This window comes from Atractosteus spatula, chromosome 7, assembly GCF_055471065.1.
Source record: "Atractosteus spatula isolate fAtrSpa1 chromosome 7, fAtrSpa1.hap1, whole genome shotgun sequence".
Lineage (NCBI taxonomy): Eukaryota > Metazoa > Chordata > Actinopteri > Semionotiformes > Lepisosteidae > Atractosteus > Atractosteus spatula.
In genome coordinates, this window is record NC_142712.1 from 59,566,627 (window position 1) to 59,696,060 (window position 129,434).

Consider the following 129,434-nt stretch of genomic DNA (forward strand, 5'->3'; position numbering starts at 1 on the left):
GTGTAAAAAAATCAGTCTTTTAAAAATAACTTCAAAACCTCGTAATTAACCAGACTCCAGGTACAAAGTAACAGCAAAAAATAAGATCTGTGCTTCTAAATAACAACCTGTTCCTGCTGGAATTAGTTTAATTTGCACTGGCAGGGGTTCCAGAACATGGGAACACGCAATGGTGGGGTATTCTAAAGCACTGTTTTCATCTTCAGGTAATTGTACATGAGATTTATGAAACCAACAAGCAGAAATTTGCCCCGAACACTGATGTCGGTTTTGCTTTCTAGTGTTTATCGGTATTCGGGCTTGTAAACAAGGCCGCAATTTCATCATGGAGAAATTAAGCCATTACATCTGACAGCACAGACGCTTCATCTCAGGGAAATGGTCACACTGGGAACACTTAAGCCTCCTGAAGTGAGCTTTTTTCTGAAATGCATTACTGTAACGTCGGTGATGCTGGTTTTCGCAAGGCAATTTGCGACAAGTGATATTTTTTGTCTTCTGCACTGGGTTTCGTTCTATTGCAGGCCCTTAAAGATCATGACAAAAATCACCCACCTGTCAGAAGCCTGTGTAACAAGGTCTTAGATTACAGAAATTGATAGCGGCACAAAACTTTTACGACTGACTGGTTATTTCTTATCCAAGGCCCTTAGAAGTGGCTTATTCACCAGGGTCTGCGTCACCCTCCCCCGGTGAGGTTGCAGTCACAAATGAGCTTTTATTGCGGTTATTCAGATGTGTGTACAGGTATTTTGTTTGCTTTTCACAACTCAATGTCTTGGTTTTTACTGCAGAATGGAAGATATCCAAGTCAACATGACCTGTTTATTATAAGCATCATGTATCTATCTTTAAACGTAAATCCTACAGTGGTCTAATTTCCTACACTCAAAGCATTGTGAGTTTCTGCTGGCAATTCTAGAACAAACTGAACAAAAGCACACCATATCAGTGTCTGATTCATTGAACACCAGACATCCTCTAGGTGAACCATCAGTTTTCCATTTCTTCTTTTTTTCATTGCCCTGTCCCATTCTCAGTTTAACAAGTTTGCTCCCTCTTTGGTCCAGTTGCTAAGGGGCTGCCTCTCCCTGTTCACTGGCCAGTTTACAGTTGGCCAGACAATGTATCATTCACTTCACAAGAAGACAAGGATCCCTAAGCCTCCTGTACTGTGTCTGTGTGATCCTGGCGTGCTCAGCTATCTCTGCAAGCCACCACATGCCCCTGAGGAAAAGAAAAACTCCTGAGCTGAACCGCAGGAAGGGAAACATTGCAAACCACATCAAACCAGGAAGCATCCAGTGCAGACCTGACAAACAAGGACGGTGTGGAGAAAGTCCAGCCACTTGACTTGCAAGCGTGGATGTAGCATGCTATTTTAAATCAAAACTACATGAGGATGAGTGTCCAGATGAGTTTTGAGCACCAGTCATGCTTGGAGGACTAAGGAGAATCCCTTAAAGATTTTCTTTAATCCTGGTTCGTGCCTTCTGCTCATACGTCTGCTCACAGAGGAAGACCAGCAAATGAAAGTGAATGCCTTTGGGATGCCACAGGCTGTCTCCAGCTGTCCACACAGGTGTCGAAATGAGCAGAGGTGGAGTAATGGAAAACGAACTTGGCTAGCGTCTGACGCACAGGGTCAGCTGGGGCCTGGGGTTCCTCAGACAACACTAACAAATTAAACAGCCTCCTGTGATGTTACACAACTCTTCCTCCACCTCCCACCAGTTCAGAGAGCTGGGGACCTACACCGCATTGCATGCAGAGCAGTGCTGAATCCCGGGCAGGATGCGATCGCCAAGCTCAGAAACCAGAATACCGTACAACATCAGACAACAGAACACGTCTTGATAAGATCAGATCACTTTATTGCCCATAGACAATTTTGTGTATTTGGAATGTGTCTTTTCACATACCCCAGCTTGCTCACCATGAGACACACAGACAGGGAGAGAAGCTTGGGGTCAGATCGCAGGGTCAGCCATTGTACAGCGCCCCTGAAGCAGCTGGGGTGAAGGGCCTTGCTCAGGGGCCCAAGGGAGTAGGATTCCTCTGCCGGCCGTGGGATACGAACCGGTAAACTTCCGGCCACAGGCGCAGACCACAGTGCCACCGCTCCGCCCTGCGCATCAGCACTGCGCTTGCTCTAATTTCACAGACTCGTCCTAAAGCTTGCATCTTAGAGGACAGCAAAGAGGCCTTGCAGCTGTGAAAGAGTCAAGCAGTTAGAGGGGCTGGCAGGACCTATGGTGAAAGAAGCCATGTTGCCTTGGAGACAATAAGGTACCACACTACCAGCGAACCCAAGGGCCAGAGAAAGCCATTGTCAGTGGCTAGCACTCCACAGGATACTCCGCATCAAAGCCACTAGCAATTCACCCCCAACGCCAGCACCAAGGCGTTCTGCATCAGGATTTTCCTACTCCCTTCCATATCACTGCAATGCCTGTATTTCTATTTGTTCTCCTCTTCTGTCTCATGATCTTGGTTTTACTGTACTTGTCTGACTTCCCAATACCAAAAAATATTAGATTAAGCAATACAGTATATTGTTACAGCTATAAGTGACTAGGAAGTATCTCTAAGAGCTTAGATGAGGTGTGTGACACCTGGCGGTGTAAACACTTCTAGCTTCAACGCAGAGGGGATGTTTGCTGAGATGTGGGGCATCCCCTGAGCATAAACAATTGTAAAGTTTGTTTAAATTTGTTTAACCAAATGTGCCTGGATTATTACTCTTTTCACCAAAGATGTGCCAGAGAATCTAGAATTCACATGCTTCTAATTATACCAACCGCTCGGGTATGTTCTGTAGAAATCACTTACAAGTTGGGGGTTATGAATAATTATTTTTCTTATCGACTAAACCACTTAGTTAATTCCTGAAATCAACCATTTTCGTAACCCCCCCATTTGTAACAATATTCAGTAACATACAGCATATTTTCTACAGCATACACAAAGTCTCAACTACAGCTCCAAAAACAACAATAATATTCACATGTCTATTCCAAACAGTTTACAATTTGTACCGCAATAAATGGTCATAAACATCCCTGCATGGTTCAGAGACAATTTCCCCAAGTTACAGGTATAATATACTGCACACACGACTCCTTATTGTGTTTCTTTTGATAATGTATGTCTGCCTTGAAGTGTAATTTCATATCGCTGGCAAATCCATCACAGTAAACATCAAAACGTCTCGTGAGAAAGCACAAGTCTCACAAAGAGTTATGAGCTCCTTACTTTCAATGTGACCCCGATTCTGATGAAGAAGGCGCTGGATCTAAGAGACGCAACAGGGTATTTGAGTTCTATGAAATGTGAGCGTTAAACAAAACTGTCCCCATGACTGTGTACGCTGCTCCGACCCTAGCACTGCAGCGACAGTAAGGTTTGTTGTAAATGGGGAAAAAGCGACCTCTCTTCGTCATATTACAACTGTTAACATCATAGGGAAAACCAAAAAGACAAAAACAAACCAAGCAGCTAACAATGTCTGAAAGGCAGGTGTCAATGCTGTAGTTTGCCGTTCTGTACCTGAAAACTGCTGTTTCATTTCTGTGTTAAAAGTTGGCTGGAAGGAAAGAGATGCAGAGCTGGAATTCCAGATGTGACCCATGTGGGACCCTCCTTCAACACACTCCACCCTTCCCTGGGTGACACCCATACAGAAGATACACAGAAAACAAGATGCCGATTCCTCAGTCGTGAGCTGCCAGTCCTGAGCTGCACCACACTATTATAGAGTTTTCCCTTTCAGCATCCGAACGGCCGACTGAGCTCCAGCCGTGCGGGAAGAGCTGCTCCTCTGCTTTAGCGTCATGTTTCTCAAAAGAGACGTGACGTGTAACAATGTACCGTATTAGCGCCCCTCAGGGGAGCTTTATGATTTGGATACAGACAAATGCTTGCTTCTTCTCGTCGGAGTGAGCAAACCGATTTTTTAAAGTGTTTTTGCAAAGTGGTTCAATCTGGCAATCAGACAATTGGTACCTTTGGGACTAAAACACTTTGGACTGAGCAGATGTACATTAACAATGAAGGTTTTTACTGTTTCTGGAAGGTGAACAATGCTTAATGTAAGGCGTTTTTTTTGTGTTGAGAAGATGCTTCAAGATGATAAATAGTTGTTTATTTAATTGTTTAATTATTGTTTCTCTGCTCCTTGTGCCCTGTTGACCACAAACAGTACACCTGCTGGCTGGACAGTGTGCATGCTCAGAGCTGCCACATGCTTTCAGGAGATGGCTTTGGTAATGTGTAACCACAGCACATTCCAGCATGGAAGGAAGTACTAGTCCCCCTCTTTCTCTAGCTGTGCACTACAGGACTGCTGGAGTACAGGTCTGACAGTATCCTTCTGCTGGAGTCAATAAAATATTTCTCTCTGATCCTGGAGAGATGACAACTTGTGTAGGTGTAGCTAGCAGATAACTTGCTTTTGAAGGACGCACAATCGGGCTTTTAAACATTCTTCTGTGCTGCTCATCTTAGCCTGACTGCTCCGTGACTTACTCCTCTCGAATCAAAGTACAGTACCTCCACAATCAACTGTAATTTAAGCGTCCCTGAGCCAGCAACAGTGGTGCAGCAAATCTCTACAATCCCTGCCCTAAATCCTGACAGCCAACAAGAACTAATGTTGCAACTGAATTGTTACTTTAACTCAAAGCACCAAGCTGAGAAAATCTATTATCTGAGAGTGCGTTTCAGATTCATCATTAAAAGCAACATGGGGACTTTTCAATGGAGCGGTTTCAGGATAAAGTGTAAACTGAGGCAGAGGAAAGGAAATGAGCTCCCCGCACACCGATACAGAAGACACACAGAAAACAAGATGCCAAGAAGTATTGAAATGCATTGCTCTGGGGAGTACTGGCCAATTTTCTTAAATTGAGAACAGAAAAAATACACATGAGAAAATGTGTAGCCATATATTTCAAAATCAGGGTAGAGGAACAACAGTCAGTTTAAAAAATGCAGATGATTAGGTGTACATATCTACCAGATAGTATTGAAAGGGAAAATAACGCAGGACAGCTGTTTGGCCAAATGCAAATCTGAATAAAGCTTCTCTATTTTGAAAGCTGCTATAAGTCTCTATATTTTCGGTTGTAAAAAAAGTGTTAACCTTGAGGTAACCAACCACAGATTCAGTACTGCTTGAGAATTCCAGTCTTGTGGGAATTTACTGAGGTAACGTTGCAGGTATACAAGCAGAATTTCACCATATGTTTAAACAGTCATCAGTATTCATAACTCTACCGCTGCAATCTAAAGTCTGGCATGATTGACAGGTATAATTAAAGTGGGTTACTAGCAGGGTACAGCTGTATTCTGAAGTGAGGGCTTTCTTCTCTTAATGGGGAGAAAAGATTTTCTGGGAAGCTTGCTCACACTGCCTGACTCACAGGTGTCTAAAGACATCAGGGACATCTGCGCAAGGATGTGAAAAAAAGTGGCTTGAGATGTAATCTTCTTGGAAGTCTTGAATGCTTACCCCCTCGATTAGCACTGACAGCAAACCCCATTTCTTCCCATTTACAAAAGGATATGCGTGCCTGGCCTTGATCCCATCCCCAATACTCTCAGAAAGCAAATACACCGAAAGATATAAAAATTCTAGAAAGGCAGCCAGCCTGCAGTAGAGACAAAAACAACATGTCATTCCTCTTGATACACAGAGACAGGTCAAAGAGAGAATTCAGCAGAATCCATTAATAAAATAGGACATTCACAAGAGATTTCACATCATTCATTCTAACTTCCACTGAATAAAGGTTAAGTACACAGCTCTAATCACTATCAGTGTTGTTACAACATTTTAGAAATATTATTTGAAATGCGTATTCAGTTTTTACCACAGTCAGTTTCAGAGAGCTTGAACTCTAGTAGACTAATGTTTTAACTACAGTGTAATTAAAGAATACACACTTATCTGCACTTAAGTATTCCCAGGAGTCTGACAGCAATAATACCCAATTTTGGATAAAACATAAATCATTATAAATTGAGAGAACCAGCTTCATTGGAATCTATACAAGGATGAGTCACGTATTAAGATGAAATAGTTGCTTTTTATACTTGGTTCCTGGATCAGTCCTGTCTTGTGACAGTTTGTCAAAGGCATTATCTTTTGTCTTTGAAAGCACATTTGTCTCATCCTCCTCACCCCAAATGTTGAATCTTTGGATGAAGCGTAAACCAAACTCTGATCAGCGGAAAAGTCACAATGATCTTGGAAAACAATATGGTATAAAAAAGAATCTCAAAGCTTCATCTACAATTCGTGAGCATGGGGCTCCCCCAAGACAATTTAGAAATTAAATCACTAACACTGTCATATATGTAACTACCAACGCCATAAATAAACTCCACTGATCCCTGGAGATTCCTTCCTCCTTACCCACATTATCTTGTGCTAGAGCAGCAGCATGAAGTTGGGGTTTTTGTTCAGAAATGCAGGAGACATGTTTGCACTGAAGCATGGACAGGGGCTTCAGCAATCACCCTGCTAGCGTCCAGCTCCAAGTCAGCTCCAAGGCACAGTGCTGTGCTCAGGCTGCTTCGTTCTAAAGAGAGGAGCCCCCCAGCACAGTTCTTGGCAGTGCGTTGACTGCACTACCCCTGATCCTGCCGAGGAGGAAATCAGTCAGATGTTGACAGAAGCTCCTGGCGGCTTCATTCCGGCTAGTTTTTGCAGCCCCCACCCTCTCATTAGTAATCTCCACTGCAGCTTGGCCTCCTCCTCCTCTGGACGTGCAGCACACTGGCTCCACACATCCCATCCTCTCTTCACCCGGCTCCCACGCTCACTGCCATAATTAGGCAATTACTATCTAATTATCCTTTACTCATTAATTGCCTTAAATTGCTGTTGCCGCTGTGGTTGGAGTGTGGTTTGTGATATTTACAAAACCTTTATTTTCCTTAAGAAGAGGGGAAACGGTAAATGCCTGTTCCCAGGATAACACACATCCCTCATTTTTAAGGAAGAGCAGCTGTGTATAAATAAACACACAGAACGTATTCACTGATGCATGAGTCACCACCTCATCTACTCTATGAATTTGTTTTGTTTTTTTACTTTTAGACCTATCATTCATACTGTGGCAGCTGAAGCCTCAACAATTCACTGGAAAACCTGGTTTGGTAGCTGAGGTACTGTTGGCACCAAGGCTTGTCTCAAAAGACAGAAAAACAGTAAAATGGTAGAAAATTTCAATAAAGACTAACAACCATGACAGTCTCCTAGGAATGTGTCAGTCTCTCATATAACACTTCAGGTTGTAGCCTTTTTACACAGAGGGATCAAGTCTTCAGCCACTACAGGCAAGGGGTTTTTGTCTGGTGCTTCTTTCATACAGCTGGAAAAATAGTGGGTGGTTAGGTATGTGCCCAAGCAAAATTCCTCACATTTCGTCAATTTGAGAAAGCAAGAAGGGAGACTCTTATTCCTGGTACTATATGTCTTGACGTAGCAAGTGTAATTTCGGTTCAGGAGCAACTGTGGAAAAGGCGGCAGCCCTGCTGAAGGACTTCTGGCATGAAAGCAATGTGATTCAATATCTGTGGCGTTGCAGTTTTTAAAATTCTCATTAAGTTTCCCAAACTTGCCTGCGACTTCTGAGGCTGAGGCTCAAATTGGATGCTTTTATTAAAACTCAAATGTTTATTTCATAAAGGAGAAATGGTTAGAAGCATACTGCTTTTTCTTCCAAATTAAAGAACGTTTCTGTAGCTTTGCCCTTACTGCTGCATGAGAAAAACTATGGCTAATGTTAACTCACATTCACTTATTAATTAAGGAAATGAGTTTCCTTTTCCAAGCAAAAACACAATGTTATAATCGGTGCTGAACATTGTCAGTACAGATGTGTTTCATCTGTGCCTGGTTTATACTCTAAAGGGTTTTTAATAACATACAGATTGGTGATGCCTTTGTTTTCTTTTAATGGTTAAATATGCCCTTTGGGCCCAATTTTTATCCTCCAGATCTCACCTTTATCATATTTACCAGGCATTCACGACTTAACCCTTTTGAATACATACAGTAACTGGAGACGATCTGAACCTCCAAAATGCATGCTAATTCAGATTAAAATATTTCTACGACCTCACCCTTTGATCTCTCAAGTGGATTATTTCAGATGCGTTCTTAATCTGGATTTAGGAATCCAGAATTTCTGTTTTGCATCAACTGAAAACTGTGGACTTCTAAACAAATCTAGAAAAAAAGAAAGGTGACAAAAACAAGGTAGGAATGGAGATGCCCTGAGGGTGTGTCTGGCAATTATATAGTTTAAGCCATTCATCACACTATCCTGCTTTTTCTAGACTTTCACACAATCCACATGGTCCTGTAAATTACTCATAGTTTGACACAACTTTTTGTGATGGCACCACAAAAAAATTAAGCAAAACCGCATCTGAGATTTAAAATAGTGTAGTAGCTGCAGTAAGTGCGTGGTCAAGTGTGTTGTCTTTGAGCAGAAAATAAGATAAGCATACAGTAAAAGGCACGCGCCACAGGAAAAAGTGGAGGAGGATGACTTAATGTCAATGACTGGAGGACAGCTAAAGGGATGTGTTCAATAACATCCTGACAACAGTCCTTAGGGCTTGCAATAATCAGTCCACCGACTCCCCAGCACTGCTCAGTAATTTATAATAGATCGCTGTTAACGCCTGGGGTGAGGTAGCTCTCTCAGAGGAGCTCCTGTGAGGCAGCAGAGAAAGCAAAGGTCAAGGGGACTGGTTCAATGCCACTGCAGAAGAAGCTCTGCTTGCTATTTCAGTCCTCCTTTTCAAAATGCTTGCGCTGCACCACATAGACCCAGAGCTGTGCCTCTCATTTACCTGAACTTTCCGACTGATTCAGCTGCAATCCCAGAACCCTTCATTTAAAGACAAAAGAAAGACTGCAATCGAAAGGCAGCTCATCAGCTCATCTAACTTTCTGGCTGCTACTACCTAATAACAACTCACCTGGCTGTTTCTTGAAATCAATAGTTGTATCGGCTTTGACACCCCAGTAGGTTGGCTTATTCCACACTCTCACAACCCTTTGTGTGAAGAGCTGGCTCCTGTTTTAGCTTTAAAAGACTTTCCCTTTAGTTTCCATTTGAATTCCCTGGTTTGTGTTTTACAGTTGATTTGAAGCTTTGGGCTGACTTGTCATTTTTTGGGTTGACTTTTTCACTGTGTCTGGGGATTGTGAACCCTCGAATCAGGTGTCATCTCAGTCTCCTAGCCCTCTTCATGCACCAAGGCTTGTGTTTTAATTTTCTGTTTAAGGTACAATAGAGCTGGATAAACACAAGGAAACAGGTAGCCAGGTGCTGGAGGGGGTATAAAGCCTTTTAAGCCTACTGACATTTTTTGTCATATTGGTTGAATTTCATTTGGTCTTACAAATATTGTTTTTTTTTCCATTATTGAAGTTGAAATTAAATACTTTCCTTGCTCCCGAACAGGATTCTAGACAGCCGTTTTCTAGCCAAAACCTTCCCCAGAGGAATCAACTAAGAAGTCTTTCTGAAATTAAAATCTTTAATATGCAAATATTTAGCTACGCATTTTCCTTAATAACCTGCAGCTAAACAGCAATGTATTTTGTTAAAAGCCAGCGTAAGCCAAACTGAAAAAGAAATCTCTTGATGTTTCTCAGCCTTTCTGCTTCTGACCTTACATTTCAGACTGAAGTGAGGGCCTGTGAATGGGAACATGAAAACTTTGGCCTTTTCTTTTGTGTCGGCTCTTCTGCCCTACTGGGCATGACGGAGACAACAGAGAAATTTTGTTTGGGTAAACTAGTTCACAGAGATGTCTCGGTCAAACTTCCACGCACAAGAAAAAAAAAGAAATGCTGACTGGCTCCGGACCTTCTCCTTCAACCAGTGAGATAAGTAAAAGACAGATGAGGAACTAAGAAAAAGAGAGACGGTGTGATCTTGTCATGTAACAGTGTAACAGATCTCAAAACACACAACTGTGAACATGAAGGGAGAAAAAAAAAGACAAGCACCAGAGACGAGGCAGCATGCTCAATTCCTATGCTCTACCACAGAAATTGCACAAAATAACTCTTCACTTTGCCCACTCGTTCAATCTCCACACCTGCACAGATGGAAAGAATTGAAGGATGGTAAAAATAGAACACTGCATGCTGGACTCAGCAATTCCAAATAACTCCGGTTCTCTTCAGGAACAGAGCCTCATACACAGAGCTAGAGAGGGCCAGAAAAGCAAGGAACTGAACTGAGAGCAGAAGAGCCCAATGAAAACAATCGACTGCTTGCAGAGACACTGTCAAGGCTTGTCCGCACTTGACAACAAAGAAACGCTGTTTATTGTTTTCAGCCTTCCACTACCAATTTTCTTTATATTCATTGCTCATTCCAAAGTGAAGAAGAGACGATTGCTCAAGATTTATTCCAATAGAAAACAAAATGAGCTTCACGCTTTTACAACATGCAAAGGTTTCATCAGAATCTGAGGTTACATTTTTACAGTTGAGAGGGTTAACCATTTACAGCATTCTGTCCTGGTCTTTTGTATAACCAGAAGACACAACAAGAAAGTTAATAGTGGGAGGTCATTTTTCTAGGAATGGCAAAGAACAAATTCAGTTACTTCTCTGAACAGAATTTTCCCTCCCACCCCTAAACCAAGAAGGGAAGATACTTAAGCCTAAAACCTCTCAAACCAAGTGCAGAGTCTGGGCAAATGAGCACTGCTTTTAATTTAAACAAAATTTGCAAGCATTTGCATATGATAAAGGAAACATTTTCAGGCGTACTATATCTGGAGGGCAGTCTGCATGGGTTTTAATCATGTTCTCCAGTTTCTTTCCACAGTGCACAAATAAATACTTTCCAAACACCAGTGTGTATGTGTGTAAGTGAATATTTGTGCCCTGAAATACTGTTGACCTGTCCCAGCTGGAATAGGCTCCAGATGGGTGTGTTTGTTTGGAGCCTCCAAGATTCACATTTGAAGAGCATTGCCCAGGGCATTCAGTATTGTATTGTATTTGCAGTACAATTGCGCACAGACTCTGCTCTTCAGCCTTACAGTATGTCACACCTCTATTTGACTCTTACAGGGCTACAGGAAAGGCACAGCAGCTCCCAGACTGGTATAGCTGAACAAACCACAGTGAGAGTAAAACAGTCAGGGCCTGTTGTGAGTACAGAAAAACACGGCTAAGACGAGGAACTCTACCCTGATACGTCATTCTTGTTTGTGTTCTGAGACAACACCGTCCTTTTACTTCACGGAAAGAGAAAGAAGTTAACCCATGTGATGAAATAAGCCCTTTCAAATGTGTTCATGTTGATGTACTTATTCTTACACATCAATGGAACTCCGGCAGCGTGACTTTCAGAATGATGTTTTGGAATCTCCAGCTTGCTCTGGCCAGCGCTAATTAATCATGCTTCTGGGAAATAAGGTGTTAAGGAAGCCAGTACATCGTCCCGGTCTTAGCGTTGGCACATTCACTGAAGGAGGTAGTGTCAGCAGGAGCTGTGTGACAAAACTGTTTTCTCTGGAGGTGAATTCTGAGATAGCGGTTAATTACTGGAGTTTAAGCTTTTCATTTACTGCACATTAGGCTCAGCTCAGTACTCATCTGCGCTGTGTAGCTGAGCTAAAGCCTGTGGCTGAAATGTCCATTTTTGTGACGGCTGTTCACAGCGTTTATCTCTTCAGGTCTCTTCATTCTTTGGGTAGACTGAACATTCCTCCTTCAAGGTAAATTAAAAGATCTCTAAGATTTGAGAATTTGTATCAGAGTAGGTGGAGGATAAATATTTGGTGGCCATTGAAAATGATGGAAAAAATACAGAAATCTAAAAGGACTGGAGTTTGCTACAGTTCTAAACTCATCATAATATTAAAATCATACAAAAATCATAACATGAATAAAAAAGTTGTAAACCATTGACATATTTCACAAAACTACCTATGAACATAAACAAAAGCCACAGCAATTTGAACAGATGAAAGGAATAACTTAGTCTTTTAAGTCATTTATGAATTTATGATACTGTATATTCATTCATGCTTCAATAACATCTTTATTGCAATATCTTGTCTTTAAGACTTTCTTTACCAGCAAAGTACATCACATGGGTACTAAGGGCGGAATAACCTGAAGGCAAGAGGAATGGATGTTTTTTTTGCACACACACCTACAGTGGGTATAGAAAGTCACCACTCTATTTCAAAATGTGTACCTTTTGTTGTATGACACACTGAAAATAAAAACAAATTCAATTGGGCTTGTTCCATTTTTATTTACACACAGTTACCCACATTAGCCAAGTGAAAATAAAATTCTAAAGCATTCTGAAAATTAATTAATATTACAACAGTAATAACACCTTATTTGGATAAGTGAACACCCCCCCTTAAAATTGCATTTGTAAACCTGCTCAGGTATAACCAATCACCTTACAGTTCACACAACAAACTAATTGGCAACAAACTAATCCCACCTGTGATCAACTGTGGAGATTTTGATTGTTTCAGATTAAAAGCAGCTGTTTCTAGAGGACTCCACTGCTTGAAAGTGCATTTCAAAGCAAAGAATCCACTATGGGTGGAAAGGTGCTTTCAAAAGAACATTGAGATAAAGTTGTGGAAAGGCACAAGTCAGGAGATGGGTATAAAAAGATTTCAAAGGCTTTAGGTATCCCATGGAGCACAGTCAAGACCATCATGAAGAAGTGGAAGGCGTGTAGCACCGCCCAGACCTTGCCTAGATCAGGCCATCCCTCCAAACTGGATGACCGAGCAAGAAGGAGACTGATCAGAGAGGCTACCAAGAGGCCGATGGCAACTTTGAACGAGCTACAGGCCTTTAAGGCAAAGACTGGTCATTGTGTGCATGTGACAACAAAATCACAAGCGCTCCGCAAATTTGGCCTGTATGGGAGGGTGGCAAGAAAAAAGCCACTCCTTAAAAACAAAAAAAAGCTACATCAAGTCTTGTTTGTGTTTTGCTAAAAAGCACCTTAAAGATGCTGTGGTCAGATGAGACCAAAATCGAACTTTTTGGCTAGAATGCAACATGGTACGTCTGGTGAAAACTCAGTACATCTTGCCATCCAAAGAACACAAGTCCTACAGTGAAGCAAGGTGGTGGCAGCGTCCTGTTGTGGGGGTGTGTCTCTTCAGCTGGGACTGGGGCGCTTGTCAGGATAGAAGGGAAGATAGATGGTGCAGAATACAGGCAAATAGTTGAAGAAAACCTGCAGCCCTCAGCCAGGAAGTTGAAGATGGGAAGATGGTTCGCCTTTCAACATGACAATGACCCAAAGCACACCGCCAAAGCAACCGTACAGTGGCTGAAGGACAGGAAGGTGAATGTCCTGGAGTGGCCTAGTCAGAGCCCCGACCTCAATCCCATCGAAAATCGTTGGCATGACTTGAAGAGGGCAGTGCATCAAGGGTCACCACGCAGTTTGATTGAGCTTCCATAAGGAGGAACGGGCAAATATTCCTCCCTCTAGGTGTGCAGAGTTGGTAGAGATGTATCCAAACAGACTCAAGGCTATAATTCAAGCAAAAGCTGCTTCCATCAAGTCTTAACTCAGGGGGGGGTGTTCTCTTATCCAACCCAGTTATTCTACTTTTTTATTTTTATTATTTTTTCAGACAGTTTGCTTTCTAGTTTCACTTGGATGTTGCAAGGTACAACTTGTAAATAAAACTGGAAAAAGTCTGATTTTATTTGTCATCTTTTTGGGCTTTAGGGCAACAAAAGGTGAACATTTTGAAAGGGGGTGGTGACTTTCTATACCCACTGTAACTGTTGTGTGCACTGATCTTACCTCAGACTACATGGTCCTCACCTAGTGCCTCCCATGGAGGAGGGCTGAAATAAAGTTTGATTTTCTCAGCAGAAGTACCTACGGTCAGAAATAAACACGAGCGTGGAGCAGCTCAACTTCCTTCCTGCTTTAGGATCACGCAGCTCGTGATCCACAGCTGAACATGTCTAGTCAGAGGATCAAGTATTACAGACAGATATTCCACTGGAAAAAGCAACAAGGCTCTAAGTTATGCAATTGGAGTTGTCTGCTGCCATATACAAGAGTTGACAGGCAGGTATAAGATTAGGACTTTTTTCTGACGGACTTATTTCAATACTTCAGGGGAAGACAGTATATTTCATACATAGTTATCGGCTTCTGTTGGGAAGTACTGTTTATTACTTTTGCTATCCTGCAAGGGGCTTGGTACACTGCAATAGACCACCTCCTGCTTCAGGGACATCAGTCAAGTAATCATCATTTATATCTGCGTGGCCTTCATTTCCAGTAATCAAAGACATTTCAGTTTAATGTGACATTCCAGGGAGCGTGCTGGCATGTAATAATATTCTTGCAGGAAAGAAAAGGCATCAAAGTTTCAGCATCAGGGTTTGAAGGAAAAGTCTACATACACTACAGAGTGAAAACAAAGCTGGGAAGACTGGTTCCTTAAGGTTAACATGTGGTTTTCTGGCTCTACCTAGGCTGCAACAGGAACGATTCCTGGACCCGAATCTGTCCTATACCCCTCCAGAACCTCCATTCTGGGCTTGAAAAGGATGCTTTCATTCACATTAATGGAAGCCTTCGAAGCCTTTACAGAGAGTTCGAACAACACTTACTGCACCAAACATTCAACACGGGTTTCACACTAGTTTCACACAGGTGCTGTCTGCTGTACTGTGTATGTCCCGAGAGATCAGCACGAATAAGAATTCCAGGGTACGTGTACATATGGAAATAAACTCCCCTACTCTACTCTTTACTCTGAAAGCACTGGCTTGATTACCTGATGCAAATTCATTCGTTTGTTACCTTTGACAATGACAGAAAGATTTTATTTCTGTGGGGATGTCCAAATAATTGCAAGTGTAAGGCATCATTTGGCCAGTTAGCTTACCCATTTTCCCCCGATCTGCATTACTAGTTCTTGTGTACGCTTATGAAGTGTGACTAGAGGCAGATGAGGGCTCTCTGGACAATGGCACTCCACTACATCTACAGGCCGCCTAGTGACAAGACCACAGAGCAATGCACTGTAACCTAGTCAGCCTGGCAAAAAAAAACAACAACAGCAGCAAACAAACAAAGATGACGATTAAACCGAATTAAATATACGACTTGATATCATATATAGAGAGCAAAAACAACTTAATTGTTTTATAAAAAAGCTGAGCAGCTTGTTGTTTTTTTTATTTTGGCACAACTTTAAGAAAGGGTGCAGCTGCTCATTTTCAGAGCCTCTGATGCTCCCAACCTCCAGAGACTGAGAGAGAGTCAGCCAGACAGCGAGCAGGCATGCTGCATTTAACCTCCCCTGCACACATCTGCTTGCAGCTATGGCAGGCAAGAGAAATACAGATATAGTCACATACCAAAATACATATTTCAGAATACATCTATATATATAGACGTTCAGAAAAAAATGTACAGATACATAGATGCACATACATACATTACTGATAATGGTATAGTGATAGATACAGTCTTATAATTTTGTTAACAACAGAATATCAAATTTATATCATAATTTAATTTATCTTCCTCTCCACACTCATGTTTATGCATAAAGTCAGTGCAATACTAGTATGCATACATCTACTTTTTAATATTTAAAATGGTAACATGTTTGTTTTAACTGGAAGATGCACTGTCACATACCAGCACTTTCATTCCACCCTCTGTCAATATGTTAACCTCTGACTGATGGTTTTACACACAAAGCTCAAAAACACTGAGACGGGAAAGATTTTTCTCCCCAGCCTCTCCAGGTCCAGTGGATCTCGGTGAATAAATTCAATCTTAAGACTGCAGTCTTTCCTCACACCCAGGCTGCTAATTTTCTTCTCTTTCAAATGGTATTGATCTGCTTACAGAAAATATGACTAGTCCATTATGAATGGGAGCCAGCCTGGGCTTTTGTAACTGTGCATTGAAACCGCTGCTGAGGACGCCATTTAATCTATAAATGTCAGAACTGGGCCTGTGTCTTCATTCAGCCCGAGCATCAATCAAGTGGCAGCATAAAAGTTTTTTAAATGCAAACACTAGCAGCAGTCCTCATTTAGACAGTGCTGAAATACTTTTACACCCAGAAAAACCCTCGCTTACAGTAGTACTTGGGCTTCTACAACCACAATGAAGTGACATTATCTATCCATTGTTTGTTTTAACTCCTCGGGTTGAACAGATGGCAGAGACAGGGTAGGGAAATAGGAACTACAGAAGAGTGGAGCCAGGAGGCACCATTTATCCTTCGCTTCAGTCCTTATCAGCCAGTGCAGGCCCACAAAACCCAATCTCCTACCTTTCAGAGTGAAAGTGTTGTGTCAGCGACACAAAGGAAAAGCAATAAATTATCTGGGGATGGTGCAACTGTAGCTAGTGTCACACAAGGGTGGGGTATCTGAGCAGTGACTCATGCACTTAGCATTAATAAATTTACCCCACTGGACAGGAGCTTCAATTGCTTACTGCATACTTAGGGGCAATCTGTTAATACACTACATCAGGGGTCTCCACCCCTTGGGCTAGACTGGGCCACTCCAGTAAGGTTTATTTTATAGATCACCCTAAGGCACCTGTTTTAAAAGACCAGAAACACCTGAAAGGTATCGATGAATTAAATGTGCTCAAATAAGGGATCTCTGGTCCTTGAAGATGATGTTTTAAATACTTTCTATATGTGTTAATTTAGTAAATGATCCTTTCATGGACTGTGACTCTAGTTTGTCTATTGCACCAGAGATCATGCAAACTTCAAAAAGCTCCAAGAGGGCTATCCAAGCAGTGAACAGTGACAGTGCCTTTAATGAGCTACCTACCTGTAGGGTTGTACTCACTATTCCTAATTATGTTGCAATAGAAACATTTCTGAATTTTAAAACATTTATATGTTTGAAACAGACAGACAGCTACATAAATCCAGGCTTCTAGAAGAAGAATCAAGACACTGAATTAGACCAGCACAGCCAGAATAGCTCCTTGCACTCCCACAGCTTCCTGAAATAAAACAAGCCAATGCCTCACTGAATTTGGGAAAAACACAAAAAATAAAAAAAACAGGAATGTGCTGTCATGTTGAACCTAATACAATACCCCAGACACCTCCGATTCAAATTAATGAGTCATTAAACAAATACATCTCCATTCGGTAATAAAAGGAATTTCCATGGCAGAAGTAGAGATAATTTAATAAGCTTCTAAAGACTTCAGTTTTGCATGCAAATCACAAACATATAACTGGCATAGGCACTTGTTTATATTAAAGACAACACTGCACGAATTATTTAACTCTATTGAGGTTCGTTGACATCTTCTTTAAAAGAGATAATGATGCAGTGAAAATGTTCTTGGAAACTATTTTCAACGTGATCTCCTCTTCTTTCGCCAAGCTACAATGCCCAAGACGCCATCCATCACCATTCTGCCCATTGCTCGCAGATAGCTGTGCTGACATGGAACTGCTGCTTAATGTGCAAACTCTGGCTGCAGCCCTGTGGATACAGACGTGTGCGCTGCAACCATGAGCTCAGTCCAGATCTCCTGCGTCTGTCCTTCATCATGCTTCAGAGGCAGACACCCCTTGGTCTCACACGGGACTCAGCGTGGCAGTGATTGGTTGGTAATACCAGAATATTATAATACCCCAGGGGGACTTTTCACCACGACTGTTATCAAATGTTCTGTTTAAATTACAAAGCCTCACACCAGGCTCATTTACATTTCATGGCTTCTCTACACCACATATGTTTCTATTGCATTTATAGTTTTTGAAAACCCTGAGCAGTGATTTTTTCCTCTTCTTCAAAAAAATGCAAGATAAGATGTACGCGATCCCCAGCTGTTTGGGATTCGGAGAAGGGACAGGCGGTAAATCTTGGGAACTCAAAGACAAAGACCACCAATTTTACATCATATCTTATGTTGCATTTAGTTTCGGAAATGATTAAGCCTCGTTTCCGTAACAATTTCTCTGAATACGATGATCGCGCCACTGGGTCTAGATCTATAAATAAAATATAGGAAATATGAAATAATATGTTGTTCTACAAGCCTAATATAAGACAAATGTAGGGTTGAAGCAAATATTGTTGTGTTATTTGAATTTAAATAAATAGTTATGTGATATGGAACAATAAGTGTTCTTACTGCATTGCAAACTAAATAAAAGAAGATTACAAGTGAATCCTACTTTCCAGTAATCTTGTTTTTTGTACATTCTTTTTGGGCATGCCCAGGTTTAACGCTTAGCACACATTTTTTGCTCATGAGACACCCCAGTTTGCTCACTCTTTAAAACAATCAGAGGGAACATTCGCTGTAAAGAAAGTGCAGCACTGGTTTACACTTGCCAAAACAGGTATCGGATGGGTTCACACAAAACACCGGTCATGAAGCGTTTTTCAGGACCCTATGCAGACGATAAAATTCTGAAGGGAGTGCAACAAACACGGGGAAAAAGACTAGGATCGGGGCTGGAAGAAGAACAGGGGGGGGTGTCAACGATGCGCTGGTGCTCGGGAGGGGCGTGGCCAAGGCAAACAAGTCCAAAGGGAGACCGTAAGAAAATCCAGGGAATGCAAATGTCCAGAGCCGGGTGGTCCTTCCATAACAGAGACATGACAAAGTTAAAAGCTGGAGCAGGATCCCGCGAGGGGTCGGGGAATAAAAGGGGGATACGGGGCCAGGCGTTCGGACAGCCGGACCCAGATGGTCAGGATGCCGTTGCGAAGCCTATGCTGTCGAGCCTCTCCTGGACTCGCTGGTAGGCGGGCTTCCGGGCGTCCATCTTCCAAAGCTGAGCCTGGAATGGTGGGAGCCTCTGGCTCTTGTAGGGAAAGGGCTGAGACAGGAGGCAGGCGCAAAAAATCAGGACAAACAAGGAAGAGCAAGAGAGTCCTTAAGAGGAGGGGCTTACGATCGTGACAACACCTTCAAGAGCCCCTATGGCTGTGATTCTGGAAGAATCCCAGAAGCAACACGACAACAGTGAGAACTGCCACAACTTTCCCCAGAAAAAACAAATGCACTGGAAATGGATCTCTAATAAGGAGAGAGAAACTTCCAAATCCCAGAGTCATGAAGATATACAGTGGCAAGAGGCACTACAAGGACACACCAACAGTGATGAACTAAGATGGTCCCAGGTTGTGAAAAGATTTGAAATCCAGCAATCTAATCCTGACAACACCACTTACCGTCACAGCAAACAAAATCTGCTCCACTCCAGGATCCTGGATCTTGACAGCCCAGGCTGAGAACTCTGTTCCCAGAAATACTGCAAATGAGATATCCAATCCTGAGTCTGCATCCAGAGATGGTGGATTTCAGGTGAGAGCAAAGGCAGGTGAAGAGCCAACTGTCTTTCACATTGAGGCAAAACACACTGAAATAAACACCACACCTTCTGAACAGAGGTGGAGGATTAAATCACCCTGGAATCCTGTCCACATGCAGGGGTGAACAACATGAAATGTTTATTTCCTAAACCCTTTACAGATTTTATGTTATATCCATAAATAATGGTGTGCTGAAGAGGGCTTCAGGGAAACCTTTGAATGGCAAAGGCCATCTATACAGATGCAAAGAGACAGTCACCAGTTGGTTTGGGACGAGGATCTACCGAGAAAGTCAAATATATTTCTATTTGAATGGAAGGAGGGAGAGGGCGGCCCAGTGGCGCAGTGGCTAGCATTGCTTCCTTGCAGTACTGGGGCCCTGGGCTCAGTTCTGTGCTGGGGTGTTAGCCGGGTGAAGTTTCTCCACGTGTTTGCTTGGGTTTCCTCCAGGTGGAAAGAAATAGAGCCAAAAAGAGAACCCAAGACAGAAAATATTGCAAGACCTGCAGCTGAGTCACCAGCAAGTAATTATGAAATTAGAATCTCTGAAACGCTGCGCTCAAACAACAATGGTGACTAGATGGTGTAAATAACAGTAGCAGATATACAGTACTTTGAGGAGACAAGAAAGGGGTGGCAAAAAAGATCATTCAGGAACTGAAAGTTACCCCAGATGAACCAAGGATCTTGGATTTTATATGGGTCAGACTTTAAAAAAAAACATTCAAAAGGTATAGTGTTAGAAGTATGCTCCAGCAAATTCGGGTAGAATACAGTTCTACCACATTTATGTGGGTAAAGATGTCATCATGGGAGACTTTAATTTTTGTCACATACAGTAGATTGGGAAGACCCACCATGATTGTCATCAGTTAAAACTGGAATGGTAAAGATGGCTACTAGCCGCTATAGACATGGTAATCACGAGGCAATAACCATATCGCAGTAAGATTCTAGGGGATAGTCAAAGTGGATTCAGAGTTGATAGGTCTTGCTTAAGGAACTTGTACATGTAAGTTCTTTGAAGAAGCAACAGCAATAACGGATTCATACAGTACTCGTGGTGTGGTATTATTAGGTTTTCTGAGGATATTTGATAAAATCTCTCACGAAATAATAATCTTAAAGTTTACTCAATAGGCATTCAATGAAATGTATGCAATAGGATTAAGACATGGTTGTTGGGAAGAAAATGAAAGGAAGAGGTAAAGGTTTGTACCATGCTGAAAGGTAAAGAAAAGAAACACTACGTTTTGGCTGTGGAGCCTTCTTCAGGGGTGAGCTGTGAGGTATCCAAAGCCAAAACCTGTCTCTTTTCTTTTCCTTTCAGCATGGAATAAACCTTTACCTGTTCCTCTGCAGCCTACACATGCTGATGCAGCTCCCTACACAAACTTAGAAAATAAAAGTACAGATAAGGAGTGGATTCTAAAATTGGGATGAAGCCATTAGCAGAGTACCATAGGGATCTGTATTCATACTCCATGCCAAAGATCTACATTCTGGTACAGCTAATACACAATGTATTAAATCAATTAATGCAAAAAAAGAAGCTACAAAAATAAGAGGTTTAGCCTACTGTAGAAGCTCCAAAAGAAATTCAGAACAATTCAGAAATTTTAGACAAACTATAAATATTAGATGGAGAGATAGGACCTTCAAAAGGCTATTGTATGTGCGAAAAAAATGGTGTTGATGCTTATGCACTGACCCATCATTAAATGTTCTAATCTAGACAGTGTGGAGAAGCAATAAAAACGTTAAACTGCATTTTAGAATGTGGAAATGTAAATACAAAATTTAAATCAAGCGGTGGTATTTAAAAATATATATAATGCACTCCTGAATAAGACTTCACAGCCGAAACACATCTTTGTTTCTTTCTAATGTTCAGCATTTAACCTCTAAGCTTATTCTGTTACAATAACAGTTACAGCACCAACAGCTGGGGTCACTACAGAACATTATGACTTACAGTACTGTATGTTGAGTACATTTTACTTTGTAGGTATCACAAGTCTAAAAACATTTCAATTAGCCACATCTGGCCTAACTGTTGATTGATGTGCTCATATTGGAGTGTTTTATGAAATGCTAATGTTTGCTTTATTATCTGTTTCTGTCACAGATGTTCTAGTCTTTTACAAGTCATCCCAATGGCTGTTACAGGTCTTTCCAGCATAGTGATGTTTAGTTGCAATATACATTACATGGAAATAAGAGGTCTTTTATCTGCCTAATATTTTTAATTAGGTCCTGTTCAATAATTTGTTTGAGTATCTATTGTTATAATAAGGCAATAACTAAAGACCTTGAAACTTTGAATAACACTAGATGGATGAAAGAAAGCACTGAAAATGTATTAAAATTACACAATCCTTCAGATATGATACTATGCTGGCAAGGATGAAATTTAAAAAATATATATTTTAGCTGCTGTGCTCTGTTCTTATAAATAGAGTGATTTTGAAAGGAATCATATGTTTTATGCGAGTCTTAGACTAATTAATCAGACTTGAATAATCAAGGAACTGGTTGTTAATTAAAGTTTTTTGTGGATAATAAATGCCTTCTTCCAAATCTAAAGAGAGAACCCTCAGATGCATTATGGTCATGACCTGCTATACAGCCTTTTTTCCTCTCAGTTTAATGTGATTTAAATAATGCTGTTAAGTTTAAATGTTCACGAATACCCAGTATATAATTAATAGTTTAGATGTGATGGGATTATAATAAAACTGTGCAACTATCAATGTGTCTCATTGAGCTCTGTAATTAAACCCATTGTTGCATAGTTGAGAAACAGTGCCAGAGGGGAAAATGTAGTTAGACAAAGTCTCACCAGAGTGTAAAGCAAAGACTCTCAGGTATACTGGTTTGACTCCTAATGGATTTTGGGCATTGTGGTCTGCAACAATTCTACATGAAGAGATAAAAAACACTTGGCAGAAGGATTATGCTCCAAATAAATAAATTAGCTTTTAGTTAAAAATAAAACATTATGTGCGATTTTCATTTTGTTATTTGAAATGTTTCTCCGTCTGGGATCAGATGAGGACCTTGATACCCTCAGCTGTGCAGAGCCAAGCCTGCGTGTCAGTCTCCAGCACAGAAGCACAGCATGTCTTCCTAGCTGGAGAGGACAGAGAGCTTTAGCGTCGGTGCACAGAGGTCCAATGAACCCCTTGATGTGAACTTAATGGAGCATTAACACTGTATTAACTGCAATCTGCGAGCGTCCTGGGACCTTCCCATTGTACGTGTCCCAACTGGAGAGATCGGAGAATCCCAGGAGCAATCAGAGTCAGGCATCAGCGCTGCAGCAGAAGCTCTGCTCCGATCGGCTGCCCACAGCAGAGCAGATTGCACGAGAGAGCCACCGAGAGAGAAACAAGACAGCAAAAAAAAAGGGAGCACAACATCCTTCATGAGAAAGAAAAAAGATATGGGAAGGAGTAGGACAAGGAAGGTGAGAAAGAAAACTCAAATAAGATGGAGGAGAGTTCCTTTCCTGTTATGCTGAAATACTACCAAATCCAGTCTTACTGCAGGATTCTCAGAATGACAAATCTTAAAAAAAGAAAGTCCGATCGGGGTTTTTTTTCTGAAGCTCTAATCCACCATCATCTTGACGTTTAATCATCCTCACTGTACAATCTGTAGCATGAGGCTGGTTCCAAGTGAAGGCCCCAGGAAAACATGCCCTGGAGGTTCTGGAGGGGCAGATCATGGCCAAATGCCCCTGAGTCTGTGGGACGCAGGCTGACCGACAGGACAGAAAGACGCCGAAGCCAATATTTCAGCAGTAGCTCAGAATCACAGGGTTAAGCTCTTTAATCCATATGACGTCACTGCTGCCTTTCAGTGTATGATTTAATGCAAATCGTGTACAGATGTTCCTCATATGAAGCTATAATCCTCTGCTATCCTTTAGATTTTGCAACGCATAATTTGTGCAGAAATTGCAAGGAACTGACAAAGTCCCACAGCTTAGGACAGAATGCAGTTCTAAGGAAGATATTACACAATAATCAGCTTTAAATAGTGCTTTCTCCAGTGAAACCAAGAACTACAGCATTGATCCACACTTGGTGATTTATGTTTCTTCAAAAATGCAATATACTGTACCTGTACACTTCTGCTTCAGAGCTTTTTTTCCTTGAACTAAGTTTCAAGTTATATATGAGCTTTGTGCATTGCTAAATACCACCTCATTAGCTATTTATAAGGAATACTGTGGCTAACCATAGCTGATAGCAGTATTACCACCTTATAGCCTGATCTCATCAGATCTCAGATGCTATAACGTTGGATCTAGTCAACACCGGCATGGGTGAACTCTAAAGAATGCCTGGTTCCTGCTGAAAGTGTTGTTGCTAGACCAGTAGGTGGGACATTTCCCTAGGGATCACAATTTCCAAACAAGTGTTCCGGTGTGCGGTGGCATGGTGGCGCAGTGGTTAGCACTGCTGCCTCTCAGCACAATAATGGTCCTCAGTTCAATAATAGGGTGCTGTCTGCTTAGAGATTGTATGTTCTCCCCGTGTTCGTGTGCGTTTCCTGCGGTTGCTCTGGTTTCCACCCACTGTCCAGAAACATACTGGTAGGTTAACTGGGTTCTGGGAAAAATGACCCTGCTGTGAGTGCATGTGTGTCAGTGTTTGTCCTGAGATGGACTGGCGTCCTGTCCAGGGAGCACCTTGCCGTGTGCCTATTTCTCGCTGGGATAGGCCCAGGCTCCCTGCCACTCCGTCACCAGTAAGAGTAGTAAGGCTGTTTATCCGCGGTCCTAACTACACTGCACTCCTGGATTGCGCAATCTGTTCTGCCTAAAGTTCCATCTGAATGGGTGAAGTAAGTTGCTACTTCTCTTCTACTGTGCAGTGTTGCTGTTGGTGCAGCATGGCAGCTGTGCATCACCCAGGTGATGAAGTGGGTTTCCTCCTATGTGTAAAGTGCTTCTAGATCCTTTCAGATGAAAAACACCAAAACACAGGCATGGTTAACTCATCCCCTTTATCGGAGCAGGTCATGTCTTAAGACCTCAAGGAAAACATGTACTAATTCAAGAGTTGTATTAAACTCCATGCCATCTGCTTGCACATAGTGAGGACTGTGCTCCAGCTCTTCTGGGTCTCAGCGAAGACTACTCCACTAAAAGACGCCCTCCATTGCAAAAACGCACAGGTCCAACAACACATCTCATAAGAATTGGAGTACATCAAAGCCTCAAAATGGTAAGAGCAAAGAGTTATAGACCTTAGTTCTTCATTTAATTTGAGTTCATAGGGAGCTGGTAGAGGGAGCAGAGTAACAGACTGGCATGAAGCAAGGAAGAGAAAAGACAAGACAAGGGCTTCAGATTTCGGGGAGAGTCAAAGCTACTCCAAGTCAACAGAAATGAGAAAATTCCAGCTGTATTCAGACTTCAGTGTCTGAGATATATTTTTCTATTTCTGTTTTTATTGAGAGGCCTTCACTACGGCATGTGCCACGTTCGCATACGCAAAAGCGCAGCCTTGTTTATGCACAATCAGTGCTGAGCAATTTCCCCCCTAAAGGACCTCAAGACGTTGTTAGTTGTGCTCCCTCTTTCTCTGCTCCTCCAAGGCTTGCTGGCTCTTTGCGCACCTAGTTAAACGCTTTGCGCTGCCACTCGAGCACATAATAAAGATCACAAACCATCTGTGCAATCTGTAGAAATTGCAATCGCGCTCTGGCCCGGGGCACTCATTTCTTTTGATCGCACCTAAACGCGCCGTCTGCCGGAGCTGAGTGCAGCACTGGGCAGAAGACTCGCCAGGCTACCCCTTCCTCTCTCTCTCTCTCTCATGGGGTTTTTTTGGTTTTGTGCTTCCTCTTTGTCTTCACAGCTCAGAAATGATTTCTATTCAAGAGCTTGCCTGACTGAAAACTTTACCTCAGGGCTCTGCTTGCGTTTCACACCCAATACAAGGCAAAAACAATAAAAGATGTGACAAACTGCCATCGATACGGCAGCAGAATGCAATCTTTTTTTCCCTTTCCTTTCTTTCCTGCGAACAGATCAGGAGGCGCTTTAGTGCAACACAGTGTGAGCCAGTGTGAAGCTTCCTGGTTATTTGTTATTTACAGACGTGCTCTAGTATCCAATGGTCTTCCAAGTTCTATCTGCCAGCAGGCTGCTTCTTGATTTTATTGAAATTGTATTTTTTTCTACCAGGTATGATTTTATGCAGCTTTTACAATTGTTTCAGATGTGCTGAAACAATTGTAAATTGGTTATGAATCTCAATGCAATGCAGCACAATAACGTAGGAAACCAGTGTCAGGACCATGAAACCAAGAAGGCACAGTACTGCAATGTCTTGAGCAGATTCAATTACTGTACTTGTATACCAATACATGTTAAAATTCTTGAATGTATGTATTTTTTTTAAAAAGTGCTCCTTTTTTTTGCTACTCCCCTGCCAGCTACATGGAAACGCACATACTGTACAATATCTAGCTGGGTGCTGAGATTTCTAAGCTCCAAAGTTCTGATTTTCTTAAAACTGCCTGGTCCAGGACAATCGCCTTCCCTACCCTGACTAAAATCCGAGACGCTTAGAGTCAATTAAACCACATTTTAATGTGTCACACAAGACCAGGTGAAATCAAGAAGGGCAGGCAAAACGGTCTGCTAATGGCTGTGGTCTACAGGGAGAGGCAGAAGGCGACGACGGCGCTGAAACATGTATTTGCTCCAGCGCTCACGCCTCTCTGCCCTGCTGTAGCACGGCGCCCGTGATGTCACGGTGAGGGGCAGCAGCCTCACGCCGCAGGCAGCCTGTGACAGCCCTGCTCCCACACAACGCATGTAAACCAACTGAGCCGCTCGTAGTATTGTAGTGCACTGAAGTAACTCTTCATGAAATATTAAGGCCTGGCACACATTTTAATCTTTAATATCTGGCATAGCAACAGTTGCGGCTGTTTGATCTCTAAAAACACACACTGTCAGAGGCAGCCCCTTCATCATGGCTGACGAACTGTTTCCTTCACTAGAACCCGACACAGCTCCCCTCTCGCCCCGTGGACAAGCAGGAACTGCTTGCTCAGCCAGGAGAGTCCATCCGTCTGCAAGATCAACAGGTGTGCATGCTCTTCAGACCCCAGCACCGTCGGGACTCCAGCTCAGGCAGACTAATCGATGGAACACCAAAATAGGCCTAGGCTGCAGGTGTTGTGCTGCTCTCACCTCATCATCAGGTTTTTGCCTGGCAATTCCAATGACAGACCAAACAGAAGGCAGCGCTTTGCTTTTTACGAATGCAAACTCTTAACGGTCAGAAGCAGACAGCCCTGAGGTTCATGGATAGAAGCCTATCACAGCCGGGAGTAGCTCAACACCTATTCTCAATTCTATCTTCTTGTTTTAACACACTCCGTGAGTACTTGACATAAGACGTACCCATGATTCTAAAAGTGGTTTTGTGCGTCTGCTGTAAGCACATTATCAAGCCAGGGTGAGATAACTGCCTCTTTTTTCTCACGTTTCTGGTTTGGAACTCAAGGCTCTCGTCCTGTCCGCAGCGAAGCGGACGGCCAAGATGGAGACTTGGATGAAACACAGAAGGGCCTTTTGACACAGAGCCACGCGAAACATAAGCGCTGTCAGAACACCCCACATTCAGCTTGGACAATAAAGCATTCAGAACACAATCGCCCATGGATGACAACCAGCAGATTCCGAGCCTCGGCTCCACTTGCCTTAATGAGAGACAGAACACCAGCAGAAGGGTTTTTGCAATGGGTGTGAAAATGTGTTTATAACTGTGTGTACAGTATGTATCACAGGAGTTTTGCCCTTTCCATTGAGATGCTCTGGGCTTTCCCATAGTTTCACTCTGCTTTACTAGATCACAGTAAAACCATAACAGAAACGCTGCAACCCTGTGGTAAATTGACCTTGAAAACTGTCATAAGGGATGAAACAGCAGACAGAGGAACATGAGAAAGATCCGAAAGTACAGTGTCTTTATTCCCCTTGAGCAATTCCATTGCTTTTCCAGAGCTGTGCTGCCATTCAGCAAAACAAACAAGAGCTGTTACAATCTGTTGTGTCCCTCACGCTTCACAGTCGACAGGTTTTATTAGAGTTTGGGACTAGCAAAGATGGCCGTCACTGGCAGGTCTCCCAGCTTTGTTTAGCGCTACTACTGCAGGAAAAAAAAAAACACATCAATCCACCAAAACCTGCTGATGAAAACTCAAAAAACAGTGACTAAAATGATCGAGACAATTTATACAACCCTTGTGGCCAGAGCATTAAAACTATAGAAGGCACTATTGTTTGTCCAGAAAAAAATACAGTATTTTGTCAACACCAACCTTTGTGCTGTAATTTTATACCATAAACACAGGGAGCTTTACTGCCTCTGTCTGATGCTCTGCCTGTGGCCTCCTGGACCTCACCTCGTTATGAATAATTTTCGGTCATGACTGTCTTTAGGCCTGGATACAGAGAATACAGACAGGTGATTTTTAATGACGGATGAGCTCATTCTAAATCTGAACCCTTGGGGGGGAGAACCACTGGACAGATGCACCAATCAGAAGCATGAAAGTAAACCTGAACGGGATTGGTCATCAGACCAACCAATCAAAACACTGAAGTAGCTGTTGGTTCCCAGCAAGGACAGACTCCAGAAGCCAGCAGGAGAGAGGCTCTTTCAGAGTTAAGTCTGTATGGACCACATTTGCAGGTTTCAAAATGAAGCCCAGAGAGTAAAGAACAAAGCAGAAGGAGGGGGAAAAAACAGATATGTCCTTTTACACTTTTAGTCAAACAAAACGTGGAAGAAGGAACAGTGTCACAGCAGGGGGGTTATGCATGACTCTTGCTGGCGGAAGGCATGTCATTTATCAAAAGGTGTCAGATGGAAACAAGAGACATAAGAGCTACTTAACGTGGGAATGAGACCCAGGAAACAGAACTCCTGTTCAGAACAGGAGAGAACCCAGGGCACTACAAGGGCAGAGCACACGATGACACTGCTGACCCACAGGGTCAAACAAATTCAGAAAGGAGTTAGGATTCATCCTATAGGCTCACATTAAGGGACCCATCCTATAAAGTAGAGTCTGTGCTTCTCCAATAATTATTTCTATCCTCACTCTTATTCCTTCGCTCCATGTGCGGTTGTCTGACCATTGTTCTTTTTTATGCTCTGGGATGTAGGAATCAAAGGGCTCTAGAGTGTTGAGAAGGTTGCCTGGGAGTCACCGTGGCAACAGCAGAAGACCTGGCACGGTGTTCAGATGCACGCCCCGGTCACCTTGGCGATGACCTCTGGAGTGGCTGTAGGGCAGCCTGCTTCCTGGGACATTGTGGTAAACTTTAGAACCTCCGTATTTTCCTACAGGAAAACAGAGCGCACACCATTCCCAGCTCCAGGTTCTCACAATAAACATTACCACCAACAGAGCAACTGTGAGAAAAAATGTCATCTAACCATTTATTAAGGCTACATTTAATTTTCTGTAGAAAGGATTTGAAGCCACATCATGTGATGCATAGAAACTAGTAGTTAGTCATGCAGAAGGCACTAATCATAAAGAAAAAAACTGGTTTATATAAAAAAGGTTTACCTTGAGACATTTCTTATATATTCATGTATGAAAAGCAGTATTTAAGCACAAAGAAAATAATCCAGGTTCAGGTATCAAAGATATCGAAGGACTGTTTAAAAATGAGAAAAATCTAATTTTGATGCTTGAGTACTGATAATTGGGCATTAACAACTATACAAAGTGGCGGTAGGTTTGAAGGTGACTAGTATCAATTAAAACTGTATGGAACCTGTAAAACATGTGAAATGCTAATCAGGGAAGGTAATTCAATTCATTTTAAATATTACATTGTATATTGTTTTTCTTTTTTTGCGAGAAACCACATGTAACACACAGTGATTCTGATACGGCTGTGTATTTAACGTCTCCAGAATCCCAAATGGCTTCAGACTCCTCATGGCCCGGCCTCATGTCTGTCCATCTGGCTTTACTGCGCAGTCAGTCCAGGTCAGCGTCTCTATGACAATCACACTGACAAGGCATTGCTGCCTTTTCGAAGCTTAGCAGCGCCACGGATTAGCAGAATGAGCAAACGTGAAGACAATTTCCAATCTGGGAAAAGACGGGGTCTCTTTATTGTGCCAGCCACCTGCCCTCTTTCCAAAACTGAATGACAAAGCTGAACAACGTGACTTCAGAGCCATGAACATGGCAAAGGCATCAATAGTCGTTGTCATTATTATTATTATTATTATTATTATTATTATTATTATTATTACCATACGGAAAATATCAATCTCACGGAACAGAGAAATCTGCTGAGGGTTTAGCATAACAATTATTCACTTTATGGATTAAGAGACCTGAAGGTTTTTTTCAGGGTCTCTAATAATCAGAAAGACAGGTCTTTCAGAAATTCAGCTCTGGCGTATTATTACTGCTAAAGCTGATAAGCAAGTAGGCCCAGCGAAGATACATCCTACTTGCATTCTAAATTAAGCCTGAGCCATTAGGCATAAATCTACTTAAAGGGGCTGCAGACCCTTTCTGGGGCTAAAAAATGGGAGAGGCTTTGCTCAACTCCCCCCCCGAGAAAAAATCTGACAGGAAGTTCAGATTTTCTATTTTTATAGCTTTTTATATTACTTCAGCGACTACAGCAGTAATTACAGTATATCACATGCCTTCCAATTTCCTCCAATAGAAAGGGGGGTGGTTTCATAACTGTTACAATAATTAATTAACTACAACATAACTACTTCAGTTGAAGTCAATAATTAGCATGCATACTGTTTTCTGTCTCATAGGCAAACTCTGCTTCAACTGCTTGTAAATATAAGTTTTTTATATTATAAAAGCACGATATATTAACCTATAACCAGATGGTGCGCAGAGATGGGGTTAGTACATATACTTGAATGTAATGATGTAAATGCCCAACAGATGACAACAGTGTACATACCATAACATGGAATCTTAACATTCAAAGACGATATGAAAAAGAAAAAACAATTTACGTATGCCCAGACAAAGAATGCTGTTAAAAGGGTTTAGTGTATATTTTTAAATATAAATTATACATTTACAGGACTGCACAAGTGTAAAAGTGATGCTTTGCCTTTTATCTATTTTACAGAAACTGCCTCAATTGCATCATAACATAGAAAAATGTGATGTAGTTGAGCAATAATGATGTTGGTGTGCATCATCAAGGCAGCTGAAGGCTGATCAATAGGTCTGCTGACCTGTGCACAGATCCTCTCCTGCTGCTGAGCTGCAGACACTCATGGCAATAAACCGAACAGCTGCCAACAGCCAAGCACTGCCCACTGCAGATCACAGGGCAGGCGACAAGACCAACGAATCCAGAAACACACTTCCAATCTGTTCCTGTCCAGGTTTCTGTTCCAACCACCACCACCATTAGCTATATTAATAACAACACAAGCGGCCTTGTTTTGAAGAAATGTTCCTACAGTTATATTAAAGCATTTTTATGAAAAACAATATACTGTATCCTCTTTGGTGCAAAATCCACAGAAGTGCAGTGATTAGGTTAATAGATCTTTACTTTTCCCATGTCCTGTTGCAAACAAATTTCACCATATGTGGAAAACCACGTACAATGAACACCTACAAATGGTGCAACACAGTTAAAGTATTACTGATACTAGACAACTGCAGTTGATTTAAATCCCAAAATTGAACCTTAATCCTGGCACTGAGAAACACTCCTGTATTTCACAAGGACTTCCTAGTTTGTCTTTTGTATTAATCACCACCTGCCACAGATCTTCCCATATATCCCACAAGCTTTTATCACAGAGCACACACTGAAATGCCAGCTGGGACCTAGGCCATGATGTCACGATGAGTCAGATGAACTCCTATAGTATAGATAGTCCTACAGGGCTATAGCATATAGTAACAAGTAATAGGTTTATTCCATGCTGAAAAAAAAACGAAAAAAAAAAAACACAACGTTTCGGCCGTGGGGCCTTCTTCAGGTGTGTCCTGAAGCATACCTGAAGAAGGCTCCACGGCCGAAACTTTGTGTTTTCTTTTTTCTTTTTTTTCAGCATGGAATAAACCTATTACTTGTTCCTTTGCAGACTACGCATGCTGACGCAGCTCCCCACCTGAACTACTATAGCCTATAGTGTCTACACAAGTTACCAAATAAGGGCTTGTTCTTTCCTGTTTAACACTGAATCAGGATTCAGGCAGCATAGAAAGAACTGGACTGTTACAGGAGGGAGTAAAGAGAGCTGCAGCAGAATATTGCCAAGACAAAGGACGAGGAGAGACACAGCCCCGGGACCCGGAGGGAGACAAACTCCTTTGTAGCACGCACCAGTATTTCAATCACGTCGCGGGGCCCACAAGCACAAGCCAGCATTTCAAAGGGTCCAACGCCACATGCCAGCGCGGTTCTCCTGGGGCCCCGCGCTCTGCTGCAGACCCATGTGCTACAGAAGCCAATGGGTTTCACCGAAACGGAATAGCAGCAGCTGCTCGTTTTTGGAGTTCCGGGGCTTTTCTATGAACAGAGGAGCTGTACGCTGCATCCATTACCAATCTAACCTGAAGATCATAAAATATAGATATCTCAGTTGTTCCCAAGTGGACACTTTACTGGATATCCCCTGGAACTAGAGTCTGCTATGGGTTTCTACTCCAGTGACCCTCCCAAACGCACAAACCCCAGATCTTTAGAGTTCAAAAGTGAAATTGCACCTTTTTGAATACCTTTTTCCATAACTGGCGTCATTGGAGTCACAACTATAATTTCTACAACACCATCCTGAATTTCAATCAGAAAAGGCAACCTTAGAGTCTTGGGCACTAGGCAGCTGTCCAGATAGAAATGTGTGCTGCAGTTCAGTAATTTGCCATGTTTGTAAAGAAGGGTGTGTTGCCCGGTACTGTCACAATCATCATCCCTCCTCTAGAGGGCGCTCCAACCTTTAATTTCATTACCACATTCACCAGTCCCTTGTTCCCCAGGTTATTTAAACCCAGTGCCTCTGAAGCTCAGGGCTGTGCACTGGGAGACGGACGCCTGGAGGCCCACCTAGCATCAAGCCGCCACACGTCCGCGGCTTGAGGGCACAGGCCTCCTGACCCAGCTGAGTCCGGGGCTCGGAGCGCCTGGCCTCGTTACCTTGTTTATAACTTCCTTCTTCCTGTTCCTGCCCCTGATCCTGTTCCTGGTTGTAATCGTTTGTCTTGGATGGATCTCCCGGCACCTGGGCCCTAGACTGCGCCCTAGTTTCCCATGTTGACTTCCCTCGTTTGGACTCGTTCACCGCCGCTACCCCCATACACCTGGATCACCGTCGGCACTGCCCCCTGTTCGTCATCCCGTCCATTCCTCAGCGTGTTTTCCCTATTCTCCTTCTCCTGTCTCCTCCGGATTATACCGTCTGCATAGGGTCCTAAACTACGCACTTCTCGGGAGTCAGGACCAGTTCCCATTACAGGTACGCCAAGTGAGCCAGTGACACACTGAGGGCCCAGCTGCAGACTGCGGTCAGTCGCTGAACTCCTGCCCAGTGCAGTAGAGGCGGGAGGATGGAGTGGGGGCTGCGAAGGGACTCTTCTGCTTGTGCAATTACTGCAGGCAGGCTACGCTGGCCAGCTATTTATTTAAATGTGACCTAGAGATGTGAGGAGCCTCTAAATATCAATCCATGATATAAGATATTGTAGCAGAGAATGGGAAACCAAGGGAAGTTGGGAGGAGGGTTTGGACAGCAGAGTTCTCTGTGATTAATTGAGCTGGCTCCCCAGGGACAAATAATGAGAATCACTCCCGATGCATTCCACAAATACAGTGAAAGGACTTCAAGCCAGCCAATCCATAAATACAAGATTGGCAGTGTGCATTAAATAACCACAGAATATGATCTACCAGCAGTCAGTCTAGAACTATATGCATAATCACCGCCCCTCTGCAGCAGCTTTGGACACAGGGAGCTCACTAACTCCTTGCAAGCTTGCTTGTTCACTTTTTCCCCTTGCTTGACCGAAATGACACGCAGTTTAATTATGACACTAACTAATGATTTTGCACAGTCTGCACACAGATGTTTTCCTGTGAAATTAAAGAAATCACAAAACAGCCATGCGGTTTAACATGATGCATAGTGTAAAATGAGCATTTAGCAAGCGGAATACAGGCTTTTTGTGTGAGAGAGAAAGAAGACACTCAACGTTTTTACCCATATTATGTTACTTACACCAATACAACGTAATTCAGAGAGACAGGGATTTGTGAAAGTTAGATATGTAAGAATTAGAATTTGGAACAACTGTTAAAGTTTAGAAAACAGATACCGATCATAATGAAAACAGATCCAGGGGGGATTGACTCTCTGAGCTGATAGTAGGAATAAAATATCTTGGAGAGAAAGGGTGACCTAGTTCTGATTATATACAGTCCCCAGCTGGGCGGGCCTAAATCCTGGGCATTTCTGGCACACTTATTGCCTGGCATGGGATAGGCTACATAAAAAAGATATAAAGGCCTCCGCCAGAGCCAGAAAGCCAGCTTACACACAGGCAAACTCTCTGAGGTGGATGGGGGAGAAACCAGCCACATGTCCACACTGCCAGAGTATACAAGTAGCACGTTGTGCTCTGTAGCTCACAGTCACCATTACATCATCACTACTATGGAACCATACAGGAAGCATACAGGAACAGCAGCAGGTACAGGAGCTCATCTTTGCCATTCCTGCAGCAACGCCCTTTGTTGTAAAGCTCAACCAAAATTTTAAAAGCTTTTATTCATTCATTTATGCATGCATGTATAGAATTTTTGCAGGAGATGGGGAAATTTACTAAACGCTTCCTGCTCAACCTGATAAGAGTTCTTTGGATTCTGCTGTTTGAAGCCCTCAAAGGGGAGCCTGCGATTCACACCGGTATTTATGCGAAAACACTAAAGAGTGATCCAAAACCAGAAAGCAGGCAACTGTGGTTTCAAAAGTTCTTGGTGAAAACTTCATTTTTCCTTCTTGCCGAAAAAGCTAACTGATTTTTCAGCAGATTGCTCCCGAAAAGGGAGCTCAACACATTGACAGCTGTTCTGTCGAATGCATGCAGTATCCGGAGAGGGTAAAAGCTGTGAGTGGAGATACGGCACAGTAACTGTGTGAACAGTGAGGAGAAGAACCCCCCCCCCCCACGAGATTCAGCAAACCAAGGACCGTTCTAACACAACTGAATTTAATTGGTTCTGATTACCACTGTACCCCTCCGCGTCTTTCAAATTGAACTTGAAACAAAGCAATTCCCACAGCCTCCCTAGAAGCAACAGAACAAGAAATAAAGAAAGCCCATCAGTACCCTTAAGCTAAGTGTGTAGCCCTGTAGCTGCTGAAAGGAAAACCAGCATGTTCAACGCTTGTCTAAACAAAACATTCAAAATCACAGCTTTGTTCGTATTGTCACTGCCTCTTCATATCTCACAGTAAACGAGTTCATTCTGAAACCTATAGGAGGAGGAAGCTCTTGCTTAAGAAGTTTCAACAGATCTGCTGAGGGATAATCTTCATCATGCAGATACAACACTTGCCTTGAACAGCACTGTTTCTACTTTTGTACAAAAATACTCATTTTTTAAAGGGAAACTGCAGTCCTAATTTCTCAGACCACTTATTAAATCACGGTAACAAAATAAATTCATTGACATTATAGACAATTATTACAAATTTTCAAATTAAGCACAAAATCGCAAACTTGTGAAAGTACTGTAAGTTGCCATGCTGTCACAAACCACTGGTCTTGCTACAGGTGAGAGTGAGAGTTCCCACAAACTGCGATGGCCCTTCCTGATCACTAGTCACTGTAACGACTGGTATAATGTAATGTATGAGCAAATAAGTACAGGTTGTGCAGCAAACATTTCACCACAGAGATGTTCCAACATGATCTGCATGCAGAGTTAACAAATAAGTTGTATTTGTAAATATACAAAGAGCGTTGCAGTTCCCCTTTAACCATCAAAGCTTAAACCCATTTTAATTACAAGGACCTAAGACACTGAGTTCACCCTTTCACCCACCTGTGTGTGAAAAACACCAATGGAAGATTTTACATTAAAAGTCACTCCTCCCCCATTCTGTCTCATTACAAGCCTTTGCACCACATGCACCCACTATAGCCAGCGGGTAATGGGTTAAGAGCTGATGGGCGCTCGCAGCAGCAATCAAACAGATTCTTGATCCCTGCCTTATTCAGCTTCCCTGGGCATTAATCTGAAGACCAGGGACCGAGACTTCGCCATGCTCCAGGAAATGCGTCTCAATAGCACATGGAGCAGACTACAGGGCAAACAATTAATATTTCTAATAGAAATGCCACTCTGCCTCAGGGCTGAGACACACTGAATTAAGTTTTATTGATGTACATAACTGCAGACTCTTTCTTAGCCCTTATTACTATTTAATTACATTATTACCATTACTGTTGCAATTATTATGTGCCTACAGTTCCAGACTTTTCAGATTTAGTTACTGTTATGCATAGGCACTAACAAACCGCTTATTCGCTGAGATGTTCCTGTTCCAGGTTAGACTGAACACAGAAGCCAGGGTTATGATGATTGAAAAAATGAAGATGATTTTTTTTTTTAAATCAAGAGAATACATTTCTATGGCTTGATGGACAAATTAACTACATCTGTGCATAATACTACTGTCTGACATCCTAAACATCCTCTTCATAGTTCTAACATCGCTCTCTTACTGATCCATATTCATAGCCAGCCCTGTTCTTACAAGACCTTGACCCATCCCATTAACAAAACAAGGCACAAAACAGAAAAAGGTCTGTGTTTTTATGTGCAGTTCTGTGCTACTGTGCATTTTCATTTCTCCTAATCATGTAGTCATTTGGGGATTATTTAAATCCACACAGATTAGCAGAAATGTCATTTTAAACCACAGGCACCCTCACAGACAGACCCTTTTAAAGCCACACAAATACTGGAGGCACAGGTAATTTAGGAGCTTCTTCCAATACAGAATTCTACAAGAATAGCTTACTCTGTAATTCAGTTTTCCTATTTTGACATCATAAAGCACATTTAGGCACAAAAACTAAAGCAGAAATCAGTTGTTAATTTGGAAAAATGCTGTATAATGAAATAAAGATCTGACATGTACAGTATTTGCAAGGAGGAAGGTCAATACAGTACCTTTCCACAGGTATTTTGAGTGCCTTTCCTATTCTACAGCAAATCCTTTTAACAGACACGTCTATACTGTATCACTGCATGTTACCTGGTCCTGCATGTTGTGTTGTTCAGTGTGCACAGACCATCTGATTTTCCGTACAAACTTCAGAATGAAAATAATAATTCTCATTACAGGAGCCCGCCTGAATGCCTGTTGAACAGCAAACGGGCCTGCGTTACAATTCCATCCCTGTATAACACCGCTGGGGCGTCTGCCTATTAACCGCCTGTGATAATGAAGCGGTCTGGGAGATCAAATCCTAAGCAAACACAACAGAAAGTCATCAGAGGTTTCCAGGTTGAGCGATTCACTGTATTTACAGCACTGCCATGCTGGATGACGAAGCCTCATTTTCCACTATCAGTTTACACTTTTGCAAAACCCGTGTTGACGAGGCTTCTAATCAAGTGCACCATTGCACAGCGCGGCGCACGGGTCCCTGGCTATCATTTAAAGGGCTTTAGATGTTCAAAGATTGATTGCATTGTTATAAGCATGCCGTCTAACACATGGTCGTAGTAGCAGCCTGCAGAAAGCATTGCTTTATCCCCAGACAGAAGCGCTCGCGGGTGCTCTGTGACAGTTCTCAACACCGAAATTAACACACCACATCTGCAACCTCTAAATCAACACAGGTATCAGGTTTGTCACGGGCTTGTTTAGAAAAAAAAACCCTCAAATCCCATATCTTTCCAAAACGACCTTCTTATAATTAATTCACATTCACCCCTGTTAAATAAAGGAGACGTTATCAGCTATCAGGTCACACATGTCAGAGCGCCGTCTTGGCTTAGCTGGACAGCCGTTTAAATGTACTTATAAACATGGCACCGTGTCACTGGGGCGCCCTCGGTATTGTCTGGAACTATTGTGCCCAGCTATCAGAAAGGACACCCGTTGTAACCAATCAGTTGTATCTATGGCCGTACGCTCGGGCATTTTGAAGTGACAAAACGTTGACAGCTGTAGGTCATCACGCCATCCAGCCAAAGTTGCGCTGAATACTGTACTTCACCGATTACTTGTTACCGATCTGGATGTGAAGAATGAACGATGCTCTTGCGCTGTCCAGTGAGGAAGGCAGTATGCCTTGTCTGTCACACAAAAAAACGCATCACTCTCCTACGGAATACTCTCATTTCGCCCAAACCCCCACGCAGGAGTTACCCTACTTTGCGTATCCGCTGATGATGCTGCGGTAGACACCTAATAATGAATGACCGCGTTAAGGTTTATCAATGATTCCGTGGTATCAGACCCGCGAGGTGCAGGGTACCTCCTGTGATAATAATACCATCACATCAGCACGTTTTCCATCTGTGTTGAACAAAGGTAACAAAAACCAATTCTGTTGCAGCGCTAGCTGGAGGAGATGTCGTACTGTAGGTGCTACAGCACAGCCAGGTAGCGGGCAGGAGAATGTTTCAAACTGACCTGAATCGTGCAGGTGTATTCCGTGTCATCCAGGAGCCTCACGGTGCAATTGTATTCTCTTTCCAGATTCCTGATGCTGCCGCTCATCAGTCGGCTCAACATCTTCTCGCACAATTGCTCGGGCTGCGTCTGGGACCAGAACAATAACGGACTGAGCACAACATAGAAACACTGTCACATCAGCCACCTCCTGCGCTCCCCCAGCTGAACGGCGGCAGAAGCGTTTGCAGCCCCGACACACGGGGTGAGCATCGTTCCCCTTCAGGATGCGAACGCACTGCGCGGCGCCTGTGCGCAACCGTGAAATAAACTCGGGACCCCGGTCGGAGCGCGGCTCGGCGCTGTAGTACAGTGTATCGGGCTGCTGTGAGACCTTCACCATTCACCGCCCGCTACTTGACGAGCGGGGCGGGCCACGGCGCCCGGAGTGACGTGCCGGCCGGCCAATGAGAAGCGGTCTTCGCTCGGCGGCACCTCCGCGGCCCAATCAGGTATCAGGAAAGCGCTCACACTCGGGGCCCAATTACCTGCAAGGGTAGGTGGGCGCTATGCGAGAGTCTGTAGGCTCCCCTTCTCCTTCGAAAACCTTCAGAGGCAACGGGCGCTGAAATGCGGCATTCGTCCGTGCTCTTGCCACGCTGGGGATTTGAAACGTGTCGGGTTAAAGGCATCGTTTATTATTACACACACGGCTTCGTCCGTCCAGCGCCTTCCCAGTTTCCGAGTGTTTTTTTTTTTTCCTCTGCTCCCTTAGCATCCCGGATTGTACAGTACCTCGTGTCCTCACGCGTTCGAGTCAATTTGGGTTTCCGTGTGCCAGGGCGCAAATTTAAGATACAACGTTACGGCACCTCCTGTCCCTGCGGGTAGTCATACTCACAGAGGCGCTTGTTGTGCACAAAGATCGTCCCAGAGCGCCAAAGCCATTAACGCCGCGGTGAATAAAAGGTCTTTGTCCTCCCGGGTCTTTGTTCGCAGATGTTCAGTGTCAAGGCACGGTTTGGGCTTTTCTGCTATGGAGCTGCGTGTTTCTGTTCGTTTATATGGCATGTTTATGTCGACCGCACCATCTTAATGAAACATGTATCATCCAGTTAAAGTTTAACCGGTTTGAGGTTAAAAGACAATGAACTGCGCAGTCTTTATATGCCCTGGTCTTGCATAACCTGTTGTGTGTTCTGTGCTATGAAAGATTTAAGACGAGGCTCGGGCTGGGAGCGCTGAACAGCGCTACCGTAACGTTATTTGGCATCACTGCAGGGGAAGGAAAAAAAAACCCCTTGTTATCTTTTTTTTTTGTAAAAGCACATATCATATAAAAAGGTACTTTAATTTCAGTTGTTACATATCAGAGCAGGCACCAGCGTCTTTCATCCTGACAGGCATTTAACATTGAACAGTCTGTGAGCGCTGATTAAAAAAAAAGATTCCAGCATTATAGTCGCAGCCGCTATAGCTGTAGTTTATGAAGAGAACCGACAGAAGGAGCACAAAACACACTGCAGGCAACAGCGAGCTCAGTACTCTTCGGGTCTTTCCAGATCTTGTCTTATTCGATCTCATCTGTTGATTTGGTTTCGTTCTCCGCATAAATAAAAAAAAAAACAGCCTTAGAGTTTGTGCTCTAAAATACATGCATACATCGTCCTGCGTACTCCCATAGACATAAGAAAACACTACAGCAGGTATCTAAGCACTGTCGCTGGCGGAGACGTGTGCTGTGAAATTCGACTGAAATCAGAGGTTCGGTAGTTTTCTTTAAAAATTAAAACTCGACTGTGATAAATGAAACAGTGGCGACACAAATCGCTGCGGATTCAATGCTGCCTGATTTAAAAAAAACAGCTGGGTAAGTCGATGGAATGTTATATAATAACGTGTCCAAGTGCTGTCAGGGGTTAATATTTTAAGTACAGCGAAATGAAACTCCCTGAGGGAAAGATCTATGGAGAGGATGTAAAAAGGAACATACAAATAACAAATACATGAAAATGAAGCAGAGCTCAAGCCTATGGTATAAACACATCTGAGCAAGGCCGATCCAAGAGCAGCTCAAGAAAGTGAGACTTGTAAGGACTTGAAAGACGTCCTCAGGGATCTTTCTTCTTTATTCTGACAGAGATGATCTCTAACACGAAGCCCTCAAAGTTGAGCTATGCCAACAGAAAAAAATAAAGGGGGAATCCATGACGGTTTAGCTGTTATCAGAGCCGTCGCCCAGCACTCCCTCAGTCTGTCCTTGGCTCTGGAGGTGAATTCGGAGGAATTGCATGTTCTTCCATTTCTCAAGGGAACCAGAACCGGACCCGGGTCCCGGAGTCTGTGACATCAGTGTGGGACTCTTGTGAACATCTCCAGTACTTCAAGAGCTGGCCTGCCTTTGCACAGATCACCCAGCTCGTATACAAGGGATAAGGGAAAGAAACTTTTCCGGCGCTTTTCTGTATATTTTTCTTAAATGTCTTCTTGTTGAAAAACCTTTTTTGTTTTTTGTTTTTTCTTTTTCTTTAAAAGTAAATGTTGTCTATCTCCGTGATAGCAGCAGGAGAGGAAAAAAGCAAGCAAACACATGTCAGCCAAGGAGAACCATTAAACATGAAGAGAGATTCATCTTTTATTTATAAGCCTTCCATGCATAATGCATTAATTACAGCATTATTGGATACATTTACTAGGAACAGGGAACCTGTTTGGAAGGAAAATTATAAGGATGTGCATATATATTATTAATATTGTTTGAGTTTATATACTTAATATTCTGAATTGTCAGTGCATGGAATTCTTTTTTAGGTGAAAATGATCATAACTTGGATTAAAATGTGTTGTTTTTTTTTTGCCTAAGATAAAATGACATGATTTTGCCCACAAATTATTACATGCATCTGAAGTTCATTTTTACCCTGTCTGAATCCACTGTAAGTAGTTGTATAGCTGAACCTAGAGGGATATCTTTTTTTGATCAGTTTGTGATTATAACAAGGCTAGCTCTAGCCTCCTTAATAAGTAAACATAAAAACTGACTCATCTGATAATTCAATGTGCCAAGCAAATGGAAATGGAAAATACCTACTTTGTGTAATGCCATCTCTGCAACAGTAGAGTGTTGCTCTTCAGCACTGTTAACCTCAATGGAAAATAGCTGGTAAATCCACTGGAGTACTCAGCAGTGTAAAGTTAATTAAACTGGACTGATGTGTTATCCCTGATATTGCGCTTAGTCGAGGACATAGCTTTTCAGACGAATTATCTCACGCTCCTGTTGCATTTCCGCCCCCTGGTGGTGTCTCTGGGACATAGCAACTTAAAACACAAATGCTTATGAAACGCAAAGGCTGGGTTTCCTAATACAGTCTTGTGAGGGGCCACTGTATCTACAGGTGTAACTACAGTGTCTACAGTTTAAACTGTTTTAACCCTCCTGTGTCAGTTGACCCTTCATAGGTAAAATAATAGTTCCATCCTTCTGGTGGATGGGCAGCTTTTGACCTCGGTGCTATACAAGGTGTAAGGATGCAAAGTGCAGCCAAAGACATTAGGCTGTGGTTCTATCAGACTGACGTGAAGCACATAACGCCTGCTTGTGTGAAAGAGAATCAGCTTCACGGACTGCTGGGGAAAAAAATGGCTTTTTTAAGGACGGAAAATGACCTCCTGCTCTGTCTTTCTCTCATCAAGCTCATGTCTCACTGTAGCGCACATAACACAGCTTCTTCATAATGTAACACCAGGGCGGAGGAGTTGCTATAATATTCCCGTGTTGTCATCGCTGGGCTCTCCGTGGTTGTACCAGTCGCTCTTCCACTTCACTTCTGCTAGAAACCGAGTCGAGTTCAGATGACCCCGCTGACGTGGTCGGTGGCTGTTACGGCACACGGAGAGACTGGGAACCCCGGCTTTCAGAGGCAGGGTGGATGGGTGTGTCAGCTGTGAGCTATAAAACGAGCACGTTCATTCCGTTATGAAAAGAAGCAGAGAGGGAGAAGCGAGATTCTGGCTGTAGCGCTGCCACCACACGCAGAGAAGGCTCCTCGAGTTAAAGGTTCATTTTCCGAAATCAAGCAGGGACTTCAAAGTCAGTCCAAATCTGCAGCCTGTGACACCTTCGCTTTCTTTAGCTGATTCTAAGGTAGGAGGAGAATGTTGTTTTTTTTTGCAACTGACCTGTTTCATAGAAACTCACTGCAAATGATTGCTCCCTCAGTGTCCTACAGCAACACAGCCTGGTGACTGAACAGATCAGTGTCAAATCAGTGCGCTAAACTAACTGGAAGAATAATGTGCGAACATGTAAGCAGCGCGATTCTGTTCACGGCCTGCGCACAGGATCTGCTCAATGGTCGGATACAGAGGCGAGACACATCCAGACGGCTGTTTCTGTGTACGACTATGGGAAAACGAACACACATGCACTAATTTCAGTGATCACAAAATAACAAAAGAGTTTAGTGTCAGGCAATAAAAAGATACAGAATTGATTTATATCACCAGATTCTCCAAAAACTCCATTTTAAAAGTTGACCGAAATAATTCACTTGTACGTGGCTGCATCCGATCTTTCAAGTTAAATTGCTCCAACAACCCTGAGGCAAAAAGCTTAAGAAAAAAAGTAGTCCTACCTCCTGAGAAACATCTTTCCCAGTACAACTCTACGGAGACTCACGGATTATCAGAGGGGATTATACTGTTCTTATTTATGGTTGCTTTGCCCAAGCGTGGGGCTGACTGCACTCTTCCCAGGACTATAGTTATCCGCCCAGCTGCTAAGTTCCGTTCGTCACATTACCCTGCTTGAGCAGTTCACCGACGTGCGCAGGAGCGACTCGGCAGGAAGCGAATTCTCTGCTCTTTTTCTCTGTCACTCAATTCCCAGAAAACAGAAAGCTCTCAGTTTCTTACCGCAGAGGCAGAGCGGTGCTCTGAGCAACCGCTCGTAACACGCGGTGTTAACGACCTGGTGAACGACCAGGAAGGGTCTGTATGGCCATTTCTCAATGTTACATTGCAGCAAGCCCCTAGAGGCCAAAGAAGGAACCGATGTTCAGACTAGATAGAATACTACAATATTATCTGTAAACAAAAACAGTTTTAAAAGATTATCGTATTAAAACCTCACACGGACATTTTGCGAATACAGTACTTATCAACAACAACAAAAACAAAAGTTATCAATTCAATTCAATTCAAGGTGCTTTATTAGCATGACCGATGGGTACAATCAGTGTTGCCAAAGCAAATGAAAGTAATGATATTTACATGAAACAATATCTTTCACTAAATTCAAACAACTTATTACACCCGTAGTAACCTGATAAACAACAAGTGTCTTAATAAGGTACTTTTAAAGACCTTTTACAGCATAAGAGCACACTTTTTCTATCATTTCAACCAGTAAGAAGAGCCAACCACTCAGAATGTGTCCTCTTCCTCCAGTCCCCACAAGGGGGAGAGGAACGGTCATCAATGACCGGGAGCAGCTACCGTGAAGCAGCACTCCCGGTCCGCTTCGCGCTCAGAAGAGGACACTCTCACTCCTCATTGTGGTTGGCGAGACCAAACACTTTAGAAACGCATTTCTCAAGTCACAAACTATAGAAATGATCCCTGAAAGTATAGTCTTAATCTCTCAGCTCGCAGAACAGGAGTCCCCACTTCACAACATAGGCGTCCGGTTTGTGGTATGTAAGTGTAAGTCTTTTAACCGAGGACACTAAATGATAATAAATTGCCTGTAATGTACAATACTTCAAACATTACAGGAATAGAGCTTTAAGACGAGCAAAACCTTGGACATTACACGTTAGGTTTAATTTACCCAGAAAGCCAAGCGATGAGCTATTTACATAATATATGCAAAGGGGAGGGGAAACAACCTACGCAGACTCAGAATGGAAGAACTACCGCCGAACAACACTAAAATATTTAAAAATCTTAAGGATACCGATTGCAAAACAATTGAACGACGGCGTTCAAGTGTTTTTTTTTGCATTTTGTTGTTTGTTTGTTTGTTTTTTGCCTTCACCAACCGTAACAAACTGGAAAGAGCTAAGCATCAGCGCTTGCATGCACGGCATCTGCAAAAATGGTAGTCCAAACGAATCACACCACACCCGCTCACAAAGTATCAGTGAAAACACTGACTCGCGTCGTCAGAAAATGCGATAAATGCTTTTTTTAAAAAAAAAAAACATAGGAAAAGATCAGGCCCAATGCCGTGACATTGTTTTTCCACAATGCCGTGACTCGGATTCGAACCGAGGTTGCTGCGGCCACAACGCAGAGTACTAACCACTATACGATCACGGCGAGCTACTTGGGCTCGAGGAGAGCGGCGCGCGGGGCGCCCCTTCCCAAGCGCGCCGCGCGGGCAGAGGCAGAGCGCAGACCCCGCCGGAGGGGCGAGAGGGTTCAAAGGGAATTGTTTCTGTTAGTCCTTTAAAAGGACACAAGGCTGTGAAGAGACAACAGCAGAACTGTTCAAACGCCGTCTACAATCGAAAGTGAGGACGGTCACCGCCGCCTAGGGCTCGCAGGGAGCCGTATACCCCATACAGGGCATTCCCCGACACCCCAAGAAGGCTGCGCAGCCGAAACGTCGTGTTTCCTTTCTTCTCTTTTCAGCAGGGAATAAACCTGTACTTGGTCCTTCGCAGCCTACGCGTGCTGACGCAGCTCCCTTCTCCCTAAGTGCACTTCATTTCTAAATCCACTAGAATGCGGCAGAAGCCCACGACAGCGGGTAGCTTACACCGACACAAATGCGTTTCACAGTGCTAACGCTATCCACCTCCCACAGGAGCACAAATCTAGATGAGCGAGCAACAGGTAGTGTGTGTTACGCAACCCTGCAATAAAAGTTTTAGTATTCCGTTCATGAAAAGGGGAAAGACATTTTTTTTTTAATTTATTGGGCACCTGTTTAAAAACAATCCACCACCTTCAGTCGCAGCCTCGTTCTGCGATTTTCAACGGGAATTCTGCATGCTTTGTTAAAGACTTCACACGTTTTTAACCATCAGTCACAAGTCTTCAACAGTCTGTGGGCAGAATGCACAGTCCCGCGCTGTTTCGAGTATTATACTGGTTTTAAAGAACAGAAACATTAAAATAGCGTCCTACCTTCTCGTCTTAGTCGTTGCGCGTAAGAAGAAAAGTCATTTTCCTAAGTGTCTCTGCTGACGAGGCAGCGTCGACACAGGTTGGAGATAGTACCACCTCACAAAGGGGTTGACGAATATGCGGGGTCTTCAATCCTGATCTTTTCCGCAAAAGCGTCTGAAGTCCCCCGTGACTGTAAGACATACAATCTGCTGTATGGTGGTAATTGGCTGCAACTAAATATTAATGTTGTGATCAAAATAAAATCAATGCCCTGAGTCTGGTTCAATGGGAAACTCTTAACCATTCTGTCGTTATGCTGAGTCGGATTTGACCGTTGTCACCGGGAAATGTTTAAAGGCCTAATTCATATAGATTTTCCATCCTCAAATTGACAACAGTGATCCACACTCCAGGGGAAGTCGTGCTGTGGGTTGTAGGTGAAGGCTTTGCTTTTTAGTCGGAATGCATATGGTAAGATCTGCAAAAATACGTCACAGTACAGTGACACTTAAAAACAAGAATCACTCCTGCTTTCTGCCCGACTACACCACCTAACAATTTTAAAGGGTGCTGGGACCCTTCTTGTTTCATATTCCACAGATTCACAGAATCACCAGTGCATCCACAGACCAGACCAGACCGTTACCGTGTGTAAAATCATTCCGCCCATCTTACAAAAGGACCCCCAAAACACAACGATGTCCAAAACTGCCTACCCAACACACAAAAAAAACTCTTCTCACACCTGAAGAAGGCTCCACAGCCGAAATGTTGTGTTTCTTTTCTTCTCTTTTCAGCAGGGAATAAACCTCTACTTGTTCCTTTGCAGCCTACACATGCTCCCTACTTGAACTAATATATAACACTGATCTTTCTGGCACAAGAGTTCAAAGAAACCCACATGGACCCACCCCAGTTACCAGAAATAATGCCCGGAAGGAAAAGTCCACCAGCATTATACTCCAGAAACAGCTCTGGTCAGTGGCCAGGTGTGCCTCCTTTCCCCTCAGTAGAGACAGTGAAATTCCAGACCTCCTCCTCACTCCCAGCATGTTGCCCTCCCCCTCCCCCTGTTCGTCTCCAAGTCCAGCTTTGGGAAGTTTAAGCAGCTATATCACTCACAACTCACAACTGGCAGTCCATTGAAGCTCAGCAGGTGTGAGCCTGGACAATACCTGGGTGGGAGACTCCTGGGAAAAACTAAGACTGCTGCTGCAAGAGGTGTTAGTTGGTCCAGTAGGAGGCGCTCACCCTGCGGTCTGTGTGGGTCCTAATGCCCCAGTATAGTGACGGGGACACTGTACTGTAAAATGGCATCGTCCTTCAGATGAGACATAAAACTGAGGTCCTGACTCTCTGTGGTCATTAAAAATCACAGGGTGTTTCTTGAAAAGAGTAGGGGTGTTGCTCTAATGTCCATTGGCCCTTACCAATCATGGCCTCCTATTAATCCCCATCTCTGAACTGTTCTCCTCCCCACTGAGAGCTGGTGTGTGGTGAGAGTACTGGCGCACTATGGCTGCTGTCACATTATCCAGGTGGATGCTGCACACTGGTGGTGCTGGAGGGGCATACCTATTACCTGTAATGCTCTTTGAGTGAAGTGTCCAGAAAGGCGCTATATAAGTGTAAGGAATGATTATTATTTGGGTAAGGGATGGGGGGGGACAATGCTGGGCCTTTCCTGCACAGCTTCCAGGCCTTAGTTCCCAAACGGAGTCCTCTCCTGGCTCCACCTGCTGCAATTCCTTCTCCGAAGAGCTGCCGTCTTGCTCTGCTGGGGCCTTCATCAAGCTCTCGACTGCTCCGCCGGGTGCAGGTGTCCCTGTGCTGTCTCTGGGTGTGGGGCGGGCTAACTGCCCCCGGCTCGTTCAGGAAATGTCTGTGCAGAGATGACAGGTCTACCTGCATTGTGCACCTGCCCCCTGTCCTTAATTAGGGCCCCCTCTCTCGACCACAGGGCCAGTCAAGCCTGTTTGCAGCCCCACAGGACCCCTAAAGGGGGTGGTAACCGCCCAGCATCTGTGTTAACAGCAGGAGGATGGGGCGTGAAACTGCAGGAATGCTAGGGTGTCACTGTCCTGTTCGTGCAATCAACGTCCACACCTGGCGCCTCCCACACCCGCCCTTTTCACTCTGCGACAATACCATCCCCAAAAACACACGGGCGACGACAGGCAGGTGAAAGACGAGCATTAATCAGCTTTATTCTTGCTCAGAAACAATCACAAAAGTCAACCTGATTTGAATGCAGGCCAGAATCAGTACGAAGATATTTTATCAATTTGGGTTCTATATAAAAACTGGGAATATTTACATACAACTATTTAAAAAAGAAACATGATAAACATTAAAACGTCACCCCAAAACAGTTTAAATACTGAGGACCCAATGCAAGAGGTACCTGTTACCACTTCTGACACCCGGTTCTAACCTCTCCTGCGAAGACCACCATTCAACAGAGGTCTTGAGAGCACAGTGGTATCCAGCTCTTCAGTAACATTTGGGGGAAAAGTGGACAAGGAAACCATGGGATCATTAAATATGAAATACAGCGAACAAAAGTTAGTTCTGAACATTGGCCCCCCAAAAACGAGGACATGCACAGCTCAACTGAAATAGATATCGTTGTATAATGAAATCCATTCAATTCTAACGTTTTGAAAACATAATAAACAAGGTTTAAATATTAAACTTTGGCTACTAGTCTATAATAAATATATACTCCATGAAGCACAAATGCTTTTCAATGCATCACACACACCGGATAATGCTGTAAGGCTCCATGCTAGTCTATGAGACCTCTATACAGCCTATGAAGTTTACAGAGGCTCTGCGCCAATGTGTAATATAGTACTTCACAGCGCCACCCTTATCATTTGTATGCATCGGTAATAGTGTCTATTTCGCTGGCTTTATTTACTACCTTTCCATAAACCGTTTCGATGCGTATAGCAAGCGTGTAGATGGGTCTAATATAAAACAACTTGGCCATAACGTGAAGTTGTAACCGTACTGTTGTGGAAGGAAATTTCATTAGAAAACACCTGGATTTTGAAGCAGGTTCTACCTGCAACAACAGGTAATTCTTGACTGCGGGTTCAAGCACAAGCCCGGGTGTCTTTCTCACAGAGGCAGCTATAAAAATTGCACCGCGTGAGATATAGACCGTCACCGGCTGCTCTGTGCCGCCTTCTGCAGTCGCGCGCGAAAGGGAACAGCCCGCGACCCCCAGCAGCGCCAGCCGCCGGCGCCTGGCGAGCTCCGGCCTCACGCGGCGCAGTCCAGCGGCTCGTTCTCGTCGTTCTCCTCTGGCTCGTTGCCCTGCGCGGTGTGGCGCTTCGAGACCGGGTCCCGCGCGTTCTCGGCCTTGCGCGTGGACGGCCAGCCGGGGCGGCGCAGAGGCTGGCGGGGCGCCTGCGCGTGCTCCGCGCTCGGGAAGGAGGCGCCCGCCGCCCTGCACTCCCGCGCCGCTGGGCGCCCCCCCTGCCCGCGCCTGGGCAGCTCGCTCCTGGCCACCAGGGGCTTGCCGATGTCCTCCTCTCTGGTTTCCACGCGCCGGAGCTTGCTGTCATTGTCCGTATAGTGCAAATCCAACTTGATTACTAAAGATTTCTGCAAAACAGGAAGGGCCATTTTAAAAAAAACAACAAATTATCGCACATGTATAAGCTGAACAATAGCAAAAAAAAATGCCCTGCACATTCCCTTCATAATGACATTCTTTATCTAAATGCCTCTAGGCATACAAAAGAACTGTGAAATACTATTATTAGCCTGTCCAATAACAGCAGTAATATACCTGAGGGAAAGAGCAGAATATCTTCTCCATTTTTTACTGTTAACGCTTTCATATGAGGCAGCCAAAAACCTAGGAGCAACCCCTTACAAATACCACTTGTGGGTGACCCATATAATCATAAATAGTCAGCCATGTTTACACATTCTCACATGTTTTACTCAAGGCACCATCATTTACCACAATAGTCAAAGTTAGAAAAAACTCTCAACGGGTGCAATCAGTTCATCTTGCACTGCAGTTAAAACTCAGGTGCACCACACGGGACAAAACGACCGTGCTGAAACTTTCCGGCGCACTCCGCCCCAGCCTGTACAGTTGCTGTATGTGCACGTGTCTACCTGGAGTTTCTGCAGGCCACACAGTCTGAGACTGCTGTCTGGGTTATCAGCACCACTCAGCAGCAAAGAATCCATCCCACCCGACCTGTCCTCCACATTCGAGAACACATCCTCCATCGCCTGCGCAGAGAGAAGTGAAAGTGTTATGGATTTACGTTATAGAAATATTAATCCCCATGTAAGAGCACAACCCAAAGGAAATGAATGGCATATACTTGACTTTGTCTAGAAAAATGTTTAATAAACATTCACACTAGGGTTGATTAGCTCTTTAAATTATTTTGGAGCACAGAAAGAAATGGAAAATGGAAAAGTTAAGTATTTTTTTTAATTAAGAATAACACCCCAATATAAAGTAGTAAAATAATTTCCCCGGCTCTTCCTTTCCCTAACTGATTGCAACTTCATTCTCTTCCTCTAGGGGTCGCCATGCTATAATGAAACGAGCCTTAAGGCCTCTACCCCTGACGCTAGGGTTCACAGAGTTGGGAGTTTTTATCACCGGGTGTTCAATTCGCACGCAGCTCTTCTGTGCCTGAGGAAGCACTTGCCTTACTACAGTTTCGTAACGTCTTGGCTTAGTGCCATGGTCTTGTCATTTCACAACCTTAATGGAAATCGACGACTTAAGAACGAGAAACAAATGAGCTCTTTCATCATGGTGCAGGTAACTTGAATAAAAAAAAACAGAACACTGAAATCTGCGAGCGCCCACTGAGGGGAGGTTACAGACAGGATCCTCCTGAAGGAATCCATAAAGGGGATCACAGTTAGAAAGTAAAATCTTATTCCTGAGCCTGTGGAAAATGACCTTTCCTCCAGGGACAGAACTGGACATGCCTAACACCATCGTTGTCTAATTTGAAATTGTAGAAAAATTGGGATTTTTTCCCATGAAAACATTTTCATTCAATGTATTCCCTTTGCATTATGAACAGAATTTAATTTACTCCCCCCCCAAAAAAAATGTTTTAAATGTTCTGTATATTCCTGGATGCAAACTGCAGAATCGTTTTTGTGTATTTAAAAGAAAGCGTGATGCAGCGGCCGCCGCTGTAGGGATGTCACTTGGATCAAGCTTGGTTCCGTACTCCAGCTGTGTGAAGTGAGAAAGCAGCTGGGACCTGTTCCACATGCCTGCGCGGCCGGGTCCGAGCACGCGGCTGCTTGCGGAGTGACCGCGCAGGCCGGAGGTGCTGTCGCGCGCAGAGCTGCGGGGGCCGAGCGGGGAGCCCCTGCGCGCGGGGGAGGAGGGGAATCCAGCAATTTGCGTTTTCCCCCGTTCCGCAACCTCCACTGAAAAACACGTCCGACTGCTGCTAAAAGCCCGGACTGTAGTCAACTACGAAAACATATACGGCTTTGTCAGCAGCACACTGAAGGGATTAACGACGAGCTGAACAGGAAGCCAGGCAAGGAGCTGTAGCCGCCTGTGGCTCTATTTATATATTTTTTTGCCTTTTCCTTTCAGAAGGACTTCATAAAAAGCAGCGTCGACAGCGATGTCTCGAAAGTATCACATCTTTGGTCAGTCTGAACGTGCACGAATGATCCACACTGTTTTTCACGGCCATAGCAAAAAGGAGTTTGTAAAACAGCCCGATCATGCAAATACTGAATGTTTTTTTCTCTTGGTGATGCTGGAGGGGTAAAATCCATGAGCTTTCCACCGTGAGCTTCATAACCTTTCCTTCCCTGTCTTTTCAGCACAAACACCTATCTCTAGACAGGGTGTCCCGTTTATATTGCGCACATTTATACTGCACATACAAGTTCAGAAGAAAATGCAGATTTTGAATGTCGTTTCATTCTTGGCAGCTTCGCTGTTGGTCTGCTGAGGTCAGATTGTAATCACAACAGCAGTTGGAACGGACATCATTAAAAATGTAATTACAGGAAGCAGAGCGGTAGTGAAGTGTTTATAGAGTGTCGTGAAATGAAAACTCCCACGTCTGCACTTCAATGCAAGCGAATAGATTTGTGGTTTTCTTCAGTTACACCGACAAACGTGCCAGGTGCCGGTGTGTGCACACGCGGTACGCCGCCCTGCAGGCCAGAGCGCGGGCTGACGGCGCGCACTCACGGGCTCGCTGCGCAGGCTCAGGCTGCAGTCCGCGGCGCCGCGCCCCGCGCGCTTCAGGCTGGCGAACGCGATCATCACGTTGGAGAACAGGGCCGAGAAGCTGAGCTCCACCTCTGCGCCACAGGGGAACACCAGCACCCGCCTCTCCGGCAGCTCTGGAAAAGCAACCACACATTCCGCAGAAACCGGTCAATGCCACACAGAACTGGAATTCTTCCGGACTGCAAAACAGAGTCTGTTTAGTGTTGCTATTATTATTAGGAATACACTTTGTTGAGGAGCTGAAAGACGAATTGCTTAATTGAAGATCCGCGACTTGAGGTCAAGCAAGGACAAGTGAGATATTGCAGCATCATCCAAAAATGTAACGCAGATTAGATATTATGGATAATCATGTTTTTGCCGTTGGTGACTTGCATGCATTTGCTAGTTGATAATAATAAGCCACATCTATTATTATTTACACTGAATCGTTTTGAGAGACAAAACAGTTGCAACAATTCCCGTTGTTTCCTTGATAAAAATCAGGTCTTATTCTGTTTGTTCTAATTTAATCAATATGAAATCCTTCCTCATATTTCAGGCAACACCTCAGTTCTATTTCTAACAATGGAAACCAAATAAAAGAGGAAGTTTGCACCGAGGCAAGTAAATTGAAAGTGAAGCTAATTCTTGTGTGCTTGCATGAGCGACTTAGCATATAAATAAAATAAAAAATTTCCAATAACACATTTTAGTAACTCTAGAGCAACTGCAGGACACAACCTTCATTTCACCTAAATTAAAGAAAGCACCTCTGCTGTTTAATGTCCGAGAGATATAAAGGAAAGAGGGCCATTAGTGAGAACCTCAATTAGGCAGAGAAAGATCAACAGTATCCCACTGAAAGTCTGAAATAAATTGCATTTATACAGACAGCATTAGTAGAGATCTTTCCATCACATGAAAACTGAAAAAAGCAAACTTTTCAGTTTGGATAAACCTACACTCCCCCATTCCCTTCCCAGATAATTTCATTAGTCCAATTTTCCTAAGCAAACTGGAAGAAAAAAATAATGATTTGAGCTATTTTTAGACTAATAAAATGAAGGTTTACAACAGAGGTTGTACTGTTGCAACATCATTGTGGATACGTGTGTTTAGGTCTTTGTCTGTATACTGTACCTGCAATCCACACACAGACAAAAGAGTCTCCAAAGGGATCTTAAAATGCCTCAAAGACAAAATCCCGTCTTGGCAGTACTACAGCAGTGACAGCCCTCACCATTCGCGTGTTTCCAGTACAGGTTTCTCAGCTGCAGCTCCATGGTATGTCCAGTAGTGCAGATTCGGTCAGTTAGTGCTCGGGGGTCCTTTAGTGTGTGTTTAATCTCCATCACCTGCTTTCCAGTAATGAGGGGGTCTCTCCCAAGATCTGGAAACAGGACAGAATTTCAAACATGGGGACTGTGACACAGAACAGATAAAATACTTGGCTACACTATAAAAGAATCGATGCAGATTCATTTCAAGTTAATTACTTCTGCACCTTCCCACACTCAGAAAGACTGTCAAAGATTATAAACATACACCATCATTTTGAAACAAATGGAAAAAGCAGGTGAATTTTTACTATGCATTATTACTATGCAAATTAATTGTTCATACACATAATGACTTACTGTGCAATTTCACTTTTAATACAGATATCAGCTGTAACACTATGTACTCACAGATGTTTCAGCCTGCTTGACCTTTAGAGTTACAGTACCAAGATTGGTGTCATGAGACGAGTCATGAACAACACATCCCTTCAGTTAGTGAATGTTTTTCCATACTGCTGAACCGTGGTTTAGTCAACCCAATTATATAATCAAGTAAATATTAATACCTTAGTATACTTCAATTACATATTAAATATACTTATGTTGGCATTTGATTATGACCAGCACATGTAAGCTGAAGAATTATTTCCTGGTACAGGTTTACTGATAATGTTTTTAAATTATTTATTTCCACTGGTACAATGTTTTCCTGCTGTTTTTCAGTTAAAGGTTCTAAATAACCCTGATAAGCTAGCTAAAATAGAAATCATATAAACTGTATCTTTATTTCTCCACAATTCTAAATATTATGTATGACTCATCTTTCTTACACTCAGATTCTGAGGTTTTATACAAAAGCAAGCTGTTGTTAAGGATTTCATTAACAACAGTATACAAGAAATGTTTCTGGACATTACTGGGTTAAACTGTTGCAAAATCAAAAGGCTGACACACTGAGGACTACTACAGGAAATTAGATACTGGCTTTAAAATGTAAACACACATTTCTCAGTAACATCACAAGCTTTAGTAATATTTTAAGCAAGCTGTCTTCACTCTCTAACCCATCAGACATCAGTGAGAATTACAGTTCAACAGCTTTTTTCCATTTCTAAATCAGTCAAACCTAACCACACAGCAGTGTTTCAGTACCAGCGTCACGTCTGGTTTAAGACCATTAAAGGATTCTGTGAGAGGACAGTGCTTAAATGTGAGCTGGTTGAAACTCGGCTCAAATACAGCACACTGCAACGAAAGATAGCCATGTTTCGCTACTGATAAGAAAACAAGGGAGTTTCACATTAAACTGCTCTATTTCCATTACTATATGACAATCAGAAATCAAATATTTCACAGGTCATTAAAGATGCAAAAACTCATATTTCTCTGATGTCACATCATCTATTACCAAACAAAATTAATAAGGCAGGACAGCTAACTAATATGTCTCCAGAGATGTAGCAAAAACACAACATAACAATACTGCAGTTGAAGGAGAAGAACATGAATCTGCTCTGGGTTTTTTTAAAGAACCCTTAGGATGACAATTCTCCCATAAAAAAGTCTGGAACATTTCCCTGCTTCTTCTTTAAATAAATCTTTTTAAAAAGACCAATAAATACACAGCGTCTTTTATAGCGGCCCCATGACAAGAACGAGTGCAAAGGATCATCAGAAGAACCTGGTGCTGCATTTCAAATAACTGTGGGGTGATTTGCCTCACTTGGAGGCATCCTCCATTGCACTGGCACAAACATCTCAAACATCACCACCGCATTCCAGTGCAGTGTGTCACCCTCTGTTTTTACTCTTCTCCCATCTACACAGTCCATGTTACACCGCGTCTGAAGTACTGTACTTTGGTAAAGAGCAGATTCACCTATCAACAGGGCCCCCGAGCCTGGTGCTTCAGTGAAGTGCCGGGCCTGTGGCCTGCACCCGACAGGTGCAGCCGAGCTGTTTGAGAGTGCAGGCCGGAGCTACATCCCGAGGTCTGGAGCTCTCACATTTCCGCAGTTTGGAAGCCAGCGCCGGTATGAATTTCTAGAGAATGAGGTCACCCCTTACACAGCCCGGTCACACAAAGCCCAGTCATGTTACCACAGAGACCCAGCAAACAACAAACAACTGCTGCACCGAAGCCATCCAGGGTGTCAGTCAGCCCCCTTCCCTTTCAAGCTGATAAACAGGACCGCAGTCCTGCATGTCAGCAAATTTCTCCCCTAGGCAGCTTGGATTAACATGTTGAATAATGACTGGCTAAAAAGAGTTTTCTGGAGCATGCAGCCTCATAAACACAGAAAATCTTAAACTCACTTTCTCTGATCAAATAAAAGCATAATTAATGTAATCAATGTAATCACGCCTAGGGGTAGATAGGAAGGGGCGTTTCAATGGTGTTGTTTCCCTGTCCTCACACTGGAAGCACCGCTAGCCAAGTTCCCATAGTTCCCCATACACTCTGACCACTAGAGGGGACGAGGGAACTGACTCCCACAAACCGCCTGCCAGCTGTTTGTTGACCTCTGCTGAAATGCAAGGGAATTCACAGTTTGCTTTCCTCTGTTCAACACGGTATCTTCTTAACGTCTTAACACTACAGAGAGTTTGTCTTAGCACAAATTGTCATAGGGTGACGAGTAAAATCCAGAACCTTACCCTCCAGCACCTGTTCCAGGACGCGAGTAACTTTCTCCGGCGACAATATGTGCTTGTTGAGGTACTTGGTGAAGATGCCCGAGCTCCGCTCCCCGTCCTGCACTTCGTAGGCCTCCGCGTCCTCGCACCTGGAATGGCAAACGACACAACTCTGAGCCCGGGCTGCCGCACCCCGGCAGGGGGTCCCACTTCCACGCCACAAATCCCCTTCATCACCTTTCTAGATACGTCTATAAAACAAAAAAGTGAAGATCTCGCTACTGGGGCAAAGTTCTTGACCTGTACGAGTGCACAAAACCTGCGCCTGCACGAGGCAGGATGTCGAGGCAGATGCACAGAAGTGGACCTGTTCTCTGAAGTCAGGCTCTGAAGTCAGAGGGAATTCAGGTTTTTCTCACCGCAAGACGCATTAGATCACTGGTCATTTTGGTGTTACGGTACTGGAGTTCCTGCCTCAAGAATGATACCTGTTTTATTTTCACCCATGTAGAAAAACCCTTTATTTTGCTTTTGGGTTTGTTTTCCTTTAATTTTGATAACAATGTCCCTCTGCATTTTATTTGGAGCTTGCACACAGAAATGTAGAAGTGGGCAGTCTATATTTTGTTAAGTGCCTAATAAACTACACCATTACAGAAACCCAGCATGGTCATGGTCAGTCCTTATCAGAGCAGCTGAGCAGAACTGTGCTGTAAACCGTACCAACAATCTCATAACATTAGTTACGAAAAAAAGGAAAATCGTAAGTTCCTCTAAATAACACACCTTCCTAAATGCAGACTAAATATTTTTACCGAACAGTTTAGGCAGAACAATGTTTATATTAAGAGCCAGTTTCAAGAGTGAATACATAATTGAAACAATAAAAAGTGGAAATACTGAGCTCTGCAGCACAGCACTTACGTGGCATATCCATATACAGTGTTGCCTAGAGGTGCCAAAGACCTGATCTCCGATGGAACACACCCCTGGTTATACCTAGAAAAGAATGCACGTAAAAACAGAGTTGATACACAAATCAGGAACTGATTTACAGGAACTGAATCATTTTTAGGGAAAATTGCAAAGATGTTAAAAAAAAAGAGCAAAAGATCTGCAGGTGGATTTTTTTTCAATCCTTAAATCACTACTTATGTTCAGGCTGAGCCCTGCCTGTTGTAAAGTGGTTCACAGCAAGTTTTAATCAAGTGCAGATTTAGGGTCTGTGTCAGTTATCCACTCTACATCAGGGGTGCTCAGTCCCGGTCTTGGAGAGTCAAAACACAGCAGGTTTAATTCATTATCCATTAAATCAACAATGTGATCACAATGTGTGATCAATAAAACAGGTGAATTGTTAACTTAGGTAACTGGGAAATCATTAAGAAACAAAGTCTTAATGCCACCCTTAAGAACCACAGTTCTTCTAATGAATTCATGACTTGCTTAATTCATCAATAATGTACAGGTGTGCCCTATCTTTAGCGTCCGGTGTCTTATAACACTAATTGGAACGAGACCCCCCCAGGACCAGGGGCAGACACCCCAGCTCTGCACAGTGACTCCCCAGAGTCTTGGGACTCACCATTTTCTGCAGGTATCCAGCAGGACCACATTCAGCGCAGTGCGCTTCTCCTGCATGCTCCGCATGATCCTCTGCACGCTGATGCAGTTCTCTCGGTGGTAGGGCTGGGGGGCGTCTATAGGAACCAGGTAGTTTCTGCCCGGACATTCATAACCATGGCCAGCATAGTAAAACAAGGCTGCGCAGGGGGAGAGAAAGTGAAGAACAAGAGTGAGAGGGAGAGAGAGAGAACCCTGCGCTTGCATGAGACTCAACACTGTTTTGAACCCTCTTTCTTTCTTTTTCCTTTCACCCTCAGAACCTCTTGATCCTCGGAGAGTGGCAGTGGGGGGGCAGCCCGGCAGACACAGGGCGCAAGTCCAAACTGCTTCAGGTTCTGCTTATTTCTATCAATGCTTCCAAGGCCGTTTTTGCCAATAGAAAATTCAAGTGCAGGGCTGAAAAAAGACACATCTCCCCTATAGTTACATACGATACACTCAACTAGCAAGCCCAGAGTATTCTCATACCAAAGGTCAATTTTGGTCTATCCAATAAAGTACTATGAACTTGTAGAAATTTAAGAACTATTTTTTATAATAATAAGCAAAAGGTAATACAAATATTGCATGTACCTGTATAACATATATAGCATACTATATATTTAATATATAAAGGACCTTGTATTACATTTTAATGTAATAGGAATTAAATAGGATTAAATTAGGATTAAATAGTAATAGGATGAAATTTTAATGTAAAATTTAATTGTTTTAGAATTTAAATTACAATGTGTGTATGGATGTAACTATTTATAGTCATAATACTTGTTATGGGGATCTGGGATGAGAGATGTTTGTATGATCTGTTTTTGTTATCATCAGTGAATTTAATATTAATTAGTTAGTTGATTTAAAAACTAACAATTAGAAATTAATTGGTGACTAAAACTTATTTGTATTGATATTAAATTTAAATGCTAATTACATTAATTGTATTTGATTACATGACAACTGAAAATGTTAATAGGTATTTAAATAGGCTTTAAGTGATAACTGTTTGAATTTAAAAGCCACAGGAAATACAAAACATTTGCATTACATGGTTGAAATGTGTCAATTGTTTTTGTCATTGAAACTCAATGGAAAGATTAAAACAAATATCAAGAGAACTGCAGTTTTATTTTCACTCATGAGTGTCAACTACTCATTTACTGATAGTTTGTTCATGTATTGAAGCATAGTGCAAAGGGAATACATAAATCTAGGGTAGCACTAACCTTTTAAATCTTATTGTGTACGAACATACTAATTATGTAATCTATAATTGCTCTATAGAAAGTCATTACAGATGCCTGATAAAAAAACAAGAGTTTTGTGGTAGACTGACAAATGAGTAATAGTGCCACCTACTATGACATGACAGGAGCTGCTATTAAATGCGAATTTGACAGATAAAAATAGCCAAACAGAAAAGCTCTTTACTTCTTTAACAAAAGGGGAAGCGGTACAGGGAAATGGAATTTAAGCTGTTATGGAGACACACAGACGAAACAGCCTTTCCTTTAACTCTGCTATCTGTATGAGTAAGAGTGACGGAGAGCATCAGTCTTCTTGTTTTGTGATGCTGACCAGCTCAGACCCAAGTCAAACTTTAACTTTAACTTTCCAGTATCTACGCTCTAGGGGATCTCCCCATATCTCCTCCAATGTACTACAGTATATACAGTGGTGTGAAAAAGTGTTTGCCCCCTTCCTGATTTCTTATTTTTTTGCATGTTTGTCACACTGAAATGTTTCAGATCATCAAACAAATTGAAATATTAGACAAAGATAACACAAGTAAACACAAAATGCAGTTTTTAAATGAAGGTTTTTATTATTAAGGGAAAAAAAAAAACCACACCTACATGGCCCTGTGTGAAAAAGTGATTGCCCCCTAAACCTAATAACTGGTTGGGCCACCCTTAGCAGCAACAACTGCAATCAAGCGTTTGCGATAACTGGCAATGAGTCTTTTACAGCGCTGTGGAGGAATTTTGGCCCACTCATCTGTGCAGAATTGTTGTAATTCAGCCACATTGGAGGGTTTTTGAGCCTTAACCGCTTTTTTAAGGTCATGCCACAACATCTCAATCGGATTCAGGTCAGGACTTTGATTAGGCCACTCCAAAGTCTTCATTTTGTTTTTCTTAAGCCATTCAGAGGTGGACTTGCTGGTGTGTTTTGGATCATTGTCCTGCTGCAGAACCCAAGTGCGCTTCAGCTTGAGGTCACGAACAGATGTCCAGATATTCTCCTTCAGGATTTTTTGGTAGACAGCAGAATTCATGGTTCCATTTACCACAGCAAGTCTTCCAGGTCCTGAAGCAGCAAAACAGCCCCAGATCATCACACTACCACCATCATATTTTACTGTTGGTATGATGTTCCTTTTCTGAAATGCTGTGTTACTTTTACGCCAGATGTAATGGGACACACACCTTCCAAAAAATTCAACTTTTGTCTCGTCAGTCCACAGAGTATTTTCCCAAAAGTCTTGGGGATCATCAAGATGTTTTCTGGCAAAACTGAGACGAGCCTTTATGTTCTTTTTGCTCAGCAGTTGGTTTTCGTCTTGGAACTCTGCCATGCAGGCCATTTTTGCCCAGTCTCTTTCTTATGGTGGAGTCATGAACACTGACCTTAACTGAGGCAAGTGAAGCCTGCAGTTCTTTGGATGTTGTTGTGGGGTTTTTTCTGACCTCTTGGATGAGTCGTCGCTGCGCTCTTGGGGTCATTTTGGTCGGCCGGCCACTCCTGGGAAGGTTCACCACTGTTCCATGTTTTCGCCATTTGTGGATAATGGCTCTCACTGTGGTTCGCTGGAGTCCCAAAGCTTTAGAAATGGCTTTATAACCTTTTCCAGACTGATAAATCTCAATTACTCTGTTTCTCATTTGTTCCTGAATTTCTTTGGATCGCAGCATGATGTCTAGCTTTTGAGGATCTTTTGGTCTACTTCACTTTGTCAGGCAGGTCCTATTTAAGTGATTTCTTGATTGAGAACAGGTGTGGCAGTAATCAGGCCTGGGTGTGGCTAGAGAAATTGAACTTGGCTTTCCAAAGATGTGATAAACCACAGTTGATTTATGTTTTAACGGGGGGGGCAATCACTTTTTCACACAGGGCCATGTAGGTTTGGATTTTTTTCTCCCTTAATAATAAAAACCTTCATATAAAAACTGCATTTTGTGTTTACTTGTGTTATCTTTGTCTAATATTTCAATTTGTTTGATGATCTGAAACATTTCAGTGTGACAAACATGCAAAAAAATAAGAAATCAGGAAGGGGGCAAACACTTTTTCACACCACTGTATATATAAAAAAAAAACAACTGCTGCCTTTCCTTGCTCTCTGTACACAAAGGTGTTCCCTGGAACATATTATACTACCACCAGGGGCAGATTAAGACTTTTTACGGCCCTAGGCACAAAGTAGGTTTGCTCCCCCTTCCTCATCCTTTGAAAACATCATTAAACAAAATCACCACAGACGTCATTCATTGTTAACCCGTGGCTAACCTATTGCAGCAACAACTGTAAGACCGTAGTTTTACCACACAAACACAAGTCAGCTTTTGAAAACAGCTTACTGGATCACAGCAAATGTACAAAATGCAAAACAGATGTTAAAATGTAATAGATGCAGAGCAGAAGGCTCATGAGAGTTAATGATTTTCCTTGGATATGTTCCAGTGAAAACTACCAGCGCTGCACCAAGATAAAGAGGCCCTATAGTCCAGTGCAGTATGCAACCTTCATTTGCCAAGGGTAGATGTTGCTTAATACTATGAAAGAGACCACCTGCGCTCCTTTCAAAGAAAATAGGTTTAGCTTGTTTTTTAATGAGTTTTCAAACTTTTAAAATGTATGCGGTCTTTCTTTTGTTACGATGCTGTAGACTGTCCTATGCAATGGCATGTAAGTGTTAACAGGATTGTAAAAATATGCACTGCTTACAGAAAGTCCCAGTATTTGGTTTGGCTGTATGCAGTACGTGTTACAGTGCCAGAAACCAGCTCTGACCTGGTAGCAGAAAAAACAGCAAATCCCCATTCTGACAAGCACACGGCAAAATTTCACAAAACGCTGTGACAAACGCAGCTGTAAACCCTGGCGTAAGACCCTATGTATTTATCAGGGCTTGATGTATTGCTTACTTCCTAAAAAATAAAGTGTCACAAAAGAAATCATCTGAATCATAGTCCTAGAGACGTAAAAGGCACATTCCAGTAGTTCCCTATGGAAGTGCTAGAGTACATGACTAATGCTGTGCTAAACATGGCTGCCTCCCACTTTAAAGAGCTGCGCTTCTTATTTCTGTCACCCGAACCAAGCACTGTGAAGGCCAGCACAAAGTAAGACAATCAGTTCTTTTGCAGATATCCAGAGTTCTAAATTAATCGGCAACATTGTCAGAATGTCTCTAGATTGGTTCAGTTTTATGGGGCTTTCTATATATTTTTCCTTTGTATATTCAACTCAAAATGTAAAGACAATCAAAGAGCAAACAACTATTTTTTTCACATGTTTTCAAGTAATCATTTTAAAGCATGCAGAAAATACCTCCATCAAACATTAGACTGTTCTGCTTTAAAACTGTTCATCAACAGGATCACAAATGCTACATTTCTACTGCAGTTGTACTAACATTCTGGTACATTTTGTTCTGAAACAATTTTTAAATACGTATTAATTTGCAGGGGAAATTTCTCAAAGGCGAGGGAAGTGAGCATCCCTACTCTGTCATCTAAAATCAAAGCAACATGAAAAAAAGTTGTCTAAAAATAAAAAGTACTTCAGGTAGGTAGCTGCGTCAGCATGGGTAAGCTGCAAAGGAACAAGTAATAGGTTAAGATTTAAGATAAGATCACTTTATTGGCCATATACAATTTCTTGTAATAGGAATTTGTCTTTTTTTTGCATACCCCAGCTTGCTCTCCATGAGACACACAGACAGGGAGAGAAGCTGGGGGTCAGAGCGTAGGGTCAGCCATTTATACGGCACCCCTTTTCATTTTTCAGCATGGAATAAACCTATTACATTTTCCTAAAAATTATTCCAACAGTACAACACGAAAGACCATAGTGACTGAGGACATTTTGGCCTCAGCCTAACAACTCCCCCGCCACAGCATTCTGAAAGTAGAGATGATTCAAAACTGCCCTGGCAGACAATAAATACAACAGCAGAATGTAATTAGAACCACTGTAATCAATTCAAGATTCCACTTCTTTATGAAGTACACAGCGTGTTGGCACTTAAAAATTTAGCTCCAGTCACAGAAGTTTTGAAAGACAGGAGAACCCCAGCATTCATGGTCTTTTTTTTTCCCAGGATGTGTGTGACTGTAACACAAGAAAACAGTCTGACTGGATTAAAATGGACAGAAAGACTATATAGAAGGCACGGAATTTAAAGTGCACTGCCAGCAGTGCTGTAGCCCTGGTTCTTCATGTCAAACTTATGACATAATAGTTTACAGCAGTTATGAACTGTGCCTTGGTCTTCGGAAAAACAGAAAACGGTAACGCTCAAATTGGCGACATCACTCGACACTGATTCACGGCTCACGTGCTGAAATAATAGCTGCGGAGGAGACAGCAACATACAGTACGTCACAGGCCTAAATATTAGGAACCCACGCCATATAAGGTCGGGTCTCTGCAAGCCGTAGGAACAGGCACATACGCCGTGCTGCTCCAAAGTATCTTTCAGTTCTCAAATACGCTTTCCCATTCCTCCAGAAGGATCGTCTTCAGCTGAGGCTGTGGTGAAGGTAACAGTGTGCAAGACTGGAGTGCACATTCCAGGACTGAGATCTGAGGATGGCTATGGCCAGCTGACAACCCCGCGTTGATATAGTTAATGCAGTTTGCTGGGTTCATGGTAGTTTCTATGCAGTCAGTGTACACACACATGTTGACAAGCACACACACTTGGAAATGATGTTATTCTCTTAAAAGTACGTTTGCGCAGTGAAATGAAATCATTCGTTTCTGTTTTCCCCACCATGGATCCCTTTGAAGCAAAGCCAAAGGGAAGTAATTAAAGGGAAATATCCAGTCATGAGGCCACATCAGGATAAGTCCTTTCCATTCTCTCAAAATGTCAAAATCTTCAACCCACTTGGGACCTCAGCAGGTGTGACAGACATACTGTTAATTTGTACTCATTAAAATGTTAAGACCCCCTTTTGAGGACAGGAAAATAAAAAAAGACTAAAGGTTTGAGATGGAATAAGAAGTGAACAAGATAAAATCTGGCACTTTCGTTTATGCACGTTTGGAATGAACTAACCATTTTTCCAGATCTTGCTGGATGGAACAAACCTGAGAAACAAAAAAAAACAATTCTGGCCTAACCAGTTCTAGCTGCTGGCCCTGCTGTTGCCGTTTGCTCCTTCACAGTTTTCACGCTGTACTCTTTCATTTTTGTTCTGAGCTCACCGTAGACGCCCCTGTCCAGAAGCTGCAGGAACTCATCGATCACGGCACACATCTCCTGCTTGGTGAGGTCCAGCAGGGACACCACGCGGAAGCCCAGCTGCTGCAGGAGGTTGGCCAGCTCATGGACGTCAATCATGGGTGCGATCAGATTGGGATGGTTGGAGTAATTCAGATTGCCAATCAGGAGAGCCACTTTGTCAGTTGCTAAACAGAAAAAAAAATCACAGGAGTGAAACAAACTAAATAAGACCACCTCACTCCAGTTGCTTAGTAGATTGATCCTTTTCAAGTTACCTACACTCCAGCAGTGCGGAGCAGCTGTTATGGTTCTAGATTTGTCACTGGAAAGTTGAGGGATCAAATCCCAATGGTGTTGTACCCTTGAGCAAGCACTTTCCTGTAAATTGCTCCAGTGAAATACCAAACTGTGCAAATGTAAGTGGCTTTCAATAAAAGTGATCCCGCAAGAAAAACATCACACTTTCTATTAAGTCCATAAGTGTGTTTATGTAAACATATTCCACAATATAACAGTCACAAAATACACAACAAATGGCATTGCTTTCTTTAAAAGCCTTTAGCTCTTCATGTCCCAATTAATTACTCTCTATAACCTACGCAATCTAAATACGTATAATAAAACGGCACTAAACATTTACCATTGCTTAAAAAATAAAAACAGGCACTTGCTATTTAAGAAGAGCAACTGAAAAAGAAAAGTCTGTAACATTTACTTCTGTGTTGTAAATATCCTGATTAATCAGGGGCAACACAATTTATTAATTTCAGGACATCATAACAACCAAAAACAAGTAGGGAAAAACAACTACCAGCTAAGAATGCACAATTGAAAGGATAGCAAAAGAAAAAAAATATATCTAGAGATTAAAGGACACAGAGTTCATTCTGTTCTTCTTAAACTGTTTAGACTTACCATAAAATTTCTTTGCTGTGGGCTTATCAGGAAGCACTGTGAGGCAGGAAAAAAATGAGAGAAGGCCAAAGACATTATGTAGGTCAAAAAACATAAAACTAACTAACTTTGAAAAAACAAACATTATACAGTGAGTCCATAAATTAAGGGTTGATACTTTATCCACGTCCAACAGTAACACAGAAATATGGCAGTTTAATGTCAGTCTTTTTTTGTGTCATATTATGAATTGTAAACCACCAAAAAAGAAGAAGTATATATTGTAAGGTGCTGGTTTCAGTTTTAATCATTCGCCCAGGCAGATTAAGTAGATGTCTCCAACTTCCTAAAAAAGCATTTTAACCAGGGAAAGTACCATTGAACCTCTGAACAAATGGAAATACCCTTTAAAAGGAACTATACAAAAAGGGGCTATCACACAAGGCATGCTCCACCTTTTTGTGTTTGCCATAAAAAAATTAAAAAGAGGAAAAAGTACAACTTTTCCAAGTATATACAGTACACTACCTGCCACATTTAAAAGGGCACAGTTTGTAAATTCTACAAAAAGACAAAATGTCTTTATTTTATAAAACACAGCAAGTATATCCTCCTAATCCAAATGAAGAGATTGGACACAAATAAGAATGATGTAGCCAAGAAAACAACTGGATTTCTCTCATCACTATATGTTTTTACAGTTTAAATAAGAGGCAGACATTGTTCAACAAGTCTGATTATGGCTTTCAAGGCAGGGAGTGATGAACTCCAACTCCAAACACTATTTCAATTTAACGAAGCAATAAAATTAACAAATTGAGATTACCACCAATTTTTAGATCTTCATAAATAACATGTATAATAGCATTTATGTTTCTTAACAAGCACAAATAAACAGGTTTTAAGCATATATACTGTAGCACTAATGATTCAGCTTTCAAGTAAGTCAACAACGATGATGGGCTCTGTTCTTGGGACCCTCACTAGCTCTGATGACTGTAGCTCTTACATAGCGTTTTGAGGACATGTCAGTTTACAATACAGCGTGTCACAAAATTATTTAAAAATACACTTTTGTCTGGTGGCAGTGTTTCTGACTGAATAATAATATGGTTACTTCATACACTGGTTAAGACAAAAAAAAAGTTTTTTTTCCTGTGGCACTGCAGAAAAGTGGAATATTAAATTTATATTCCAATGTCTTCAAAATGAAGCTTTTCAAGTAAAGGACATTTCCTGGCAGCAAAAAAAGGACAAAAAGGGAAGCAATACAAGCTACACAATATTTTCCTGGCACACTGTAAAAGATTTATTAACTGAATGTCGACTTAGTTTTTATAGCCGAGAGGTATTTGAAGGGTGGAGCTCATGTACAGTGACACTAACACACACCAGGATGTAGAAAACTATGTAAAAGACGTTTTGGGAGTTGAAGCACCAGGCCAGGGAAGCCCAAAGTTATATTTTCTCAAACTAGGACTTTTCCCCTCCCTCTGATCTGTGCCCACATGGCCAACTGCTGTTGTATTGTCAAAAGCTAAAACAAAACTGTAGCAAAACGATCAAAATCCATTTATTACCTAAATTTACATCGGCTGGCTCCGTCCATTTTTCTTCATGCACATTTGAGACAGAGCACAGATATGTTCCTTCCTGGTTCTTATTTGCATTCCTGATCTGAAAAATGAGGAGAAATAGTAATCATGCACTGAATTTTAAGCAAATAACAGATTTTGTCTTCCCAGCAACAAATTCATGTACAGTAACATGTAGTATTGGATTAATCCGTGAATAATCAAAGGTCCAAATTGTAGTTTTCAAATTTCCATAGAATTATGGAAGAATACAGAATGGGCAATAAGCCCACAATTTCTAAGATATAAAAACAATATGATCTAATTTTTGTTTATTTCAAAAGAGGAGAGCTAGCATAACTTTCTCAGCATGTTATCATATAGGGAGGACAAGCTCTGTGAACTGACAGCTTTGGCAATAATGCAGCTTGTCCAGGCCCTGCAAAAAGTGGAATTCAGATAGGAAAGAGGCCTTAGCTGGTGTCACAGCTGACACCTGAGTGGTCCAACGTGTAACTGGACCCATCGGGGCTTTTTTATTTACAAAAATACTGAAAATATCCAGGTACAAAACAAGGAGTTGACAACAACTCAGGATCAACAAATATAACTGCAAAAACACATGCGGAAATCGCAGCCTCGACCCCAAAACTGGACCGAAACAAGGCCGCCACCCGAGAAGCCAGCCAATAAGAACAAGGCTTGGCATTCACATGACAGTGACTCAGTCAAAACAGGCCCCCAAGACAGGCAGCGCCCCAGGTCCATTACACAGACAGACAGACATGGCCATCCTGCTCTGCTGAATCCAGTTGTCCACTTTCAGATTCGAGGAGCTCACTTAAAACCAAGGTCCATATACCCTAGAGCAGGTAGTCCCTAATGAATGCACCACATTTTATCAGTGAATTTCCAGCAGACTTACTAGTAAGGTTTCTCCTGTCTCCCCTTGCATCAGGTTACCATTCTTGTACCACTGATAGTGTGGAGCAGGGATGCCGAAAGCAGTGCACTGCAGTGCTGCTGTCTCCCCGGGTCTGACAGACAGCGACGTGGGGTGGGCTACAATATGTGGTTCTCCAAGCCATGGAGCAGGAATCCCTGTGAGCCACACAGAGGGAGAATGCATTACATGCTCACAGCACTCTGGACAGGAAGAATAAAAGTATGCAGGCAGTGCATGTATCCCATAGGATATATTTCAAAAAGAATTTTGAAATATGCATAAATGTGGACGTTTCTAAACATTCCAGCTCCTCACACTTGTCTTCACCTTGTGAGATCAAAGCAGAAATTTTCCCTACCTGGCCTCAGGATGTCCCGGACTTTCACTTTCACCCAGTCACTGAACACACAGTTACTGTGCTGGTCGTTCACCCTGCAGATGTACACTTGGGTTTTTTTTGCAGTCATGACCAGGTCGGGATGAGTTGCGCCTGGGACCTTGAAAAACAACAAAAAGTGTTGATGTGTTATTGTCATCTTTAATAACGGAGTTTATGAACATTCATCAGAATCCAGAAAGGGGGTGCTACTCGTGGAACTGCTCCAGCAGACCTGCTACTGTACATTAAACCTCATAAAGGATGATGTCAGATGACTATGACGCAAAGGATGTTATCTTCACTTTGTAGAAAACAAGATTGCGATTGCACTGGAAGAATGATTGGGTGGCTGAAGAGGAAGAGGGGAAAAGACATTTTTAGGACAAAACTATCAGATTAGCAACTTTGAGAAAGTTGACTTTCAAAGAAGATTTTTTTTAATGTACAAGAAGACAGGAAGCTGGCTAAAGTTACTCACACTCTGAAAGAAAGGGCTAGTTTCTTCTCACACTGCTCAATCACATGATAAGCGGCAGATCATTTCCCAGGGGCAATATGTACAATACACACCATTTCGGTTTTCTGTGGGCACCACGACACAAAATACCTGTATAATCTGCTTCATGCATCAAAGTACCCTTATTGTTCTCAGTGCAAATTGATAACTGACTTGTTGCTCAACCTTGAAAACTGGCAATAACCAAGAATTTTCAACACTGCTTTCCCAGAACCAGACCAGCTTTTCAACTGTTCTTCGTAAATCTCCTCCAACCAAGTTATTATTAAAAATATTAACTCTGCTGACATTGGGAAACTGCTTGTACAGCTTTATTTGTTACATAACGTAAATTAATATTTATCTATTCTCATAGCCAGCTACCAGTAAACCAAATTTGTCAAGTATTGCTCAATAAATCAACTTACAAGACAAACAAGATTTCTAAGCAGTGGTTCACCACAATCAGAACAGTGTTACTGAACACCATTAACAACTTGTTTATTTAAAGAAATTAAAAAAGAAGACAGGACATATATATATATATGTGCGTGTTTTACATACTTAAAGTTTCTTCTGACGATCCTCTCAGAAATATAATTTCTCCATTAAGAAACATACCAGAACAAAACAAATAATTTTATTTCTTCATAGTTGTAAGCATTTCTCACATAAACATTACAGTATATACTAAAAGAGCACATAACGCTATCTGTTTCCACTTGTAAATAATTACTCAGATGCACATGTTTGTAAGTCAATTTTAGAGTAAATCTATTTTTATTTAAAAAGATGTTATGCCATAGTAAACCTAGTTATCAGCAGAAAATCACTCCTATCACATAAAACCCACACAGACATTAAAAATTCCTCCTTTCTTGCTCACCTCTTCATTTTCCGCCTGGAACCACTGGTACTGCAGGGTACCTGTCCCTATTGCCCGACAGCTCAGGGTTACAGGGTAGTTCTGTGGGACACACACAGACACTGGATGCTCTGTTATCACAATGTCTGAAAAGGAAATTGCAATGAACCCATCAATTATTACAAAGCTGAAAGCAAGATCTAAGTTAATGTTTTGCAGTCGTAGTTCTTGAGTACCCCTGTGGTTTCTAAATTTTTTATCCATCCGAGCTCTTAACTGAATTGAATAATGAACCTTGAACACAATTTCTTAACTTCTCTTACCACTGAAAGAATAAAAATATATATTTTTAAATAAATAGTTTAACTAAAGATTTGATTAACTTAATGAATAAAGAACTCAACTGGAATTTAAACCAAGAGAGTGGGGAACTCCAGGATTAGTCCTGGGAAAGCTTCTACTTGCTACTCTTAAAAGCATCACTGCTGTTCAGAAAATCATTTACTTGTAAAATAACACAGAGAAAAACAAACAAATACATACCTTTTATCATGATTTGCATTGCTTTTCCTGGCAACCAGAGCAGTTCAATCACACACACTCTGGCACGTAAAACAACTTTCACTGCATTGTACTTTAGAAAAAGCCAAAGCCAATCATTGCTGTGTTATACTGTACTACCTGTTGAAAAATTGAAAACAATTCAGTACCTTATATACATAAAACAAACTACAGCAGTCGAACCCCAGACATTTCTGAGACCATAAAACAGGTTTCAGTGTATTGATTTATCCATCCATCCATTTTCTAACCACTTTTTCCAATTTAGGGTTATGGGGGAGTGGGAGCCTATCCCAGCATGCAAAGAGCACAAGGCAGGGCATGCCCTGGCCAGGACAGGGTACACACGGACGTACATACTCCCAACAGGGCTAATTAACCTGCCAGTATGCCTTTGGACTGTGGAGCACCCAGAGGAAACCCACATGAACAAAAGGAGAACATACAAACTCCACACAGACAGCACCCCAGGTCTGGAACTGAACCCAGGGCCCCAGACCTGCAAGGCAGCAATGCTAACCACTGCGCCACCATGACGCCCTTGCATTCATTTGAAATAAAAAAAACACATAAAAACAGTTCTGTGACAGGAAATTATCACCACTAATTACTACCATCCGTGTGAAGCTGCATGAAAATGTCAATTTATTCGCATGATGGTTTTCACTATTACATGCTGACGTTGGAGACGCGGCTTTTTCCCAAACACTCTGGAGTCCAGCACACAGTACTTTCCAAAAACTCTTCGGTATGAATTTCTCTATAGCTCTTTGTAAAATAAACTGCTATTGCAACACACTGGTGATGAAAAATGGCATGTCTGAACTTGTGCTTTTCATTAACTTCTCCTTCTCTCACCTAATAGTACTCCTGCTGTTAATTACTTCAACACAGAAGCACTGGTCTGCCAGATTTACAGCTTGCTGTAATTCTAAGAACTAGAACAAATCATGCCTTTCAGAATAGTCTTCTTTGAAAAAAGCAACAACTCCTAACAAATTGTTTTTCTTCTCCTTAGATTGTTGTTTTAGTCTTAGTCTCCTTCCCGCACAAAAACCCTTTGTCATACAAAACAGGAGTCTGCTGACTCTGAATCAAATGCCGAGTAAAACAAACAACTGGAGTTAATGTAGGTTTCAAAATGCTTTTTGTTTTTGCTGCATGTGTCATGCTTCTCCGAGTATTACATGTACAGTGCCTTCAGTAAGTATTTACACCCTTGAATTGTTTTTGCATTTTGTGCTTGTTACACCTCCAAATTTTAACACATTGAAATATTTTTCTCCTTTCAATAACACAATAAATTCAATCTATTTACATTTATGAATTAAAAAAAAAATTATTCAAGAACATTCGTTTCTCCAGAATGAAATGACTGACATTTTTCAATTACAAATGTATTAACCCCCCCGAGTCAATACTTTGTACATAGTCCTTTAGCGGCAATTACAGCCATGAGTCTTCGTGGGTATGTCTGTATGAGCTTGGCACATTTAGATTGTGGAATTTCTGCCCATTCTTCAATTCAAATTTGCTCCAACTCTGCCAAATTAGATGGAGAACGTCAGTGGCCAGCAATTGTCAGGTCATACCACAGATTTTAAATTGGATTCAAGTCTGGGCTCTGGCTGGGCCATTCCAGAATAACAAACCTTCTTTTTTTCAAGCCATTCCTTGATAGTTTTTGCTGTGTGCTTTTTCCTGCTGAAAAATGAATCTTCGCCCTAAACGCAGATCTCTGGCTGACTGAAACAGGTTCTCCTCAAGGATTTGCCTGTATTTGGCTCCATCCATGTTGCCCTTGATGTCAACAAGCTTTCCAGTTCCTTCTGCTGAAAAGCAGCCCCAGAGCATGATGCTGCCACCACCATGCTTGACGGTAGGGATGGTGTTACCCGGGTGTTGGGCTGTATTTGGTTTGCACCAAACATAGTGCTTGGCTTTCAGGCCAAAGAGCTCAACTTTAGTCTCATCAGACCACAACATTTTCTTCCAAAAGGTTTCCGGTTTTGTCACAAGGCTTCTAGCAAACTCCAGGCATGACTTAATGTTGGCCATTCTCAGAAGTGGCTTCCTTCTAGGCACTCTCCCAAAGAGGCCGAATCTGTGAACTGCTGAAGAGACTGTTGATGTCTGGACACTTTCTCCCATTTCAGCCAAAGAGCTCTGCAGCTCTGTCAGTGTTGCAGCTGGCCTCTTGGTCACTTCTCTGACAATCACCCTTCTTGTCCAGTTGCTCAATTTGGTAGGACGGCCTGATCTTAGTAGTGTCTAGGTTGTGCCATGTTTTTTCCATTTTGTTACAATGGACTTCATGGTGCTCCTAGGAAGGTTTAAAGTTTTGCCAATCTCTTTATCACCTTCTCCAGCTTTTATCCCTCCTAACAACGTCATCTCGAAGTTCCACGGGCAGCTTCGTGACCGCAGGACTGATCTGATCTGCTGTTTCAGTTGTGAGACCTCACAGTCAGTGATATTTATTGTGCAACCAAGCAATTGAGCACATGTGGATTCGAGATTCACACATGTAATTGAACACCTCACCCAATTTAGGTTGTTAAAACAAAGGGGGTGAATGCTTATCAATTAAGTAATTTTCAGAGTTGTATTTGTAATATTTCTCAAGACATCCAAATATTTTTTTTTTAATTTTAACATTGTAGAGAATTACTTCTACAGAAGTGGAAAAAAAACAATTTAAATATGCTTTAATTTGCCTTTGCAACACAGCAGCACGAGAAATAATCAATTGGAGGGGAATACTTTCTGAAGGCACTGTATATATGGAGCCTCTACATAACACCATTAGGGAATATACATGAAATGTCCATCTAAATATTACGTTAATAATACTACTGGGTTACGTAGCAGTACCACCAGATTCTCTGTGGTCTGGATTTGTTGAAAACAAAGCAAAACTAACCAAAACCACCATGATTTATGACTCAATTAAAATTTTTAAAAATGTACATCTTGCTTGAAATGCTGTATTTGCAGCAAAAACCTCTGCCCTTTTTATGAAATAAAGATATTGGTCAGATGGCAGAGATACAAATTATAACTTCAAAACAATCAAAAAGTTAAAAAAAATCACAATTCAACAATACTTCTACACGGTCAGGACAAATCTTTCACACTCACTGCTGTGTTATTAATATTTAAGTGGTTAAACAAACTGTTAACTAGTCTCAGGCAGACAATATATCACCTGCTCTGCTCTCACCCTTTCTTAAAGTCAAAACTTACTGCAGACTCCACTCCAGAGGCTAAGGGCTTACTCAGTCCCTATGACAAAGTGTGAGTACATGCTTTTATTTGTTTATGTTTTGGTGTCATTTTTAGCCATCTGATTCCTACAGTAACTTATAAATCGAGCAAAAAAAAAGATGTATACTTGTTTGAATCAAATCTCACAAGACATACCAGGTTCTCTTCTGCAGAGCCTGCTATATTTAAAAATCCTCCCCTATTCCTTGTAGGTTAATTAACAAGCCCTGTGTCATGATCGTTTCTCACCTGAATGGAGAGCTTCTAAGCACTGTGTATGATCTTCCTCTGTCATTCTCAGAAGCGGGCTGTGTGGTTAAGGTCCATGAGACTGCATATTTCCTCAAGCTACTGAAATGAAGATAGTCACAGTTAGACTTTTCCGAAAAGCATCTTGCTGTCTGTTAAAAAAAAAAATAACGCTTTATATCAAGATTTTGGAAGAGGCCAAACACATCCTGAAATGTGTTTTTTTTAAACCGTGTGTACAACACAGGAGCTTTCCTCTTCTTTCTGTACACATGCATCCAGTTCTCCTGCAATGATTTCCAGGATGTTCGTAATATTCAAACTGACTTTAAAGCCCTTTCATTGCGGATTGTACAAAGGATTCGCAAGGTATTTCTACAAAACAGGAAAGGAACAAAATACCTGTTTATGAAAGGATTGAGGACTGTTACGCGGGGGCGCTAGGTCAGATCACCTCCTTGGCTCTGGCCAGCCCTGCAAACTGAGCTCGCAGGTGTTAACCCTGGGCCAGTCCCAGCTGTACTGTACATGTAACCATTTCACTTCAAGGGTTACATTGCAGAGGGAACTCCACACAAACTGCACACGTGAGGCAGCTCTGGACTCTTGAAAGTAACCATTAAACGAAAAAAGGCTAATTGATATAGGCTTTCCATTTTAATCTGAAATTGAAGTTTGTATTAAATACAGTATCATCGCACACACATATATATATATGTGTGTCTTTTTTCTTCAAACTAAGGTTAAGATGCAATATTCAGAAACCCAGAAAAAACGGTTCCCAGATGAAGAAGAAATTAAAATAGAGTGACTAAGACGGTTATGTTCGTTTTCATTTAATGTTGTGTTTATTTAGATATCTTTCCACGTGTATCATTATGTTTGTAAACAAAATTATCAAAAGTCTTGGAGCTGGTGTCTTTGGTCTGTGTAACGAGATAAACTCTCTATTTGTTGTTACAACTGCTCAAGATATCGGCTTGTGTTTGTAAACACGAACAACAGTTATCGTCGCATAGGTTGTGCCAAGAGCCACAGTATTCATAAACATTCATAAAGCGTAAACAAGACACATGTTTTGTGGCACATTTCATTCACTGGCGCTTTAACCATTGTCGGGTTACCAAGGTTTGACGTTTTATAACACTGTAACATATACATCATAACATTGGTTATCAAAACAGTTTCAATATTCCCTCAATGGTACACCAAATTTACCAAGCAAATTATAAGCAGAATAAAAGTAACATGAATAAACTACATTTGCGTTCTAAACCAACTTGTACTTCACCAAAATCTGCCACCGAAAGCGATAAGGAGCTTTAAAGAATTCACGTTTTTAAATCGTTTCAATCCAGGTACCCCTCACAAGGAACAGATTTACCTGTCACACGAAAGACGACCTTTTTCTTTAATTCCGCGATTTCAAACAGCAGCGACCCAAAAAGTACTCCCGTCGCGTTTAACCTCCGGAGTCAGTTGTAAAGTATCGCCCAGAAGGCAGAAGCTGTATCGCAAAACCATTTCGCCTCATAATTTGAGTTCAGGAAAATTCTACTTTCAGGAAGTCACTTGTCTAGCACTGTCCCGTATAATCTGGAGTGCAAGTGCCTTTGAAATGCTTGTCTCGATTTCTTTATTTTGGGGTTTCGGAGGCTGTCTGGAGGGATCCCCAGAATCATGTCATCTAATATCTAGGGAAGTATGATATCAGTGGTGGACATTGCTTGCGACAGATTCACTGACCTACCGCATAAGATGCTTGATGATAATTATTCTTAATAATAAATTAACTATCATTACCTTCGTAAAAAAAAAATCCCTATATAGAGAGGGGTTTGTTAAAACAGGGAAAGAAAAAAAACTGAAAACGTCTGTGACAGCTAACACTGTAATCACCTGTTAACGCGTCGCAAAACAATGAATAACACTGAAAAATATTGGAGCGGCTTTTGGCAAATTTAAAATTGGCGTGCCGTCCAAATAATACTAATATGTTTTCCAAAGTAACCTGGGAGTATTGCGGTTGTCGTGGAACAACAAGTCACCTTTAAGTTTTTAATTCATAAGGACTACAAAATGGACATCTTCAGCGTACACGTATCGCAATACAAGAAGCACGTGGAGGAGACGGAGGGGTCAAGAAACAGAGTGCGGTTCTCTGCAGTGATATACGGTTCGGAAATAATGACACCCTTCGGTTCAGTTCTAGATTGATTCCTGTTCACTGGTTGGCACCGCGGGGGAGGTGAATGGGTACTACTTGCATCGCTATCGCAGTTTTGTGTAAGCTTACGGCTGAATCGGGTGGTATTTCCTTGATAAGCAAACTCTGATACATGAATTCCCAAAAAATATATATAGCTACAGCGTGTCATGGTGTGGGATGTTTGTACAGTATTCATTTAAATTGACAAGTGTCGTTTGTCATTTGTAAGAAGGTTGGGCTTACAACCTTCCCTAATACTGAACCTCCCAGTCATCCCTCGCTGATTCTCAGGCATAAGGCTGGTAAAAATACCCTGAATCACATTCGCCCCCCTAGAATATCTGATGGATGTTATATCTCATACAGGTCAGATGTAAAGTTCTAGACATGATTGATTCCACTGCTGTCTAATATATAGAGAAAAAAAGCATCATTACACCTACAGTATAGTTTTACATGCATTGAGAATCCACAGTCTTTTAAATGCTCTCATGTCTAGGCCAGCTTTTTGCAAGGCCATTGGTAAAATAATTTCCCCTTCCTGCCCCTGACCTGCTGTGCTGGGGGCAGCTGTGTGTTAGCTCGGTGGGGTTGCAGCAGGTCCCTCTTGTAAGCTTCAGATCCCTCTGGATGAAAATCCCTCGACCACATGCAATTCATGAATTACACCTCATTAAGCCTGTATTCTGGAGCCTCTGCATGACACAGTTTCGCACAGCCCTCCTGGTCCCCATACAGAGCACACGGGCATGTTCTACACTCGTGAAGCACATTCCAAGGTTTATCAGCTCCGGAATTCCTTACTGATCACAGTGTACAAGTGTGCACAGTGTCCCCTGTGCGACAGGTCAACACAAACAAGAACATTCGTGTTTTGGAAAATGAATCCGCAGTGACCAGACGCCAGAATCTACAGCCCATGTTAAAGGGCCTTCCGAGGGCGGTGCGCTAGCAGTGATTGACGGGGTCATATGAAAGGTCTGCCTTCATTCAGTGCCCCAGAAGAGCCGTCTCAACAGAGCTGGAATAGGCCACATTGCAAAGGAACAACCCTCCCTGTGCTTTAAAACACGCGTAAACGATTTGCGACAGACCAGTCTCAAGAAAGTGTCCTGGGCCGCTGTGAATTAGTTTCAGGCTATCAAACGTTTGAAAGAGTGCCAGCTGTTGTTGGGGTTTTTCTCTCCCGGTGTGAACCTGCCTCTGTTGTGAAGCCCTTTGTGTGTCTGATCTAATAGGTTTTCAACAGCCTGTCCCAGAGCATTGGAGCTTTCTTGCCCTTCAGATTTCCTGGGTCTCCCTGTTGCAGACAGGGGTCTGAGGGCAGGTTTTGGAAAATGTGATGTGCACTTGTGTCTATTTGTGGGCCCTGCTATAAATAGCGCGCCCCAGGCAGCGCGTGCTCGTGTGTGATTGACAAATGCAGAGCTTTGCGCCGGAGCTGCGGGCTGTCTCCGAAGGGCTTTGAGAAATAAAGGGTGAGTTAATAAGCATGGTTTGAGTGAAAATCTCATGTGGACGGCCCATTCGACACTAAGCTGAACTCGGCAGTAGCCGCTGCCGGTTCCAAAAGTTTCTGGGCAGGGTGTTTGGATTTTGTTTTCAGACTAACTCTATTGTTTCGTCGAGACGCCTATTTTTAGCTTGAAAAGCAGGGCAAGTTCGAGGAAAGCCGGGGGGTATCTTGGCTGGGTTGTTTGCTTTAAAATCCAAACGTTGGGAAGGTGTTAAGGTGTGTTTTGCTATTGCTTTCTCTTCCCGGGGACAAAAAATACTTGAACCCGCTTTGAAAACACCGACAGCCCCGGGTAACTCGTTTTGTAACGTTTTTTTTTTCCCCCCCACTTTTACTTCTTCCAGCTGATGTCCGTCTAACAGGTGACACTTGTCGGACTGACCTGGAATTAACTGGATTAAAGAGAACTCGACCCCCTGTTCTGCTGCGCGTCAAGACCTCCAAGCCTCGGTTTTTGAGGGAGTCCCTGGGTGTTCCAGCGAACAGCCTGCGCCAGTGTGGAAGATGGGTTCCAGGAGGCCGATGTCCCGCTCCTTCTCGGGAAACGGGAGGTTATCCTTCAGCAGCTCGGCCAGCCAGGATGGGGAGGAGGCCCCCGCGCCGAGTGCGCGCGCCGACAGCCGCAACTACCTGCTGAGCGTCAGACCCGAGAACAGGTAGAGAGAGAGGGAGAGGGAGAGGGAGAGGGGGGGACAGTGCCCTTTCGACATCACTCCCGCTCGGCGAACCGTGTTCTCGCTCTTTCAGTCGGCTAAGCCACTTGAAATGACACATTTGAGAGAGTTTACCCGTCAGAATTCATTTTCTTAACACTTTTTATCTAAAAGTGCGATTTGTAAAGGTGTGAATGTCGTAAGCCGTCAAAGGAGCCACCTGCAGCTCCGGTTTGGCTATGAATACCGTGTTTGCGTTGTAGCAAATACTCGATGAAAGAAAAAAATAATTAACTCCCCCCCCCCCCAGTCATTCATTAAACCGCGCATGCCAAATTCATTCTGTTTCCTGTGGTTTCGGTTTTCAGTAGGTGCGACAGAATCCCACTCCTTTGCAAAAAAAACCCACAATTGTTAATCAGCAGTTGTCAATAGGAGACTGTGTGGCTGAAAGATAATGTACCTCACAAACATGGCCAGGGAGTAGAGAAATACACCAAACTTGGCTGCGTACAGCCCTTGTCCGTGTCTGTGCTGGATGAACGCTGTGATTGTGTTTGCGTGTGGTGTCCGAATCCAAACCGCGTTAAATCGACATTTATTGTTAGAGACATTCTGGCTTCTTCAACCGCTCGATCTTTTTCTTTTCGCGATTGCGGATTTGTTTTATTAAGAAGCAAAACTGTTCCGCGTTTCAGACTACAGCAAGGCCGGGGCATGTAAGAATCCACGCTTACGGCCTACAGGGGCATGTTCTCTCCAGAGAAGACCAGTAAAAGTGAGGTTGTGCCTCCCATGATCGGTCCTAATAAGATGTCCTTTCATAGCATTCATAGCATCTTAAGGAGAAATAACTGTTATCCGGGTCCAATGTGAAGTTCTGAAGTTCTAACAACATGCAATGCCTTCTGTCTTCTCTTTTAATCACAATATTAATAGCTCTGTATCTTCCTCCTCATTGGCAGCGCAAATGAATGTAAAGATAATAAAAATAACAATAATTCTTAAGAATGCCAAATATGAGGTATGACTTTGTGGCGCTTCAGAGTGTAAATTATATAGAAAGCTAAGAACAGCATGTTATTAAATGTATTTTACACCACAGATTTTGGATAAGATGTATTGCAGTGAATATCTAGTGTATGAAGAATACTATTTGTAAATGAATCATATGGTGTTTGTGAACCTCTTTAAATCTTACTTTTGATAAATGGTAGAATTCTTTTAAAAATGCAACAAGGATCCAGTGTATTGTTACCTATAATACCAGCGCTTATTTTTTTTATAGGTGTCTCAAACAGAAGAATACATATTTTAAAATTCACAGCGGTATTTTAAAATGGCACAGAAAGGAATACATACATTAATTTTCATCTCCTTGTAAGTGTATCTAATTGGTACTCAACAGTTTTCAAAACCATAGATTCTCCATGTCTTGGTGTCTGTTGCCATCTGTTTGCACTATGTCCATCTCCAAAACAGACTGCTGTCTGAAGCATTTTCACTGGAGGTACACCTACATGAAATGTAGCAGAAATGTATTTATGTGCTTCTTTGTAACTGTTTTAACTGTGCTGGCTGAGAGTATTAGTTCATGTGGCTCAGGGCAAATCAACACAGAATTGCAACCAGCTGTAATTAAAAAGCTTGACAACTGATGCTTTATTGCGCAAGTAAGAAAAATGTTTTGGTACTGAGCAGTTAATTGAAATAGAATATGTTTTAAATACAATGATGCATCATATTGCTAATTTGAGAATTAAAGGAAATGGGTAATCTAGTGCTCTAAATAACCCCTAACAACGCATTAAAATACAGCTGTTGGAGTTCAACTTTAGACCGAAGTTTCAGCAAAATGCCGGTCAGCCCAGATGATGGAATTTCATCGATATGAAAGCAGCTCAGTGTCTGTGCCTGTTGGATATGGCTGTGAGGCTTATTGCATCTGTCTGCTCTCTTCCTGCTTAGCTACTCAAGCCACAAGTATTCTTGCTACAAGCCATTGAGGTAATCCATACTTTTTACAAAATTGATTTGAAACTAACGTTTTACTAAAGTGTGAATACACTGCACAGCTCCTGGTAAATTAAATCATTTAGTTGAGTTGCCCTGGTTACAGTGGTACAAGGCAGGAGTTTGATATATTTCATAGTCACAGTGAGACCTTTGGTGTCCATGTTCTATGTTGTGCTAGGTTGAGAAAAAAACATCACAATATTTTAACATCAGAATAAAACTCATACTGTGTGGAGAAAATTAACCATGTTTTAAAACTAGATATTCAATCATTTTTACAGTTGTTCTGAATTTAGCCTCTTCCTTAACACTTAGTATTGACCCTCACCATTCTACAGCTGTGACTCAATGGAAACACTTCTAACCTAAAGAGAAGAAAAAATAACATAATGTTTTGTTTGTGTGTTTGTTTAGTGAAGGCTTCACATACCTTTAGTTTCCCTACACAAAATGTGCATGGGAGTTTTCCTTATGTGCCTAGCTTGAAAGAAAAATAAACAAAGATATTTTAATTTCAAAATATGTTGTGAGAAGCTTTGAAAAAACTGAGTTAAATTTAAATGAAAAATTCAAATAAAGAAGAATGAAAAGGAATATTTTTTGCATTAAATGATAGAATTACTGGTTGCCGAGATACACTCTGGTTCCACCCGACCCTGTGACCCTGATAAAGCAGTTAGAAAGTGTCAGGATGGACAGAAATACCATTACCATAATGATGGATTTCTACTCTGATTCTACAAAATTTATCATTGAACTTTCATTCTTGTGTTTTTCTTTTCTTGATATTTATCAAATATATATATTTTACCGAGAGCATGCAAACAAAGTAAAATTTCCAGAATTATATGTTGCCTTTATAATTCAAGGTGAAGAGAAAAATCTGAGGGGAGGAAGGAAGCCCTTTCTTGCATTTATTAATTTTCTCTGTTTATAAAGATCCAAAATAGCCAGATCCCTAGCCTCTTGTTAAACCGACTATCGTAACTGCTAGATCACAATGTTGGGTCCTCATGTTGCCTTGCAATTTAAAGAATCCTGAAGAATAAAACAGTCAGGTTTGTGTGTGTTCCAGCTAATGCCTACCTGAAATAGCTAATGCCTATCTTTTGAAAGATAATATCAAACAAATCTGTGTCACAACTGCAACAGAGAAGACAAGAAGTAACTGTAGTTTAGAGGCTCACACAATTTCTGCTTAGATTTGTGTAACAAAGAACAGGCCGGCCTTTCATGGAGGTACTGTACCATCTACCTAACTTGACATTTTTGTTCAATTGTAAATTACAGTATGCTTTCTAAACAATCCTGTTTCTGTTATAACCCTTATTCTGATTGGTGTGTGCAAGGTCTATGTAACAACAAACAAACAACCAAAACAATGAGATCATATGTTATCATTTTATCACTACAGAAAAGTAGTGATTAAGGCCTGAAAGGTCTGTAAATTTACAAGCAGTTATACTCTTGAATACCAAACCTACTAGAGTTGTGGAGTTGTGCATTCTTCCAGCAGCATGTCTGCTATTAACCTTCCACACAAGTCTCTGCAGCAGACACAGCATGATGCACAAGATCCAGACCCCAGACACCGCTGTTTGTGTCTGCCACACTGTGTACCTGCTGCTGTGTCACAAACAGTACAGCACAGCTCTTCTAAAAGACAAGGATCTGTCATTCTCTCTCTGAGCTGGTGAAGTGTCAGGAAACGGGGGAAGCCATCGTCTTCCCTTTGAGATCACAGCCTTTCAGATGACTAGGGCTATTTTGTCTTTTGCAGGAGCACCTTCTGCAGCATAATGGCTCAGCTAACGGAGGAAACGCAGCCCACATTTGAGACCACCTTGAAATCCAAGGCAGTGTCGGAGGACTGTAACGTCAAGTTCTCTTGCACTGTCTCAGGTACCGTATCTGGGCTCATCGGAGGGGAAAGCCTCTGTCTTTGGAAAAAACACTCTTCTCTTTGTACTGCTTCTAGCATTTGCTGCTGGAATTTCCTCCCCTGTGACTCAAACAACAGTTCGCTTTGTGGTGAGAACTGATGAAGACAGCTATTCAGAAAGTGAGGTTAGAATGAAACAATAACTTGAGAACTGTATTCTCAATTTTAATATCGTCCAGCTATAGAACTTTAATGAGAAAAGTTTACATCTGATTAATAAAAAAAGCACTGTGCAAGGACAAATATTATATGTCTGGGGCCATGTTTTAGATTTAAATAAGCAAGTGAAGTTTTATTATTTTTCCCCAAAAGATATTAAATTCATGACATTAAATTATTTAGTTTATGCAGGCTTTAGAGATACTGTATATTACCAGGTCTTTGTCAGAATTCATTATTGTTGTAGCACCACAATACTGAGATGTTGCCACATATTGAGGTCTTTAGGCAGTTTGTACCCTGATGGGTAAAAGATTAAATTTTTTAACACTTCACAAACCTTTGGCTGCTCTAGTCTGTTACAGAAACTTTACCTCTTAGCCCCCAGACAAGCGGGTGTTTTATTGTCCCTACTAAAAGAAAAAAAAAGGTTTGACAGTGAACATATTTTTGTATTAAATCAATGACTGAGTTCCCTCTCTGCTGCCTTGTTAAGCGTCTTTACATTATTTAGTGAGATTAGCTGCATTGCAGACAATATCTTCTGTTCACCATGGGACTGACCAATCACGGTTCTACAGTACTGTTTGTGTTGATTCAGAAGGAGGTTACACAGGCACTTTCATTCTGGTACAGGAGAAATTGGATTCTTTCATTGAGCCTGCTGCAGAAGAAGGCTAAACTAATTATGGAATTAATGGAAGAAGCACTTGGTATAATAGTGGGATAGAAGTGCCCGGGTTGGTTGTGCCTGGTTTGTTTAGCCACTGTACTGTATGTGCTTGGTAATTTCACCGTCATTTAGATGAATTCACTGCCCTGGCACCAGTGACACCAGAACTATGGCAGATTATTATAATTGGTGTTTTTGTTGGTGTTGTTTTATTTTCTAAAATGTATATATGTTTCGTGAAATACACAATGGATGGAAGACAGCTCTTATTATTTGGTATTCCATGCTTTTATTGTTAAAGCAGTATCTCCAAGACAGTTGTGTGCACTCCAAAGTTTCCTATTGAATATATTATATCCAATTGGTTGGGTCACGTACTGTAGGTTTTGTATTATAAGGTATAAATATATGTTTGTCAATTACTTACCCAGACGTTTGACCTGCTATTGTGGTTAATGAGGTTATTAATGAGTTAATATGTGGTTATTACATTCACTGGATGAGACTGGTGTGTCAGGTTGACTGAAACAAAACTTTACAAGACAATTTGGGGTGCTATCAAGTATTAAGTTAATGGGAAACTGAAGAAAATTTACAAACACATGAAAGGGTTTTGCTGTTGTCAAGAATTAACCACAGCACCATGTTTCATTTTGGAGTTTTTTACTCTGTTATCGCCATCCATTATGCAAGTTGACTGTAACACACTGTGTGGCCCATGATTAAAAGTGGATGTTTGTTCAGTTCAGGAAGCAGGTATGAATTGTATTGATTTAAAATATTTAGACAGTAATCTAGGGCTTGACAATTACGTCTTAAAACATCCAGACGTCCGTAAACTGTCAATTATATTTTGTTTTAATTTAAAAAATCAGATAATATGTCGTTACCATCTGGTCATTGGTTGTAAAAAATTTGTAAACACTATATTACAGGATATTAATGAAACAGTGATTTATTTAATATTCAACGTAAGTTTATATCTGACCTAAACTGCTGCATTAATAAAGAATTGTCTTGATCTTTCTAATTGCTAGCATTCCTTGGAGCTTGAATCTGGTTTATATACTTGTCTGGAATTGTGTATTAATATTTTATGTCTGTGTTTAAAAGCCATATCCATTTGAGCACAGTTAAGAGTAGGTTTAGATCATAAGAAATTTGCCAAAGAAAAAAATACTTGAATGTATGAAATGTTCTTTTGATTTTTGTGTCCTGCCGTATCATTTTGATAATATTCTGCTCATGCTGTCAGCATTGAAAGTAATGTGTGTTAATTCATATTAGAAATAAGTACGAACTATTATTTGCTAAGAAACATAAATAACCCAAAAATCATGTTTAATTTTATTAGCGCCTTTCAATGAAACGTAAGAGCCATTCGTGTGATAAAAGGCATTTAGCCTTAATCCCTTTGAAACAGCTGAGGTTTTAAAGGGAAGAGTAGGGCAGTTGAATAACAGAATGAATTCATAAACTATGATTTCATCTGGCAGTTAAGTTGAAATTTTCTGAAATGAGACCCACATACGGAATACTGTGATGACTGGGTGACAGTGAGATTAATCATCAAGTTGGCTATTTTTCCAAATGGAAAACTTTGCGTTTACATCTATCATTTCAGTTATGGTTAGCCTTGCAAGTAAAAACTGAGCAATTATTAGATTATTTGAGGCTTATAAGCAACTGCTGTTATCGTATATCCAGGGGATAAGAATTGTTCAGTGGCTCATGGCTCAAAACCTTAAATTTGACAACTTTGAAGATTTGAAATAATTTAATTTTTGCTTCCATTTTCCATTTTCTTAAAAAGGAAGAAATAGGATACAATTCAATACAATAAATTCTCTTCCAAAACGTAAGCTTGACTTTTATTCTATACCATGTTTTTTTTCCAGGCTATCCAGAGCCTCAGCTGACCTGGTATAAAGATGACGCGGAGATGGACCGATACTGTGGCCTGCCCAAATATGAAATTTTCCACAATGGGAAAGTTCACACTCTCCACATTTACAAGTACATACTCAGCATACAGGCTCAAAATGCATCCACGCTCTGCTTTTATTCAAAAACTGCACTTGTGTATTGAAGCGTGTTGTCTTTCTCGTTGTTTCTTTAAAATGGGAAATCTTAATGTTACAAATTTGGCTTGAAAAGCTGTTGAGCACGGGGGTGTTTGAGAATTCAGTTTATCCTTGCTTCAGAATGGGAGTCGAATGCCCACACCTAAGCTTTCACCAAAGCATCAGGAAAGTTTTCCAAGGGAAGTTTCCAGATCATAATGTGCTTTTATTCACCTTGGATAAAGGCAACTGATGAAGAAGTTAGTGTGGTTCCTATAAATAATAACCACGGTTAACTCTTCCCATTCACAGCTGCACCGAAGATGATGCTGCCATCTATCAGGCCTCGGCAAGGAACAGCAAGGGCATCGTGTCCTGTTCTGGGGTCCTGGAGGTCGGCACCATGAACGAATACAAAATCCACCAGAGGTGGTTTCAGAAACTCAAGCAGAAGGCTGCGGTCAAAAAGAAAGAGCTGGAGGAGAGCCGCAAGAAGGGCAAGGGCCAGGAGGCCTTCCAGGAGCGTGCGGACCAGCTGCGAACAGCGAGTCCTGACAGGGCGCAGAGGAAACGCCGGCTGCCTGGCGAAGCCAGGAACAGATCACCGTCCTCCCTGCAGGAAAGAGAGGACGAGGTGAAAGGGCCCGCTCAGGAGGCGGCAGAGTTCAGGCTACAAGACGGCACTCTGGGCGGGAAGGATCAGGCGGCCGCCGCGCAGGAGCTGCCCAACGGTTTCTTGGCGGGTTCCAAAGGGACTGACTCACCCAAGGAAGGGGCAGAAGAGAATGGCAACGAGTTCCTTGCCTACATCTATGAGACGGTGGAGATAATTACCACCAGGCCGCCCGATAAAGAATTCCTCGCCAAAAAGAAGAAAAAGATCTCTAATGGAGTGGATGTGGGGGAACGTCGTGATGAGGCAGCGTGGGGGGCCCGTGGCGAACACGAGGCAAGCGAAGGAGGAATTAGTTTGGCGCAATACTTATCGGAATCTTTGCGGTCGCAGGCGTTGGAGGAGAACATGAAGTCTTTGCCACCAGAAGATTTCATGGAGATGGATGCAGACAACGGTTGGGCAAGCCCAGAATCGGAAAGGGCAAAAGAGACTGTGGAGAGTAGCGACACTTCAAAAGTGAAAGAACATGCAGGAACAGGTGCATACAAGGAGCCAGAGCCCCCTAACACCCAGCCCCCAGTCAGTCCGGTATATTTCTCTCTGAAAGACATTTTTTTTGGCAGCAAGAACGAGAACAGCGACGAAGCAGGAGGCGGCCCAGAGATGCTGCAGTCCAGCAGTCTGACATCTGTGGATGAGAAACCTGATGAGTTTGGTTTAGCCACACCTAGCATTCCGTCTGAAATTAATCTTCTAGTGCTAGAGGAATACAAACCCCCCACTGTGTGTGCAGTATTGTCGGAATCTGGTGATAAGCCACTTGCTGAGACCTTACACATGGACATCAAATTACCAGCTCAAGAAGAACCTGAGCCTCAAGGAAATCCTCCTGCAGAAGAATCCATGAAGACAGATGCATTAGTTACTGCTACAAATAACGTGAATCGTACAGATCAGGAAATGGAGACGTCGTGGGAGGAGGAGACCGTTTTGAATCACCATTTGAATGGGCAAATCGATGTTCAAGTGTCAACATCCCTGCTTTGTGAGGTAAGAGCCTGGTATCAGTGCTGAGACTTGGTGTGTGGTGGGTTCTGTCACAGTGTCAGCTCATGGGGTAATGCAACGGGCACTTGAGTGCTGTTTATGGATAGTATCAGTATGCATTTGTGTGGTAGGTCTTGAGCATAAGGACAGCCTGCTCTGGCAGTTCCAGCACCTACTTCCTCTTTGTTGAAAGGCTTCCATTTTCTGAGAGGAAATAAAAGCAATGCCATCACCCACTAGCGGAAGTTCAAGGTACGAGCTGTTGGAATAGGATTCAGAGGTTTTCCAAGCTCTTTCAGGTAGTGCTCTTAATCGACTGAGGATCATTCAGGAAACTCAAAAACCTGCACAGTGAAAAACACTTGTTGAATGAGCCCAGGTGGTTGACTGCAGTTTCTATGATGATCTCCTCTGCAACAAGCAAAGCTCTTTGCTGTCCTTGTCCATTTGTTAGGCAGGTCACCAAGCAACATGCAACAAGCAGATTTTATCTCACTAAAATAAATGTTCTCATTTTAGAAAAATAAATTGATAATTACATCCCTTTTCAGACTTTAAAGCAATCTGCTTTTGAAGGGTAGGTGCATGGAAGATTTCCGTAAGTACCCTAGAAACACACCAGTTCTTCCATTCTCCTGTTTTCTTTTGTAAATCTGTTAAAAAGCTGTCATAAAAAAGCCAGTAGCCAAACTAATCACCCACACATTCCCATCAGCTTTCTACATTCTTTTTCAGTGAATGTTTCAATGAATATTTATGCATGAGAAAGCTCCTGCTTATTTTTGCTGGCCCGGTTCTATTTTTTACAAATGCTAAGGGAAAGTGAATTTAAAACCGACAACAGGACACAGCGCTTAATACGAAGGGCTGTGGGAGCCTGGGAGAAACTATCCAGCCATGTTGTTGAAACTGGAACCCTGGCTTCTTTCAAGAGATATCTGACTGAGGGCCTTGGATGGATTAGCTCCTGGAGTTAGATGGGCTCACTGATCGCCCTTCTTTCGAAACTGTTCTATTACCCTTGTGTTCACAAGCCTGAGGTTTTTTTAGGATGAAGATAGTTGTTGAAGTGAAACCTAGGGTGACGTATTGACAGTCACCAAGGTTTTTTATTTTGTGAAATGATAATAAAGACAAGGAGGAAACAAAACTGATTATTTTTCCCAAGGAAACCAAAATGTCACAGCCTGTCAGCCTCACAGATGTTTCAGCTGTTCAGCTGTCCACCCATCCTTGTGGATTTGTTAAGAGCACGATAGCATGTGACCGGATGGCATATCGAGATCAAGGATCTCGAGAACCTGTTTTACGTGTTCAGAAATACCCCAAATCAACAAGTTCTGACAAAAAGTGTAAAGGAAATCAGGAGCAAGAGAATTTTGTCCAAGCTCAGTAAGGTCCTTAAGAAGCATAGTAGAACCTCTTCACATTTTCCAAATTCTTCTCTCTCCTGTGGGTCTTAAAATAAACCCTTTCCACACACTGTTCTGCTCTTCGCCATACAATGAGTGCTTTCTTTAGAGACTGGCTCTAAGCCTATTGGGTCTCTTTCAAATAATCAGTTACAGGCAAAACTGTGCACACCTGAAAGACTGTAATGTTCAAAGTCAGAGCACTGTGTTGTGGGGGGAAGCATTTAAATGAAAGTGCAACCAATTCATTTCTCGCTTTGTGACCTTTTAAAGTATCGGCGATCCCATGTGAAATTCATAATAAAGATGTGCACTAGCAATCAATTAGAATGAAAAAACATCAATTGCAAGAACAAGAAATGAGATTTTAGTGGTAATCTAGCTACCAAATGCTTGCAGCATCGTCTGTGTTATGGGGGGTGTCTTCTAAATTACTCCACTGAAACAATTTTGAGGTCATAGCCTAAAACATCCTGAAAGACAATTTCATATCAAGCTTTACAATAAAGATGAAATTATAGGAAAGAGACATCTGACAGGAAAGAGCTGCCATCCAGTACACAGAGTAAATATACAGTATGTGTCTATATTCATGTATACCAAAGGTGCTGATGAGTTAGAGCCTCAGTCCAGCAGGTTATAAAGGTCACACTTAATTTTCCCATCTGTAAAGATAGGGAACATTAACCTATGCCTTAATCAGGTTGTTAGTTAAATGTAGCAATTAAGATACCCTTTAGAATACAAAATGAAGCTTACCAGAACTCTCGGAGCTTACAGAGGACTCTCTCTTTAGTGAATTTAACAAATTACTTGCTAAATTAATTGAAGAGACTGCGTTTGCTGCAAGTCTGTATAAAAAGATAATCAAGGCTGTTCCATGAGACTTCCTTTACTCTGGCTGTCCAGGACTAAAATTGTCCAACACATGACATATAAAAGGTAAAATTATATTGTTTCCACACACTGTGTCTATACTGTATTGCATTAAACTGTAGTATCTGTTCTTAAAAAAAGGATTCTGAGAATTCAGCACCTGGTTAGCAACATTCTTTGGTGTTTCACTTTAATGTGGAACTGCAACTGATTTTTCATGCAGGGGGCTATTAATCTGAGCTTTTGTGGTAACAGAGTATAAGGAAATCAAAGATTTAATGAGGCATGTGTTTACAGTTCTAGTTTTTGTTAATTCTGTGGAATAAGACAGATGAGTTATTTCCAGATCAACTAGCCCTTTCCTTTTACAATATCAAAACCCAAAGAGTAGCATTTTTCAAACAGCAGGTCATATACTGAAAATAAACTTCTTTTAGCTTAATGCGGGTTGGGCAGGATGGATTCACAGCTCCCAGCGTTTTGGAAGAACAGATTTGTATAGCAAGCGTTAGAGCACTTGCTCGGAGTCCCGAGAAATTAGACCTGAACACTTGTTCATACAATTAGCTATTGTATTTTTCTCATTATGTTTTTAGACAGGCATCTTCTGAAACTGAGAGAAATAGCCTGTGCTCCAAAGTGAAATCACTCATGTACTGCTGCTTATTTCACTGCTGCCTTGTTCTGTATCAACATCATTTCAGAGTGCTGGTTCTCATTTTGTCTCATCAGCCACATTCTTGCAACTGTATAATGAAGGAAATAATTTTATCTCATATGCTTATTCTCTAAAAGGGACAGAAAACTAGCAGAAATATTTTGCCTTAAGAGATATAAACAATGATCTGTTAGAGTTCAACAGCTTAGGTTTTCCCAGATAGAAAGTTTCATTTTTAGTGTTTGATTTTCCTAGTTTTGTTTTTAGATTTAAGTTTTTATTATTGTAGAAACAAACTCCTTCAAAATAGCATCATAATCAGTGTTGTGGACCAGACAGGACTAAATGCTGTAATAGAGCATGCTCTGTGACATCAGAACACGTACGAAATGCTGTTTCTATTTTAAACTGTGTTGCAGACATTATATAGTCACACATGACAGAGGAGAAGCACTTCATCATCAGCTGGCTGTTTTACAACAGGTTCCTGCAAACAACTTATGCCACTGTCACAGCTGTTCCAAACATGGATAGAATACATACTGTCAATGCATTTCATAATGTCCCTAATTTTTTAGGAACATTTTCCTGTCTCTTGCCCCTTCCTAGAACTCCATTTTTACAACCTCCCTGACCAGAAATGGGAAGGTTCCCTTGTAAAAATAGTTTTATGTGGGCCAGAAAGCTATGCACACACATCTTCTAAGCAGCTAACTCACTTGTACAATCAGTTGATCAGTATGTGAGCCGGACAAATCCATTTCCTTGCCAGCTTATTTTTTCAAACAGTACATCACAATAACCTCTAGGCCAGGAGAGATGTTATTTGTGTGTGTATTTGAAGGGAAATCTCCTACTGACAAGGGGGCACATTTGAGATAGGTATTTGACGGATAGATACTTTACAGTGGCATCTGAGAGCAAGATCGCATAGACTCATCAAACAGCTGGTCTAACACCAGGAGTGCTCCAAAAAAGATGAAAGCAGTCAACAATAAATATGGCTAGCTGATGAGTACTTCATGCAAGAGGCTGAGATGGAAAAAGAGAGTCACGCTGCTATATATAGATCTAACTTCTTGATATCTTTTTCCTGTTAGCTCCCATCTACCTCATCTGGTATGCTATGGCCAAAACCCTGATCATCTTTAAGTACTGAAATGAACAGTCTGAAAAATCACTGAGCACAACTGGATTAATGCAAATGAGCAGGCTGGAATCCAACAGGAAAAAAAGGAAAAGAATCACAGATGTTAAACAGTGTCTTTGGAGATAAAATCAGTTCCGACAATGTTTATTTTATGTGTACTTAATTGTAAGCACTGAAAGTGGATCTACAGCACTTTTACAGAAGATTCAGATGTTTATTTTTTGTGTACTTATTCATTGTGAAAGTTACTGTTTCTAGTTTAACTGGACTTTGCTCTTCTGCTCATATTAAGTCCAGACTGCAATTCACCTGTCTCATCTTGTAGTATCAAATGTACAGTACTGGGAGCATGCATAATCTTCTAGATGGATTATAAATATGAAATATGAAACTAGTATTTTTTTCCATCAAGTACACAGATTAAATATTAGCTTGAAGCTACATTCTTCACATTCTTAAGCTTGGTTACATAACAAGTCTGTCAAGTATCTTTCACTGTTTCCTGCCTTGTACTGTACATGTTATCATAATGAATTTCACAACTGCTACAGTAAGCTATTGCTTTATTTCTTGAACAATCCTAAGGAGTCCTATTAAACTGCATGGCTGGGTAGTTCCTCACCTGTGACACTTTACATAAAGAAGTGCCTTGTTTTTTCATTCTTCATTGCACTTCTTGAATTTCCCATATGTCTTTGTTTTCTTGCAGCTACAGGAAATTCCATGTTGTCATAGGCCAAAATCCTGAACGCCCTGTGCTATGTACATTTGTATTAAGGAGAAATTGTGCTGCTGAAAATCACTATTTTTATCAACAGTCTTGGGTCTTAGAGACAGCACAGTTAGGACATATCTATAACATCATAGTTACAAGGGATAGTTAAAGGGACAAAATGTCTAGATACGTCGACCATAAAATATCTTTGGTATGTCTCATAACCAGTTAAATATTTGTGAAGTATAATGAGAGGCACTTCATGTTTCCTGCTTATTCCCTGTGCTGTCCTGTGAGATGATGTAATACTATTGCAAACAATTATTTTAGCTTTCTGTAACAGGCAGCAATACTCCAATGTTGTAGCATCATGAATATTAATAATTAAAATGGCATTTCTTTGTCTGCAAATTATATAGTATAATTAAAAGCTTCTGTTTGTTTTTCGTTCAAGGATGAGAAAGGCCAGATACAGACAGAAATGAGTGAAACACCTGGTAGCAAGGAGGAGGTTAACATGTCCCATAAACTGACAGTACAAATGCCACCTCAGATTTCCATCACAGAAGGTCTGGAGAATGTCAGAGCTGGGCCGATTGAATCCTGTAGTTTGCACAGCTATGGAGAATCTATTACAAATGAATTGAGAAAGAGCACACAGTCCCCTACCAAGGGATTGAATGAGGGACATATAGAGCCTGTGACTGAAGATAACATTTCCGGATGTCCAGGAATTTCAACTATTGTCAACATTGACAGTGGACACCCAACTGAAACAGCAGGAAAAATGGAAAAGAATGAACAGAATGATACATCTGCATATAAAGTCTTGGTAACCCAGCCTATCACTGTTCCCACGGTAGAAGACAATGCTGAGATGGACAACAATGCAGTCCCAGGGAACATAGTTGAGGACAATGGAAACAATCTTGTCGACAAAGAACAAGAATATCACTCCGTCCCAGAAACCCATTTATTTGTTACAAAATTAAATGTTTCAGGTGCTCCAAAGCTAGAAGAAGCAACACATGGTATTTCACAGGAAGAATTCTTGGGCTCACAAACCGAAAGTGCTCCCAAAATACAGACAACTGAAGCAGATAACACAACTATTCCTGAGCTGCCAAGTCTGCTGAAACACATCAGGCCTGGTTCCGAGACAATTATCACACCAAGTAATGCTGAGAGAATGCCAGAGATTCCAACTGCAGCTCCCCACAGTGAAAATGTCAGGATGGATCATGTTCTCACTCAATCAGATCAAAAAGGCAAGATTTCAGAGCAAGAACAAGAAAGAGGTAAAGAGAAAGCAGAGCTGCTTGAGCTACATTTAGGCAAACAACTGGGAACAGACATGGGCAATAGTCTTCTCCCAGGTGTAGTTATAAACCATGAAGATAACACTGAGCTTCATAAGCCAGATTCTAGAGCTATGAATCTAACACCCCCAACATCAGTTGAATCTGCTTCCCAAAACAAACAAGAAGCACCTGCTTTTATGATTCCCCAAGTTTCAATTATGTGCATGGACAATATTCCTACACCTGAATCTTCAGTCTCGGGAGAAGACCAACCTATTGCAAAGGACGACGAATCTCTAGCCTCTCTCCACCGGGATGTCAAGAAAGACCTTGACAATGCAAAAAGCACTGGAGTGTCATCTTTGGAAAGAGAAAACGAGAACATCAAAAAAGACTCCCTCCCTGCTGAGGCAAGCACCAAGGAAAACGCCAAAGGTGTATCATTAGAGATCCCCGCGGTTGCAAATAATCTGTCTTTAGAAACCCTAAACCAGCTTTCAGCGGTTCCCCATCTTCGAACAACAGCTCTGGAAGATGAGAAAGAGCAGCGTGTATCACCAAGCCATCCTCCACATGTGGCTGTAATGGAACAAGACAGAGAAAAAAACGCAGAAGTCGGTGGCGAAATTTCAGCCCCCCCTGCCGAAAAACTCCAAAATGACAGACCCATCGCTCACAAAGTCTGCCTTTCGCTCACCAGCACGCCTCCCCCGAGCCCAGTCGCCACCCGTCGGCTTGCAGCGAAGGCCCCGCTGGGCACAGAAGCTCCCGGGGTCACGGCCGTTCCTTCGATCCGTGTCGACAGCACCCCGCTGGCGAACGCGCAGGAGGGCGACAGGGCGGGGCGGGACACCACCCCCCCGTCCGGGCCGTCCCGCGAAAGCAGCCCCAAACTGCAACGCCACGACAGCCTGACGCTCATCCCCTCCGCCACCCCCGAGGAGCTGGCCTCCGGGGCCCGCCGCAAGATTTTCATTCCAAAGCCCCGAGCCGACGAGGCCGAGGGCGCGGCGGGGCTGCCGGACGCCCAGGCAAAGAAGGAGGAGGTGCCCAAGAGGAGGAGGCTTTCGCAAGACCAGGAGGCGGCGCCCATGTCCCCGGGACAGGCGCGGAAGTCCGCCTACCTGCAGGCCCCCCCCGGGCCCCAGACGCCTCCCAGGGAGAGATGCTCTCCGAACCTTAGCAGGAAGAAGTCCACCCTGGAGGTGCCCAAACGATTTGAGGAAACAGACGAGAGGACCGATTCCACTAAGGACTCGAAGCCTGATGCCCAAACTGAAGAGAAACAGAAGCAAGACCCCTTCAAAGGTAAGCTGGTGGTAGCCATTTTGGGGGCAATAACAATAGTTTTTTTTTTTCTAGTAGAAAATAGTAATAGTTTTCTGTACAGGACAACACTGTTGCTGTTGCTAGTTTTTACCAACTGCTACGTGTCACGACTCATACCTTCTCCTGTAAGTGCCCTAGCATTCCCACGCGTACTAAATTCCACACGCGCTCATCCAGGAACTAATTACCCAACCTCATCTCTCTCTTCAATATTTAAACACTCTTCACCGGCATACCTACACTCACTGCACACTGAAGTCTTCCACAGCTTTCTCTTCTCGACCTGACTCTCCTACTTTTGACTTCGCTCTTGCCTAATGACTTGGATTTACTTTTGCTCAAACTACCTTACTCGTGGCCTTGCACAGGGGTCCAACAACTCACCCCTTTCAGAAATTCTGACACAAAGTATGACAAAGTGCCTGGTTATACCTGTAACTATGAAACGCATATTGTATCTGAGAAGTGTAGGAGTTATATCTTGTCTTAAAGCTCTAAATCGTACTCCCCAACCATCCTACAGCTTATTGTGTTACACCTTTCAGAGGTGGGAGGTAGAGGTGTTAGCAATGGAAAGTACTGCATCATTTCAAATGTTCATTCTAAGCAGTTTTACAAAACAGAACAGAGGAAGTTCTATTATTAAACATGCTGTAGCCTGCACGTTTATTCTTGCCTCAAAGAGCTGTTAATTTAGCATAAAAATGACTCAGAATCACATTCTGATAGGTAGAAATAAGCTGAAATAACTTCAAGGAAGTGCTTCCTGTAGGTCTGCAGAAGGTTCCTGTGCTCCTCCTAAGAGAGAGATTTGAATACTGCCCCAAGTCCAACCTCTCCAGACACTCCAGGATGTGAAGTCTGCACTTGCGATCTGCTTTCTTCAGTTCATACCATACATGTTTCGCTGGGGACTGTGATAACCAATCAAGAACACTGATTTTGATACTGTATTACCCATTTGGTCACTGCATTCGAATTGCTTTGTTATCCAACTGTAAAGTCCACGTGTGATGAAACTTGAGTAATTTGACAGGAGGCACTAGCTGTTGGGTGAAATATCCTCATAAACAGTTGAATCGGTCTCTGCTTCAGTTCTGATTAGGCCGATGGGACCATAGGACGCAAAACGCTCATAAAATAGAACAAAGTGAAGACTACAAAACAGGCTAGGATGGTGTCCTCTCATTTGTAATTTTTTATGTTCTTTATTTAATTACAGGGTATGAATCATGTCATTTTCTATTTAGAAATGTATGTTAATATTTGAGAGGTATTCTGTTTACTACTCCTTTCCATCTGTTTCATGTTTTAATTCATATTCATTAAAAATGGTGATGTACTCTTGAATTGTCTTTGCTAAATGAACTTTATAGGCATAACATGAAGGCTATGAAACTATTTTAGTAACAGTGTATGAAGAGATGGAAAGAGGAAATGGCATGCATCTTAGAAAGCACACATATTGCATCACCTGATCCTGACTATAACCAGCTGACTTTGCCCACCCTGGGTGTCTTTCTCTGCTCAGCTCCTCAGGTTATCCGGAAGATCCGGGCAGAGCCCTTCTCGGATGCATCTGGTCACCTGAAACTCTGGTGTCAGTTCTTCAACGTGCTCAGCGACTCCACTATTAAGTGGTCCAGAGATGAAGTGGAAATTGCAGAAGTGAGAAGGAGGTAGATCACCAAGTGTTACTATTTTACATCCCAGAGCCCAAGCCTTCAGTTAAACAGCTGCCTGTAATAAGAAAATGTTGCATCTGAGAAGGATTCGAAACAGTCCCCAGGGGAAACAGCAACCTGTACAGTAATAAAAGTAGAGTAATAATATGATGACTTTCGTGTTAAACAATCACCCATCAAGAACTCACTGTGGAGGCGACCTGCTAAATCACAGAGAAAACAATTATCATTTGTCATAACAAAGATCTGTTGTGTAAATAGTAACACTGCACTTTCGCTTTAGGCAGTTCATGCAAAGGTAAGCTGACACGCAACACTTCTGTGATTCCCCCTAAATCACATGTCTCTGTGTGGTTTCAACATGCCTTTCAGATCATACTCTGCGAGCTGACCTACACTTATATGAACATGTCTACAGTTGAACCTTGAAGGGACACTGAGTTCTCTGTCCTTCACAAAGACTGAATCAGTGACAATTGTCCAGTTTTTAACCACTAACTCTGAGGCCATGTATCAGACTTCCACATGACATGTTCCTACCAAAACCTATACAGTTCACAGGGCCACACTGCCAGATGTGGGTGATTCATATCATTTCTATGTCTGTTCTTCATAAAATGAAGAGGAATAATAGACACAAAAATGTTGATCTGTGGTATTTGTTTAAAAATCTAATATTTACACGGACAGTTCCTTAGAACAATGGTGTTAGGACAGTGGATAAGGAACATAGGTGTACAATAGTTTTTACAGTCTGATACAGCATTGTACTTCCCAGGACTGCGAATTCTTTCTCAGTGTAATTGAAACACTTTGTTTCCTTATCGGCAGCCGTCCCCTCAGTGATTTGCACTGCAGAGATGGCAGCTGTGCAATAATAAAGCCCACAGCTGTGACACAGACGGGCCATGACCCGTACAGTAAGGCTGCTGGGGGACCGCGGTGCTGTAAGCCGAGTCGACTTGATTTCCTCATCAGCATGTTCATACGCGAGCGCTCCTGGGTCATTAAATCTATATCTGTTCCGCCAGGGCAGGCTTGCAGCGTCAGCCAAACCTCTCTGGAACTGAAAAGAAGGGACCCCCCTGGTGGCCGAATGAACGTCTAACGTGCATGTGCATGAAAACTCAGCTGTTCCGGGGGGAATTAAAAATCTGGAGCAAACTGTTTCAATCCGGTGTCATGTACGGGGATTATGTGCTTCCAAAGCTCACATTGCCAGCCTTAACACATCTGTCCTCTCAGCATAGCCTCCTGAGCCACTGCCAGGGAGTCTGCCCTGTTACAGGAAGGAGAGGGACATTTACTGTCTTGTTCTGAGCTCATTGCAGTGCCCACACTAGAACATCCCCTGTAGTAACACCAGCTTTCGGCTGGAGGTAACCGCATTAATTAATAATTAATTCCTGGAATTGACACAACGCTGTCCATCCCAAAGGATCCCAAAGCACGTTCCATGTGGGAGGTGGCCATCATTATCTACTGCTGTCACAGCAGTTATTATACTGTATGCCTGCAGCCCTACTGTGTACTGTGTAATCCTATATACAGAATTATTCTGTAGTCCTCAATTTAATTGCAGCTCCTCTGTCCTTGATTTTTACCTGTACTGATTCTGTGTAGCTACCTTTTGGGGGAGTAAGCATATACAAATACTATGTAATCACACAAGCTTCTCTCAAGTTAAAGAATCATACAGCTTCTCTCAAGCTAATGCGCTCTTGAAACACTTGATGCACTGTGTACAAGAAACTGCTCACCTTAAACTGTTTATGTATTTCTAAGAACACTGTGTGAAGGTTCGGGCAATTCATCTGATAATAAGTGCAATACGTGCTCTGGATTTGTATTTCAGCTCAGGTGACGAAGGTCAAGTAGCGCTCGCCATTGTCCAGGTGTCCAGTAAGGACTGTGGTGTTTACGGATGCTCTATAAAGAATGAATACGGAGCTGATTCCACAGATTTCTTACTGAGTGCAGAGGGTATGTAGAGGGTATGTGCAGAGGGGATATGACATGGAACAGTATAACCTGAAACAAGTACCAGAAATGTTCTAGCTTCTAAGGGTAGGCTTTGTGACCGCAGTTAATTTTGTGTGGGATATGAATCAAAATGTAACAAACCTGTTAACTTTTGCTTGGTAGACTCTGAAGCCTTCACATTTTATTTGAAATTATATTTTATTTTTGTAATTTTGTAGTTTTGTTTCAAATGACTTTTTCATTTTGAATTTTGAAAATCTTTGAGTTAATTATTTTGCCCTTTCTTCCTGGTTTCCAGTGCTGTCAGGTTTCCTTTTGCGAGAAGATGTAGAAGGTGAGCAAAAAAAAACACTTTTACTACAATACGCAAAATAAACATGCCACAAAAAAAGAGCCAACAGCATATATTTGTTTTAGAGGGAGCTGACTGATTGCAGCATTTTGTGTCATTAAAAAGCTGTGTGGTTTGAGAGATAATATTGCTCAGATTTATACGTTCGGAATGCAGATTACCCAAAAAGCAGAAGTCTAGAGTTCAAGGCTCACAGTGCAAGCAGAATCCTCTTCAAGAATCTGAAGCAGGACATTTTCAGCCAGTGCCTGAGAAAGATGCCTTACAGTGGTGCGCTAACAAGCACAAACCGTGCAAATTAAAAGTTACTCCTTGATCACTGCACCTGTAGATGCTAATGATAGGAGCACTTGCAATTATTGCCATATGCAGAACTGCTCATGCTAAGAAGACATCTAACCACTCGCGTGCATTGAGCTCGGGTGGCAGGATGCAACCTCAAACACTTGCCTGCTTCTGAAAATAAAGTTCCTTTGAATGAAAACTGAACTTCCCTTCTCTTTTCATGTGGCGTAGTGGGGGAGGAGATCGAGATGACTCCGATGCTGTTTACTAAAGGCCTGGCAGAGTCGGGGCACTGGGGGGACAAGTTCTTTGGAAGGATCATGACGGAGGAGGTGCACCTCGGGGAAGGGCTGACACACAAAGCCAGCAGGGTGAAGGTCATCTATGGACTAGACCCCATATTCGAGTCGGGCAGCACCTGCATCATTAAAGTCCGAAACCCCATTGCATATGGGACCAAGCAGGAGAACGACCTCATCGAGAAAAACCACGAGATCACGAAGCAGGTGAGAGAGGCAGACTCACCCCCCCCCCACCATCACAAGCGTTTCTTGTTGGCCTTTTACATGACTGCCGAAAAATGATCAGTTTCGGCCTTGATTGTTAGACCCTGAAAAGACTATTCAAAAGAATTTCAGTCTGAAATTAGACGCTGTGTTAAAATTTGGACAACTTAAACAGAGGTTTTTTGGCAGACTTGAAAAATCTTGTGCATTTTTTCACGGCTTATAAAAAGGAATTGATATTTAGTCTTATCCGTGATGCCCGAGGTGACTGTAGGTGTTCTCTAGATGGTAAAATATTCCCATTGTTCTGCTATTTGCATATTAAGAAGATTACAGGCTTCAATCAGACAATTTGTTTTCAATTTAATGAATTAAAAATTCCCTTCTGATTGTGTAAATACCCTGTCCCCCACATAAAGTTCTAATATAAACACAATGTGATACCACATTATCAGCTATTCTAACAGCTCATGATTTATTTCCTAAGAGTGTCTTGTTTAATCCTATTCATAACAAGAAACTAGCTACTAGGATATTACTCATTGGCAGCTGTTCAAGAGAAAACCAGAGTCATCTGTTGGGATGTGAGATGCAATGGGTTTTATGTGGGGGTAAGACTGTACTGTATTTTGCTATAGACCACTCACACATAATCTGTGAACAAGGGGATTTCCCTTACTTGCTTTACAGTATATCAAAATCGTATTACAATAAGCACATATGTGGTGGCCCATCATCAAGGAATATTTACACATTTAAGCTATTCAAAACTGGCCAGATAAATGTAGTTAATATAGTATTGTGTTAGTACAATAATAAAAAAACAAAATAATCCATGTTTTTTAAAAATTCAATCTTTATTTTATAAATCCTATCTCTTTGTTGGTATATAAACTGAAAAAAAGATGAAAACAATGTGTGATAGCAGAATTAAACAAGAAGGAACTGTAGTTTTCAACAGCCACAGATAAGAACATGTGGCAATATACAGATGTGAGTGTCTGCTTTCCTGTTTCTGTAGTCTTCCACAGAACATGGATGAACGTTACTCCCTTATCTTACAGGAATGTAAAATACAAAACACTGCCCGCGAGTACTGCAAGATCTTTGCTGCCGAGACAAGGGTGATTGAAAACTTTGGCCCAGCACTGGAGTAAGTGACATAAACATTTTTAAACCCAAGGAAAACACTCCTTCTTCATTTGAACTGGAGTTTGGGAACAGTCTCCTCTCAAACAACACCGTCTTGCCACCCAGGCAAAGCTTTTCAATTTTGTTGTACGGACAATGGCTTGACCGCTTTTTTTTTTTCATTTAAACTCGGTGCTTTTCATCTCGGTTCAGTATTTTCAAAATGTACCACTCCTTCAATGCTGACGTAGCTGATTAGCAGCAGCTATTGATTCTGAAAACACGATTACGATGCGGTTTACATAGCTCAGTGGCGCTGGCCTGGCAGTCACTCTGAGCTGATTCTCCTTCGATCGCAGAATTATTCCCCTGCATCTGATCTATCGGCCTGCGAACACTGTTCCCTACGCCACAGTGGAGGTGGATCTGAGAGGCTGCTTTGGGAAGTACTGCATGAGGGACGAGGCGGGGCGTCTCATCCTGAGGAGTGTGTCGGAGGTGGAGCAGAAATGCTCTGCTTTCCAGCACTGGATCTACCAGTGGACTAACGGGAACTTACTGATCACGGACTTGGAAGGTGAGAGGAGATACCAGTGAAGCTGTACATTTCAAATGCTGAGAAATCAGAGCTGGAAAATGTATGTACTATACATGCAAATAGCATACTAGCTAAGATTAGTCATGAGCTCAAACTTCCTCTCTATAGTTATGTGAAGACACCAGCAAAGTGACAATAGGATTTTTTTAACAGAGCTAAATGTATAATACTGACCAAGCAGGCATATGGTATAAGTCACTACAGTGAAATTATTATTTCATTTTACTGCTAATGATAGATTCGGGGCTAATTCCTCCATGGGTCACTATAATCCTTAGTCTGTTGTAATAATTGATGAGACAGCCTTTCTTCCTTTTTGCAGGAGTGGGTCTGAAGATTACAAACGTTGGGATTGCTACAAAATCAAAAGGGTCAGTAAATCTAGCAGTATATCAAACTGTATGTGTGTGCCTGTACACAGAACGTCTAAGTTAAAACATTGGATGCACTTGGGTCCCATAATAAATGCTTCTTCATAAAGAAAATAATGTAGTTGAAACCGCATGTTCAAACAGGATGTGTTCAGCAGACCTCCTGTCTTATTAATGGATATCTGAGGCCCTACCATTCTCCAAGATTCAGGGGTTGTATATATTTATGGCACAAAGAGATTCTGCTCGTATTATTTTTTTCCTAATGTTTTCTAATGTTTTCCTAATGAACTGTTTTTTGGTGGAAGGGACATTGCTCACGTCTGTGTTGTGTACTAAGTGTAAGGGACTGCAGGCAAGAGTGAAACAAAAATAAAGTGAAACGTCTTCATATTTAGTAAGAGGTCTTTACCAAGTCAACGTTCCAAAAGGAAACAAAATCATTTCAATGCAGATGCATTACAAGTATCATATAAATCTCTTAATATGTAGTTAATATCCATTTCCTAAACCTCTTCCAATGCGGGGTCGCGGGGGAGCAGGACTTATCCTGGCAAGCAATGTGCACAAGGTGGGATACATCGTAGAGGGGACGCCAGTGTATCACAGGACAGACACAGACAAGCACACTCGCACCAGGGCCAATTTTCCCAGAATCCAATTAATTTAACAGCATGTTTTTAGACTTGGGGAGAAAACTGGAGCACCAGGAGGAAAACACCAGGTCCTTGGTGTCGCAAGGCAACAATACCAACCCCTGCATCACTGTGTCACCCTGATATACAATATTAAATACCTTTAGTTGTCTGGGTGATTTAATCTGGTTCTGTTGTCTTCCACAAAGCTGAATTTGAATTGATGAATGATTTATAAATGGAAGCATATGCCTGTTATTTCAACAGGTCTTCCTGAAAGAACCAAAGGTTTATATGAGCCCTTGTAGGAACCCTAGCTGCACATTTCAACCTGTATGTTTGGTCTAGTTACATATGGATGACACATGACACTGCATAGGAAAGAGTTTATACTGAGTCACTGAGAAATGCAGGGTTAAATCACCCCTCAGGAAACATCAGCATTCTCTTTCAAAATTCTTGAATTCATTCATTCCTTGACCACAATATGGTGTTTTTTCCATGACTATTTTCAGGATAGTAAGGAATTGAGGAGATTAATGTATACATTTTCACTCTCTCACAATAGCAGGGTATTATATTGCAAGTTAATAAATGGTAAGTCATACTATCACGATGACAGGTAGAAGTTTGGTGATGGTATTCACAAACAAGTATGAAAAAAGATCACTTTTTTTTCCGCTATTCAAATTATTTGGAGAAACAAAAGCCTGTTCAAGAGCAGTATCGAATGAATGTGGGAGATTCATCTGTTGTGGGACAGGAAGAAAAGGGATTTTGCCGTCTGAAAAGTAATCATGTACATTTTGATCACAAGCCAGCAGGCAACCCTATGCTGGTTGAAAGAGCCAGCTCAAGGGAGACCAGCACAGCACTTTTGTCTTATTGTGTTAGAAAACGCCTGTTAAGAAGTATAATTAAAGGGAATGCTGTCATTGAGGGAAAGTTTTAAAAATGTTGGAATGGCAACAGGAAGTAAGAGAGACGCTTCGCGTCATTGCAGGAAATAATGCATTGTATTTTGTATAAGTATTTCAAATATTGTATTTAAAATGCATCCACTTTAAATGATTCAGTTTTATTTTGTCAGACACAGAGCTAGTTGTTTACAGATAGAGTATTAAATATTTTGTATTGAATGGTTTCCTGGGTGTGCCTTATAATGAGACTTTACACACTTCTCATGCAGCTCATGTGTTTAAGCTGCTAATTGTAACTTCGGGTATGATACATGAGCCACCGATCTGCAGGTTTGCACATTGTTAACGTGCGGTGATTCTCCGTCTGTTTTGCAGCTATCAGGGTCTGGCAGATAGCTGTGCCCCACGTCTGCTTGAGCAGTTCATCACACTCCACCAGTGCAATTACTACTGCGGCCTGCTGTCTCTGCGCACTCTCAAGGGCACGGATACACAGCAGCCGCCGAGCAAAATCAAGGGCTCCCGGAGCCCTCTGACGAACCGCAAGGCTGCAGCAGGGACATCCAGCCCGCAGCTGCAGAAGAAAGGAGCGGTCAGCCCTCAGACCAGCAGGAAGGTGCTGTCCAGCCCGCAGCTGCAGAAGAAAGGAGCTGTCAGCCCTCAGACTAGCAGGAGGGGGTTGTCCAGCCCACAGGTGGCTGAAAAGTCCGATACGAGCGACAGCAAATCACCAGTCAAGCACAAAACTGTGGAAATTCCCAAATCTGTCCGAATGAGGTAAAAAAAAAGCACGCAAGCGCACGCAGTAATGCAGATATGGAAAACGGCTCATTCTTAACACTGTCAGTTGAATTATCTAACGAAACTGTCTGCTTGAGACTCATCGTATTTTTGCTTTTAGATTTGTCTGAAGTAAAAGAAGGCATCCCATTCCACCAGCCATGATAGTGACAGACAAGGCCATCTCATCAGAGATCGCTCACCTCTCTGTGTGCACTAGTCACATGTTCAGAGCCCAGTTCAAAGACTTTGGCTGTGACTTTTAGAAATCAGCAAGGAGGTCATTCATCAGGTTTTCATGAAGCACACAAAGGGATTAGAAACAGACAAAATAACAGACGTAAATAAATGCACAGGAAAATTAGAGCAAACAACTTTTGCAAAAAGCAAACTTTTTTAGCACTCTAGTTCCTGCTAGTTAGAAGAGTGTCGAAAGTCACAGGCCTTTGTAAAGGACCCATGTAGAGTCGTTCTGATGTCCAGGAATTGAAAAAGCAGACAATACCATCGGAGTACACATACCAGGCCGCAAGCTTACAAATCTTGCAAAGGTGCAAACAGAAAGACACGCTTGAGGATGGGTAGAGGTGATGTGTGGTTGAGTACGTGAGGCTGTGAGTATTGCCGCAACGGTTGTCTGAAGGTAGTCTGAGACGTGGGAAACACAGCCACGGACTCTCTAAAGTGAAGTGACAGCATCGATCAAGGTGTAAAGGTCAGCAGGCATGCTTGATGTTGTGCAAGAAAAATGTTTAGAAACCCTCCCTTTCTGTTTAGTGGAATGCTGTGTACAGCTACAGGCCGCATATGAATATTTTTCATGAATATCTCACAGTTCATCCTGTACCAGAGGTAGCTAATGGCATGACACCTCACTTAGCTAGCACAAGATGTTAATTTTTCTCTCTGATTTATGCAGAGGACAAAATACTGCCCTCTGTTCTACAGGTTTTGTAAATCCCAAGAGCTCACAGAAAGCATATTTGCACTGCTGTGTGGTTAAGATCAAAGTTTCAGCACATCTAGTCATCGTCAGCTCTGTGCATTTGCCCTGCCTCCTTAACCAGATCAATTTTCACTCTTCCTGCCAGCTTCACGGATGCTGTTTATGCAGAAAGATGATTTGAGTGTGGTTACTTTGCCATGCTATGTTTCTGTGGAACTCAACAAGGAGAAGGAAGTACTGTTATTACTGTTACAATGAAAAACAATTGAAAGTCTAGAAAATTTAGAAAGCAATCCCAAGCTAAAAATGTTCTGAGGTCAGTTTTAAGACTGACCATGTTGTTTTGACAAAAATTCTTTACTCTTTTAATAAAGCAAATGATGATGCTGAACAGCAGTCCCTACTAACAGTTGAGTCCTGACATATTCCTTTCAGCAGTCATACTGCCACAGGATACAAAATAATCCTAATCAGTATTTACCAGCAGCATTCAGTCCACTATCACTGCCTTCACAGTGCCAAATTGCATCAGGATCAAATGCAATAAATGTATTTATCCATGCATATACAGTATATTATAGACATCATAATTCTGACCAAAAGTAACAGTGTAAATGCTCATTACGTTGTGAACTCAAGTGTAGATCCTTCACATGCACCACTAGGTTTGCAATCTGAGACCCACTACATGGTAATGTGACCCATTTCAGAATGTTTTAAGATACAGACTCATGTATTTAAGGCAGGTGCTGAATATTTCATGCATTTTACCTAATTGTAAGTAAAACCCAGCAGACTGACATGGACCGTTAAAACATTTCTGCTTCCAAAGAATTCTGCAGCTTGCATGAAGCTGAAATAGGTTATACTGCTTTGCACCAAGAGTCCCACCAAATCATTCAGCTACCAAATGGACTAGATGGGTCAAATCACCTCCCCTTGCTTATAATGGTCTTTTTTGTTTAACAGATTGTTTGATGAATTGTTTTTTTTTCAAACGACTTTTCTCCTTTCAGTAGAATATCTTAAATGTCCTAAATGCCCCCTTTTCTGAAGTTTTGAACTGTGCACCTTGCTAGCTAGCTCTCTGGACAGCACTTGAGGTCTTTTCCAGGTAACCCATCGTTGCACGTTGCCCTATACATGTCTGCAGTGACCTGCAATGATTAGGTGACTGCCACTAGAGGGCTTCAGAGACTTAAATGATTGTAAATGCTTCACCCTGTGTAACTCTTGTTGGAACGTGTGCGTTTTCACGTGAGGCTACGTAGTGGGTTTTGTGTACGAAAGTGTGTGTCTGTGGGACGTTAGTAGTTCAGCCTCCCTGTATAAGGGGGTTTTGGTCAGAAAAGTGGTGGTGGCAGCATCATCTTTACCTGTCGTCCGGGGATTGATTTCCATTGTAGAAGTCTTTTGGTTTGGTTTCCTTTGTGTATTTGTGAAGGTTTGTGAGTTAAGCCAGGAAAGCCCCTTCGCCTTCAATTTACACTGCTGTTTGGTGTGTTTTATGTGTGCTAGAGTCCCCTGAGCTACCGTACACTATCACAAACAGGGACCCTTCACACCACCATTCCTGGGAGCATGTTCAGAGTCAGGAATTAAGAGTTAATATTTGACCGCTTCATGTTTGTTTTAAGGTGTGTTCAAGATCGGCAGTGCCACATGCTAGTTTGAGTTTCCTTCATTATCACTTTCACCATGAAGATGGCCGGTGTGGCATTTTTGCCTGAAAAATGAAGGAATAGGAACTGTACACTATTAAAGGCTCCTGTGCTTGGGTTCAGTCCGCAGTATGGGATAATGGCCTTTTTGGCATATTTTTAAGGCTTGTATAATTCCTGTTCATTTTTCCAGAGCAATATTTTAGTGGCGGGTGGGCTTTTGATTTATGTTTTTTTTTTTAAATAAGAATGCTTTTTAAAAAGCTGCCATTTCTGTTTTGTACTGTGATAGCATCTTTCCAAGTAGCATCTTTCAGCATGTCCACTGCGAATGGTTCTGAGCTGTGTCATGTTCTAGCTTCATGGCTGAATTTCTTCAGAATGTCTTCTGAAAAGGGTGTTTGAAGGAAATACATGACACCTGACTTTGGCAGAAAAAAATGCATCAGTTTTATCCCTGGTTTTAACAAATAATAATGTCTGTAGTTTGGTAATAAGTAAAGTAGTACAGTATGTTTGCAGTATTTTGTGTGTTTGGGCTGTGCTTAGTATAGTCCTTAACACTGTTATACAGTGTTCAATAATGTTCTACCTTCTGGCTTTTGTATAATTACATTCATTACAAATGTACATACTGATGTGTCATAGCTTAAACTTGTGTTTACAGAGATGACTCCTCTGTGCAACAGAGTGCAACAAATAAAAATTTAAGATCGCGATTTGTATGTGTGTTTCTATTTTTAAACACCATGCAAGTTTGGGGAACCACGCAGGCAGTACACACAGGGAACTACACGGGCAGCACACACAGGAAACTGGGCAGGCAAGAGGCACACACACAGGAAACTACATGGGCAGCGCACGCAACTGTATGCAGGCTGAGTGGTGCTGTAGCCTGCTAGGACTCGGGGACATGCAGCATTGTGCACAGATAGCAGGATAAGAAACCAGGAAATGAGCATAGTCCGAGATCATGGACAAGCACAACTGGCGATCGAGATCGGGGTCAAAGCCGGTGACGAGACACAGTCTAAAGCAGAGGGGGGAATCCAAAGGCCATGGTCAGGATAATGCAGGGGTCAAAATCAAGGAAACCCAGCAACATGCAGTTCGTAGCAAGGACAAGTCCAGAACAAAAGAGGCTGAATTAGCAAGCCAAGGGGGAACCCGGGAATGAAGTACAAATCACAGCAGAGGTCAGGAAGGCAGGCAAAAGTCAGGCAAAGCTATGGACGCAAGGGGCTCAGAGACGGAACTCTGTGACAGAGCCCCAAGCTGTCGGCTCCAAGTATTTTCTAAACTATCTGAAATGGGCATGACCTAAGATCGTTTCCAGGTGGTCTGGATCTCCTGTCAATTGACTTCTGGGGCAACCAGCGCTGGGAGATGGATCGGACGGTGATATAACCACTGCCAATGCTAGCTCACCCTGCTGCTCGTCATCAGTGTCCCAAAGGAAAAGTCCAGCAGCATTATTCTCCTGAAGCCAGTCAGGGATTAAACTCTGCGGTCCTTCAGTGGTCTCAAGCATCCTGTCATGCCTCTCTCCTTACCCATGTTTTTTCCAAATCCAGCTTTGGTTGCGGGGGAGGAAGATGATGCTGGAGTCTTTGTCCGCTGCTCTCTGTAAAGTAACTAGTATCCGAGCTCAGTCCTCAGTGCAGTGCTGCAGTCTGTGTCTCCTGTGTCATGCTCAACCCTGCTGGAGTGCTGTGGAGTGAGTTAGTATTGCCATGGCAGTTGGCCACACCTCCACTCACCTGTCAGTCATGCCAGTAGTAATGGGTATGTAATCGGACAAGGGACTTGTACCACCTGGAAGCAACTTACGACAATGCCCGCATCAGGTGGCTCAGGTTATTAATGGTGTAGTCTGACTGTGCTCTTCACTCTGGTGTTGGTTCAGAGCCTTTCTTAAAGTTTCTGTTTTTCCAACCTTGTGTTTCCTGGACTCCTGACACGGCCACTGTATCTTTCTACTGTGTCTACTACCGGCTACGATCTTTGTTCCCGACTTCACCCCCCGAACTGTGTTTGCCTACTTGTTTACCTTGCTTGCCTGCCTTGCTACTCCCAGTGCTGCCTGACCATGTCAGATTGCTGTTTCACTACCTCTCTGTTTCTCTCCAAGGATGCTACTGGATTTATGTCACAAACAATGGACTGCTGCTTATTTTCACCACATGCAGCGGTTATGACACCCCTCAATTTTATCCTGTCAATGCCCCCCTAAGTCCTCCAGTATGGGGTTCACGAAGCCCCCTGGCATGGTCTCAGAACCCGTTCTTGAGGGGATTGAAGTGTCCCTTTAATGACTTGTCAGCAGAGCTAACCGCTGGTGGCTCATTGATAACGTGATGTAACGATGCATTTTCTATTCTTAGCCTGTTCTGGAGCACCTGAGAGGCAGTTAGAAGTGTCTTGCAATCAGACATCACCTCTGAGCTGTGTGGTAATTAACCAGTGTCTGCACAAGGAAGACCTTTGATCAGAGGGAAGCTCAAGAACAAGGAAACACAACCCTCACTAAGAAACTGTTCTATGCAAATTTAAAGTCAACATGGTCTTTGACACCTGTTGCCCCCACACTGATTTTTCACTCTGCAGCGTGACTCTGTCTACACAACACTCCCTCTTTTCACAGCCTATGAACAGACTCTGTGACAGATTCACATGCAGTTCGACAACACAGGGAGGGAAACACTGTTAATGAAAAACAACTTAATATGTATATATATATATTATATTATATGTATATGTACATATATGTATATACATATTATGTTAATATGTATATATGTATATATTCCTTAATAGGAATATGTATACTAGAACCTTTAAACAAACTAAAGAAAAGCAATAATTTAATTTCAACAATGAAATACGCATTTTCAGAAAGGGAAGGCTGATCATTTAGCACACAAAATGCTTTATGAATGATATGACCAGTACTGCAAAAGAAAAGAAAAACTAAATCTCTTGACCAGTTTCTCTCAATTTGTCTGAGAAACTGAACCTCTTTTTTTGTTTTGTCCTGTTAAATACCAAATGCTAATGCATTTGTTCTGTGTATTACTCCTTTCATAATATACTAATTGACCATTGTAAAATGCAAAGTCCTTCTATGACAAGGGCACTATACCAAATAAAAACAAATTGAACTGAATTTTAGCACAGCTGGAAATTTTTCCACAGGACCCTGTGTGGAGCAGGAGTGAGAAAGTGCGCAATCCGTCACCCAAGTCCAAATCTGTGGTCAGGAAGGAGGGCCGAGATCCGTTATCCAGAGAGCTGAGTCCGAAAACCAAGTCTGATCGGTGAGGCAGGTCCGTAGTCAAGAGGACGACAGTATTCCTTAACCAGGAGTCGGGAGAGATTTCCAAGTCCGTTCGGTGAGGCAGGTCCGTAGTCAAAGGAAGGCAGTATTCGTTATCCAATAAAAGTAGCAAGACAAGCAGGCGGCGAAAGGGGTGGCTCGGGTGAGTAGAACTCAACAGTGAGCATCGAGAGGTGTGGTGGAAAGGTTTAAGTAGGACTGAGGGGGAGAGTGGTTGGCTAATAGATTAATTGAAGTGACGAGGGCGCTTTGGAATGCGGCGGCGAGTGCGTGGATGTGTGGAAACTCTGACAACAACATATATTGGAAAACAGGATCTCTTCATACTCAATTATCCAAATGGACAGGCAAATGTGTTCAGTCCTGCCTTGATCCCAGTGATTCTGGGGCAGCCTGCTGGTTGCTGCAAGTTCCACATGGAAAAGTGTCTTTCCAACACTGTGCAGATGGAGCACGGAAGGGTGGCAGTTTTGTTTTACCATCTTAAAGGGAGAGTAAAATGGTAACCACAAGGGGTCACACGCAGGGGACAGAGGAAACATTTACAGGGCAGTACAAGCAGTGCTGTTATAGAGGTTACAGCAATTGAGTAAATACTGAGCAGCATTCTGCACTCCATTCCACGCCTCGTCAAACCCTGCAGTGCCGTTGTTCCAGGAGGTGCTGCAATAGAACATAGGTTTCAGAGCTTAGACACCCACGTACAGTATAAACAGCAGGTGACTGTGAAAGCAGCTGGATACTTCAGCTTCATTTCAGAATGTGTCTGTAATTCCACAGCAGTTATACACGATATAAACCAGGATTTCTTATGTTCACTGTGCATGTAACTGAAGTCAGCTACATTCTATTATGGAACAAGTAATGGGTTTATTCCAGGCTGAAAAGAGAAGAAAGAAAACACAACGTTTCGGCTGTGGAGCTTTCTTCAGGTGTGAGAGTGAAAGTGAGAAGACGGCTCCATGGCCGAAACGCTGCGTTTTCTTCTCTTTTCAGCATGGAGTAAACCCATCACTTGTTCCTTTGCAGCCTACGCATGCTGAAGCAGCTCCCCGCCTGAACTACATTCTATTATGGTGTTCCCTCAATGTGAACTGTTCATGTTAAGCTCCTACTTACTTAGTTTCAATTAATAGGTAATTCAGTCAGTATTCATGTTAAACTGTTGCCTGATAACAATTTTCACCCAACTGATATCATGTGCTACCATATGCCTTCCGTGAACAGAGGAAGAGCTAGAGATGGCCAGGTGCTAGTTCTGCGCATTTAAATTTTAATTCATCTGGAACCTGTGTCCAATAGTTTAAAGTGATACAATAAAGCAATAATGTCCTTGTTTTAAGAAGGTTTGCTGCCCTTTTAAACTTGTTACCTCAGTGGATGAAGTGATTGAACAGTAAAACACCACCCAACACACAAGGACGTTATTCCCCATCTCACCTTTGAAAAAGATCCGAACAGCAGGAATCGAGGTCTGCAGTCGTGCTGCTGAAGGTGGAGTTTTGAAAAATACGAATACAGTCACTTGGTGGAACAAACAAAATCCCTGCAAGCAAGAGAAGAGAACTGTTATTATGCAACTGAAAAAAACAAAGTTATACAGATCGTGGCAATTTCAAAATGTCCTAGTTGTACCTTTCTGCCTACATGAAATGTTCTGTTTGTAGTTCGTGCCAGAGGGGTGTTTAAAACAAAATGTAATATATTTTCAGCTTTAAGAATATACATGTCTGTCCAGAGTGCTGGCATACTGTATTATTGAATTTTAAGCTAAAGCTAAAGCTGTAGCACCTGTTTAAATACAGTCAAGGCATGGAAATGCACAATATTCAGTTATCACTAGGTCCTTAGGTCTCAAATTTTATTCACCCTTTACGCAGGAAGGCCACAGAAATACACTGTTAATGTTTTGGTTCCTATAACGGCATTCCAATTGAATTTATATTTATCACCTACATCAGCAGAAGATGCAAAGTCAGATGGTTCCAGACACTCCTTTAATTCCTCTTTAACACACTTTTCACTCGTGCACACTTTCTCACGCAAGTCTTTTTCTTCCCAGTCTTAAACCGGAACATCTTCCAAGGGCTCACCTTTTATCTGAATATGACTGGAATAACGTCCATTGTCAGAGGGAATGTACTTGAAGGACCTCCGCGTACCTGCTCACCAGTGTGTCCCTGAAGGACAGGTGTTTCACTGCCTCTGCCTCTCTAACACACATCAAGACCACACTCTGGAATTCTGGGATTCCCCCGGGCGCAGGATGCTCAGCCTTACCTGCAATGCAAGCGTTAACCAGAGACACACAGGTTCCTGTGAACAGGGCTCTGAGAACACCTTCTGCGATGTCACTCTTTCTGGTAGGGCTTATAGAAGCTTCCATCATGAGGAGGCAGGGGACAAGAAAAGCAGAAAAGCATCATTAAGCTTTTGAAAAAGACACCTCTGTTAATTCTGAAGCAAATGGCAATTGCGTACAAAGAACGGAAATGAGACAATGCAGGCAACAAAGCAATCGAATCACAAATTATTTAGCATTTCAGGGATGATGGCATGGATGACAAATGTCTCTGTTCAAAACTTGTTCACCTACACAGTCCTCCAATCATGATTCCAAGCGAGCTGAAGTTAGCAAACCCACAGAGAGCATAAGTACAGATGGTTTCTGCTCGGACCTGTGAGAAAGTACATTCAGATTAGTCCTTCCCAGAGTTTCTGACATATATTGCCTTTCCTGGTCAATATTAAAATTGTAATTAACTCTGCAATATCAGTATGCAGTCATTAAAAATTTAGTATGAGATCCTCAAAAGAGCCAAGTAATGTGTCATATGCAGAGTTGTGACCTGATCCTCCATTAATATTTCATCAGTTATGTTTTCTCCTAATGTTCTACAGGATTTAAAATACATGTATGCACACAGGGCTTCTTTTTATGCCTTGATTAACATACTGTATGACAGGTTTTCAACATTAGTTAATAAATTAAACAAAACTCTTACTGAGATACACTGCAGCTCTCCATTGATACACTTGTCAAGATCATTAAGCCTGTTTTTCTTCAGGACAGACAATTTCTCATAAGCCACAAACTCATTCAGGAAGAGCTTGGTGCCAATGAGCTCCGCAGCTATGAAGGAGTCCTCGTAGGGTATGCCCATCATGAAGGCCACCGGCATGAAGATGTATGAACATATCAGCTGTGGAGCAGAAAGACACATTTCTGACTCAAGACGCTCTCTTTACAACTGCTCTCTTTACAACTGCTCCGTCCAGAGCTCCACATCTTCCAATCGGTTTCATTGATCCAGCTTTGGCACAGCCCTCTCTATTGTTTTAACAAGATAACGATGAGTTAAGATAAGATAAGATCACTTTATTGCCCATATACAATTTCTTGAATTAGCAATTTGTCTTTTTTCGCATACCCCAGCTTGCTCTCCATGAGACACACAAACACACAGACAGGGAGAGAAGCCTGTGGTCAGAGCACAGGGTCAGCCATTTATACGGCACCCAGGGAGCAGCTGGGGTTAAGGGCCTTGCTCGGGGGCCCAATGGAGTAGGATTCCTCTGCCGGCTGCGGGATACGAACCGGTAACCTTCCAGCCACAGGCGCAGATCCTTAACCATAAGAGTAAAATGAAACTGTAAAGGAGATGGTTCTACCAAAGACTTGAAAAGGTCTGGGAGATCTCTTATTTGACCAGCCAGATATAAAGCTTTCAAAACTAGTGGTCAAGAAGGCACAAAAAAGTTATGGATAGTTACTTCATCTTAGCAGACATATGTAGTGTGAAAGATTTAAGTACTGATCATAAATGATCTGGAACATGTCAATTGCCACTGGCTATGATGAATACGGGTTCAATAAAGCTAGAAGGGTTATAATTGAGTATGAAGTTACAATAATAGTTAGATTAATACAGTAACATTATTTAGAGCACACAAAATGAAATGAATACTTCAGATGCAGCTCTCAATAGCCAAGTCAGCAATTGTATACTAGATTTGTGATGCTGTGTACATGGTGTGCAACATTCAGGCTATCAGACGATGTGCCGTCAGTTCAGATATACCTGGAAGGTGAGTTTAGGGTAATTGACCATCCCTCCCAGCCACCTCAGAGCTGCATTCATAAACTCCAGCAGGGCCAGGAAAGCTATCAGGTTGGCAGCAATATTGGCTACGAGACTAACAGAGGCTGAAGCTCCACTGCTGGCGGCCTCCAAAATGTTCTTCTCATCTCTGAAATTGAATAAACAGATCCACATTTTCGAAAGAATTGTTTTGTTTCTAACTTGGCAAGTTGTCCAGACTGCCTATATGCATAAACACAGAGAGCTCAAGTTCTGATCGTTGCCTGAATGTCACCGCAAGTGTCTGGCCGGAGAACAAATGGAGCTTTAAGACTGAACCAGGGTCATGTCACTAGCTCACTGTGACTGGGATTCTCCAAGAGGGTGGGGTGGCATTAGTCTGACAGCGCTGTCCCAGCTCTCCGCGACACAGTGACTCTTGCAACCTGTCCTCCATCAGCTCTGATCCTCCTGCACAAGACAGTCTTGCCTTTGGGATGTGTTAAAAGCAAGTGGTGCCGAAACTGTACTCATTCACCCTGTGTGCAGAGCAGGGGGTTTATACAATAGCTGCAAGCTGAGACATGAGAAAACACAGTTGACTGGGTATAACAGAACTAATGAATGATGCAAGACAAAAATTAAAACAACTACTAAAATGACTCCACAGACAGAGATGACTTCCAGCAAGAGACCCCAGCCTGCGTGATGCAAAACTGTTGGCCTACTTCAGGGAATTCGAACAACAGATCCATTTGGGTCTGGCTAGCGTTTTCTTTTAACGATAGCGCTGCGCTGTCAAGCCAGAGGCCTCCCGGAGCTGAAGAGCCTTACCCAGCGTCTATTTTGATTTCTTTCTCGTTCTTGAACTTGGTTGCCTCAGTTTCTGGGTAGGACAGCTTGGCTAGAGCCAGGGCGCAAGGCGCTGCCATCACAGACGCGGCAATCAGGGAGGAGGCGTCAATCTAGGAGGTGAAGAAACGACGGAAACGAAGCACTCTCACATTTGACCTTTACAGTGCGTTAGCCTGGCGACGACAACATATCCGTCAGGGCACTCACTCCAAAGGAGATGTAGGCTCCCAGGACGCTGCCCGCAATGGTAGCAAAACCTCCAGTCATCACAGCATGGATCTCAGATTTGGTCATTTCGGGTAAGTATGGCCGGATCAAGAGGGGCGCCTCGGTCTTAATGTGGACAAGGAGTCAAGAATTAACACGATTACTTCCTGTTGATTTCGGCAACCTTTATACCGCGCGTGTAGGCAGGGGAAAATGTTTTGAAATACTTTTTTTTTTAAAGTGTTCAAAATATAGTGAGAGGAATGAAAGGCTACAACAAATGCTGTTGTTTGTTAATTTTTCCCTGCCTAAACTGTAAACCTCTAGTGAAGTTTAAATACAGGGAAGATCAAGAAGATTCATAAGTTGCAGTTGAAGATTGCACCTAAGGGTATGACAGATATCTGTCATCCATCAAACCTTCAATGAGCCTCTACTTATTAAAACAAATATGCCTTGATATGTAGACAGGTTATAGTCTGACAGAAAACAAAAACCACAACTGTCTGATCTGTTTTCAACATCACTGTACATGAAATTGTTTAATAGCTTTGGAAAATGCAAATGTATATTTTTTCATAAGCAATGAACCGATGCAATCTGTTATCCTGCATGTTTGTGAATGTGCATTGTACCCATCTATTCAACTAGAGGATTTCCAGCGATGTAAAGCCTTACCTGTCCCACAAATATGTTTCCTGCAACACTAAGAGACTCTGTGGCTGAAGTCCCCATTGTTTTTTGCATTATCCATGCGATCTGTGTGAAGAAGTTCAAATATTTTTCTGTAATCAGTGGAGAGCCAGGCCTTTAGTATTTGCTTGTAAATAGTGATACAGATCTGAACCAGACAAACAACAACGTTTTACCTTCACAATCAGCCACTGCATCAATCCAAGGTAGTACAGCACAGACATCACACAGCTGAAGAAAACCACTATAGGTAATGCCTGGTAGACAATAAGAAATTCACACAAAACATGACAGAAAACTCACATTGAAGGGGATTTGTCAAGGTACACATCTGTAACCACCTCTTATTAAATGGGCTCTTTTCAAAAGAGTTCCTTACAATAAGCAGGTTTATGAACTCTGCCATGATCTGTGACTATGAGTATTCCAGTGTAGTACAATACCTTGGAATTTGTTATTTGAACAAATCAAACTACTGACCTGAAACGCAAAGGCTTGGTTTATTAGGGCATCTCCAAAAACAAATCCTGACCCAGCTATTGTGTAGTTCAGGAATATCTAAAAGAAATGAAAAAAAGCATGGTTGACAATATGGTATTTCTTCCTGTTGTTTTCAAAGCAAAACACTAAAAAAGAACATCAAACCACTTGCACTTTTATGACATGCACTGGTAGACATTATGTCTTATTTACTGTGCAGTGCTGCACACAGCATCTTGCAGTATGACTTCATTTAGCTAGGACTTGCTGCTAATATTAGAAATTGTGATGTACAACGACCTCTAGTTTGCTATGTATTTGTGTCAATGTGGTCATAACTGGGTAGTATACCTGTACTTGTTTTCCAAGCCAATCAAAGGCCACAAATCCTGGATCGGTCCTGATTATGAAGAGGCCAAGAGCAAATTCCATACCTAGGCCCCAGAAAAGGGCTCGCCATGATACCTGTGGGATAGCCAAAACATGCAGTCTTGAGAAAATCTGCAACAGACTCTTAATATTCCAGATTTAGACTGCTGCGCAAGTACTCAGGTAAGAAATGCACAGAAATCTTTCACTTGTCAGAGATTCTTTTAGTGAAAGAGAAGAAATAAAGACTGAAATTGTCGAGGCTTCACTGATTGTACGCTTTCCTTCCCCATGTTTTTGAAGACGTTGAATAGTGAGCTTAATGCAAAAGTCACCTTGCAGGTTACAGATGATATTTATTTCGAACAACACTGTTGTAAGGTATGACTGAGAAAGATACACAGACATAAGACCCTAAGGACAAGACTGGGTAATATTCAGAAGGAAGCCAGTACCTAGAAGGCTTGCAAACATTACCTAAATCTTTAAATAAAATGGACTGGTCTTTCGCAAGATCTGATTAACCCAGTTTAGAATACAGTTTGCAGTAATCTGAAATCAGCTGTTCTGCTTCAATTAAATATCAAGAGCAAAGTGTGATAGAGAAGGAAAAACACTGCAAGACATCCAAAGGTTAAACACGGGGTTAAGTTTGACAGATCACAAACTACACAGACCTACAATGGGAAACGTTCCTGGAAAAGTGTACAAGCTTTAACTAAAGCAGTGGGTCTGAAATTCACTCTGGTAGGCTGCTACTCTAAGTCACTTCCCATGAAGTAGCCATTTCACCCAGAGTTAAAAAACATGACATGAAACTTACTTTTTTGGGGTGTTTTGAGAAGATGTAGAGCAGCAATATGAACATGCAGACTCCCGCAAAAGATATCAGCTGCTCCGGTCTTTTTGATGTGTCCACAACAAGCCAGGCCACCAGCAGACCCAGAACAATCACTATGAATACCCTGTAAAATTCAAAGATGACAACTAACTATTGGATGTAGGAGGTTATTTTGCGAGCAAATCATCTTTTCATGGTGTGCTCATGTGCTCACTCCCAAAGCAGCTTTAAAAGACTCACAGGGATATAGGCAATGGTAAAAGCATGAGAAATTATGTACATAAACTCAGAACTACAGTATTCTGATATGCTCTTCAAAAATCAGGCTCCTGGTTTTTGGAATCGAAAAAAGGTGTTCTTGTTGATACTTTGACTTTATACATTCCTCACTGAGCACTGCCCTGCAGAAAAGAAGCCGACTGAGGTGAATCAGGCGATCAACAGTTTTTTACCCAAATAGTTGGCATACCCATGCACAGACGATTAATCCAAAACGCGTCATTGCACTGCATCCCAGAATCAGAATATAAGTACATGAGGCTGAACAACCTCGGAATTCCGACAACATTAAAAACATGCATTATCATGTTTGTGCGGCACCAAAATTTGCTAGAGTCTGCAGTTTGAAAGAGCCTACAATTTGTTCAGAGTGAAATGAATCAGACTTGTTACGATGACAACATTGCTTCCATCCCCTGTTATCTCTCCTTTGTCTTTGCACTTCTTCAAGGCTTCTGAAAAGTAATGGGGAACATTACGCAGAGGAATCCCAAAGCCGGTAATGAACAGACGAGCACAAGAGTTCAGCTCACCATCTCATCCACCTCAGGTTGCTCCTGAAACACTGCCCAACAGGCTTAAAGCACTTGCATATTTGTTTCCCCCACTTCTTCTTCACTAGGTCATAGAGACTGAAGAACACCACCAGGCCTGTGAGAACCACAAGAGCTACAGCTCGATGAAAATTCAGCACGCAGGCTGCAATGAAATACGCCAAGTAACCTGACAAAACAAAAAGCAGAGAAGGTCAGTGTGCAAGAGTGCTCAGTCACCAGATACTGTCTGGTCAACAACTCAAACAACGCCCCGTACAACAGGACATGCTGCCTCAGAAACTGGAGTGTTCTGTGTGTAGTGACCGATGGCTCAAACGATACCTTGCGTTGAGTCTATTAATTTTCTTGTTGTTAGTTATAAGTCTTGTTTTTGATGTATCTTGAGAACAAGACTTCATCTTAACATATATCTCCTTTTAAGTGACTGATTATTCTTGGGTTAAACTGTACAACTTTTACAGGGCTTTCAGCTAATGGAACCACAGAGCTGTTAAAAAGGAAACTGGATGGAGCACAAATGTTTGTTTCCTATATAAGTTGTTCCAGCACTAGACTTGTGTTGGACTGCAAGTCCAGTAAATACAGAGCATACGTTTGCTTTCTAAACTAGCATGTACTGTACATCCAAGTTAGTATGAGCTGGGCAGAGGGGATTTTAACAACAGAGACTCAGAACACAACATCAAAACAAGTTACAGTGACAGATTATTGTCATTACCTGCTGCGAGCACTGCCAGAACGATGTTCTTTATCAGCCGACCATGAGATTTACAGTACCGCTTAGCTTTGGATAATGGCTGGGAAATCTTACTAAAAAAAAAAGAAAGCATCTTCATATTAAAATATCGCAGCCCTTGCATGATAAAAGATCGCATATCTCCATAAACATTTGAATTCAGTGGTATTAAATCAAGTTTCTGAAAAAATAACCTGGGCAGCACAGTGGTGCAGTACTTAGCATTGCTGCCTTGCAGTCCTGGGGCTCTGGGCCAAGTACTGGGTGTTGTCTGTGTGGTTTCTGTATGTTCTCCTTGTGATTGTGTGGGTTTGCTCTGTGTACTCTGCTTTCCTCCCACAATCCAGAGAAATGCTGGTATGTTAATTGGCCCTTGTGTTGCCTGTTTGTGTTTGTGTGTGGACTGCTATAAACAGATGAAACAATGATGCAGCCCTCGTTGCAGATACAAACTGACAAAACGTTTTCATACAGTTTGCAGTTTTCAATATAACCTAAATGTTTCCACAGCACACACCTGCACAGAACAGGTTATTCATGATTGCTCATCGCTGGATTTTGCAGGGAGCGGACTGCACCAAATTTCAGTTCAAAGACCGAGTGGCGTAGCTTTATCTCGCCATCTTCCTTAACTCCGACGATATTTTTGCTTTATGCTACAGCAGTATCTCGGAAAACATGATAGTCCGCCCATTTACAGCACACGTTCAAAGAGCAACTCAGGCTTCCAACACGAGAAAGGGACAGGGAAAGATACAATCTCAGAAGTTTTCTGTTCTCGGGTGTCAAATGCTTAATGTCAGAATAGGAGAGCGAAAAAAAAAACCGACGTGCGGAGAACAAGTATTTACCTCCAATACCGATGTGCAGTAGAGCTCCCATGAGGGTCGTTATTAATCCCATTAGTCTGACCTTCTCCCTGTAGAGGGAATGAGACACTTTTACAATAATTCTAGCAAATGCTAGAAGTGAATTGGTGCCAGCGTTTTAATTTCCAGTTTACCTGCAGTTCAGTCACAGCGTGGTCGGTGTCGTTTCCACTACAAGATATGTTAAATTAAGTCAAAAACAGATTTTGTGTTGCATAACTATATATGAACAAATTCAACAATGCACCAGATGAAGGATAGCTCCTTGCTAAGCTATCAGAAATTTACGATGATGCCAGTTTTAGATGAAAAAAAAGTTTCATTCTTTTTGTCTAAAGAAGAGGCAGTACAGTATATGTAGTAGCCGGTGAATCAACTTGAAACTCGTATAAGCTTATTTGGTTTATAGCAGCATATCAGAATTATCCATAATGTTATATTCAGGTATCGTAAACGAATGAACGTTAGATACACATTCACCTGTTCAAAATATTGGGTTAATCTGCCACAGTATTGTTAACAGGTTTAAAAAAAAGGAACTCTGTACTGTTCTGTAGTACCTTGAGAACGAAGTGGAGGTCTCGCTAGGGTACGTCTTAACCCTACAAGACTGACCTTCTTCCTGAAATAAATAAAAACGTTTCCAGTATTTTTCGCAAAGTGCAAAATGAATCCAAACAAATCCATTCGTTTTAACTTACATTTAGATCAAATCCAATGTTGTCTTTGCCTTGACCATCAGAATTGTGAAGTGAAGTCAATGATTTCAAATCTTTAAAAACAAATTTACATACAATCATGAAAAAGATACAAATGCATATTCATTGAAGAACAGAAAAAAGTTCTAATCAGACTAAACTACGTGAACTACAAATATGGCTTTGAGATTGTTTTCAACGAACGCCAGCGTAAACTACCTTTGACAAGTAATTGACCATTAAAAGAACGCACCACTGCAAGCTATCCGACTATCATTAAGATTGTTCCTCGAAATATTTAACGTAAATAAAAAAACAGCACAAACTACAAGATGAAAAGAACGCACTTTGTAGTAAAAAAATCTACACTGTGGTATAACACTATAAAACTATTCCTGGTCCGAATCTGTCACACCCACTCAAAACAAATAAGACAAAATATGCGCACAGTCTCGGGAAAAGAACTAACAGATTTAGTAAAATTGAAACTACGACGTACCCATTGCCCGTCTTCTCTGTTCCAGGTGCACTGTACTCTGTGAACGAAAATGGTGCTCTGGAACAAAACCTTGTCCTTTTGGATCAGCCTCAAGACGCCAGAAGGAGGATTTATTATTAATTAACAGGAAGCACTTTTAATTGCTTTAGGATACACCTTTTTACTATTGTTGTAAAAAGCATGCTTAGAAACATCAGAATGTGTACTCAAGCTTTTTTACGTCGATTACTGTGAGATTAAGATAAAGAGCAGCAGGGTTGATGATTGAGAGACGAAAAAGTGAATAGGAGATAATATGCATAATTAGATTATTGATATGTATATGTTTTCCATTGTTCTTTTTAATGAGACATGGAAGAATTCTACTTCTGTGTGACAGCCATTCCACAGATAATATTGCATTTCACTTTTAAATGTAATTTCCTTTTGTTATTTGTGCTTTTACTATTTTGTGGCTATATCAAGCTATATACAGGGTCAAGAAGGTTTTATGTGTTTCGAAAGATCTGGAATAATTTCAGTGTGACCAAGTATACACTGAACATTTGGAATTAAGTGAAGTCGTTTAAACATCATATGGAGCGAAAACAGAAGCACCTTTCACCTCACAAAAATGAAGCTCAATTGCAAAAGTGACTTTCTGAGTTTTACTAAGGGCGTCATGATCAGGAACCCCATTTATAAAGCGCTGTACCCTCAGATTTGTACCCTCTGACCTATGCTGTCCAATTACTTCATAACATTAAGGCCTGAAGTTCAAATTTCTTTTCAACAGATAAGTTTAAAGAGTTCAGATGGGGAGCTGCGTCAGCAGGCGTAGGCTGCAAAGGAACAAGTAATAGGTTTATTCCATGCTGAAAAGAGAAGAAAGAAAACACAACGTTTGGGCTGTGGAGCCTTCTTTGGGTGTCAAAAGTTGTGTTTTCTTTCTTCTTTTTCCAGCATGGAGTAAACTGATAAGTTAGAATGACACATGGAAATAGCCAGGAAGCCCAGTGCAGCTCAATACTCATAAAAGATGTGGGATTATTTATAAAAGGTCTGCCTAATTAATGTGGCGATGGGTCAAGGATCATTATATAGAGGTACGTGCAGTGAGTTGTTCGTATGATAAAAGAGATAGCTAAATATAAATAAGACCTTCGCCGTGGAATTTTATCAAAGAAGAGCCAGGAGAGGTGTTCTCATTCACTCAGTAAGGTCTTTATTCATAATGCAATATGGGAAAAAGTGATCACTGGTCTGTGCAGTGAAGTAAAGGCTGATTCAAAAGCAAGCAAGGAGAGCCCCTTGTTTTATATCTTTTTTAAGCTGATGCAACACTTCAAGGACAGGTGAAGCAGTAATTTTCCATTCCTTATAGGTTTCTGCTTTAAGCAAAGAAGAGCAGTTATTCAAATAGTTTCTCATACTCCCTTTTTCAAGCAGCAGAGATAAACATGATTAAAACATCCTGTGCCCTTGACGAGTTGTCCAGTATTCAGCTGCTTCTGCAGCACAGCTCTGTCCGTAAACAACATTTTTAGGATAAATCACTTTTCTCAGTAACTTTCCATTACACCTTTACTGAAAAAGCGCATTGTCTCTGAGATAGAAAAGACCAATATGAAGCAAATTATATCACATCAATGCACACAGGTGTCTAAACTGGATGGGAAGAGCTGTTGTGTTCTGTTAACTGTGTTTATAGTGGTTAATGAATCACATTGATGACCTAAAAACAGGACCTTCTCACAAAAGCCTTTTTCAGCTGAGTTGTTTTCAAGGTCTTCAAATAAAACAGTTAAACCTATTCCACCTTTTCTGAATTACAGAATATTCTTTTCAGTAAAAATACTTTTGAAAAAAATATACCCTTAATCAAAGATGCAGATCTGAAGTTGCCATTAAAAGGATGCAGATCTGTTTAAAAATTCAAAAGGGTGTTCTTCTAAAAATATTTTATGTATTTTATTTAAGAACTTTTGAAAATTTTAATATTAACCAAAATAAAGAAACACAAAACTAAAGATATTTTTGAAAAACCTCTACAACAAGTCCGAATTCATCTATAAAATATTTGAAGTACCTTTCACCTCAAATTTATATATATATATTTCTGATAATATGCTTATTTAATATGTATTTATTACAAATTAGCGATTACAAATTCAAGTATCACACAAGGTTGTGTGGATTTTGCTAAGCTGCTAAGAAAGGAATAATAAGTTGGGAGTTATTTTTTAAACACTGGCTTGCTGAGTTTATCTGGCAAATTAACTCTTCAAACAGAAGCAGTTCGAAGTTTGAGAAGGGAAATTAACCTCTCTGTTACAGCTTTTAACATGAAGGTGAGCACATTCCTCAAGTCCTCACTAGTCACTTTTTTCCCACAGTGATATTCAGATGTCTTACACTGAAGTCACAGTGACCCTTTTGGCTGATCTCCGCATGTCAACAAACAGTGCCAGCTTGAAGTCTTTGAAGTGTACTGGGTTTTCCATTAACTTTTCCTACTTTTAAGGTTCTCAAGCAGAAGACTGAAAGCTTTTTGAGAAAGAAGGCAAGGTAGTCATCTTGGCACTGGCACAACTGTTTCAGTATGGAATGCTGCCATCAAATTATATTCCCAAAAGCGTTGGAGTAAATGAATCTTGTTGTCAGGTAGCCTTCATCTTTGAGCATGTACCTGTATATGCATTTGATCTTAAATGTCAACTGAACACGTTTTCTTCATCCGTTCAGGCTCTCCAAAACAGTAATCCAGTGTATCACCTAAAACCTAGCACTTGGTAAATGCTGTATATAGTGATACATTTCAAAATCTTTTAGCATGATGCAATCAGTAGAGAAGGAAGTTTTTACTGTAATATTCTTCCCCAGTTCTACAGTATGTAAATCAGCTAGGTGCTGTCATTGAAGATGGACTCTTTAAGTTTCAGCCAACAAATATTGTTTGAGCCCCCAGCAAACTTTCTATAGCTTTATATTCCTATATTGTGCTTTTTCAAAGAAGACTTAGGAAATTAGGAAATAATTAGGAAACAAAAGTAAAAGCAACTGACTGACTCTTAACTGTAACTACAATAGAGATATTTATAATGTGATTTAGTCTGCTTTAATGTGCACCAATTAAATACTAATTTAAAATAATTATGCAGACAAAGCTCTTATAAACTACTAAGCTATGAAACGACTTCCTGAATGTGCACACCAGGTTTAGACTTGAGACTTTCAGCCACTGAATGCTGTTCAGTGATAATTTTATGAAGTTTTATGGAGGTCATAGAAAAGCCTGACTTTTACCTTTGCAAAGCCTGAAGACTATATAAGTGCATTGCTACCATAACACTGCGTTAATCACATAATGAAATAATGATTATCAGACAATTACTGCTTTAAACATTACCACATACTTTCGGGATACGTCTATCAAATAACTATTACTACAGTAGGTATCTAATTTTTAAAAATGTAATCTGCACACACTATTATTCAAGACAGCTTACAGGAGTTAATCAGAATTTGCTCAAAGAAGTATCCCAATCTCGTAGATAATGGTTATATAAAGTGATGTACAGATAAATACAGTATGAGCAGGCAGGAGAAGACAGTGAATTAAAAGAGATAAGCGAGTGGAGAAGGGTGGGGAAAGAGTGATACAAAGAGTGATACGTGCTCATTTGAACATGCCTGCAGCAGCAGAGAGCAACTGGAGAGTCCAAAGTAGAAGCAGAGAGATCACAAGACAGGCAGCAGAATTCTGGATGACTAGAGAGGGGATGTTGAAGCAAAGGGGCCTCCTTACAGAGATTGAAAAGAGATGAAGAGTAACTGTGGCCTAAGGTACTTATTATAAAAATACCATAATTAGCGATGATTGCAGGTTGTTAAGCACAGGAGAGTGTGGATGGACCCAGATATTGTTTTCAGTGCTTACTCTTCCCATTGTATGTCTTTTCAGCAAGTACAAAATTGGCTTTTAAGAAATCTGTGTAGCTGTATAGACACAGACCTCTAACTCATTTAGAAGTATAAAAGCAGGACTATTTTTGCTTCCTTTTGAGCTAATATCTCAGAGCAGAGCAGGGAGGTAAACTGTATCAATAAACTGGGTGTATTTCCAAAGAAAGATTGCTGTTTTAATTTTTATGATGGAACTAGTTAACATCTAGTTAAGTGATAAAGAATTATCACAGAATCCCTTTGAAGCTGTAACGTGATACTAGATATTTTGCATATGAGTTAGTCACAATCATTGAGGGAAAAACAGTTTATTTTATCTTTTTGGCAGTAATTTGCTTCCAGAGGCCAGATTCAAGCTGGCTGCCTTCCAGCAACCTCTAACATTGATAGAGGGCTCTATAAACAGCACTGCTTTAGTCATGCAAAATCACACTGTCAGGGACCAGTAGGTGGAAAATAAGGAGCCAGTGGGCGTAAGGGGTGTGTGTAAGGGTCGAGAGAGAGAGAGAGAGAGAGAGTCCCGTAACCGAAGTCCAAATCGTTAGGCAGGTCAGTGGTCAGTAGGAGGGCCAAGATCCGAAATCCAAGGAGTAATATCCAATAACCAGAATCCGATCCGTTAGGCAGGTCAGTAGGAGGTCAGAGATCTGTAATCCAAAGTGATGAGACAATCAAGTGGCGAGAAAGGCGTAGCTGAGGTGAGCAGAACTCAATAGTGAGCCTGGAGAGGGGCAGAAGAAAGGCTTAAGTAGAGAGAAAAGGGGGAAAGTGGCTGGATAAGAGGTTAATGTGGTGAACAGAGCGCTTTGGAATGTGGCGGCGAGTGCGTGGTTGCATGGAGACTCTGACACACACCACCTTCTGACATGGATGATCAGGTTTTTCCTCATTATGGCAATCTATACTGATTTATCTTCTGTGCTTTGTACTGATACTGTGCCCTCCAAAAGTATTCCAACAGCAGAGAAAAAAATAATAATTTACAGTCAGACTATTTGGATTTGTGATAATGATATGTATATAAGTAATATGAATGATAAGTGCAATACAATACACAGGTATGTTTTATTTTTGGGTAGGTCCTTGATTTGTTTGATTACATTAGAATACTTTAACTTTGTTGTTCCACTTCTTCTGCTGGACTTTTTGTAGTGGGTAGTGTTTTGTGCCACATTAGTTGCTAAAACTGCAAGAGAAATATTTTATAAAATGCTAAAATAATAGCAATAATAGTTTTCCAATGCAAAAAAATATATATATAATCTGTTCAGACCCAATATTACCATCCCAGTCTTTTAAATAATATTCCACGTAGAGAAGAATGACTCTTAATCACTGGCAAGTTGAATTTTTTTCTTTTGTTTTGGTGTTTGATTTTTTTGCTTAACAATTGGACATTTATATAAGCCAGCAGCCATCTCACCCTGCAACTCACAGCTGGCAGCCCACTGAAGCTCAGCAGGTGTGAGCCTGGTACCTGGATGGGAGACCTCCTGGGAAAAACTAACGTTGCTGTTGGAAGAGGTGTTAGTGGGGCCAGCAGGGGGCGCTCACCCTGTGGTCTATGTGGGTCCTAATGCCCTAGTATAGTGACGGGGACACTATACTGTCAAAGAGTACTGTCCTTCAGATGAGACATAAATACGAGGTCCTGACTTTCTGTGGTCATTAAAAATCCCAGGGTGTTTCTTGAAAAGAGTAGGGGTATAACCCCAGCATCCTGGCCAAATTTCCCTTTGGCCCTTACCAATCATGGCCTCCTAATAAGCCTCATCTATGAATCGGCTTCATTACTCTGTTCTCCTCCCCACTGATGTATGGTGAGCGTTCTGGCGCACTATGGCTGCCGTCACATCATCCAGGTGGATGCTGCACACTGGTGGTGGAGGGGAGTCCCCATTACCTGTAGAGCACTTTGAGTGGAGTGTCCAGAAAAGTGCTATATAACTGTAAGTAATTATTATTATAATTAAAGATATAAAATTATTCAAAACATTTCCACTTTGTACACTAGATGTCAGTGTTTTACAATATATGTTGTTTTTACTGCCTTGAAAATGCTGTGGAGGCTTTATTGAGGATATATTTGAAAGCTGTGATACAGCTTTACAAAGATACAAAGATGCTGTTATTGTCTTAGTAACTCATCTGAACAGCATAATAAAAAAATCAAGTAGGGAGCTGCATCTTCATGTGTAGGCTGCAAAGGAACAAGTAAAGGTTTAAAGGGACAAGTAATAGGTTTTTTCCATGCTGAAAAGAGAAGAAAGAAAACACAACGTTTTGGCCGTGGAGCCTTCTTCAGGTGTGAGAAAGACAGGGCAGTCAGCAAAGGTAATGTAATGGGAGAACAAAAGCTGGGAGAGAGGAGGAGCGAGAGGCAGGAGCAGGGGACAGAAAGAGAGGCCAATCAGGAAGTGTGAAGTCAGGACAGATGTAGAGAGGTGTGAAATGAAAGCAATAATGAGTAGAGAGAATTGAGAAGAAAAGTAGTCTGTCGTTGAGAGATGGGGAAAGGTGTGATCCTAGCGGCAGGATCATTTAAGTTTCTGTAGTCCTTCTGATGTGGGAGTTTGGAAAACCGTCTTTGAGAACACAGACGGAGAGATTAGAGTGGTCGTGGCCGTCAGAGGTGAAATGGGAAACAATAGGCTCGGAAAAATGTTTAATCTTCACAGCCCTGACGTGTTCTCTGAAGCGGCCTCCAAGTCTCCTTCCTGTTTCCGCAATGTAGATGGCTGGGCATTTACTGCAAGAGATACAGTTAATAAGGTTGCTGGAGGTACAAGATGCCATCTGAGTGATCCGGAATTGTCCTGAGAGGCCTTGGATGAGTGTGGTGGTGGATGTGTACTTGCAGGTGATACAGCAAGCTCTGTTGCAAGGGAAAGTGCCTGGTGTGGATGGTTGTTGAGGGCGGTCAAGGGAGCTGTGAACAAGGAGGTTACGCAGATTAGGTGGTTGGCGATATGAGATGATGGGGTGGTCAGAAAAGAGGGCCCCAATGGAGGGATCAGCCTGTAGGATGGAAAAGTTGTCGTTAATAGTCCTGGGGATAGGAAGTGTGTTGGGGTGGTAGGGAAGCACCAAAGGAATGCGGTTGTTAGAGCGGGAGTTCCTGATCGGGTTGATGGTCCGGGGGGTGTTCTTGCCTCGGGCAAGGGCCCTGCCAATAACGCTGCTGGGGTATCCTCTGTTGATGAAAAAGGAGTACATTTTGAGGGCTTGGTTCTGGAAAACTGTGAAAAAGGGAGAGAGTTTTTAGTGTGTTTGGGGTGAAATGAGCTATACAGGAGGTAGCTGTGTGAATCCGTGGGTTTGTAATAGACTGAAGTGGAGAGTCGGGGGTAGTTGATGGAGTTGATGTCTAGAAACGGAAGAGTAGTGGGAGATATGTTAACTGTATATCTGAGGGACAGGTGGAAGTTGGTGAAAGGGATTTCTTCTCTTTTCAGCATGGAATAAACCTTTACTTGTTCCTTTGCATTCTATTAAGAAAGTACTGTTTGGTTAAAATAGGTTATAAAAACCATTTTGCTTTAATTGTTCATTTTAAAATTAATTGACTTAATATCTCCAGATTTGTTTTAAGGCACATGTGAATTCAAGGCTTGTGTTGATGTGAACAGTAAGGCTTGTATGAACTCCCCCCAACAGAAAAACAGATATGTTTTGGAGCATATAACCACAAACTTCCTTGGGGTTTAGTGCTTTTATATGCAAATGCTAAAAAGGCTGCTCAAGTTTTAGCACGTTCCATTTTCAAAACAATCAGAGAGGGTTGTTTGGAAACACTTGGATTGGTTTCAATCAATATCCTGAAATGAAATTAGAAAGAAAATAATTACTCAGGTTATCATTTATAAGTTCTCTCTCATGACAAAAATGATATCTGTTCTTGAGCTTTTAATTCATAGTCTGGTTAAAACACTTGTACTATCAAACTGAGCAAATACTCCATATGCTCTATCTCTCATTTACGATACGTTTTCTCTAAGGCAAGTCTTAGGTCAGATACACAGTATATTGTAACGACCGCGGGTTTCGGTACAGAATGGAGCAGGCATGAGACTCAGGGAATGAGGTTGAACAACACATTTATTAACTCGAATCAGGGAAAGGTACACACACAGGGGCAGGGGTTACAGCACTGCACCTACACTAACACACACACAGGGAAGAATCTCCCACCCCACTATATACAGTCCCGAAGTCCCGCCCCCAGCGCTGTTCTCAGCCGGCGCATGGCTAAAGCGCCCTGCGTGGCGCTACATTATAAACAGGGCTGTTGCTCTGTTATTAAACAGCTTTCAGACCCACCTCAATGGTGCTGCACTGCATTCCATGAGATTTAATTAGTCTCTGTCAATCATTAGCAGCTTAATTCCTGGGAAGAATGAGCATATTGATCTGAATTAGTGAATTATTGCATCAATTACATAAGCAAGTGCTCACTTAGGATGAAAACCAGTTTGTCCTCCCAGCACAACTGGAGCAGTGATATTAATCAGCTGCTCACAAGAGGGCTGTTTAAATCAAGAGTTATTGCACGGCCATGGCCGTGTTAAAGTATAGTGGTTGATTTCAATATACACTGCAAGGTTCAGAGTCTTTTGCCAGTAGACCCCCCCCAGATAACCTTCTCCTCTTCAGCTTGATGTCACTATTGCTTCATGTTGAAAGCTCTGGGATACCTTCAGAAAGTTCATATTAGTATGCTTATATTATTTTTATATATAGTTGCTGTAGTCTTATGCATAGCAAGTGATTACAACAGAACACAATAGCCCAGGAGCTTATGAAAAGTGTTGAACCAGAGGAGGCAGCAGTGAACTTCGGTTTGCTTGTAGAATCTGGCTGTCAGATACATTATTATACCAAGGATATCATCCCACTCTTTCCTGAAAGTGTTTGTCTAAAGGACAAGCAAATATTTCTGAGACGCTGTCGATCAGTTAACATGGACAGATGCCCTCCCTGCAAGTCAAGAACAGTGTACTCGTGGGAAAAAAGAGAGGCCTGGAATGAGTCAAGGGATAAATGAAAAGTGCAGTATGTCTCAATCAGAGGGCTGTGAGTGACTGGATCTAGTGCATGTCAAGTGAAATGACTGTAAGTAGTTTTCATAACAGATGAGAAGATATAGCCCTCACTGAGGATTATGGTTGGGCAATATCATGATACATAAGCAGAACTCCAGCACAGGGAGTTCCTGAGAGGAAGGGAATAAAGCTCTTTAGCATCATGACTTACAGCCAGTATGATGCATTAGCATATAGTGTTACTCACTCACAACTTTGATCACAGTAGATAAGCACACAGGAAGTCAGAAAAGTGTTAAAATCTAATATGCCAGGTTGAAGACCTCTTTCAGATCCTATTATAACCTTTTTATCTTCATTTTTGTTGCTCTATTGTCATCATTTTCTGGATGGTGTCATCAACCACAGCCTTCTGCTTACTTTATCACTCCATCTCACATCTTTCCTGTTTCTCCGTGATCCATTCAATTTCAATGATATCCCCACAGTGCAACAGCTAGCCACAATCCACTCCAGCGGTAGAAATATGGCCATTGAAATGGACTTAAGTACCAAGAAAACCATCACTGATACAGACGTGTCAACAGAACAGAACAGATTGTTTCTAGAAAGGATAAAACCACATTTATTATTTTTTATATGAACTAAATTTCACCCTATGAAATGTGTTTTAGGTCATAAAGCTACACAGGTCTCTCTGTTTCAAAGTTGTTTTTATTGATTTTCTTTGTTCTGTTTATCTTATGATCCATCACTTGGTGTAAATGGATTTCGACATTCAAGTTGGGCCCCTTCTTACAAGAGCTTTTCTCAGACTGACAGCCTCACCGCTTTAAGAAGAAACACCTATTAACATTGTCGACGCCTTGAAACATAAACTTCTGTGAAAATGACCGTGTTCAACAATTTCTCCTTGCAGATATGTTATAATATTGTCACAGCAAATGCGTGGCTTGTGATAAGAGGAAGTATGCATGGTGCACGATGGTAACCATGGCGCAGTGGTTAGCATTGTAGCCTGGGGCCCAGGTTTTCCTGGGGTGTTATCTGCAAGACGTTTGTATGTCCGGAGACATCCTGG

The 129,434-nt window shown here is 41.9% G+C and overlaps 3 protein-coding genes and 1 non-coding gene across 6 annotated transcripts; 1 reads left to right on the plus strand and 3 right to left on the minus strand.

Annotated features, from left to right (window-relative positions):
• Positions 1-43,510: 43,510 nt before the first annotated feature.
• On the minus strand, positions 43,511-43,726 carry LOC148831528 (small nucleolar RNA U3). Its single transcript, XR_016091381.1, has one exon. It is a non-coding gene; the product is annotated as a small nucleolar RNA U3 (small nucleolar RNA).
• A 3,663-nt stretch (positions 43,727-47,389) lies between these two features.
• On the minus strand, positions 47,390-74,254 carry malt3 (MALT paracaspase 3). Of its 2 annotated transcripts, none has more exons than XM_088921240.1 (16): positions 74,061-74,254; positions 72,677-72,775; positions 69,143-69,280; positions 68,621-68,745; positions 67,218-67,356; positions 66,839-67,014; positions 65,920-66,016; positions 64,361-64,396; positions 63,427-63,630; positions 56,957-57,134; positions 56,296-56,370; positions 55,393-55,520; positions 52,695-52,844; positions 51,431-51,585; positions 49,348-49,467; positions 47,390-48,822 (listed from the first exon to the last, which is right to left on the minus strand). In XM_088921240.1, exons 3-16 carry the CDS (start codon positions 69,159-69,161, stop codon positions 48,478-48,480), a joined length of 1,947 nt encoding a protein of 648 aa, XP_088777366.1. In that variant the 5' UTR covers positions 69,162-69,280; positions 72,677-72,775; positions 74,061-74,254; the 3' UTR covers positions 47,390-48,477. The 2 variants fall into 2 exon arrangements, with proteins under 2 accessions (XP_088777366.1, XP_088777365.1); XM_088921239.1 differs by having other exon boundaries at positions 72,677-72,778; positions 74,061-74,250.
• Positions 74,255-76,300: 2,046 nt separating this feature from the next.
• Positions 76,301-105,583, plus strand: alpk3a (alpha kinase 3a). 2 transcript variants are annotated; one of them, XM_088921613.1, is made up of 15 exons: positions 76,301-76,363; positions 76,746-77,057; positions 80,851-80,972; positions 83,743-83,860; positions 84,220-85,573; positions 90,836-92,990; positions 94,543-94,690; positions 96,552-96,679; positions 96,978-97,013; positions 97,548-97,822; positions 98,887-98,975; positions 99,313-99,530; positions 99,874-99,922; positions 101,853-102,254; positions 102,379-105,583. In XM_088921613.1, exons 2-15 carry the CDS (start codon positions 76,906-76,908, stop codon positions 102,386-102,388), a joined length of 5,256 nt encoding a protein of 1,751 aa, XP_088777739.1. In that variant the 5' UTR covers positions 76,301-76,363; positions 76,746-76,905; the 3' UTR covers positions 102,389-105,583. The 2 variants fall into 2 exon arrangements, with proteins under 2 accessions (XP_088777739.1, XP_088777740.1); XM_088921614.1 differs by having other exon boundaries at positions 101,853-105,583.
• Positions 105,584-107,594: 2,011 nt separating this feature from the next.
• slc28a1 (solute carrier family 28 member 1) lies at positions 107,595-119,401 on the minus strand. Its single transcript, XM_088921615.1, has 20 exons — positions 119,367-119,401; positions 118,871-118,941; positions 118,730-118,791; positions 118,304-118,340; positions 118,152-118,219; positions 117,283-117,374; positions 116,541-116,730; positions 115,711-115,852; positions 114,870-114,983; positions 114,519-114,596; positions 114,215-114,295; positions 114,024-114,104; positions 113,346-113,471; positions 113,118-113,248; positions 112,284-112,452; positions 111,207-111,404; positions 110,798-110,879; positions 110,482-110,580; positions 109,642-109,747; positions 107,595-108,864 (listed from the first exon to the last, which is right to left on the minus strand). The coding sequence occupies exons 1-20, from the start codon at positions 119,368-119,370 to the stop codon at positions 108,744-108,746; spliced, it is 2,052 nt and encodes a 683-aa protein (XP_088777741.1). The 5' UTR covers positions 119,371-119,401; the 3' UTR covers positions 107,595-108,743.
• Between the last annotated feature and the right edge of the window lie 10,033 nt (positions 119,402-129,434).

Coding starts and splice junctions, on each gene's coding strand:
- malt3 (XM_088921240.1), bottom strand. Junction 67,357..68,620: donor TCCAGGCGGAAAATGAAGAG/GTGAGCAAGAAA, acceptor TTGTTTTTCAAG/GTCCCAGGCGCAACTCATCC. Junction 51,586..52,694: donor GTACTGGAAACACGCGAATG/GTGAGGGCTGTC, acceptor TTGCTTTTCCAG/AGCTGCCGGAGAGGCGGGTG.
- alpk3a (XM_088921613.1), top strand. CDS start 76,906: ATGGGTTCCAGGAGGCCGATGTCCCGCTCCTTCTCGGGAAACGGGAGG. Junction 97,823..98,886: donor ACCACGAGATCACGAAGCAG/GTGAGAGAGGCA, acceptor CTTATCTTACAG/GAATGTAAAATACAAAACAC. Junction 99,923..101,852: donor ATTGCTACAAAATCAAAAGG/GTCAGTAAATCT, acceptor TCTGTTTTGCAG/CTATCAGGGTCTGGCAGATA.
- slc28a1 (XM_088921615.1), bottom strand. Junction 114,296..114,518: donor ACCAAGCCTTTGCGTTTCAG/GTCAGTAGTTTG, acceptor ATTGTCTACCAG/GCATTACCTATAGTGGTTTT. Junction 110,581..110,797: donor AATCATGATTGGAGGACTGT/GTAGGTGAACAA, acceptor TCATGATGGAAG/CTTCTATAAGCCCTACCAGA.